General features: G+C 51.0%; 2 protein-coding genes across 2 annotated transcripts; one reads left to right on the top strand and one right to left on the bottom strand.

Annotated features, from left to right (window-relative positions):
• Positions 1-12,459: 12,459 nt before the first annotated feature.
• PEX11G (peroxisomal biogenesis factor 11 gamma) lies at positions 12,460-21,730 on the top strand. The gene is made up of 5 exons (XM_052642534.1): positions 12,460-12,519; positions 14,426-14,614; positions 17,028-17,206; positions 20,900-20,962; positions 21,499-21,730. The coding sequence occupies exons 1-5, from the start codon at positions 12,460-12,462 to the stop codon at positions 21,728-21,730; spliced, it is 723 nt and encodes a 240-aa protein (XP_052498494.1).
• Positions 21,731-23,798: 2,068 nt separating this feature from the next.
• ARHGEF18 (Rho/Rac guanine nucleotide exchange factor 18) lies at positions 23,799-111,800 on the bottom strand. Its single transcript, XM_052642524.1, has 29 exons — positions 111,725-111,800; positions 103,474-103,595; positions 94,051-94,316; positions 92,883-93,033; positions 92,090-92,204; positions 90,958-91,015; positions 90,582-90,626; positions 89,939-90,016; positions 88,040-88,142; positions 87,758-87,899; positions 44,961-45,099; positions 43,098-43,210; positions 42,798-42,938; positions 40,896-41,146; positions 40,047-40,172; positions 37,955-38,072; positions 36,839-37,087; positions 35,274-35,350; positions 33,784-33,962; positions 32,716-32,807; positions 30,286-30,468; positions 29,093-29,182; positions 28,672-28,796; positions 27,972-28,028; positions 27,827-27,874; positions 27,240-27,710; positions 26,550-26,868; positions 25,803-25,919; positions 23,799-25,717 (listed from the first exon to the last, which is right to left on the bottom strand). The coding sequence occupies exons 1-29, from the start codon at positions 111,798-111,800 to the stop codon at positions 25,563-25,565; spliced, it is 4,206 nt and encodes a 1,401-aa protein (XP_052498484.1). The 3' UTR covers positions 23,799-25,562.
• Between the last annotated feature and the right edge of the window lie 1,090 nt (positions 111,801-112,890).

Raw genomic sequence — 112,890 nt, 5'->3', positions numbered from 1 at the left:
ACGCATTGGAGAAGGAAATGGCATCCCACTCCAGTGTTCTTGCCTGGAGAATCCCAGGGACGGCGGAGCCTGGTGGGCTGCCATCTATGGGATCGCACAGAGTCGAACACGACTGAAGCCACTTAGCAGCAGCAGCAGCAGCAGGCACGGTTCTAGGCGCCCGGAGAGGGTTCATCAACATACTTAGAGCCCTACCTTTGTGGAGATGGTAACGGGAACATACAATAATGAATAAATGTAATCACATCAACTGCAGAGTAAGTTACAAGGTGGTAAGTGCCTTGGGGGGAAAAAGTCACATGGCGTGAAGGATAGGGTTTGGGCTAAGAAGCCTTGTTTTAAGTAGTCAGGAAAGGCATTCCTTGGTGGTGCAGTGGGTAAGAATCCACCTGCCATTGCAGGAAACATGGGTTCGATCCCTGGTCTGGGAAGATTCCATACGCTGCAGATCAGTTCAGCCTGTTGGAGCCACAGCTACCAAAGCCCATGCTCTAGGAGCCCATGTACCACGAGAGAGGCCACGGCATTGAGAAACACACACAGTGAAGAGTACCTCCCCGGCGGCCACAATTAGAGAAAGCCCACATGCAGCAACCAGGAACCAGTACAGTCATAAATAAATGAATACTTGCATTTTACAATTAGTCAGGGAAGGCATCACTAAGATGATAGTTCAGCAAAGACCTGGAAAGAGGGGCAGTGGGGCATTTGGGTATTGGGGAGGGTAATAACATTCTGGGCAGAAGAAACAGCAGGTACAAAGGCCCTGTGGCTGCTGCAGAGACATAGGAATAGCTGCAGAATTAACCACTGCATTTGACAGTTTGCTACTGGGACCCTTTCTCTTCACTATCAGTCCGTTGTGAAGACCATGGCCCTCCCCTCCTTCATGCCTGGGAAACCACTTCTGTCTCTTCCAAGCTCTGGCCACTGTCCCATCTCTGCCATACCCCTTTCCTCACTGGTCTTCCTGCCCTCAACAATTTTCCTAGGCTCTGACTGTTCTTTCTGTCTTCTAGCTGTCTGCATTTTACACACCTCTTACTCATTTCTCTGACCTTTAGCTCCGGCCTCTCAGCACCCCACTTAGACTTTTTGGCTTTTGCTCAGAGCTGAGATGTCTCCCTCACCCGTCTCTGCCCCTCAGAGACCAGATCCTTGGATACCACCAACACCTCTGGCTCACTCAGCATCACCTCCTTCAGGAAGCCCTCCCAGACTGCTTCAGCCCACAACTATTGGTTCACATCAATCTCTTCAGAAAACACACATCAAGGGATTTTTTTTTTTTTTAACGAAACCACAGTGGTTTTTTGTTTTTTTTCCTGGTCATTTTACCACCTAAAATAGTTGAAGATCGAGAAGCTTTCAAATAGTTTGTGGGAAAATCTGATGACTGAAATGACTAGCTGGGTCACCTTGGAATAATTAACTGGGCTCCTGTGAGCTTCATTTTGCTTCCTGATCAGGGTTGAAGAGAGTGCACCTACCTTGAGAGGGGGCATGGGAGCTAGTGAGTCTTAGAAGATGCACTAGGCATGGGCATGACCCTCGAGACTCCCTCAGTCCATGGTCTCCCAGAGGATGCTCAGATGTTCCATCTGGGGATTCATCCAAGTGTGGTTTGGCCCTGCCCATTGTGACCCAATAAGCTGCCTGGGATGATGCTGTCACAAGGGTCCCCCAGCAACTCTGGGGGCAACCAGGAGGAAAATCAGGAGCAAGGACAGAGGATCCTGCCCCCTGAGAGCTCGAGGGAGCCTGGCCTGTGACTTGACTCCTCAAAGACTCAGTTTTGTCATCTGGAAAATGGGGCTGGAGATGGCAGCCACTTCAGTGGGGGAGGATTTGATGCCAGAGGCCACCTGAATGCATTATCACCATTTCCCCAGGTTTTATTTCTCATCAGCTTTCTAATGCTTGTCTGCACAGGATGGGCCAAACTCTGTGAGTCACCATACTTCTTAATGCCACTCCAGGGCTCACAGATCTCCAGGGTAGCCTTAAAGACATCTGTGCTTCCCACCTTCAGCCCCAAGACCACCAGGAATCCACGTGTATTTGAACACGCAGGGCTAGTTATTTGCAGCAGTGGGTACAATGCATGTCGTGGATCTGGGCTTTGTCTTCGGTGCTTCCAGGGAAGTTTCAATATGTGGGACTTGGCTGTCTATTGGATGCTCTGTAAAGAGCAATACTGCATAGGAACCTGGGATGTTAGGTCTATGAATCAAGTCAAATTGGATGTAGTCAAATAGGAGATGGCAAGAGTGAACGTCAACATTCTAGGAATCAGCAAACTAAAATGGACTGGACTGCATGAATTTAACTCAGATGACCATTATATCTACTACTGTGGGCAGGAGTCCCTTAGAAGAAATGGAGTAGCCATCATGGTCAACAAAAGAGTCCGAATGCAGTACTTGGATGCAATCTGAAAAAGACAGAATGATCTCTGTTCATTTCCAAGGCAAATCATTCAATATCGCAGTAATCCAAGTCTATGCCCCAACCAGTAACACTGAAGAAGCTGAAGTTGAATGGTTCTATGACAACCTCCAAGACCTTTTAGGACTAACACCCCCCAAAAGATGTCCTTTTCATTATAGGGGACTGGAATGCAAAAGTAGCAAGTCAAGAAACACCTGGGGTAACAGGCAAATTTGGCCTCGGAATATGGAATGAAGCAGGGCAAAGGCTAATAGAGTTTTGCCAAGAGAACGCACTGGTTATAGCAAACACCCTCTTCCAACAAGACAAGAGAAGACTCTACACGTGGACATCACCAGATGGTCAATACTGAAATCAGATTGATTATATTCTTTGCAGCCAAAGATGGAGAAGCTCTATACAGTCAGCAAAAACAAGACTGGGAGCCGACTGTGGCTCAGATCATGAACTCCTTATTGCCAAATTCAGACTTAAATTGAAGAAGGTAGGGAAAACCACCAGACCATTCGGATATGACCTAAATAAAATTCCTTATGATTATACAGTGGAAGTGAGAAATAGATTTAAGGGACTAGATCTGATAGATAGAGTGCCTGATGAACTATGGACGGAGGTTCGTGGCATTGTACAGGAGACAGGAATCAAGACCATCCCCATGGAAAAGACATGCAAAAATGCAAAATGGCTGTTTGGGGAGGGCTTACAAATAGCTGTGAAAAGAAGAGAAGCGAAAAGCAAAGGAGAAAAGGAAAGATATTCCCATTTCAATGCAGAGTTCCAAAGAATAGCAAAGAGAGATAAAGAAAGCCTTTCTCAGTGATCAATGCAAAGAAATAGAGGCAAACAACAGAATGGGAAAGACTAGAGATCTCTTCAAGAAAATTAGAGACACCAAGGGAACATTTCATGCAAAGATGAGCTCGATAAAGGACAGAAATGGTATGGACCTAACAGAAGCAGAAGATATTAAGAAGAGGTGGCAAGAATACACGGAAGAATTGCACAAAAAAGTTCTTCACTGCCAAGATAATCACGATGGTGTGATCACTCACCTAGAGCCAGACATCCTGGAATGTGAAGTCAAGTGGGCCTTAGAAAGCATCACTATGAACAAAGCTAGTGGAGGTGATGGAATTCCAGTGGAGTTATTTCGAATCCTGAAAGATGATGCTGTGAAAGTGCTGCACTCAATATGCCAGCAAAGTTGGAAAACTCAGCAGTGGCCACAGGACTGGAAAAGGTCAGTTTTCATCCCAATTCCAAAGAAAGGCAATGCCAAAGAATGCTCAAACTACCGCACAATTGCACTCATCTCACACGCTAGTAAAGTAATGCTCAAAATTCTCCAAGCCATGCTTCAGCAATACGTGAACCGTGAACTCCCTGATGTTCAAGCTGGTTTTAGAAAAGGCAGAGGAACCAGAGATCAAATTGCCAACATCCGCTGGATCATGGAAAAAAGCAAGAGAGTTCCAGAAAAACATCTATTTCTGCTTTATTGACTATGCCAAAGCCTTTGACTGTGTGGATCACAATAAACTGGAAAATTCTGAAAGAGATGGGAATACCAGACCACCTGATCTGCTTCTTGAGAAACCTATATGCAGGTCAGGAAGCAACAGTGAGAACTGGACATGGAACAACAGACTGATTCCAAATAGGAAAAGGAGTACGTCAAGGCTGTATATTGTCACCCTGCTTATTTAACTTCTATGCAGAGTACATCATGAGAAACGCTGGGCTGGATGAAGCACAAGCTGGAATCAAGATTGCCAGGAGAAATATCAATAACCTTAGATATGCAGATGACACCACCCTTATGGCAGAAAGTGAAGAGGAACTAAAGAGCCTCTTGATGAAAGTGAAGGAGGAGAGTGAAAAAGTTGGCTTAAAGCTCAACATTCAGAAAATGAAGATCATGGCATCTGATCCCGTCACTTCATGGCAAATAGATGGGGAAACAGTGGAAACAGTGTCAGACTTAATTTTTTTGGGCTCCAAAATCACTGCAGATGGTGATTGCAGCCATGAAATCAAAAGACGCTTACTCCTTGGAAGGAAAGCTATGACCAATCTTGATAGCATATTCAAAAGCAGAGACATTTCTTTGCCAATAAAGGTCCGTCTAGTCAAGGCTATGGTTTTTCCAGTGGTCATGTATGGATGTGAGAGTTGGACTGTGAAGAAAGCTGAGCAGTGAAGAATTGATGCTTTTGAACTGTGGTGTTGGAGAAGACTCTTGAGAGTCCCTTGGACTGCAAGGATATCCAACCAGTCCATTCTAAAGGAGATCAGTCCTGGGTGTTCTTTGGAAGGACTGATGTTGAAGCTGAAACTCCAGTACTTTGGCCACCTCATGCGAAGAGTTGACTCATTGGAAAAGACTCTGATGCTGGGAGGGATTGGGGCCAGGAGGAGAAGGGGATGACAGAGGATGAGATGGCTGAACGGCATCACCGACTTGATGGACATGAGTTTGGGTGAACTTCGGGAGACGGTGATGGACAGGGAGGCCTGGCGTGCTGCTATTCATGGGGTCGCAAAGAGTCGGACACGACTGAGTGACTGAACTGAACTGGATGCTTTTACTGGTTGGAAATTGGACTTTCTTTTTGTTTATGTATTTACTGGCTGCGCAGCATGGCATATGGAATCTTAGTTCCGTTTGTTGTTCAGTCACTCAGTCATGTCTGACTCTTTGTGACACACCAGGCTTCCCTGTCCTTTACCATCTCCCAGAGTTTGTTCAAACTCATGTCCATTTAGTCGATGGTGCCATCCAACCATCTCATCCTCTGTCACCCCCTTTTTCCTCCTGCCCTCAATCTTTTCCAGCATCAGACCAGCAAGTGAACCCACGCTCCCTACCTTGGGAGCACAAAGTCTTAACCACTGGATTGCCAGGGAAGTCCTATTGACTTCTTTTTCTTTTTTTTTTTAATGTCCGAACAAATATAAATAATACTTTCAAAAAACCCCTTGGAATGGGGTGGGGAATGGGAAATTGATGTTTCATGTGGACAGAGTTTCAGTTTGGGGAGAAGAAAAAGTTCTGGAGGTGGACGGTGGGGATGGTCGTACAACAGTCTGAGTGCGCTTAATACCACTGAACACGTAAAGATGATTAAAATGGTGAGTTTTAAGTATATTTTACCACAATACAAGAAAAATTTAAAGGAAAAAGCAATTTCTTAAAAGAAAAACACAGATGAAATAAAAATGTAAGGGTGGTGACTCTTTCACGCTGCCCCAGATCACCTACTGAATGACAGCTTCCTTCCTTTCTCTTTTTCTCTTTCTTCCTCCCTCCCTCTCTCTTTCTCTCTTCCAGTATAGTTGACATATAGCATTGTGTGAGTTGAAGGTGTAAAACATAGCAGTTTTTGCTGCATTTCTTTTGCAATATGGTTTTCCCTGTAGCCTTAGCCCACACCTGTTTGGCATCACCTCACTGTCATTTCTTCTAGGGTCTGCAACAACTAACATCTGGTGTAGTGTTGGGTTTTATGTTTATAATACAGTTTTGTGTGCGTGTGTGTGTGTGGTCTGTCATCCCTATACTTTGAATTCAAGCTCCAGGACTTATAGGACTTATATACTGAATGAATTCCTTTTCACTAAATTTAAGCAAAGTGTTGTTTTGCCCACCGGGTTGAGGTTCCATCACTTGGTCCCCATCCCAGGGTCCTGCTGAGGGCTTCGCTCCAGCCGTGTGTGCATGCTCAGTCGCTCAGTTGTGTCTGACTCTTTGCAACCCCATGGACTGTAGCCCACCAGGCTCCTCTGTCCAGGCAAGAATACTGGAGTGGGTTGCCATTTCCTCCTTCAGTTTATCTTCCTGACTCAGGATCCAACCTGCATCTCTTGCATTGGCAGACGGATTCTTTACAGCTGAGCCACTGGGGAATCCCATGTTGATGCAAAAATACATTTTCTCTGCCTGCCTGGAAAAGGAGGATGCGGGAGTGGGTAGGTGCCGCATGCTGTCTTAAAGCAAGGGGGTGATGTAACGCTGTTATGGAGGAACTGAATAATCTTGATCACAAAGTCTAAGGGATGAAGCAGCTTGGAAGCGGTGATTGGGGACTTCCCTGGTAGTCCAGTGGTTAAGAGTCTGCCTTCCAAAGCAGGGGACACAGTTTCGATCCCTGGTCAGGGAACTAAGATCCCACATTCTGCAATGCACCTAAGCCTGCATTCCACAATGAAACATCCTGAATGCAGGATCTAAAACCCAAGGTAACCAAATAAATAATAAAATAGTTTTTTAAGGAAAGAAAAGTGGCAGTTGGCAAAGACTCAGAGTTATTCCGATTAGCCAGGACACAGCTGGTTGCTGTAACGATTTAGACAGTGTTCGTGTTTCCTCTGTGTTCAGACAGCATGATGGAGCGGGCTTGTTTTGTCTCGTTCCGCCATGGTCACAGAGTGGCCTTGTCTGATGTAGGCATCCTGTGAAATTATCTGTGGTGAGCAGGAGGACACCAGCGCCCCGCTGCGAGTGAGCTCCAGGCCAGCTCCTAGCAACCACAAGGCCAGCTGTGAATGCCAGGCCAGCTCCTGTCGCTTTCCCAAAGGTCAAGCTGAGCCCTAACCAGATAGTGATGGACACTGGGAGGGCTGGGCTGCCTGCCAGGCTCACTGCTGTCTCTTTGGTGCCTAGAACAGGGCTCGGCACACAGTAGGCATCAAAGAACTGTGGTGTGCTGTTACAAGGACCATGGGGACAGTACAGGCTCAGGAGAAGGGATCCGGCCACTCTGCAGCCCAAGGTCTCCTTCCCTTTGTAGGCCTTGGGCTTGGCTTTGATTTTTCCTGCAGTGTGTATGTATGTGTGTGTGTTTAAATGTTTATATATTTGGCTGCTCTGGGTTTTAGTTGTAGGATCTTTGATCTTCGCTGAGGCATGTGGGATTTTTTTTTTTTTTTTTTAGTTGCAGCATGTCGGGGGTTTCCCAGGTGGTGCTAGTGGTAAAGAACCCTCCTGCCAATGCAGGAGAAATAAGAGATGAGGGTTTGATCCCTGGGTCAGGAAGATCCCCTGGAGGAGGGCATGGCAACCCACTCCAGTATGCTTGCCTGGAGAATCCCATGGACAGAGGAGCCTGGTGGGCTACAGTCCATGGAATCTCAAAGAACTGTACATGACTGAGTGACTGAGCACGCACACACAGGTTAAGAAGCAACACAGGGACTTCTCTGTTGGTCCAGTAGCTAAAACTCCATGCTGTCAATGAAGGGGGCCCGGGTTCAATTCCTGGTCAGAGAACTAGGTCCCACCTGCTGCAACTGAAAATCCCACATCCCGCAGTGAAGATTGAAGATCCCACGTGTTGCAACTGACACCTGGCGCAGCCATATTACAGAAAGAAAAAGAAGAAGTAACATACACAGTCATGTTTAGTGTTACAAGCTAAAAAGAAAAATAAGGTAGCAAGAAAAGTGGGCAGGAAGTGCCTAGGGGTATGTGTGTGTGGTCCCAGAGGAGAATGACATTTGAGTATATCTGAAAAGGAAGTGTGAGAGGGAGCCAGACGAGTATCTGGAAGGAGAGCCTTCCGGGCAGAGCCAACAGCACGTGCAAAAGTCCTTGAGGCAGGTGTGGGCTGCAACTTCAAGGAACAGGAGAAAGGCAACATGGTTGGATATGAGTGAATCAGGCTGGATGAGTACTATGTGTCTAAATCAAGAGGAAATGTATTTGTTTCTTAAAAAAAGGAAACCAGTCAGCATCATTAGTGATGCAAAACAAAACCACAATGAGATACCACTTCAGAGTCAGCAGGAGATATGCTCTTGGGTGTCTCCTTACTGGTAAGCCAGTTTATCTTTCCTTGACCCTTATTTATTATTTTAGCCTTGGGAAAAATAGGAGAGCAGATGCAATCTTGCAAAGGAGGAATGTATGTAGAGGAATTTCCTGAGTTGACTAAGAAGAGGACAAAGAAAGCTGATGAACTATGAGAAGAGAATGGAGGTGAGAGGATTAGGTGGTATAATGTGTGTACATTAGTCTGGACGGATCCCAAGCTGGCATGACAATATTTTTGCACGTTGGGTTAAATAAAATGTATTATTAAAATGAATAGTCCAAGTGTTGGCCAGAATGTGGAGAAATCGGAACACTTGTGCATTGTGGGTGGGAATGTAAAATGGTGCAGCAATTGTGAAAAATGGACTCGTGGTTCCTCATCAAGTCAGGGCTCCCCTGGTGACTCAGACGGTAAAGCGTCTGCCTGCAATGCGGGAAACCCGGGTTCGATTCCCGGGTCAGGAAGATCCCCTGGAGAAGGAAATGGCAACCCACTCCAGCACTCTTGCCTGGAAAATCCCATGGACGGAGGAGCCTGATAGGCTACAGTCCACGGGGTCGCAAAGAGTCGGACACGACTGAGCGACTTCACTTTCACTTTCATTTTCATCAAGTCAAACATGGGGACTTCCCTGGTGGTCCAGTGGCTAAGACTTTTTGCTATATGAGTGAGGGTGAAAGTCGCTTAGTCGTGTCTGACTCTTTGTGACCCCACAGACTATACAGTCCATGGAATTCTCCAGGCCAGAATACTCGAGAGGGTAGCTGTTCCCTTCTCCAGGGGATCTTTCCAACCCAGGGATCGAACCCAGGTCTCCCGCCATTGCAGGTGGATTCCTCACCGGTTGAGCCACAAGGGAAGCCCAAGAATACTGGAGTGGGTAGCTTATCCCTTCTCCAGCGGATCCTCCCAACCCAGAAATTAAACCTGGGTCTCCTGAATTGCAGGCAGATTCTTTACCAGCTGAGCTCTCAGTTATGTGAATTTTACCTCAATTAAAAAAGAAACAAAGGGGGCTTCAGTGGTGGTCCAGCGGTTAAGAATCTGCCTTGCAAAGCAAGGGATGCAGGTTTGATCCCAGGTTCAGGAAGATCCACATGACAACGGAGCAACCAAGCCCACGTGACACGACTACTGAGCTTGTGCCCTAGAGCCCGCTCGGCAACCTGAGAATTCACAGCAGTAAGAAGCCCTCCCACAGCAACTCTCCACAACCCCAGACAGCCTGTGCAAAGCAACGAAGACCTAGCCAAAAAATAAAATAAATAAACCTTAAACAATGAAAGGAAACAGGCTATGTTACCTCTTTGAAAGAATGTCTTTTATTTTTTTCTCTTTCTTTTTTTATATTTTAGATTATGAAAGTATGGTAATACATTTATGGGAGATTTGGAAAATATAGAACATGGTTATTAATACATATAGTTTCACTATATCTTACAATTATTATTATTTTTTTAATTTTTAATTTTTACTTTATTTTACTTTACAATACTGTATTGGTTTTGCCATACATTGACATGAATCCACCACGGGTGTACTACAATTATTTTTTAAAGTAGATAAATTAAGATTTTCAGTTGGAGTTTCAATATCAAACTCTCAAAATCAATAGAATGAATATATAGAGAGGTAGAAGGATATAGTGGGCTTCCCTTGTGGCTCAGCTGGTAAAGAATCTGCCTGCAATGCAGGAGACTTGGGTTCGATCCCTGGGTTGGGAAGATCCCCTGGAGAGGGAACGGCTATCCACTCCAGTACTCTGGCCTGGAGAATTCCAGGGACTGTATAGTCCATGGGGTTGCAGAGAGAAGGATATAGTAGATCTGAAAAGGACTATGAGCCAATTCAACATAATTAAGATTTATGCAATCTTCAAACAGCAGTAGGATACAAATTCTGTTCAAGTTCCCATAGAGTATAACCTAGGAGACCCTGGAACATATCCAGGGACATAAAACAAGGTGCAAAAATTTCATGATCTAAAGGTATTGAAATTATACAGAATCTATTTGTTCTCTTATCACTGTGGAATTATGTGAGAAAATCAATATCAAAAGATATTTGAAAATAAATCACATATTTTTAACTGCAATGTGACATTGACCAAGGGAGATCTTTGACTTAGCCATTGAAAGCCTCAGTAAAATTACAAGACTGAAAAAACACAGGGTGATTGCAGAGAAGAAAGCATTTAACTGAGAAATTAATATCAAAGTGAGAAATTAATATCAAAGATACTTTAGAAACTCCATGTATTTGGAAATTAAATGTCCAATTTTAAATGATGTGTGAATCTAAGAAGCCATAACAAGGAAAATTAGAAAATATTTGTGATAGAATAAAAATGAAAAGAGAATTTACCAGAATTTGTTGCATGCAGCTTAAGCTGCTCAATGTAACTAAATACGATGTGGAATCTTGAATAAGGTATGAAACCAAATGCACACTAACACAAAATTTTGTGAAATTTGAACAAAATCTGTGTATTAGTCAATAATAGTGTATCACAGGTTAATTCTCTTTGCTTTGATTTTTTACAACATAGTATTTCTTTATATTCTCAGAATTGGATTAGAAGTTTCAAGCCTCTTTCAAAAAAAATTTTTAAATCACTAAGATAATAAACTTTCTAGACTTTTAGCAGTAATGGTAGATGCCAAAATACATGGAACTCTATCAAAGTTTTGAGTGAATATAAAATAGAAATCTGGCATTCTATTCATACTAAGTCAAACAAAAATTAGTGTCTTTGATTTTTTTCCCAGCTAGTGCATGCAGATGGCACAAAATTCAAAGACTACAAAACAGTACAAAGGTGAACATTTAATCTCGTCCCAGTGATGACTAATGGCTGGCCATCTGGCTCCACTAGGACTGAGTCATTGGCCACTGCAGTCACTGACCTTTAACACCCGCTGAAAAGAGTTCCAGGTGGAGGATCAGAAACGAGCTGCTCTCTGCTCTGGGAAAATTGACAGGACAGGTCTTTAGATAGTGAAGATGTTTTCAGAAAAAAAATTTATGAGTAGATTCTTGTCGATCTTCCCACACTTAGAAAAGCACTAAAATCATTAACTGCAGTATTTGCTCTTTGTAACCAGAAACAACTTTCCACTGGGATGCGTGATTACACATAATCTTCTCCAAAATCACGCACGTGCAGAGCTTCCGCTCAACTCTTCCCGAGACCTCGTAGGTTATAGTCCTCAGTAAACCCCCCAATAAAACTGAAAAACACAGCTCTCATGGTGTGCGTTTTTAGTCAACATCAGCCACCCAGTTATCCTCCGGGGATATTCCAGTTATCAAATTTCTGTCTATTCTAGACCGGTTCCATGCATTTCTCCTTTTTTTTTTTTGTTTTTTAAAGGGACTAGTTTACTTATGCACGCATGCAGGAACTTGGGCTTCCCAGGTAGCTCAGTGGTAAAGAATCCGCCTCCCAATGCAAGAGATGCAGGAGATGCGGGTTTGACCCCTGGGTTGGGAAGATCCCCTGGAAGAGGGCATGGCAACCCACTCCAGTATTCTTGGCCGGAAAATCCCACGGAGAGAGAAGATCCCCTGGAAGAGGGCATGGCAACCCACTCCAGTATTCTTGGCCGGAAAATCCCACGGAGAGAGGAGCCTGGCGGGCTAGAGTCCATGGGGTCCGCAGAGTCGGACGACTGAGCACGCAGGCACGCGGAAACACAGATGGAACCTGCGCCCCCTGTAGTCCAAGCAGAGCGTCCCAACCCACTAGGCTACCAGAGAATTCCCCAAAGTTCCCTTTTTAAAACTGCCTTACAGGACATAACAGCAAACCATGCTCTCTAAAGACAAGCCGACAACGCAGAAAGGGTGAAGCAGAAAAATTAGAAAACTTTCTTCTTGGACCACAGCAAACAGGTTGGTGCTTTTGCTTGGAATCTTTATGTGTGCGTGTGTGTAACTGGTTAACTTTGAAAACATGGTTAGCGACCTCAGACCGTCCACCTAGGTGCACAGGGCCAGGAGAAACCACAAGTAGAGGTCCCAAAGAGGCAAACCTCATTGCTCCCAGAAGCAGACAAAAGGGCAGAGTCCCGGACAAAGGGTCGCGCCAGCGCCTGCGCAGAAAGCTCCCAGGAACGCACCCCGCCCGGCCTGCGCCGGGCTCGCCCCCTGGCGCGGCGAACCGACGTCACGGTGTCGTCACGGCGGAGTCGCTATGGTGGCCCTGAGCGATCTGGCGTCGGCGCTGGAGTCCTATAGGGGTCGCGATCGCCTGGTGAGGCTGGGAAGGAGCGAGGCCAGAGGTCCTGGAGTCCGGCCAAAACCCAGAGACCGGGACGTTGAGGCCAGAGAGGGGGCGGGGTCACTCAGGATCCCTCCAGGGCAGATGCTCTGTCCCCTAGCGGTGGACATGTAGGTTCTTCCCGCCACCCCAAACGACTGGACATTCACAGTACCAGCCAGATCCTCACGTTTGTGCATTTGAATCCAGCCGGACCACTGAAGCTGGTCCCCAACAATGTCGTATGAGAATTTGGGATGTGGCAGGGCTCCCTTTAGGGCTGGACATTTAGTTCTGGATTTAGTTCTGACTAAATCCCCTGAAGTTGGGCACTTAGGTTGCTCTGGCAAGTTCGGCCTGGCCAGACATTCCCATGCCAAACAAACCCATGTTTGGACATTTAGGATCAGACTAAGCCACTATAGTTAGTTCCTCGGTTGTCGAAACCTAATATGGGAATATAAGATTTTGCACTGCTTTCCCCGTGGCTGGATGTTTAGGTTCTGACCTTCCGCTCAACTCAGATTGGGCATGTAGATTGTTCCTTCCAGGCCGCTGAGGTCAGACTCTGAGCTTGTCCCAATCAATCTCTTACAGGTAGGCATTCCAGTTGTACCAGGGAATGTACCAGTGGCTGGGCATTTAGGTTCTAGGCAAATCCTCTCTGATTGAGTATTCAGGTTCTAAATTCCCTGGAGAAGGAAATGGTACCCCACCCCAGGATTGTTGCCTGGGAAATCCCATGGACAGAGGAGTCTGGTGGGCTACAGTCCATGGGTTTGCAAGAGTTGGCGGCGACTTGGTGACTAAACAACAACAAGAAAGCTGGACTTAAAATGCAGTGTTTTTGCCCTTACAAAGGTGCAGAAAGGAATTCCAAGTAAAAATAATATATAAAACAACAGGAGAAAGCAACTTCTGAAAAGCAGATGAAATAAAGATGTAAGGGTGGGGAAGCAGACCCTGTTCACCATGCTCCGGATCACCCACTGATTCCGGAATCACCACTGGGTTCCTTCTCACTAAAGTAAGGCAAACAAATTAGCCTTTTGTTCACTGGGTTGAGGCCTGCTCACCTTCCTAAGTCACAACCCAGCCACGGACTTTGGTCCAGCCAGGTAGATGCAAATAGCCTTCCTGCCTGCTGGGAAAAAGGATCTAGGAGGTAAGATATGGGTTTTTTTTTCTGATCCCCATCCCGTGTCTCCAAAGACTGTGCCACTCAGTGACATGAGCCAGCACGCCCTGAGTCTCCACAGTGCCTTTTCTTTTAAAACTTGATTTTTATTGGAATATATAGTTGCTTTACAATGTTGTGTTAGTTTCTACCATACAGCAGAATGAATCAGCCATCCATATACATATATCTCCTCCATCCGGGACTTCCTTCTCATTCAGGTCACCACAGAGAACTGACTCGAGTTCCCTGAGCTATGCAGTAGGTTCTCATTAGTTATCTGTTTGGGGCTTCCCTAGTGGCTCAGATGGTAAAGAATCCGTCTGTAATGTGGGAGATCAAGATTCAGTCCCTAGGTTGGGAAGATCCTGTGCAGAAGGGAATGGCATCTCACTCCAGTATTCTTGCCTGGAGAATCCTCATGGACAGAGGAGCCTGGCAGGCTGCAGTCCATGCGGTCTCGAAGAGTCGGACATGACTGAGCGACTAACACACCCAGTTATCTGTTTTACACATAGTATCAATAGTGTATACCTGTCAATCCAATCTCACAGAGCCTTTTGCACAATGATGTCATGTGTCTACATGTATCCCACCTACAAATATCTTTCAACTTTCTGTTGGGAGTTTGATTGAGAGTTCCTCCTGTTTGATCCCCCGAGGCCCGAGGCCAGGTCAGGGGTGATCGGCTCAATCCTACTGACTGCTTCTGGTTTCCCACAGATCCGAACGCTGGGTTACTGCTGCCAGCTGGTGGGCGGGGTCCTGGTGGAACAATGTCCTGCCAGGTCAGAAGTGGGGACGCGCCTGTTGGCACTGTCCTCCCAGCTCAGCCACTGCAGGATGGTCCTGCGACTCTTTGATGATGCGGCCATGTTTGTCTACACTAAGCAGTACGGCCTGGGGGCAGAGGTAACGGGGTTGCGTGGGGCTCCAGGGAGGGGATGCGGACCCTGGGAAGTTGGCATCTTATGGACTGGCCTTTACAAAGGCAACAATATGGGCAGTTTATTATTTTTTCAATTTTACTTTTTTCTTTTGAGACAATCAGACATTCTCGTTTCAATTTCAGTTAAACAAATTAGCTCATTCCCAAAGACTGTGTAATTAAGAAGTCTTCTTCCTGGCCCTTCGGTCACAGTTTTCCTCCTCGGAGGCAGCCACTGCTATCAGCCTCTTGTGTTTCCTTCATGAGATTTCCTGCACCTGTGCTTTGCTTACGTTAATAGTTACATGACATTTACATTCTTCTGCTACTTGTTTTTTCATGGAATGGTGCAACTTGGAGGTCATTCCATATCAGTCCAAAATAAGCTCCTTCTGGGAATTCCCTGGTGGTCCAGCAGTTAGGACTCAGCACTTTCACTGCCGCAGGAGAGTGCGTCCTCAGGCTTCTCTGTAGCCCGCCAGGCTTCTCTGTCCATGGGATTCTCCAGGCAAGAATACTGGAGTGGGTTGCCATTTCCTCCTGCAGGGAATCTTCCCAGCCCAGGGATCTAATCTGCATCTTTTGCATCTCCTGCACTGGCAGGCAGATTCTTTACCACTGCGCCGCCTGAGAGGCCCCTTCAGTGCAGAGGGCCTGAGTATAATCCCCATTTGGGGAACTAACATCCCCTCAAGCCATGTGCCTTGGCAAAAAAACAAAAACCAAAAGAAGCTCCTTCCTTCTTTAGGGCCTCAGGGTACACATGTATAGCTGGATGGGCCGGATGGTGACTTACTGAACGAGTCCCCTTGGACACGTAGATTATTTACAAGATCTTGCAGATACAACAGAACCTCATCATGTCACCAGTGGGTCTAGAGTGACGCTCCTCACCTGGGGAGGGGGCAGCAGGGAATGTGATCTTGCTCTCCCAGGGAATGGGGTGAGTTATGCCTCCTTCCTGGGCTGCCCTGCCCTTCCCCCGACCCTCCGGGGGTCTCCTCCCAGACTCACTTGCTCAGATGCCCCCGCATCCCGCCCTAGTGCCCACAGGCTGATTATCCCCAATCTCAAGGGTTTGCCTGGGCCTTCCTCCTGTGTTGACACCCATCTCTCCAGCTTCTTTGATGAGGGCATATTCCCTGTACTATCCCCCCCAACCATCTCCTCTGTGAAGACTCCCCTGAGTCCCTATGTGGCGGGGGGGTGGCTCTCTGCATCTCGTATATCCCTTAGCCAGAACAAGAACCCTCTTTGGTTGAGTGCCCTCTGCTCCTGCCTCTTCCCCAGCATAGGGCCCCAGGTCTTGAAACTTCTCAGAAAACACCGGTGGAGTGAGCCCCATCCTCACAGAGGGATGAAGTGTGCCGGGACACCCCAGAAGGTCCCAGATGGGATGGGGGAGCTGGAGTGGGGTTCAGCACCCAGAGGGAGGCAGGACCACAGCTGGCTAACAGGAAGGAGAGGGCTAGACAGGGAAGACAGAGAGGAGGGGAAGGGTACGGCAGGCAGCGAGGATGACACGGTTACAGGCAGGGAAGTGAAGGACTTGGCCAGGGACCGGGCCAACTTGGAGGCCTGGAGGGGGCCTCTGGGGCCCAGGGAAAGGCTCTTACAGCCTCAACCGGCCTTGCCTTGCTAGGTGCTTGCCCCTGTCTGATCTGGGGGGAGGTGACCCAAGCCTTGCAGTGAGCGTTGTGGCTGCATCAAGCTGGCACTGGGTGTGTGGCAACCCAGCAGGCCAGCCAGCCGCTCTGCCTGGCCAGGGTTCTCTGCAGGGCTCCCTCCCCTGCCCCCCTCAGGGTCCTGAGCCTGAGACCCATACACAGGAACTAGGAATGCCCTGATGCAGGGCATCCCAGGTTGTCCTCCACAGGAATCATCCGGGAACTTAAAAAAAAAAAAATCCTGGTGCCAGGGCCCACCTCAGCCTTGGTGAGGCAGAACCCCTGGGACTGGGGGCTGAGTGGGGGTTTGTGAAGCTCCCCAGGCATCCCTTGAGGTGTCCCAGGTGGTGCAGTGGTAAAGAATCTTCCTGCCAATGCAGGAGACGCAGGAGACAACTGTTTGATCCCTGGGTCAGGAGGGGCCCCTTGAGAAGGAAATGGCAGCCCACTTGCAGTATTCTTGCCCGGGAAATCCCATAGACTGAGGAGCCTGGTGGGCTACAGTCCATGGGGTCGCAAAGAGGACACGACTGAAGCAGCTTAGCACACACATGCAGGGATCCCACAGTGTGGTGGAGTTGAGACCAGCTGCTCTACTGGGCAGAGGTGACCACACTGAGAAATCAGGCCTTTCTTCTCCCACAGTGCCAGCCACAACCTGCCTGGCCGGACCTTGCCCTGTGACTGCCCCCTGGTATGGCCCAGCCCCCACTCTCTTCCATTCCTGCAGGAGGAGGATGTGTTTGTCCGCTGCGTGTCCATCCTGAGCAACCTGGCCGACCAGCTCTACTACCCCTGTGAGCATGTCGCCTGGGCTGCCGACGCCAAGATCCTCCACGTGGACTCTGCCCGGTGGTGGACACTGAGCACCACCCTCTGGGGCCTCTCCCTGCTCCTGGGGGTTGCTAGGTAAGTAGCGTTGCTGCCCATCAGGAGACTGGAAGGGAGCCCCTGACATCACCTGGGTGGGTGGGCAGGTGGGCTGGGGGGCAGGGGTGGGACTGTCTTGGCCTCTCCTGCCTTTCCGCCTCTTGTCATCCCTCATTGTGTCCATCCCCTGCAGCTGCTGAAATAGATTCCCACAAACTTGGCAGCTCTCAGTTCAGTTGCTCAGTCGTGTCTGACTCTGGCAACACAAATCAATCATCTTAACAGTTTCGGAGGTTAGAAGTCCAAAATGGCTCTCAGTGGGCTAACATCCAAGCGTGGGCAGGCCTGTGTTCCTCCTAGGGGCTCCGAGGGAGTCTGTTCTCGGCCTTCCCAGCTTCTAGTGTGCGTGTGTGCGTGCTAAGTCGCTTCAGTTGTGTCCAACTCTGTGCGACTCTAAGGACTGTAGCCCGCTGGGCTCCTCTGTCCATGGCATTCTCCAGGCAAGAATCCTGGAGTGGGTTGCTGTGCCCTGCTTCCTCCAGAGGATCTTCCCGACCCAGGGATCAAACCTGCTTCTCTTACATCTGCACTGGCAGGCAGGTTCTTTACCGCTGGCACCGCCTGGGAAGCCCCCCAGCTGCCAGAAGCGCCCGCCTTCCTCGGCTCGCAGCCCCTCCCTCCATCTTTGAAACGTGTCCGTCACTCCAGCTTCCGCGTCTCTTGCCACAAATCCTTTTCTGACTCTGAGCCTCCTCCTCCCTCCTTTGAGGACCGCTGTGACGACACCCCCTACCCCAGATCATCTCTGATGTCCACACCCTTAACTCAATTCCATCTGCAAATTCCTTTTTGAAAAAATTTATGCGCTTATTTTTTGGCTGTGCTGGGTCTTTGTTGCTGTGCTCGGGCTTTCTCTAGTTGTGGCGAGCGGAGGCCCCTCTTTGTTGTGGGGTGCAGGCTTCTCTTCTGAGGTGTGGTGGCTTCTCTTGTTGCAGAGCCGGGGCTCTAGGTATGAGAGCTTGCGTAGTTGTGGTGCACGGGCTTAGTTGCTCTGAGGCACGTGGGATCGTCCCAGACCAGGGATCGAACCTGTGTCTCATGCATTGCCAGGTGGACTCTTATCCACTGCACCACCAGGGAAGGCCTGCAGAGTCGTTTTTGCTGTGGAAGGGAACACATTCACATCATAAGCCTGGGGATTAGGTTGTGGGAATCTCTGGGGTCGGGGGCCCGTGACTGTGCCTACCAGACCCAGGAAGAAGAAAATCACTTGAGGGGCATGGACAGAAGTGGCTGGCGTGGCTGCTTTTCCCTGGGTCCCCAGGTCCTGCTGGCATTGTCATCAGCAAACCTCAGATGAAGTAGCTGGGAGTTTCCAGACTGGCTCCATGCTTCCACAAACCACAAGGTTTCTAAAACTTTAATGGTTTCTTCCCCTCTGCCAATTTGCTGAGTGGGTTTGTTCAGAGCCCCCTGGCCCAGACAGCATGGGCGAAGCAGGACCTCCAGTGCCCCTGTTTCCTGGGGGCAAAGGTCTCTTAGATCCCTGCAGGGATGTGGGGCAGCCCCTGACCTCGAGGTTGGGGGGCCAGTGCCCTCATCTGCTGTCCCTTGTCCCTGGGCGTACACTGATGTCCAGTAGCCCTTGTCTCTCCCTCACCCTAGTGATATGTTTACTGTAGATGGTCTGGAAAATGAGCAGACCCCAAAGTGGAAGATTCAAGGTACCCGCTATCCAACCCAGAGCCCCTCTCTCTTTATACTTTGGCGATTTTCCCCAGTGTTTGATTTAAAAAACAAAACTTTTTTTTTTTTGAGTTTAGTTGCTTTAAACTGTTGTATTAGTGTCTGCTGTGTCACAGAGTGAGTCAGCCGTGTCTATACATGCACCCCCTGTTCTGGATTTCCTTCCCATTTACCACAGAGCACTGCGTTCCTTAGCTGTACAGTACATTCTCGATGGACGTGAGTCTGAGTGAACTCCGGGAGATGGTGATGGACAGGGGGGCCTGGCGTGCTGCGATTCATGGGGTCGCAAAGAGTCGGACACGACTGAGCGACTGAACTGAACTGAACTGAGGTTCTCATGAGTTATCTACTTCATATATAGTAGTGGGCTTCCCAGGTGGCTCAGTGGTAAAGAATCCACCTGCCAAGAAGGAGATGTGGGTTTGATCCCTGGGTCGGGAAGATCCCCTGGAGGAGAGCATGGCAGCCCACTCCAGTATTCTTGCCTGGAGAATCCCGTGGACAGAGGAGCCTGGCGGGCTGCCGTCCATGGGTCGCAGAGTCGGACATGACTGAGCGACTGAGCAGCAGCGGCAGCGCACACGTCAGTCCCAGTGGCCTCTGTTTTGGACGCTGTGCTACGTTTTCACTGGTTTCTGCTCTCCTGGTCCAGGGACACGGCTCCGTTTCGACGTCGGCTCCCCTCACAGCCTCGGTGGCTGTTATGGAGCCGGCCCTGTCTCTCCATCAGCACCGCCCCCACCCCGTGGGCTCCGGGTGCTCTGAGGCCACAGCCTCTTCTGAGGCCGCCCTGTGACCTGTGGCCCCGAGAGACTTCCCATTCCTGCGTTCAGGGCTGCTTTGGTTCCCTTAATTTTTTTTCTTTTAAATAGACTATTTTTTAGAGCAGTTTTAGGTTCACAGCAAAACTGAACCGGAAGCAGAGTTTTCGCAGGTACCCACCACACACACACAGACTTCCCCACCATCCACATGGCACCACAGCCCGACATGTGTTAGTCGATGAACCGACGCTGACATGGCATACTCACCCCACGTCCGTGGTTTACGTCAGGGCTCACGCTCTGTGTTGCACTTTGAGTTTGCACAAACGTACGATAACGTGTATCCACCACTGAAGTATTTCCGCTGCCCTAAAAATCCTATTTTTAGGGTGAATATGCTCTGCCTGTTCCATTCATGTTATTTTGTATTAAATACCTTTTTGGGTGCTTCTTATCTATGTAAAATTTCCCTTATTTATGGCTGCACTGGGTCTTCGTTGCTGTGTGGGGGCTACTCTAGCTGCAGTGGTCGGCCTCTCACTGCAGCGGCTTCTCTTGTGGAGAAAGGGCTTTAGGTGCTATAAAGCCTTCAGGAGTTGCAGCGCGTGGGCTCAGTAGTTGGCTCACGGGCTGGGCTGCCCCTCAGCATGTGGAATCTTCCTGGAACAGCGATTGAACCCGAGTCCCCAGCATTGGCAGGCAGGGAAGTCCTCCATTCATTTTAGAGCAGCTAGTTTTCCCATCGTGTCTCTATTTGGTGTGAGCAAGGGTATGGGGGCTGGGGAGCATTTGGGGTGTGCTCATCATGACTCAATGGACACAGGTTTGAGCAAACTCCAGGAGCTGTTGAAGGATAGAAAAGCCTGGTGTGCTGCAGTCCATGGGGTCACAAAGAGTCGGACACAACTGAGCGACTGAACAACATCATGACCAGGGGCTCCTAAGGCCCCAGGGTGCTGGAGAGTCACCTGCCCAGGCTGCAGGGAGCAAAGGCTGGAGGGAGCACTGGAGGATGCCCATCTGGTGGCTGCTTCCCCAGCCTACAGATCCAGCCCTGGGGACCCAGAAGGTTGTCTAGACTGTCTTCAGACAGGCCCAGCCAGTGTCCAGGGTGTGTCTGTGTAGGGAGGGAGTGGACAGGATTTGCACCCATCTGGACCCCATTTACCTGGTGACCCCCTACCCAGCTGCTCCCACCCCATCCTGTGTGGTGTTGCAGGTCTCTGTGGATGGTCCTGAAACTGAGACACAGGCTGAGGAAACCCCCGGAAGCCTTCACCAGGTACGTCGTCCACGGTTCCTCTAGAAGGCTTCTTCCGGCAAGCCAGGGTCCCTGGCGGGTCTGCCCAGTCAAGGAGGTGCTGTCACTGCCCTGCCCCATGCGTGCAGGCTCTGCTGGGTGGGGGTGGGGGCTGATGTGTGCTAGGTACTGGGGCATTGCTGCGGCCCCCTGGGGGATGGGAGCTCTTTTACAGATGGGGAAACTGAGGCTAGCTGGGGGACCCTAGGCAGGAAGTGGCAGAGCTGGGACTCCAGGGCTGAGCCTTCACGGCTGGGCCCAGGTCTGGGAGGATGATCCGAGGTGGAGTCAGTGTCCTGAGGACAAAGGTCAGTCACTGTCTCATCCTGGGAAAGAATGCAGGGTAAAGCAGGTGCCCAGCACAGGCCCGGAAGCTGCTCACCCCTCCTCTTTCCCCCTCCCCCCGCCGGTGGACCTGAGACTCTGGTTCCCACTGTGGGCTCCCTCTGGTGGATGTGATGGTCGCAGCCTGCCGGTCCTCCGCCCTCCCCAGCACTCCTTGCCCTTTGTTCCCACAGCCGGCTGACCCGGGGCAAGCGGAGGACCGTGGAGACCCAGATCTGCTCAGAGGTACTGACCCTCCTGAGCAACCTGGCGGACCTGGCCAACGCAGTGCACTGGCTGCCCCCGGGTGTCCTGTGGGCCGGCCGCTTCCCCCAGTGGCTGGTGGGCCTCCTGGGCACCCTCTCGTCGCTCCTCAGCGTGTACCAGGCAGTCCAGGCGGGTGGCCAGGCCAGTGCCACCCCCTGATGGATAGGGGCGCCAGAACCCCAACAGGGGCCCTTCCCGTGGAGCGTGATTGCCCGGGAGGGGCGGGTCTCTAATCCAGCAGATCACGGCCAGGTGCCGGGAGGACGGTGTGGCTAGAGGACACACCAGAGCAGTCTGGGGTACCAGCCCCCAGAGGGGTGGGCTTGGGGGGCTGAGGTCCCCCAGGTGCTGCCTCAGTAGGGGTGGAACAGGAAGACCCCGAAGACTCACTTGCAGAGGAACTGGCCCCTGGCAGGCCAGAGTCCTGTGTGCAATAAAGGCGAGCAGGGCAGCCAGGTTGGGCCTGAGGAATGTGAAGTGAGGATCAATTAAATGAGGTGGTGATGGTAGCAGGTCAGATGTGAGCTGATTCCTAAGCCCTGTGTCTCTGTCTGCTTATTCTCACGCCCTCTCTCTCCAGCGGTCGGGGGCACCCCCGGGTCTTATTTAGGGTTCAGCCTGTGGGCTGGAGCTGCAGCAGGAAGCACCACCTCCCATCACCTTCCCCTCCGATGCTGCAAACGCAGCCTGTTGACCCCGAGGCTAAGCCACAGAGAGTGGTCCTTCCTTCCCAACCCGCGGGCGTGGGCACCCTTGGCTGGCTGTGGATGCTGCCTCCTCTGCCAGGCCCTGCCTGGGGCTCAAGCTCCCAGGCATCACGGGTTGCCTGTTGTGGGCGAAGCATCTCACAGCCACGGCGTGAACTCAGGGCTGCCGTCGTCCATTCAGGGCATTTCGAGGGCTCTGAGCATCATCACTGGAGATGCCTGAGGCTCCCAGCTTGTGAAAGCACAGCGGGCAAGAAGGGACCAGTTTGTTTCCAGTCTGGGGTTTGAGAGGCCATGTACGTGTGTGGCCTCAGGTGATACTGGTAGGTGGTGGGCGGCCCACGCCTGCCCCTCACTCACTGGCCCCTGGAAGAGCCAATGAAGGGTCCTGTTTACAGGCCCTGAAGCCTGTGGTTTCAACCATGTTTTGTTCTTTTACAAAGAAGGTACGTGGTGGGCAACAGCTGGGGTGTGGGGCTGCTCAGGATCTCACAGGACACAAGGACCCCACCTGGCCTTCAGCTGAGCCCTTGCCCTGTCCATCTGGGGGGCTCCCTCTGGGTTAGGAGGCTGGGCCAGGTCACTCTCCCCCTTTCCTCTGCCTTCCAGGCACCCAGGGGACCTGTGAGATTAGGGTGGGGGTCAGAGTGGCACCTGCCTGTCTGAAGACTCTGAGTTAACACCTGCAAGGCAGTGTGCTTGCCAGGGAACCACGTGAACACCTGCATGTGTGATACGGCAGGTCACAGGTACCCCAGGGGCTGGCATCCCTGAGGGCCGGGGTGGCAGGGCTGGGATACAGCTGCTGGCACTGCCAGTCATGTGACTGTGTCCCCTGCCTGGTGCCCTTCCCTGGGCTGGCAGCTCAGGTATAGGTTGGGGTGAAGATGATGATTCCAGGGGATCAAGCCCAGGGGCATCAACAGCTTTTTCGTGGGATGTGGGGGAGCATGTGTATGGCAAATTAGGCTCGTTTGAGGAAGGAGACTGACAGGTCTGGAAACCAGTACAGTCCCCCCTTGTCGAGGAGGCTGACATCCCGGGACCATGGTGGGGGGGGCAGCCTAAATGGGTGGGGACCCAGCCAGCGCAGGAGACAGGGGGCCCCCACAGCCACCTCAGCACTGCCACTGCCTCCAGCCTTGACTGTCCAGGTGGAATCACTGGGGCTTCCTCACCGGGACCATAGCAGGCTGCCTGGCCTGGGTTGTCTGTGCGGTCCATCCTGTCACTAGTCTGAGCTGATGCCAAGTGGGGGTGGGGGTGAGGGCTGTTACTGGCCCGGGACATGTCCCTGCCTCCCTACACTCCCCCCCCAAGGAGAGGTGGAGAATCACAGCCTGGTCATCAAGCAGGCCTTGGGCCTGGTGTCCAGGGCTCCCCAAGGTCCTAGCAAAACAGAGGGTCTGAGTGCCCCTGCCCCCCGCCATGCAGACTGCAGCACTGAAGTTCGGGCAGGTTATCCTAAAACAAAACCCCAAAGAAAGTGACTCCGGTCAGCTCCCCTTAGACACGTTTATTGCTAGAGTCAGGTCTTAAGTTCTAGAGCGGTTCAGACATCACCCCCAGTGAGGAAATGCTGCTATCACTGTAAAAAAGGATCGTCGGGTTGACTAAGGTCATGGTCACAATGACAAAGATGTGCACAGACCCCGCGGAAGGAGGAATGTTTGCTCAACTCCTAACTTTACAAACGAGACTGGGCTGTACCTGGGGGTGGCCTCGGGGTCCTGGTGGGACGGGCCCATGGTGCTGCCCCGCTGCAGGCACCACCTGGAAGCCTCCTTGGCCGATTCCCACCATGTGGCGTCGAACTTAGCCCTGCAGGAATCCCCTGGGTGGGTGAGAGAGGATCCCATGGGTGGGGGCATGGGGCCCAGGAATGTCCTCTCCACGACAGGACAGGAATGTGAAGTCAGCTTTTCTAAAGTGCTCCGATGCGTCTCAGGACCAAACACAGTGGTGGCAGGTGTGGCATGGGTGGCCGGACGTGTCCTGGGGGAGCGGGGCGCTGCTCCTCTGGAGCACCCCAGGACTGCTGTCAGCTCCTTGGCACTGCTGGCCGTGGTGCCCAGGCTCCTGCTCCACCCCAGACCCTGTCTTCCCACCAATGCTTGGCGGGACACTGGGTTCTGCAGGGGAGTCTGGGCTGCAGGAAAAGCCTGGAATGCTCCCTGGCCCTGAGCCTGCATTTGGCCAGAGCTGGAATGTGGTGTGCCCACTGTCACACGCGGCACCACCCCAACACCTGCGGCTGCACCATGAGGCTGGACTGGTGGTCCTCACCCTCCTCTGGGGGACTGATGACAACCTGTGACAGCTCATTGGACGTGAGGTGCCTGTGAGGCGGCCTTCTGTGCACTTGCTGCCAACAGTGACCGCCCAGGCCACGCTGGTCCCTTCCAAGCTCTGCTCCCACCGCTCTGTGTCACCCCAGTATCTGCCCATCCACTGGGGATGCCAGCTGGGGGCCACCTCACAGGGAAGGAGGACTCTCCATCCGGGGCTGGGACCCTCAGGCACGCGCCAGCCCTGGTGGAAGGCCTGGGCTTGGCTTCCCAGGCGTTGAGTCTGAGAGGCGCTTTGGGAAAGCACCAAATTCGACAAGAGTAGGCTTTAAAAACCTCCACCAGATTAAAATGAGCGGTGGTCTGTCCCCTCCCAGTCAGCCCCTTTCAGGATGAACTTCTGAACCTGCAGGACATACCAGGCATGCCATCGGCCAACCCCTTCAGCCACCCTGCCTGCCCTGTGGCCCTCTGTCCTGGGTGAACTGTGTGCCACCCCTGGGTGGGCTCACATCCTGGCCTAGAAGTTCACCACGAACCCACTCGGGTCTCTGCTTTAGAAGTCAATTCGGCCGGATTCTGTGGACAGAGCCAACCCCACCGGGCCCCTTCTGGTGCCATCGTGGCTCGCTCCAGGGTCTCCTGGTGGCCCTGGTCACTACCTTGGAAAGAGCCCGGAGTGGGACTCTCCTCTACTGGAATGGGGCGCTATGATGGCAGATGGCAGCTCTGTGGGTTAGCTTTGCTTCAACCTTCCATTACAAACTTTCCTTTTCATGTTAAAAAAAAAGGTTTACAAAGTTGCCCAGGCACCACTGCTAATCCTTCAGAGCGAGCAGCCTCAAGACAGCAGGCTAGCCCTGCCTGCCCCCATCCTGGCAGATGTCAGAGGAGGCCTGCTTGGGAAGGGGAGAGGGTGGGCTGGGGGTGGGGCGGGGCCACAGAGCATGAAGAGGGGGCGGTGCAGGGAGGGGTCTGCACCCCGAGCCATGCCCCCTAGAAGAAGATGACGTCTTCCTTGCCGGTTTCTTCCTTGTTGACTGGTGTGGAGGATGGGGCCCCGGGTGGGAAGGATGACCCCCAGGCCTTGAGGTGGAGAGACTCGGTGGGGACGTCGGTTGGGCCTGGGGTCGGGGCTGGGAGGTTGGGGTCTGGAAGAGAGATGGCATGGTGGGTGTCAGCATCAGCCAGGCACCGTGGGTGCCAGGGGGTAGGAGGCTGGGTGGGCTGGCTCACCTTGCGGGGGCGTGGAGCTGGGCAGGACGGGACTCAGTGAGCGGCGGTTCCGAGAGGTGTTCTCTTCTTTGCCCATGAACTTGTTGAGAAGCAGCGGCTGCCTCCGGTCAAACGAGGCTGAAAGAGGGTGGAAAATGCTGAGGTCTGCAGTCTCACTGTCAGTGCTGGAGCACTCGGACCTCGGCCCAGGGCCTCACCCCACTCCTCGTCCACACTTCCTCTAGTGCCGGTTCCCAGGGAGGGACGCTGCTCAGACAACAGCCCCTAATTCACTGACAAAACCCAGAGCAGACACCCCTGGCGAACCAGAGGGGCCCCTGGACTCATTCAATCTTTGGCAAGAGGCTCTGTGATGCTGCAGCCCAGGGGTCCTGGGACCCGGGCCCTGTTCCCCAGGAGGGCCCCAGAGCCTTCCTACTGGGGAACACTGGCTCTGGGGCAAGGACTCAGTGGGGAGTAAGCAGCGTCAGTCACTGGCACACTTCCCGCCTCTGCACGAGGGTTTCCGAGGTCCGTTTCTGAATCACCAAGGTGCTCCCTTGTGTCTGATCCCAGTTTTGAGAGCCAAGGTGGGAACAGGAACTGAGTTGTGAAGTCTCTGGGGGCAGGTAGGTGGTTGTGTGTGTGGCGCAGGCCTCAGCTCCATCACCAGCTGAGGTTTCCTGCCGGTGTCTGGTCCGGAGGTAAGGGGCCAGAAGGGCACCAGGTGAGGGGAGGGAAAGGGGGCGCCAGGAAGCCCCAACTCACCCGAGCTGTCCCAGCGCTGGGAGCCCCGGTTCTTGCCTCCCTTGTCCTTTCCGCCCTTGGTGGAGGCTGCCAACTTGGTGGGAATCTGCTGCTGCACAGCTGCCTGCCTCTGGATCTGGTTGGTGGCACTCAGCAGCTGGATGGGCACGTCGCTCTTGGCCGGGGCGCTGTCCCTGCGGGCCACCTCGGGGCGCTCGGCGTACTCGGACCCCGCAATGGACACCAGCGAGTTGGGTCGGGGCCCTGGTGCTTTGGTCAGGGTCATGGATCCATCCAGCCCGTTCCCATTGAAGCTGGGAGTGTGGCTTAGAGGCTGGGTCTGAAAAAGCCACACAGGACGGGTCCCAACACTGTTGTTCCTGCTGGAAGCCCTTCTTGGGGTGCCGAGGAGGGCCCACGCCCTGCGGATCAGCACGGTGCCATGCACCAGCCCCGCCCACACTTTTCAGGCTCCAGCGTAGGGGTGGGGTTTTTGGAGGCCGGATGGACCTGGCGTGCTTGCCCACCTCCCAGGCCAGGTGCAGCTTAACTGAAGCCTCTTAGCTCGGAGGGTCCCATCTGGGCATAGAGCCTGGTTTAGGCCTGATGCAGTCAACATTCCTCCCTTGTCCCAAAAACGCAGGCACGCACCCACCTACGCACGTGCACACTCAGGCTCTCAGGCACAGGCACCCTGAGGCCCGCACTCACCTCCGCCAGTGCCTCCGGCGGCAGCGCCCCGGGCGCTGTGTTCTGCTTCTTGAGCCGGCGCAGCATCTCCAGGCGCTCGCGCTCCCGCTCCACGGCGCGCTGGGCCTCGCGCAGCCGCTCCAGGTCGTGCTGGTAGGCCTGGCGCTGGCGCTCCAGCTCCTCGCGCTCCTGGTTCAGCCGCTCCTGCAGCCGCAGCAACTCACTCTCACGCTGCTGCAGCCGCGCCGAGGCCTGGTCCAGCTCCCGGCGCTGCTGCTCCCGCTCGCACTCCCAGCGTTGCTGCTCCAGGCGCAGCTGGCCCTGCAGCTTCTGCACGCCCGCCAGCTCCTCCCGCTGCTTCTCAAAGTTGCGCTGCCGCTCCTGCTCCAGCAGCAGGTTCCCGCGTGTCGACTGCAGCCGGAACTGCTTCTCGCGCTCCTGGATGGCTGCTTTCTGAATCTCCACGTAGCTGTCCTGTTGGGCGATGACCATCTGGGGGAGGGGAGGGGAAGGCCAGCTTTAGGAAGACCCTGGCTGTCCCCTAGCCCCCAGCCTCAACCTGAAGGAGGAGGGCACATGTGGCCCGCGGCTCCCCAAAGGCCCCGTACCTGGAGGCTGAGGAGCAGCTGGGACAGCGTCTGGATCCGCTGGACGAGCTGTGGAGAGAGGGACAGGGCCACTGGGCGCTGCAGGAAGCCCCGCCAGGTCCCAGGGAGTGGGTGTGGGGACGCAGACACACAAGCCTTCACTTACCTCCAACTCCAGGACCGCGGGTGGGTGGGGGCCAGGGTCTGCACCTGGTGACTCTGCCTGGGGAGACAGCATCAACAGAGAGAGCTTTTAAAGACCAATCCGACCTGAGTGGGACCCACTTATTATTGATGAGACATCCCCTTAGCATGCGACCGGCTCCCCCCACTGCTCATCTGACTTGTGCCAGCCTTGGTGTCTGGAGAATTGAGGCCGAAGGGTGGTTCCTGGGAGGTAGAAGGGTGTGGGGATGTGGGCCCATCATGTGCGAGGCTCTGAGGAGCCCAGAGCTGGTACTCTGAGACCAGTGCTTGGCAAGGGTGGGCCTTAGGAGCCAAAGAGAGGAACAGCCAGTGACGTCACATCCGTGGAAGGTGGACACCTGTGTAGACTGACAGCTGGTGGTCCCCACCTAGTACCTCTCACCTACTGATGAGGCCACTGCCCTGAGCGGGTCCCCTCCCCTGCCTCCCTCCTGTGCAGCCTCCCACCCTGCCCTTCCTGGGGAGTGCAGGAGGAACCCACACGTCCATTTGCACATTAACTATTCGTCACTGCCGAGCAGGGTAGCACTGGCTGCTATTTGCCCCAAGAGGGAAAAACCAGACAAACCAAGCACAGGCTGTTTGGCCTCAGAGGATAATTATAAGGACATGGGCTGCCTCTGTACTGAGCTCAGGCACATCCCAAGGAGGCAACGTACCACCTTCGAGGCTTCCTCGGGGGCCCCCTGGGTGTCTCCAGGCCTCAAGTCCAGGCTGCTCACCAGGCCCTGCCAGTCTCGGGGGCTGAGGTCACTGCTGCACATGTTCCTCTGAAGACTGCCGTCTGAAACACCAAGCCAGGCGTGTGAGCTGCCTCGGGTCCCACCTACCCTGCTCCCGGCCCCACCCCATCCCCTGGCTGGGTAGGGAACCTGGGCCGCAGAAACTGGCCTGGGTGTTGCTGTCAGAACATGACTGACAAGCCCTGGGAAGTTCCAGAAACCTGACCCTGGTGTTTACAGAAGGTCGAGGGAAGCAGCAGAGAGATGTTGAAGAGCAAACGCCCAGAGGCCGGGGAAAGGCACACCCTCCCGTGGTCGCCGAGCTCCGGGGTCCCCAGAAGGCGGCAGCACCGTTTACCCTTGCCTGGGCTCCCTGCGCTGCCCCCGTCTTCTGCCTGGCCGTAGGCGTTGCCCAGCCGCCTGCAGATGAAACTCTGGATGTCTTCAACTGCGGAAGGAAGGGGGCGGAGGGGAGGCGAGTCACCCTACGGCTCCGCCCTGGGCATTCAGAGCCACATTCAGGGACCCAGGCAGAGGCCTCACGGGGTGTTGGTTACCCCCTACCCTGGGCAACCCCCGCACAGGTGCTGCGCCCAGGACGCGCCAATCTACAGGAGATGTGGGATCTCAGGGGACCGTGGGGTGGGAGGTGGAGGGTCTGGGAGGGAACTCAGCATGGCCACTACCTGTGTGCTGACGGTCACACAGACGGGCAGGAGACACAGGAGGTGGCCTTGGGGGGGGGCAGGGGTGGTCACACAAGGTGCTTGAGGACACACAAACTTTGGCCAGGTGAGGAGGTGGGGAGAATATTCTAGGCTGAGGCACCAGACACAAGGGCTTTCAGGGCCCAGAACAGTGGTGACTAGAGACATGGGAGATGGCAGCTTGGCTGGAGGGAGCAAGACTGAGAGTCCACATGGGACCCTTCCCGCCTGTTCTCTTCACTCTGATGGAAAGTTCTGGAGGGCAGAGCCGTGTCTATCTTGCCGGCTGATGGAAGAGCAGCCCTGGCTGTGCTGTCAGATTGGACAAGCACTGGCCATCATGCCTGGCAAACCCCCTGGCCTGGCACCAGACTCAGCAGCCGCGTGGAAGATGCTAGGGGCTCCATAAGGACTCTGATGGCTCTGGGAAGCAGGCCGCTTATTGGCCAGCACCCCTCAGCTACGGGGACCAGGAGCCCCTAAAATGACCCACCAAACTTGTACGTGTGTCTTTTTCTGGGGAGAGCATCAGTGATCCACTTATCAGAAAGAAGAGGAACCATCTCAGTCAATTTGAGATCCCCCTGCCCAGCATGGGGCCTGGAGCTTGGCAGGCACTGGGAGTGTTTGAGTGAATGTGAGATGGTGCTTTGAGTCTGCAGCGAGGGGCTGGCACCTTAACGGTCCAGGGACCTTCCAGCTCTAACAGAACAGAAGTGGGCAGAAGCAGGCGAGGATGGGGTGGCTTGTAGGCCACACAGGGCTGTGTGCGCAGCCTGGGGTCCCCTGGGAGGCCCCAGGAAGGATGAGGGTGGGCTGCAGCGGTGGGCTGGTGGCTACTCACTCTCACTCACGGCTGACTTGAGAATTAGCTCGCCCTGCAGGTTCTCGGGAGGGTCCCCTCCCCGGAAGAGGAGCCGAGACAGGGCGAGGTCCTCGAGCCCGCTCATCTCGGCCATCTCCAGGTAGATCTGCTGCTTCTCGCTCAGGCTCTGGGCGATCTGCTGGTCTTTCCTGTTCAGTCGCTCTGCAAAGCGGCCGTGAGGTGGTGGTCAGCCTCCTCTGGGGTGGTTTCCCCCAGGAACCGGCTGTCATGATGCCTTGCTGGGCCAGGAGGGCCTCCGGTGTTCCCGCTGACCCTCATCCTGTCCTGGACCACTCCCTTCATCCAGAATTCCTGAGAGACAGGCAAGAGTGTGGCCCTGCCTCCTGCTTGCTTCCCTCAATTATAAAAAGATCAAACATGGCGGGAGTGTGTGGGGGGGGCCATAGCAGACCAAATTGATTAGTTTGGGACAAACCGAGAGCCTTTAAAGACTTAGTTTTCTGATCTTGAAAGCCTTCTTACAAGTCTCTGGGTTTTATACTTTTTAAATTTTTATTTCTGGCCACATTTCACAGCATGGGGGATCTTAGTTCCCTGACCAGGGATATCAACCCGAGTCCCCTGCAACGAAGTGTGGAGTCTTAACCACTGAACCACCAGGGAAGTCCCTATAGCTTTTTTTGCTGCTGTGACTATGATTTATTTCACTAGACTTTCTCATGTGACTGCTAGTATAAATATATATATATACACACATCCTATTTAGCTGAATTATTTAGTTCTCTTACCATTTCCAATAGTTTTCCAGTTGATTCTATCAGATTTCCTAGGCAGATAATCCTGTCACCTGCAAAAAATAATTCTGCCCCCTCCCTTCCAATTGTGATTTTTTCTTTTCTATTTTCTTTTTTGGCTGTGCAGAATGGCTTGTGGAAGCTTAGTTCCCTGACCAGGGATTGAACCTGTGCTTTTGGCAGTGAAAGTGTGCAGTCCTAACCACTGGACCACAAGGGAATTTCCGCAACTGTGATCTCTTACTTCTGTGTCTTCCCATTATTACCCTGGTTGGAAAGTCCAGGGTGGAGATACTGTTGGTGGTGATGGTGATGGTGGGGGCCCTGTCTCGATCCTAGCTTTGATGGGAGGGTCCCTGACCTTCCAGTGTGAAAGATGAGATTGGCTTTCGGTCCAAGATGGGAAAGAAGAGTTCAGTGAAGAAGATACCGATTTCTAATTCACCACGACTCGTCAGGAATGGGTGACAACAAGACATTCCTGGATGTCTGTGGAGATGTGTCTGGGCAAGGCCTCTACTTTATTACCCTTCGGCAGGAATACAAGAGTGAGGAGGGGGTGAAATAAGCACTATGTTAGCATGATACTTAGCAAGGGGTCATGGGGATTTCCCCTTCCTTTTGAATAATTTTATTCCTGAATACCCTCAAACGTCCACCTCTCCCCACACAGAGAAATAAAATACGTGCCACCTAATTTTAGGTGCTTACTGCTTCCCTGTTATCTAAGTTGAATATAAAGATCATGATAAGAAAGGGAGAAGAGGGGAGTTGACTGAGATCACAGAGTACTTGGACTTATTCTTGGCAATGACCTCGCTGAAACTGCACAGGAAGCTGTGAAAACTGGGGAGGAGAATAAGCACGATGTGGTCCAGCTCTAAGATGGAATGTCATTCAGCTTTAAAAAAGCAAAGAGTCTGTTGCACGGATGAACCCTGAAAACATCATGCAGTGAGATAAACCCGTCACAAAGGGACAAATGTCCCCGTTGATAAGAGATGTCTGGAATAGCTAAATTCACAGACAGTAGGACAGAGGTTCCCAGGGTCTAGGGGTGGAGAAAGAATGGGAATGATGGCTAATGGGGATGGGGTTCCTTTTTGGGGTGATGAAAACAGCCTGAAACTGTCCGGACAGTTGCACCACCTTTTGTTATAGACTAAAAGCCACTGCATGGCACATTAGGAATGGGTGACCTGTGTGGTATGTGAACTACGGTTTGATAACATAGTTAACAAAATATCCAGATGGAAGAGGAAGCCGGTGTGGCTGGTTGCAAAACCAGGATGGCCTGAATCCACTCGACTTCAGGAGGAGGCTATGGGGGTCCCAGCTCTTACAGGGACCCGGAGGGTATGACACACTTGACGTGGGATACCACATCGAGTCCCTTCCTGAGCAAGGACCCCAGGAGGAACCCCAGAGCCCCCCATCCCTTTCCCACACACTCCCTGGAAGATCACTGCCCCAGGGCATGGGCCACCCCACAGTGCAAGCCCTGGATGTGTGGGCAGTGACCCGCTCCATGGCCAGCCCTCATGGGACAGGAGGGAAGGGCCACCACTGGGCCCAGGAGGGCTCCTGGGACCGTGTCACCAGGTGAGGGCTGGGCCATGGGTGTGGAGGCTGGACTGACTCCCTCCCCCCTCACCTTGGAAGTCCCTCAGCCTCACAGCACGCGTCTCGACCACCTTCTTTTCCTCTTCGGCCTCGCTGAAGGGCCCTTCCTCCTCGTCTGGGCAGCTGTAGGGAGAGGGGACGGATGGGTGAGCGCACCCCAGGGACTGGCTGCCTCTGAGCTGGCAGAAGTCCACCTGGAGAAGCCACTGAAGAAAGCATCTCTGATGAGCTGAGAGAGTAGCTTGCTAACGGCCAGCCTTGAGGGGGAGACAGCCATCAGCACGCATCCCGTCTCCAAGTGCTGGGAAACAACCGGCCACAGGTTTTAAACCCCTGGACACTATTTGGGGCAATTCATTCCCTGGGGCCTCCCAGGCACGGGAGGCTGGCAGCCCAGCAGAGCTGAAGCTGAGCACTGAGGGGAGGCTGAGCAGACTAAGGGAAGCTCCTGGGTATAAAGAGAGGCAGCAGGCTGGGCATGGGGGCCAGACCCCTGGCCCCATCTGAGGACCATGAGCCAGGCATCACATGGAGCCACAGGGCTGGGGTCTGTGGTTGGCGGGGAAAGAACAGCCCGCTTCGTGGGAGGGGGACAGCCCACCGACGCAGAAGATTAGAGCTGCCAGCCCTGCATCCCTGTCCCAGAGACACGCACTGTCAGTCATGTCGGAAGGAGCCCAGTGGGGCTGTCTGTCTGCCCTCAGATGAAGGGACAGACAGAGCACCGAGGTGGAATGAGGGGGAGGGGAGAAGCACAGGGGTCTCCCGCCTGCCTGCGCCCCCGGCGCCCCCACGGGCACTTCTAGACCTCTGCCAATTTGCCAGCTGCCGAAGCCAAGGGCTTCCCTGGTGGCTCAGTGGTAAAGAACCGCCTGCTAATGCAGGAGATGCGGGTTCAGTCCCTGCGTCAGGAGGATGCCCTGGAGGAGGAAATGGCAACCCACTCCAGTATTCTTGCCTGGGAAGTCCCATGGACAGAGGAGCCTGGCGGGCTGCAGTCCAGGGGGTCGCAAAGAGTCTCACAGGACTGAGTGACTGAGCAACGACAACACAGCTGAGGGTGCAGCCGTGGGGTGGGAAGGCCCACCCGGCCCCTCACCTCTCCACGGCCCTCCGGATGTGGGCCATCCAGGTGTTCCTGTCTTCCTTGGAGCTGGTGTAGATCTCGTACATCTCGGGCCCGCGCAGGGAGGCGCTGATCAGAAACATGGCTTTCTCCTCGTTGGCTACCTCCCTCACGATGAGCTTTTGCAGCGAGATGACGGGGCGCTTGGAGTCCTGCACGGGTGGAAGGGGAACAGGGAGGGTGACCCTGTACCTGCTGCTGCCCCACGGCTGTGGAACCGCGAGCTGGAGGGGAAGGGGACGGGGGTGGGGGCGTGCACCCCGCTTATTCTCCAATTCAAGGCAGAAAGGTTTTGCCATCTAGGGGGGAAAATGCACTATGGTGATGATATCCTCACATCATTTTTCATGTGTCTGTTCAATGTGCTTAAAAGATGTTTTATGGTCGCTAATGCATGTATGCTATACAAAACTCAGCAATATAACAGCTGGTGGTCTATGGTAACAAACACATCTTCCTCCCAAACCTGTGTCCCAAACAATCAGAGCCAAGCAGTATTCCTAATCTCTGGGCATCCCCCAAGAGGCAGTGCTCTGACTGACCAGTAAAAGGCATGCTTGTAACTGGTTGTTATGGGCTGAATTGGTCTCCAGCCACCACTGACCCTAGCGAAATCCATATGCTGAGGTCCTAATCTCAGAAAACACGATGGTACGTGGAGACAGTGTCGTTAAAGGGGTGATCAAGTTGAAGTGAGGGCTGAGGGGGGTGGCCCTGACCCAACAGGACTGGGGTCTTTCTGAGCAGAGGTGATGATCAGGATCCAGGCACACACAGAGGGTGGCCAGGTGGGGGACTTGGGGAGCAGCAGACGTGGTGTCGCCCTCGTGGGAATGAACACACGGCACGCATGGCGCTTGCTGGGATCAAGGGCGTGACGGCGCTACCCACTTCTGGAAACTTCTTGAGAAGCCAGTTTAAGTCTCTGGGAAAGGGATGAGACTCCAGAGTTGAGTGACAAAGTCCCTCTTCCTCTCCAGGGGACTCAGCAGTAGGTATTCACAGGTAACCCAGGTGAGAGGGGGAGGAGGCCGACTCTGGTAGACGAGAGCCAGGTGGGGTGGATGGACCCCAGACTGACTCCACGTCCTCCCCAGCGGGGAGCTCCTGCAGTGTGGCTGTTCTAGGACCAGTGGGCCATGCGGCCAACGCAGCCACAGCTCACAAGATGGCGGCTGCCTGAGCCGTGTCCTCAGGGGTGACCGGGCAGCCTTGGCATGACCCTGAGGCCCCCTCAGGCCACTGCATGGGACTTGGTTTTGGCAAAGTCTATTCCTGCCTTGCTGGCACCTCCTGGCCCTGGGAGGGCCTGGGATGACAGGGTACCAATGGGTGTGCTTCCCTAGCCACCGTGCTCTCAGGCCACCCCCTGCCCCAGCACTGAGGCAGCCCCCTGGCTGCTCCCGCCGCTCGGCCGCCTCCGCATAGGCAGGTTTCGAGCAGTGAAGGGACAGGACACGTACCACGGATGCAAAGACGTATTTCTGATCCTTTTCTTGGAGCAGCAGCAGCACATCTGTCAACAGGACTGCGAGGACGTCTAAAGGGAGAGCATGAAAGGAGATGTCTTTCAGGGTCCCTGTGGCCGTGTGGATTCCGCCAGGCAGACGGAAGCCCAGGTGGCTTCGGCCCTGTGGCGCTAAGTAGGTGCTATGATGCTTCTGCAGGAGCCCGGTGTCGGGGGGTGTCTCAGCTTCAACTTGACCCCTCCCCTCCCCTCTCCTGGTTTCAACATTTAACAGCGAACCCCCTGGACCCTCGCATCCTGCCTCCTGTCACGGATATACTCTCGTCCCCAGGCGCCCGAGCTGCCTGGTGGTGGCAGGCTTGGAGCCCTGTCCCTCTGGGGACATCGTGAGGTGACCGCCCGGCAGAGCTGGTACACGGGGTTGTGAATCCCAAGCTGTGTCTCCAACAGTGGCACTAGCGCTGTGGGAAATGAAGACACTGCCTCCTCGGGGAGCTTGCTCAGGACACCCCACCCAAGTTAGATACCCTCTCCTTACGGAATTTTCCTGCACTGAAGCCTGTGGGGTTCCTCTGAAGCACGTACTGAGCTTTTCACTGTTTTCCAGTTTACTTCTGTCTGTCCACTGACTAGAGCCCCATGGGGGTAGAGCCTCGGCCACCTGCCTTGGTGCTGGGCACATAGGGGGTCTCAGCTGTAAACTGTATCTTCTCGCTGCTCACCCGCTCATGTGGAGAACAGACACTTCCTGTCATCTGGCCACCTGTGACACTTCCCCAGAAATCTTTAAAGATGCTGAGGCCAAAGGACAGGCGATGGGTGTTTCCAGAGGCTCATGGAATGGACAGGACACTCAGGGATGAGCCCTGAGCGAGCTCTGGTTTGGAACTGCACAGCAGATCTGGAAAGGAGGGCTTGGAGCTCGCCCCAAGCAGCAGGGGGGACACGCAGGTCGCCTCCTCTACCCGCACTGGGGCCTGTTACTGTTGTTTAGAACCCTGACTCCCTGCTGAATCAGGGGGTCATGATATGCTGGGTTTCTGCTCAGGAGTCAGTGACTTGCTGTGCCCTCTTCACCTGGCGGCCCTTGCTGTGTGCACCATACCATCTCCATCACTAGAGACGGGGGCACCCCTGCAGCCACCTCCAGCTCGCTCCTGCTCTGATTCTGCTCTCCTCCCAACTCAGTATATAGCCTTCCTTTAGCCGTAAAGTGGTGGCTCTGTGTCAGCTGGCACCCACCACTCCAAAATGGTGCCACTGATCCAAGACAGCATCCACCACTCGAACATTACAGCCACCACTCCAAGGCGGTAACCTTGATCCAAGATGGCGCCACTGATCCAAGATGGCGCCACTGATCCAAGATAGCGCCACTGATCCAAGATGGCAGCCATCACTCCAAGATGGCGCCACTGATCCAAGATGGCACCCACTACTCTAATATGGTACCACCAACCCAGGATGATATCCACCAAGCCAAGATGGTGCCGCTGACCCAGGACGGCACTGACCGCTCCGTGGCGGCGCTCAGCAGAGGCGGCCGGGGCAGGGCTCTACCTTTCAGGCGCCCAGAGGTGGTCTTCCAGCAGAGGGTGCCCTCCAGGTGGAGCTGCCTCTGCAGCATGTCCTCCTTGCGGAAGGTCAGCCCATTTTTGAGCTTGCTGGAGGACTTGAGGTCCATCTTCCCCGCGATCTCCCTGAGGCGCTGGCCCTTCTCACACTCGCTGACCCTGGCGTCCACTTGTGAGATGATGTCTTTGATGAGGTTCAGGGCCTGGGTCAGGTCTCTGTGGTCCTCGGAGCCAGCTACCACACATAGCAGAGTTAGCGCTTTCCTTGGTCTGCATCCACAAACGTGACAGAGGCAGGCGGGCTATGGGGTCGAGGAGGTGTCTCCCGAGGCCACGGCTCAGAGCGGCCTCGAGAGTCACCTTCCAGCTCAAGTCTCCTGAGAGGTAAACACTTCTCCTAAATAAAGGTAACAGCCCAGCGCCTGGCTGACACCAAGACAGAGCGTTTGTCGAATGTAGAAGCTGAGGCGCAAGTCAAGCGATTAAAACGGCCCTGCACAGCCCTGCTGGCCACTCCTGGGTAACCAGCCTCCCCCTGCCCTCCAGCTCTCCATAAAAGACTCCCACCCCCGTCCCCCAACCATCACCAAGGGCTGGCTCCTCCCACTCCGAGGGCAGCGGGACTCCTGTATCCTCCCACTGCCCAAATCCCCTGGAGAAAACAAGGGAGGTGCGGTCAGGACCGCCCTGGCCTCTGAGAACCCTGGGCTGGGCTACATGCTCATCTTCTCTGCCCTCCATGGCACCAGGCATGTGACACAGAGGTCCCCCAAGAGTGACCTTAGCCAGAACACAGCCTGCACCCTTCCACTGACTCTCCAATACTGACTGGGGACTGTTCTAGTCGAGACTGTGCAGGAACTGAAGGGAGGGGGTGCAGGCAGGGGAGACCAAACACCCTGTGTTTCTCAAGTTGGAAATCCCAGCCACTGGGAGGGTAGAGTCCACAAGGTGGGAGCTCAATTAATGATTGCTGAGCCCGGCTGAATCCAGGACAGATTGCAGAGTAGATTGTCTAATCCACCATTAGGACAGGGGGCGGGGAGACCGAGACCCTCCTCCCCACCCAGCATGGACAGGCAAGGCAGGAGGGCTGGCATACCTTCTGTATTCTGGATAATTCGCTCCACCAGCACGGGGTACTTGGTGATGCGTTGGGTGACCAGGAGGATACATTCCTGCACACCGAGCCGCCTCACAATGGAGAAGTTGCCGATTCTCTGTGAAATGGAGAAGACAAAAGCCATGCCGTGTGGACATGTTTCCTGCCAAACTGTTCACGGTGGGACACGGGGGGCTGGGGACCCTTTCCTTTATCAGTTCATGGGGACCTTTTCTTTGTTGTTTCTCCAGACACTCGAAAGCAGGAACCGGCCTTCCCTGGTGGTCCAGTGGTTGAGAGTCCACCTTGCAATGCAGGGGACACCAATTTGAACCCTAGTCCGGGAAGATTCCACATGCCGTGGAGCAACTGAGCCCACATGCTGTGACTACTAAAGCCCGGGCGCCCTAGAGCCTGTGCTTCTCAAAAAGCAGCTACTGCGGTGAGAAGCGTGTGCACTGCAGCGAAGAGCAGCTCCCGCCTGCCACTAGAGAAGGCCAGCATGCAGCAACGAAGACCCAGCACAGCCAAAAGTAACTAACCAAATAAAAAATTTAAAAAAGCAGGCAAGGAGTGCCTGCTGTATACAGAAAGGCCAAGAAGCCAGAGGTTGACTCACTTGCTGTAAAATGCAGGGCTCTGCAAAAGCCATGAGGAAGAAACCAGCTGGTGTGGATTTTGGGAATCACCGGAGAGCTGTCCACACACACACGTGCAGACCCTAACACTGCGGATGGCTGATGAGGCCTTCTGATGCAGCTGGGCCTGTGGTCCCTGCAGCAGCTCCCTGGTGGCTGCTGGTGCATGCCTCTGGCTAAGAGCCCAAAGAGGCAATCATCTGAAGCCATCCTTTCTTTTTTTTGGCTGAATTGTGCAGCTTGCGGAATCTTAGTTCCTCAATCAGGGATTGAATCCAGGTCCACAGCAGTGAAAGTGGCAAGTCCTAACCACTGGAGCCGCTTCTTGGTGGGGGCTGAGGGCAGCTTCCCGTGCTTCCTTCTGCTTGTCTGTCCCCACTGCTCTGGTTTGTGTTTTAGGAAGGCCAGGAACCACTGTATTTTTGACTGTGCCATGGTGGCATGTGGGATCTTAATTCCCCTGACTAGGATCAAACCTGCGCCCCCTGCATCGAAAGTGTGGAGTCCTAACCACTGGACCGCCAGGGAGGTCCCGGGAGCCAGTTCGTAAGAGGATGGGAGGGGATGGGACAGAGACCTGAGACTTGGCTCTGTTTCCTTCTGTCTCATGCAAAACCCCCACCTGCAAGGGGCTTCTGGTTCAGGATGTCAGGCAGCCTGGCCCCATGCTCATCACCAGATGAATTCAGACCACTAGACGACCCTCTCCCTGTCCCATCGGTCTGCTGCCGGGAAAATGGAGTGAAATTTAATGACTCTCCGCCCTTCACTCTAGACCGTTATTTACTGGGTGTCACTTTGGGGCACAGGCTGCAGGCAGGGAGCTGTTCTGGGGCCCTGTACTGCTGCAGGGCACACGCTGACAGCAGCCCATGGCCTTGGCCCGGGAGCACCTCTCCCGACGCGGCAGGCAGGGGTCTTGGCTCCTGGGCCCTGAGCACCCACATGCTGTCAGGCAGAAGACAGGTGTGGGTCATTCCATGGGCTGATGGGGACGAGCGGGGAGCAGATGGGCGGAGGACAGAGAGGGGCAAAGGCTTGGAGGCCTTGTATCTGCTAGAACATCTGAGGCAGGGGAGGTGGCTCTGGAGGGGCAGGGAGGCCCCGTGTGATGACACTCATGTCCCCTCGACAGTCTGAGGGATGGTGGTCACCCACTGAGTGGCAGCTCAGGGGCCACCCTGCTGTGGTGGAAACAAAAACCACGCCTGCTATGCTTTACACCCGGGGATTTTCCAGAGCTTTCATGGCCCTATTCTGAATGATTCTGTGGTTAAAAATGAGGCAGAACCTGGAAAATCACTGGTTGTAACAAGTCCTTTATAAAGCTCTCCAAATGCCTACAGTTTTGTGGGAAAAACAAAAAAAATCGCTCCCCATGAACAAACCAAAAAACCTACCTACTGCAAAAAGAATACATTTTTAATATAAAGAGATAATTATTTTTTTTTTACCTTGATCAAGTTTTGAAATTTCTTGTTTTGCTGCAGCAGCAGCTTGTAGTGACTGACGGCGTCGTTGTGGCCGCTACAAAAGACGCTGTATTTTTCTTTCATCCTCTCTCCGTTTTCACCTGAAAACTGAGGAGAGGTGTGGACCTGTTACTAGGGGAAACATGGAAACTGCTGGAGAAGGTCTTTGTCTCGTTTGCCTGAGTCTGCTAAACCACAGATTGACCTGACTTGGGGTTTCACTCTCTTGTCTGGCTTGCTGGCCCCAAACAAAATGCTTCAGCACATGGCGTCTCATTAACAGGGCACCGAAAGGGCAAAGGAGAAAACTTCTGCATGTCACAGGCGCTTGTAAAACACCCCAAAATCCGACCAGGAGGAATACATTTAAGCGAGAGAATGTTAGAAAAAATTCAGAGGTGAAAAGGGTCTTCTTTTCATGAAAGGGTCATCTTCTCCTTAGTTAGGTGACTTGCTTGCTCCGGGTGCTTCGAGGGCAGATGAGGGGTCCTGGGTCCCCTCTGTCAATCTCGGGCTCGGCTCAGAAGTCCACTCAAAAGTCAGTTTGGGGTCAATGGCCCTGCCATCCACGGCAGTGGTCCAAACACCATGCAGGTGTCAAGACCAAAAAAAAAGTAAAAACTGGCCAACCAACCAACCAACCAAACAAAAGCACAGCATATACACTGGACGGCATCTTGACAAGCATGTTTGCTGTTCAGGCCTCTGTGTTTCTGAGCTCCCCTGCCTCAGATGGGCAGCTGTGAGAGGCCAGGACCACTGTCCTCGGGGGCTGGGCTCTCAGCAAACAGAAGGACAGAGTGGGGTGGGGGTGGGCCTGGCCATACCCACCTGCTGAACCAGGAGGTCCCCGATCTTCCGGATGACGTAGTTGCGGGCACTGCCCTCCTCTAGTGACTCCAGGCGGCGCTCCTTCAGCCGACACAGGAAGTGGCCGTGCACCTCCAGCAGGTCATCTGCTCCTGGGAACAGGCGGCTGACGGCCTTGGGGCTGAATTGCAGCTCCTCCCGCAGGGCCCGCGAATAGACCTTGAGCATGATCTTGAGCGTCCGCACATGGTGGGCCTCTGTCTGCATCAGCTCTGAGGGGACAGGGATGCGGGAATTAGCGGTGCAGGTCGACACCCCAGCTGGGCCCTCCCTCGTCTCACTATGGGCCAGTCTGGCCTCTCAGCTTTCCTTGAAGCCCTCATCATGGTGGTCTGACCTCCCAGGGGCCACGCCTCCCATCCTCCCTGGCCCAGCACTGCCCAGGACCCAGCTTAAGGAGGTGGACAGACACCAGAAAAGGCAGGACTGGATGTGTGCCGAGACCTCAACTTCACAGGAAGGTTTTCTGTCTAATGTCAACTGAAGACGTTTTCAGGCTGTTTGAAACAAGGCTGTTCTGATGGACATCCCTTCCTGGGATGTGAAACTCACATGCTGGTGCTGTGTCAGAGACCCACCCCAGACTGTAACTGATGGGAAAAGCGAAGCTCAAGGGAGGATTTTTAATTCACGTTAAAAGCAAAGAAAGATTAGATTTTGTGATGAAGTTTTTCTGTTGTTTAACTCAAGGTCTTGAAGCTGTCAGAGATGAAACAGAAGTCAACAGGATACATGTATACGGACGGCTGATTCCTGATGCTGTCCACCTGAAACTATCACCATGTTGTTCACTGGCTGTTGCTGTTGTCACTAAGTTGCGTCTCTTTTGTGACCCCAGGGACTGTAGCCCGCCAGGCTCTGCTCCTCTGTCCATGGGATTTCCCAGGCAAGAATACTGGAGTGGGTAAGCCAGCCATTTCCTTCTCCAGGGGATCTTGCCAACCCAGGGATCAAACCCACGTCTCCTGCTTGGCAGGCAGATTCTTAACCAATGAGCCATCAGAAAAGTCTGTCAATCAGTTATAGTCCAATATAAAATAAAAAGTTTAAGGAAAAGCTTAACAGCATCGGCCCATTCCAGGGCTGCCAGCCACGGGGCTGGAAGGACTCTGTGCTTGTCCAGAAGTGGAGACAGCAAGGCAAAGGGCTGTCCAGATGGAAGCGGTGGACTGCCCACCCCCCACCGTCTCTGTCTGTAGGACCACTGGCTGACCCGGGCTCTCCTCTTTGCCCACACCCCGACTTGTTCTGGCCCTGGCAGGGAGCTAAGTGTGTAAAACGTGGAAGGAGATGAGTGGACACCACTGAGCTGCAGGGAGGGGCCCTGGAGGGACCTGCCGGGAGCACCAGCCCAGGTTTGGGCAGTGTCTGGGAGCTATGGTTTCCATGGTGACCATGACATCCGGTCTCAGGAGAGTGGCTGCTCACGGCCAGCTTCTCTGATGGTTACTGTGAAGGGGTGCCCCCCTGAGAGCCAGTGTTACGGTCACATTCAGATGGACAGACCCGCCTTCACAGCCCCCATTGCAGCTCTGTCCAGGCCTGTCTGCAGCCATCTGACTGGGGATGGCTGCGATGGGCCTGGGTGGTCTTCTCCCTCGGGGTCACCAGCAAGGTGGGGATGACTCAGGGCTGGGCATTGGGCCATTCCCCTCCCTGGGGACTGATTCTCACAAAGTCTTGCCCGGCCACCCCATCTCTGGCCTGGAAGGCCCAGCTGCCCTAGGATGAGGGGAGCAAGTGGAGGGGGCCACGTGGTCTCAGGGAGGGTCGACAGTGGAGCCCCGGCTCCCCAGTGGAATCAATTAAAAAAAAAAAAAAAGAGAAAAGAAGAAGAAAGAGAAGGCACACAGGCCTCCTTACCATAAAGCACATCCTGCCTTTTCACCACCTCCCTCTTCTGTTTCTTCACATACTCGGGGTCCACAGAGAGGCTCCAGGACTCAGCCTCGAACTCGTGGGCGTCTGCATCGACCTCGCCTCTCAGCGAGGCAGTGTAGGGGTCTGAGGGAAGGACAGGAGGCTGACTGCTCGGCGGCTGGGGCCTGGCTGGCTCAGGGGCTACCCCCCACCCTCGTCCCCTGGGTGCCTGCATGTGGGTCTTGATGCCTCCCAGGGACTGGAGCCCACGCGACACCTGGGGAAGGATCACGGTGACGGTACCTTCTATAAAGACGGGCTCAGTGCTGGAAGATGTAAGAAAAAGAGAGTCATCGGCCACCTGCTTGACCTTTGGAAACAGTGCATCAGTTTCATCCATCTCTCCTGTGAGTGGTCTAAACAGACATAAAAACAACTTTAAAAAACTTGAATTAAGCGTGCGCGTGCACGCACACACACACACACACACATACATACAAACAGTCTATAAGAGCAAACCAGGTTGTTACTTGATTTGATTAGATACTATTTGAGAACTTTCTGGGTGTCAATATAAGGCTTAACTCTGTCATAAATCTTTATTTTTCTTCCTTTTTCTGGCTGTGCTGCATGGTTTGTGGGATCTTAGCTCCCTGAGCAGGACTGAACCTGCACCCCCTGCCATGGAAGCGCCCAGTCTTAACCACTGGACTGCCAGGGAAGTCCTTGTCACAGATCATTTTTTAAAATTAGGAGACTACCTGTGAATGTGACATGACAAGCTCTTCCATCAAACTAACTGTTTTTTGAGGGGGAGGGGGTATGGTTGATGTACAATATTATGTACGTTATGGGTGTATAACACAGTGAATCACAATTTTTTTGACTCAACTTTTAAAGGTTATATTCCATTTATAGTTATTATAAAATATTGGCTATATCTCCTGTGCTGTTCAATACATCCCTGTAGCTTATCTCTTTTGTATGTAGTAGTTTGTGCCTCTTAATTCCTTGCCCCTATCTTGCCTCTCCCCACTGGCAACCATTAGTTTGTTCTCTGTATCTGCCACCAAAACTAATTTAATGTTCAAGTACATTCTATGAAAAAGTGAGTGAAAGTGTTAGTCACTCAGCCGTGTCTGACTCTTTGCGACCCCCTGGACTGTAGCCACCAGGCTCCTCTGCCCATGGGATTCTCCAGGCAAGAATACTGGAGTGGGTTGCCATTCCCTTCTCCAGGGGATCTTCCCGATCCAGGGATCAAACCCCAGTCTCCTGCATTACAGGCAGATTCTCTACCATCTGAGCATCAGGGAAGCCACCCAAGTACACTCTACAGGTGTATTAATTAAATGCTTCCTTTCCTAGCCACTGGTGCCCTCTGGAATCCCCAGAATTCTTTCCAGCCAGAGCAGGGTGGACACAGCTTCATTCCCAGTCTAGACTAGAGGGAGAATCCTTTCTAGGGGCAAAGAAGATCAGCTTCTTGTCCCACCGACTCATGCAGCGACATTTTTTTTAACATGAGGTTTTCTACTTGAACGCTGCTGAACGCAACACTTCGAGAACCACCTCGAAGCCCTAGGAAAACCAGTCTAAAGCACAAATAATAGGATACAGACTCCGCAGCGACCTCAGCAGACTTCCTGCCTGGTCTGCAGGACAGAAAGGAGCCCTGTCCAAGGGTCCTTTAAGAGCAGGAAGCAAACTGGCTCCAAATGGCTGGGGACCCCAGAACACACCTGTTTTCCCCCTTCCCTTTGGAACTTTTTATTTTGTGTTGGGGTACAGCCGATTAACAATGTTGTGATAGTTTCAGGTGAACAGTGAACGGACTCGGTCATACATATACATGTATCCATTCTCCCCCTGACCCCTCTCCTATCCAGGCTGCCACATAACACTGAGCAGAGTTCCCTGTGCTATAGTGTAGGTCTTTGTTGGTTATCCGTTTAAAACGTAACAGTGCAGAACACACCGTTTTTGAAAAAGAAGAGGAGTGAATCTCCCAGGCAGGTGTTAATGGGAATCTTGCCTTTGGGTGGTGTGGTCCTGCCGAGGGTCTCCTTCTAGAGAGGCTGTCTGAGGGGTCCCTGGGGAAGCCTCCCCACCTACCGGCTCCCTCCTTTCACCAGCCCCTGGTGGCAAAGGGGGTACCCCACTCACCCAAGTCTCGTCCCGGTTCCCGCTGGGCTGGGTGCTGGCTGTGGACCCCCCTTCTGCGAGACCGTCATGCCGACATTCCTGGTCGGGTGCGGGCTGCCATCGGACAGGAGGGTGGCCCTCGGGTGCTCCTTCAGGGATGCTGCGACGGAGGCAAAGACAGAGTGGGTGCTGAGGAAGTGGGCGGGGTAGTGCAGGTGGCCCGTCGGGAGGCCCTGCTCCGACTGGGGCCGCAGCGCTGACAGGATCTTGGAGGTCAGCAGCTCGTTGTCCAGGAAGATGCTCTCGCTCCACTTCCTGGGGAGAGAGCCGTAGAAAGAGAGCTCAGGGCGGCTGCGGGGTGCGCCCTCCCTGTCACCGCTCTTGGAATGCCCGTTCCCCATGGTCACGCTCTGGGCGCTGAGACCCGGCTGCTCTGTGCTGTTTTTATACCCTGGAGGAGGAGGGGGGGATCCTTCTAGAAATGGCAAGCTGGTTCTCTTACTGTATTGGCTGAAGCCGTGGGTCTGGAGGGCAGGAAGTGTGTCCCCACTGTGACTGTTCAGTGTGGAAATCTCACACGATTTTCTCCTTGGGTAAAACACCAACAAAATGGCAACTCCCCCACTCCAGACCCTTTCTGCCTTGGTGGGGAGAGGGGGCAGGTAGTAAGGACCAGCTTATATCCGCCACAGAGGATCTTAGCATCACGGACTAGGGAGCTTGTACCGACATCACACACGCGACTGTAATTAATCTGAGACCAGCTGTCAGGGTGATTCTGAGACGTGGAGACCACGGGGTCTCTGATGCTCGTAATTGCTAACAGAATCTGAGACTCTGATCCTATAGTAGAAGGTGATCGGAAACCAACCGAACACACGCCAGGGGCCCAGCAGGGCTGTCTGTGCTCATCAGCTTGTTAATTTCAGGGTTGGGATATTACTGTGGATAGCAACGTATCCCCCCCAACCCTGCCACAGATCATAAACTTGAATGTGTTCTACTCATATGTGACTTCATTCAGTCCTCTCAGTAAGTGTGAAAGTAGGCAATCTTATCTTCATCTTGATAAATAAGGACACTGACAATTAAGAAGTCCAATGTCCAATGCCAGTTATATTTGATAAATGAAAGCCCATGATATACTCACAAGACGACCCGATTCAAATCTATAATTTTTTCACACTTGTTACTAGCAGTGCCTTGTGTGTTACTTTAAGGTCCCAATCTATGGGTGAGTACTCATCTATTAAAACTATGCTTGAAGTCATGATTATACCGGATTTTGGACACACACCCCCTAAACACAATACATACATACACATAATAAAAAACAAAACAACAACAACAAAACCAGAAATCTAGCAGCAGACTGGGTGTCGAGTGGAAAGGATGTTGAACACAAGAGACCAAGAGAAATTTGAAATTAAAATAATTTCAAATTATTAAAAAAGAATGTGATGCTAGAATTACTGTTTAAAAAGTGCAAATGTAACTTTTGCCTTCTTTAATTTAAAAATATGTATTGAAGGACTTCTCTGGTGGTCTGCGGATTAAGAATCCACCTGCCAATGGAGGGGACAGGGGTTCGATCCCTGGTCCGGAAAGATCCCACATGCGATGGGGCAACTAACCCTGTGCAACACAGCTGCTGAGCCACTGCTCTAGGGCCTGCAAGCCACAGCTACTGAGCCCACGCGCTGTAACTACCGAAGCGTGCGTGCCTAGAGCCTGTGCTCCGGGACAAGAGAAGCCACCACAGTGAGAAGCTGGAGCACCGAGACTGGAGAGCAGCCCCCCTCGCTGCAACGAGATAAAAGCCTGAGCAGCGGCAAAGACCCAGCACAGCCAAAAATAAAAATATGGACGGGGAAAAAAAAAGTGTTGAACATTTGGATGCACGGTACCCACTGATCTCTCCCCCACGGATGGAAAGATGCAGCTCTTAGAAAGCCAGGCTGTCATTAATTAGGCTGATTTTCTGCTGCCTCTTTTTTGACAAATCCACCATGGAAGTCAAGCCTACCTGGGATGGGCTGCTTGGCTAGTTTATTTATTCTTAGGGTGAAAGCCACATTTAAAAGCTTTGCTCTAAGACAAACAGCAGCCTTTAAAAGAAATCTGACCACTGGCATTCCAGGTCTGGCTCCTGGGTCCCCAGTGCACCCCCTCCCCATCCCCCAGTTTCTCTATGTCACTCGAGGAAAGTAGCTGGGATTCTGGTTCTGAGCAGCACAGAGACTGGGTGGTGCCATGTGCTCGGTGATCTCAGACGTCCTGACGTGGAGATGGTAAATGGCTGACGGTGCCTGTTATCATGGCAGGCACAGGTGACCAAGCTGTCGCTCATATACCAACACCTGTTTGGCAAAGGTGAAAATCGTAAACTGAGGCCTCCACGGTCCCTGGCAAGTGCTTCCCGGCATTTCTACACCCAGTGAACTCCACCTCGGCAATTATGATCTATCTGGACATACAAACAGGGGATGAACGCAGAGACAAAGCCTTTGTCCAGTGTCCTGGTGTGGCTGGTAGGCTGTTCCTGTGACCCAAGGTCCTGCCTGAAGTCAGATGGATTCTGCTGTAATTGAACAGCCCACAGAAGAAAAGGTAACCAGGAACACCCCTGAAGAATCACCGCTTCCAGAGAATTTTTAGAAAATGATGGATAACACTAAATCTACAGTAAGTGGAATCAGAGCCTCCTTGGGCTGTTGGGAAGACATTTTGAGGTTCTTGCATCTTAGGGTCTTGCTTAGGGATCCCAGGTACCCCTGGACTCTCAGAAGGGGAGAAGGGACAAAATTCCAGGTAACACAATGCTGAGTTGGCCCCGTAAACCTATGCCACGATTTGCTCATTTACTCTCATTTCTGTCTGTCTCCTTGGGAGGAGGGAGGAAGGGTCTCTCACAAAATAGACACTGAGAAATCACTGTTTCACAGGATTTTACTCAGCTAGAAAAAGGAATGAAATTCCAACACTTGCTGCAACGTGGACAAAATGTGAGGACACGATGCTCAGTGAAGTAAGTCAGACATGAAAGGACAAAGATGGTCGGATTCCTCTTCTAGGAGGTCCCAAGAGGAGTCAGCCTCCCAGAGACAGAATGCAGGATGGGGTTGGGTGGGCTCCTGGGGTGGGGGAGGGGAATGAGGAGTTTTGCTCAATTGGACAGAGTTTCAACTGGGGAAAATGAAGAGAGTTTTGGAGATGGATGGTGGTGATGATTGCCTGACACTGTGAATGTACTTAATGCCGCTGGATTGTACTCTGCAAAATGGTTAGGCTGGAGCCTTAGTCACCAGACCACCAGGGAACTCCTAAGTGACTCACATTTTTCACCTCAACTATCTCTGCACGTGATTGTGAACACCGCTCAAGTACTGATTCGAGGGTTACAGATACATTTTAGTCAGCTGGTGAATCTGCAAACATGGAATCTGAGAATAATGTCGTCTGTCCATACAGTGGAGTACGAGGTACTCAGCCGAAGAAGGAATGAGAGGTTGAAACATGCTCCTATGTGGATGGACCTGGGAAAAACCCTGCTGAGTGAAAGAGGTCAGGCACACAAGATCTCTCAGTGCAGGATCCCACCTCTATGATAAGTTAAGGAAACATTCAGGATAAGTCCATCCACAAAGGTAGAAAGCAGATTAACAGGTGCCTAGGACTGGGGGCTTCCCTGGTGGCTCAGACGCTAAAGAATCCGGCTGCAATGTGGGAGACCTGGGTTTGATCCCTGAGTTGGGAAGATCCCCTAGAGTAGGGCATGGCAACCCACTCCAGTATTCTTGCCTGGAAAATCGCACAGACAAGAGGAGCCTGGTGGGCTAAAGTCCACAGGATTAAAAAGAGCTGGACATGACTGAGCGCCTAGAACAACAGGACTGGGGGAGATTAGAGGGTGACAGCTCCTGGGTATGGGTTTCTTCTGGGGGTTCTAAACTTGACTGCATGAAAAAAAAATGAGAAGGGGGAAATTTCCTGATGGTCCAGTGGTTAGGAATTGGTGCTTTCACTGTCGTGGGCCTGGGGTTCGATCTCTGGTTGGGGAACTAAGATCCTGAAAGCCACGTGGTGCAGCCAAAGAAACAGTTTTTAATTAAAACATTTTTTAAATCAATAAAATTGATTGTGGTGACTCTGAGAACATTAAAAGCCACTGCACTGCACACTGAAATTGGTGGATTGTATGATATGTGCATTGCATCTTGGTTAACAGGTAAACTGAGAGGAAGGGCCATCTTTCTGCAGGAGGAGAGGGAGCCGAGGGATCTGTAGGCTTGACACCCACTGTGAGTGAGTCTTGCTGTCCCTGACTCTGAGACTGCCAGGAATCTGTATTTATCCTGCCATTGTGTTCTGCACCAGCACAGCTACAGTGGGGCAGGTGAGCAGTGGCCGGGCGCTGGGATCTGGGTGGTGCTGTCTGCACTGCCACGGGAGCCACCCGGGGGCTTAATTAGCACCCTCTGCCCGCCGCTGAGAGATGCCGTCGACAGGCGTGCTCCTGGCCCACTGCGGCGACGCGTCCACCGTGGAGGGGACCCAGAGGAGAGGGAGGGACAACAAAGAGAAGTGAACAGTGAAAATGGAAAAAGTTCTCGGCCCGGAGGAAAAAACACGCCCTGTTCTCAGCCACAAACACAGACAGCAGTCCGTTCTCAGGAATTTTTTTTTTTTCTTCAAACCTGGAATCTAGAAAAATAGTGTAGATGATCTATTTGCAAAGCAGAAATAGACACAGACATAGAGAACAAATGGATGGATATCAAAGGGGAAAGGGGTGAGGCGGGATGAACCAGAAGCCCTGGATTAACATATACACACTACTGACAGCAGGTATAAAATCGCTAACTGAGGAGAACCTACTGTATATAGCACAGGGGCCTCTACGCAATGCTCTGTGGTTACTAAATGGGGAGGAAATCCAAAGAAGAGGGGATATATGTAAACACACGGCTGAGTCACTGTGCAGTACAGCAGAAACTGACACAACATCGTAAAGCAACTATACTCCAAAGAAAATTAATAATAACAATAAAAAAAGATGCTACCCTGGGTTGGGCTTCTGGGTGGGAGAGGCTCAGACAGACTGGTCATATAATACAGGTATATATCCTAAGCCTGGTGGCTCAGACGGTAAAGATTCTGCCTGCAAACGCAGGAGACACAACAGACAAGGGTTCGATCCCTGGGTCGGGAAGCTCCCTTGGAGGAGGGCATGGCAATCCACTCCAGTATTCTTGCCTGGACGGCTACACAGTCCACGGGGTTGCAGAAGCGACTTAGCACCCACACACCCTGGGTTATGAATCAAATCCCTCCTAATGTTCTTCAATGAATAAAAGCAAATAACATAATCACTTTTTAAAATGTCCTCGCTGCTAAAACCACCACAACAACCCCCCCGTTTTGTCTTGGTTTCTTAGAGAGTGGTCTCTGAGCAAATCAGGTGATGAAGCTGGTGTGAGAGCTGTAGTGATCCCATCTTGAGATGTTACTTGGATGACAGACCCCACGCTGTGCAGTTCAGGTGAACAGGGGCTAATTTCTATCGCACTTAGGCTCCCAAGTGAGCTGCCGTCTATAAATCCCCCGATACACCAGCAGGACCCCATCAGCCCATGGGGGAATCGTAAGGACCCACAAGGAAAGTCTATGAATATGACTTAATAGTTACAGACCTGCTGAAAGTAATTTTTCCAGGAAACCCATCAAGTGACCATCTTAATTGGACTTAAACTGTCCTTATATAATCTAGACCCATACTGGCTTCCAGAAACACTGACTTCCAAATAAGAATTTTAAATTCTAACCAACAAGGATATACCCCCTGTTGTTATACCAACAACAATATACCCCCCTGCTGTATATCATGGGGACCTATAGTCAATATCTTATAATAACCAATAATGGAAACGATCTCTGAAAAAGAATAAGATATACATGTATTGTTGTTTGGTTGCTAAGTCATGTCCGACTCTTTTGCAACCCCATGACATGACTGTAGCCCACCAGGCTTCTCTGTCCATGGGATTTCCCAGGCAAGCATACTAGAGTGGGTGGCCATTTCCTCCTCCAGGGGATCTTTCCGACCCGGAGATCGAAGCCAAGTCTCCTGCACTGGCAGGTGGATTCTCTACCATTGATCCACCTGGTATTATTACTGAACCATTTGGCAGTACACCTGAAACTAACATAACACTGCAAATCAACTACACTTAAAAAAATTTTTAATATTCTAAATGGCAGACTCCTCCTGTCACTCTATGGGAAACCAACTGGAAACATCTCTGGGAGGCAGTTGGGCCAGGGCACCATGTTCCTGGAATTTTCTGCTATAGGCCAAGCACGTGGATCAGACCAGCGGCACCTTTAGGCAGGACCAGACTTCTCCAGCCACCCAGTAGTTTTGGAGGCTTGGCTTCAGAACAGCTCCCCCATTTCTCCCAGGTGGGTGAGATCCTGGGTCATCCTCCACCACCTCCATTCTTTGTGTCTGTGAGAACTTCTCTCCCAGGCTGTGAGTGCCGCCTGTCTCTAGAGGGTTCTAGCAAGCACAGGCTGCAGGGAGAGTGTTCCAGAGACAATTAAGAAAATCTGATGCCAAGTGGAGTTTTCAGTTCACAGCTCCAGGCTTGGCGGCTGCCTGAGAACAGACTGAATCGATGCTGAGACAACTCATTGATTTCTCTGCCTTGCTTCACTGTATGTTATACAACCGAGGTGGCATAAAAAAGAAAAAGAAAAAATACAGGAGGCAAAAAAAAAACGACCCCAAAAAACAAAACCAACAGCCAAACCTCAAATCTTAACTCCCTGCCTCAAAGGACAAAGAAAACAACTAAAAAAAAAGGCATACTGTGGTTTAGAAGTGTAAGCCAAAAAGAATATTCTTTGTGGATCTGAAATTACCCAGTTAACAAAATATGCAGCCCCCGTACTCCCAATTACGTCAAACCAGCAAACACCACTATAAAAAAAAAAAAAGTGATATTTTCTTGACTGTGTGTGCAGAAGACTTAAGCATCACAAAACAGTATAAAAGTAGAAATAACCCATAACTCCACCGTCCACAGTTAACTGGTACTGGAATGAAGATTTGCAAGTTGAGAATTAATGTTTAATACTGAGTGATTTAGAGAGCCATGTTGAAAGCTCCCTCATGTATAGCAAAAGGATAATATGGTAGCAAATACATATATATATTTTTTGCATAAATATTGTACAGGACATGTGGGTTATACAATCATGTCAATGTATGGCAAAACCAATACAATATTGTAAAGTAAAATAAAGTAAAAATAAAAATTTTAAAAATTAAAAAAAATCACAATCATACAAAATATTCCATATTCTTTATGGATAATTCTGGAAGTTAAACATAGAAAGGACAAATGGCCATGTCTGTGGGCATGAACATGAACTTCAACCTAAAAACTTCACGTTTTTCACAAACAAAAACTCAAAATGGACCACAGATTTAGAACCATAGAACTATTCAGAGCTAACATAGGAGAAAATCTTTAGGAACTGGGGCTGAAATGGTGAAGAGTTCTTTGCTGTGACACCAGCAGCCTGATCCACAAAAGAAAAAAAATTTTTTTTACCTGCCTTCATCATAATTAAAAATGTTTGCTTGTGGAAGATCTCTTTAAAGGATGGAAAGACAGGCTACAGAGTGGGAAGAAATATTTGCAAACTGCCTGATGAAGGACTAGCATCTAGAATATATAACAGACTCTCAAAATCCAATCGTAAAAATACAAACAACCCATTCAGAAAAATGAGCAGAAGAGATGAAGACTGCATTTCAGGGAAGAAGATATTGAATGATGGTGTTAAAAAAAGCACATGGAATGATGTTCAACATCAACCAACCATCAGAGAAATGCAAACTAAAACCACCAGGGACCTTCACTACCAGGATGGTTAAAATAAAATAACAGTGATGATGCTAATTGCTTGCGAGGATGTGGAGAAACTGGATTGCTCATACATGGCTGGTGAGAGTGTAAGAGAGTGCAGTTGCTCTGGAAGACAACTGGGCGGTTTGTAAAGAAAACGAAACAACTCCACTCCTGGGTATTTATCTCAGAGAATGCAAAACTTCAGTCCAGACAAAAACCTATGCACCACTGTTCACTGCTTCTCTGAGGCCCAAACTGGAAACAATACAGAGGCCCCTCACTGAGTAAAAGGTTGGATGAACGTCGGTCTACCCACAGGACAGAATGCAGCACACAACAGTCAGGGTGGATCTCACGGGGACTGTCCTGAGATAAAAGAGCCAACCTCGGACGTCCCTGCAGCGGACTGGAATCCACCTGCCAATGCAGGGGACATGGATTCGATCCCTGCTCTGGGAAGATCCCACGTGTCTTGGAGCAACTAAGTCTGGGTGCCACAGTTCACGAGCCTGCCCTCTGGAGTGTGTGAGCTGCAACTACTGAAGCCTGTGCTCCACAAAAAGAGAAGCCACCACATTGAGAAGCCTCTGCGCACAACTAGAGAGTAACCGCCGCTTGCCACAACTAGAGAAAGCTCGAGTGCAGCAATAGAGACCCAGCACAACCATGAATAAGTAAATATTAGAAATATTTATATTTCTAGAGATATAAATAAAGGCATTACAGTAAATATGCAAATAAAGAAAGACAAAAAAAGAAGAATTCCTGCAGGAATGTGAGCGTTGGGAAACTGAGTGGGAGATATATGGAAACTCTGTAGTCTCTTTGTAACTTTTTTTTTTTATAAATTGAAGACTATTCCCAAACAAATGGTTAATTTTTTTTTTTTTTTAAGTTAAGTTCGGGAAGAACTGAGCCTTGTTAAAAACAAAAGAATAATTTTTGAAAAGGTATGTGTGTGGGCACTCCGAGTCACATTTAAAAAGGACCAGAATGGGCCAGGCCCTTCTTGGCAGAGGGAGGAGACAAACAATTGAAAATATTTATTTAGGGATACCTATGTTCAGCAGTGGCGTTATTCACAGCGATGCTGAGGTGGGAGCAACCCAAGTGTCTATGGGTGGAGGAATGGATAAATAGATGTGGTCCATCCATAGCACTGGGATTTTATTTTAGTCTTAAAAAAAAAGGAAGGAGAGGCTGAGCCCTGCCACACTGTGGATAAACCCTGAAGACATGATGCTCAGTGAGAGACACTAGACACAGAAGGACACACTGTCGGATCCCACTCACAGGTGGTCCCTGGAGGAGTCAGAGCCACAGAGACAGGAAGTGGACGGTGGGGCTGGGGGTGGAGGCAGGGGCCAGGGAGTGAGTGTTTCATGGGGACGGAGTTTCAGTATTTCAAGACACGAGTTCTGGAAATCAATGGTGGGAATGGTTGCACTGTGGTGTGAAAGTACTTACAGCCACTGAATTGTGCCCTTAAGATGGTTAAGATGACAAGGTTTTAGTATATTTTATGACTATTAACATCCCCTTAAGGGACTCAGAGTGTGTCTGCCCAATACCACACGATGGAGAAGAAATGAGACTCCTTCACTGTGGTGTCCGTCTTCCCTCTGTGCAGGTGAGAGGCCCCTGGGCTGAGAGGAACAGAAAAACCACACCTCGAAGATCACCGAGGCTCAAGGCGGGACTAGGCACGTGCACCTGCCTCAGCTGCTCAGGGCCCGGCGCAGCGCAGCCCAGGGGCACAGACGGCACCAAGTGAAGCCTCTGGACTGAACGATGCTCGAGTGGGACATGGAGACAGCTGGCTGCGCCTGTGCGGAGCACCTCTGGGGGAGCTGGGGAGGACAGAGATGACAGAAGGGCAAAGCCATCCTGACTGGCAAAGAGGAAGGAAGTTAACCTTACAAACTCAATGTTAATCTGCAGCAAAAAAACAAAACAAAACAAAACAAAAAGCCTTCTGGGCTGTGAGCACGGGAAATGATGGGGTGAGAATTTTGGGTTTCCCGTTTCCTGGAACAAATCAAGACTAAACTCCGAGAGGTGTGCTCTGCAGCCCTAGAGGAGAGTAGACTGAGAGAAGGTGTTCATGGTCACTACAGCAAATGGCCTGCTAGTCCCTGGGCGGTTCTGCGCATAGTGGGGAGACAGAGTGGATACGGGCCCCTGGGGTATAAGCTAGGTGCTGGCTGAGTCCCTTGTGACATCCTTGTAAATTCACAGGGGGATTAAGAACCCATGAGCACAGCTTGAGCAACTTTAAAATTTACTGGGGCCAGACTTCCCTGCTGGTCCTGTGACTAAAACTCTGCACTTCCAATGCAGGGGACCACCCGGGTTCAATTCCTGGCCACGGAACTAAGATCTCACATGCCATAAGAGCCTGCATGCCGCAACTAAAAAGATTCCACAAGCTGCAATGAAGATCCTGCATGCTGCAACTAAGACTTGGCACGGCCAAATAAATAAACATGTTAAAAAATTTACTGGGTGTCCACAAACACTCAAGCTTGGCAGTGAACCGATCTTACATAGAAGGAGGGTCTCCAGTAGAATGCCAAAGGGCTCTGTCCTTGGCCTTGACTGAGATGAGACCATAGGAGCCTTGCTTAAATTCACAGATGACAGGCAGCAGGGAAGTTACCCCAGATTTTGTTTGTAAATAAAGACAGAGAGATGAATTAACACAAAACTGTCTTGGAGAAATTACTATAGAGGAAATACCAAGAGATCCAGCAAAGATGGCGGGTATGGGGCAGTTCCCACCTGTAGCAGCAGCACAGGTGAAAAACCAGGGGGGTGTTCCAGGTGCCTGCCAGCAGCTCAGCAAACCAACAGCGTGGTGCACACAGGGCTGGGTCACCTTAGGTCACAGCAATGTCAGTGTGATAACCAGAGCCAGGAGGGCTAAGCTGCTGGCCGGCCAGGCCTGCCTGGGCATTTACCTTGGGCCACAGCCAAGTCCAGTGAGTTCACTGCCCCAAAGTGGCATCCAGGAAGCCACACGGTTTTCTAAAAAGTACCAGAGAGGGTGGCACACAGGGGGCCCCAAGCCCCCACGAGGGCCCGGTGGGGCATGCCTGGAAGGTTGACAGACCCACCAAGGGGTCCCAGCTGTGACTGTAAAGGAAGGGGTGGAAGGTTGGGAGCAATGCCTGGAGGAAAGAAATCGCAGGATGGTGCCCATGCAGGACAGGGCGGGTATGGAAGCGGGTTCTCCTGGGGGGCTGCCCTACGCAACAGGTGACGGTAACAGGTGAGGAATTGCCGCTTTCCCGTAATTATTAAACACTTAATAGCAACCGCCCAGGATTTCACAAACCACACGGAACCACTGCTCCTGTTTCAGCACATTCTTTTCCATCTTTATTTCTGTTCATTTCAATGAGGAGGTCATGCTGTTGCCCACCATCAACCATGTCTGATCTGGAAAAACAACGTTTTCCCACAGTTGGACCTCATGTGGGGGTGAGCTCTTGCCAAACTCAACTTTGCATCCCGCCTTTCTGCTGAAGATGTGTCATAAACATTCTGCCAGCCTGTGAAACACACTGCGGAAAGCTCGTACTGTGGCTTTTGTACGGAAATCTTCTGCAATGGCTGTAAAATCACTTACTAGAGACGACCACTCCTCTAACAGGCTTCCCAGGCGGCGCGGTGGTAAAGAATCCACCTGCCAGTACATGAGACGTAATGAGAGATGTGGGTTTGATCCCTGGGTGAGGAAGATCCCTTGGAGGAGGAAACGGCAACCCACTCCAGTATTCTCCTGGAGAACTGTCCAGTATTGTCCTGGAGAATCCCATGGACAGAGGAGCCTGGTGGGCTATAGTCCATGGGGGTCACAAGAAGCCAGACTTGACTGAGAGATTGAGCATGCTCCTCTAATGTCGTGTTATAATGTTTCCTGTGGTTATAAATTAAGCTGTGATGGTCATCTGCATGACACACTTCCATCAGCAACGGATATTCTCCTGGGATAGATCCTTGTTAGCAGCTGGGTACCCCCCGTGGCCCATTTCCACAGTCTGTTCCCCCCATCACGAAGCAGACTGTCTGGAAGCTTCCTGATAGTGGGGGAAAAAGGGAGCTCCCCGGCAGTACAGGGGTTAAGACCCTGTGTTTTCAACGCAGGGGTTGCAGGCTCAATCCCTGGTGGGGGAGCTAAGATCCCACAAGACTTGCAGCCAAAAGAAAAACACCTCAAAGAGCTCTACTGAGCCAAGAGCACCCTGGTGAGCTGGGGGTAGGTGGCCTCCCTCAACCAGGGAACTTGGACTTGACACACTTCTCAGGAGAGGCGGGGTCCCCTTTGCATACACCCATTCTTTCCCCCATTGTCCCGGGGGCCCCTCCCTGGGCTCTTCGGGAGCCCCCGCCCCTCAGTGTAGGGCCCTCCCTCTGTACCAGTGAAACCCGCCCTGGCCATTTGGCCAAGGCTGTGACCTCCTTGAAAGGCTGCCCGCCCAGACTTGCCAGCCCCGTCCCTCCCCACCTGCTGCCTGCGTGGCTTCCCACACACCTGGCTAGTGTCCCCGTGGCTTCAGGATGCAGTCCTGAGTCCTTGGCCTGCTTGGGACAGACTCTCTGGGATGTGGGCCCTTCCTAGGCCTCACCTTTTGCCACCATGCCCACCCTCAGAGGCCTTGGGGACCCTGGCCCAGGCACCCCTTTGCTTCGCCAGCTTTGAGGCCAGGCCAGAGTCCCTCTGGGTTGCCCTGCCCTGCTCCCTACCTTTCAGGTCTAGGCCTTTTGGTGGTTTCTTTACCCTCCCCCGCTTTCACTGCATCACTCAGGCCTCATTGAACCTTGACCCCCATGAGGGTAAGGGGTGGGTGTCCCTCATCTCTGTGTGACATCACTGGCCATCTTTGGGCTCAGGGCACAGGTACACAGGCAGATCTCAGCCCTGCTGGGAAGGTCAAAGGCAGACATCCAAGGGTGAGGCCTGCAGTAGTCAGGTACAAGCCTGTCCAACCTGTTCTTGGTTATTTCACTTTAAAGACACGTGGTCACCTTTGCACACTTCTCCTGGGGTCTCTGTGGCTCTTTTGTTACCCTAGCTGACTTCATGAGGACAGCCTCACCCCCTCACACGGCCCAGCCTTACCCCCTCCCACCCTTGGGAACTGGGCAGACACGTCTGCCCTTGCCCTTGGCCCACCTGGCTTTCCTGGCAGGTTTGATTTATTTTTGTTGTTGTTTGGTCAGTTGCTGAGTCGTGTCTGACTCCTTGCAAGCCCAAGGACTGCAGCATGCCAGGCTTCCCTGTCCTCCACTATCTCCTGGAGTTTGCTCAAATTCATGTCCATGGAGTTAGTGATGCTATCTAACCATCTCATCCTCTCTTGCCCACTTCTCCTCCTGCCCTCAATCTTTCCCAGCATCAGGGTCTTTTCCAAAGAGTCAGCTCTTCCAATCAGGTGGCCAGAGTATTGGAGCTTCAGCTTCAGCATCAGTCCTTCCAATGAATATTCAGGGTTGATTTCTTTTAGGATTGACTGGTTTCCTTTAGGATTGATCTCCTTGCTGTCCAAGGAACTCTTAAGAGTTTTCTCCAGCTCCACTGTTCAAAAGCATCAGTTCTTTGGTGCCTCAGCCTTTGTTATGGGTTTATTTATTTACTTATCTAGCTGTCTATCTAGGCCATGCTGTGCACCTTGTGGCACGTGGGATCTTAGTTTCCACATCATGGTTTGAACCCTGGCCCTCAGCACTGAAAGCTTGGAGTCCTAACCACTGGATCACCAGGGAAATTCCTCCTGGCAGGTTTTGAAGCTCTGTGTCTGAAAGCAGACCAGATGGAATCCTACTACCCATTTGGAATCGGGGTGGTGGGCCAGGCCGCCTCTATTTGTCGGGGGAAAGATGAGGGAGGGGCTGTGGGTAGTCTTGTCTCTAGCCTTCCAAGATCAGAACCTGGTTTCCCTCGGGCTCCACCAGCCCCAGAATTCTGAGAGATGGAGGATGCTCTTTACACATTTCAAGGTGACCTCTGACTAGGAAATTTTGATGGTACACTATGGAAAAACTTGGGTGCCTGGGGAGAAACCACACTCTTCCACAAAAACTGTTCAAAGCTCCTTTTCCTTCTAGGACATCTGAGAGTTAGGGATGCTTTGTGGCTTAAAACATACACTAACTGGAAACATTCATGTGAGACCTTTATTCTGGCAGAAGTGGGCCAGTCTGTCCCCATTATCCCTCAAGTAGTTTAGCATCATTTCCTCATAGGGACATGATGTGTAGAAAAATATTACTCTGACATTGCAGGGAAAAAAAGAGGCTGGGGTAGGGCAGTCAGGCACAGCTAGATTTTAGTACCCAGTCAGTAGATGTTAATTAAGCAGCTGGTGTACTGCCTACGAGTCAGTTCTTAACACTTTTTTTTTTTTTCTGTTCATCTGTGTTTTTTTTTTTTTAACTTTATTTTACTTTACAATACTGTATTGGTTTAGCCATACATCAACATGAATCCACCACGGGTGTACACGTGTTCCCAATCCTGAATCCCCCTCCTACCTCGCTCCCCATACCATCTCTCTGGGTCATCCCAGTGCACCAGCCCCAAGCATCCTGTATCCTGCATCGAACCTAGACTGGCGATTCATTTCTTATATGATATTATACATGTTTCAATGCTATTCTCCCAAATCATCCCACTTTCTCCCTCTCTCAGAGTCCAAAAGACTGTTCTATACATCTGTGTCTCTTTTGCTGTCTCGCATACAGGGTTATCACTACCATCTTCCTAAATTCCATATATATGTGTTAGTATACTGTGTTGGTGTTTTTCTTTCTGGCTTACTTCACTCTGTATAATCAGCTCCAGTTTCATCCACCTCATTAGAACTGATTCAAATGTATCTTTTTAACGGCTGAGTAATACTCCATTGTGTATATGCACCACAGCTTCCTTATCCATTCATCTGCTGATGGACATCTAGGTTGCTTCCATGTCCCAGCTATTGTAAACAGTGCTGCGATGAACATTCGGGTACACGTGTCTCTTTCAATTCTGGTTTCCTCAGTGTGTATGCCCAGCAGTGGGATTGCTGGGTCATAAGGCAGTTCTATTTCCAGTTTGTTAAGGAATCTCCACACTGTTCTCCATAGTGGCTGTACTAGTTTCCATCCCCACCAACAGTGTAAGAGGGTTCCCTTTTCTCCACACCCTCTCCAGCATTTATTGCTTGTAGACTTTTGGATCGCAGCCATTCTGACTGGTGTGAAATGGTACCTCATTGTGGTTTTGATTTGCATTTCTCTGATAATGAGTGATGTTGAGCATCTTTTCATGTGTTTGTTAGCCATCTGTATGTCTTCTTTGGAGAAATGTCTGTTTAGTTCTTTGGCCCATTTTTTGATTGGGTCATTTATTTTTCTGGAATTGAGCTGGAGGAGTTGCTTGTATATTTTTGAGATTAGTTGTTTGTCAGTTGCTTCATTTGCTATTATTTTCTCCCACTCCGAAGGCTGTCTTTTCACCTTGCTTATAGTTTCCTTTGTTGTGCAGAAGCTTTTAATTTTAATTAGATCCCATTCTTAATAAACTGTAACTTGAACGTTTTTTTTTGGCAGGGGGGAACACTGGCTTAATTATTACATCAACAAATAAGGTACTTCTTTAAATTAATATCTAATGTCTAAATTAAAATCTAATGTCAAGATGGAATTTCTCTAAATTATTCTTGTTTTGTAAAGATAAGAGCTAACTAAGGCAAACTGTTATTGGTGAGTCATCTTTAAGGAAAAAAAAAAAGAACAAAGCAGAACATTCTTGGGCTTAAATCCAGGCAGCTGCATATTATGTTCCTGGAGAAAAATGCAGTCCAAACTCCTTACCTGCACAGATTGCTGGCTGAAAAGAAATGGTCCTCATGAAACTCGGGTAAGAGCTCATGAAAAAATGTCACCTTTGTCACTGTTACCTGGATTTGATCCCTCAATTATAGTAGAGGAATGAACTTTAAATATTTTTTTTTTTAAAGAGAAAATTAAGATAAAATTAAAAACCAGCCAATACTCTTGTCATCATTTACAAACGACTCTGCCCCAGTATCTGTCTGCCTGGGTGGTACGCTGACAGCTGTCATCACAGTGAATATGCCCCAGAAGGTAAAGAATCCGCCTGCCAATGCAAGAGCCACAGGCCCGATCCCTGGGTCGGGAAGACCCCCTGGAGAGGGGAATGGCAACCCATTCCAGTGTTCTTGCCTGGAGAATCCCATGGCCAGAGGAGCCTGCTGGGCTATAGTCCATGGGGTCGCAAGGGTCGGACAAGACTGAGCACAGCACAGGGCGTGGTCTTTGTATCATTTCAATCATTTCCCTCTTGTCAGATGTCAGATCCACGTATTCCAATAACATACACAAGCCTCAAGGGGACAGAATTTTAGAGGCAGAGGTTAGAAAATGCTTTATGATTTCAGATCTGCATCAGTAAACTGCTTTTCCAAATAAATGTACCGATGAGAACAACACTGTAGGAAAACAAGAGTAAGAAAAGATAATCCTGGGAGGGGACACAACAGAAAGACAGTTAGCTGCAGCTGCAAGGGATTGCGGGTATTTCCCCTCATTTTTCTGTTTCCCAAATTCTCTGTGATGGTCATATGACCTTTATAGTTAAAAAAAAAAAAGGTTAATATTAGGAGGAAGCTGGGTGCAGGGTGTGTGGGAACTTTCTGCACGATCTTATTTTTTTTTTGCTGGAGCTGTGTGGTTTATGGGATCCTAGTTCCCAAGGATTGAACCCAAGAACTGGTGGTGAAAGCACTGAGTCCCAACTACTGCACCGCCAGGGAATTTCTACATGATCTTTTTTTTGTTTGTTTATTATATTTTCTTCAAAAATCTAAAATTATTTCAAACAATTTAGCATTTGGATGGCTGGAGGCTTCTTTAAATTTCTGATTAGAAGGAAATTAGAGAGAAGAGTCTCTACCATAGGTTTGGTTTCAAGTAGGAAATCTGACAAGTTTCCATTAATGGAAAGGCTGTTGGATCTATACCAAATGGCTGGCAAATAAAAGTGCATTTATCTACTTCAAATATTGAAGGTCTATGACTTTTAAAAAGAAGTGCTGGGGGCTTCCCTGGTGGACCAGTGGTTAAGACTCCATGCTTCAACTGCAGGAGGCTCGGGGTTTGAAGAAGAGAAACAAGGAAAAACAAAGTGGACAGCGGGGGGAGGGGGATACTGTCATGGGCCTTTAGAGGCCCCTCGGGTTTATACTTTATTCTTGAAACTGAAGCTACAGAAAAGTTTATGCATGAGGGTCTTAGATCAGATTTGCCTCTTGAAGCGGCTGATGCAACCAGGGAGCAGTAACAGAAGGAGCTGAGGGTGGAGAGTGCCAGGACTGCTGAGACGAGGACTGGGCAGGGGCAGACTCAGGGCAGGGAGAGGTGGTGACTTTGACCTTGGATGGGAGTCACCCAAGCTGCTTGGGAGGTCTCAGGTGACAGCTAGATGCAGGAGTCAGGGCCTCAAGAGACAATCCAGGAGAGGGATGGAGACTTGGGCAGAGAACAGTACCTGAAGCCAAGGAGTGGACGAGACTCCAGGGCTGGAGAGACTGCTTTGCAGAGCTGCCTGGGGACGGGATGGGACAAGATATGGCAACGATGGCCCTTAGGGTTCCCGGTTTGCTGCATGTAGAGCAGAACAGGGGGCAGATGGAGTTCATCTCAGAAGCACTGCTTTATCAGTTGAAATCTGTAGGCTGTTTTCTCACAGGCTGTCATTCAGTCCTCTTTCTCCATCCTGTACTTCCCTAGTTGCTAATTTAGACCAATGGTTCTCATCCTGGGTAATTTTGGCATTTGGGGGACATTTGGCAGCATCTGAAAACAGCTGAGATCATCATTGGGGGTCGGGGGTGCTCCTGACATCCAGTGGGTCACCACTAAGGATACCCCAACCACAGAGAACCATCCGGCCCCAAATGTCCACAGAGCCCAGGGTGGGAAAGGCCAAGTGAGACCCGGACATGGAAACTGAAACATGCTTTGCCCTGAAGCCCACCTTGCTGGCTTCAGTCACCGAGACTTGGGGGCTATGATGACACAGAGATGGGGGCCACCCTAAAGCTTTGATAAGCAAACCTTCCACATCTGCGTCTTTCCAAATTACACGGTAAATGACTGCTCAGGACAGAGCAGAGGATGGAACCCAGGAGCGTCTCCCTCTGATTAACTCACCGTATGTGAGCACGTGTGCTCAGTCACTCAGTCGTGTCCGACTCTGTGACCCCACGGACTGTAGCCACCAGGCTCCTCTACGCATGGGATTCTCCAGACAAGAATGATGCAGCGGGTTGCCATTTCCCTCTCCAGGGGAATTAACTTGCTAATTAATGCCCTTTGGGGACTTTCACCCAACTTATTATAAGCCTGGCTAAAGGGTAATTAGCTCAGAATCATCTTAACGTCTCCGTGCACTTCTCTCTTCTGCCCCAAGAACGTTGTCTAGGACCAGATCTGACCTTCCCATCTCCCGGTGTTCCACCCCACTTTCTTGGTCGACTGACCAGACCGTCATCTGCCAGAGGAGGAAATAATGCTGCTGTGACACCATTTCTTCCAGGGATGCATGCTGGCTTTAGGGCTCACAACCGCAGCTTTGATGACCCACTCCTCTGGGTGATGGGGGCATGACGGCGGGTCGGCTGGTCTCTAGTTTGGGGATGGCCCTGGCCAATCCTGCTTCCTCCCCAGGCCTGAGACCACACTTGCCAGATGCCAGACGCTTCTGCTGGGATGCCCAGACATCTCAGAGGTCATGGGCATCTGAGACTTGCTTTTAAGTTCTTACAACTTTCTGGTGTCAGGCCCAACTAGCGTAGAGAAGCCTTACGATCCAACGATGAAAAACCAAACGACTGATTCAGAAATGGGCAAAGGGTGTGAATACATATTTCTCCAAAGAACATACAGAAATGGTGCAACTAAAAGACTCCGCATGATATAACTAAAATCCTGCATGCCACAGGTAAAAGAGCCTGCATGCTGCAACCGAGACCCAGCGCAGCCAAATAAATACACACTTTTTTTTTTTTTCCGTGGGACACATGTGTCCTCTTCCAGGTGGATCATGCTGCTAACCGTACCCAGTTCGGAGAGAAAATTCACAACTTTGGGCTGATCCAGGAGAAGCTGGCCCGGATGGCTATGCTGCAGTATGTGACTGAGGTGAGGGCCGCCCCCTTGTCCCCAGAGCCCTTCTTCCCAGATGGGTCAGACTACAACCCAAATACACACTTTTTAAAAAAAGATAGTGAGGAGTAGCCAATAAGCATGTGAAAAGCAGTTCAACACCCCTATTGTTAGGAAAATGCAAATCAGAACCGCAATGAAATGCCACTGCACACCCACTAACCTGGGATGATGTATAATGACAAGGGCAGGCGAGGATGCAGAGAAACTGGAACCCTCCTACGCTGCTGGTGGAAATGTAAAACGGTGCAGCTGCTTCGGGAAAGTTTGGCAGTTCCTCAAAAAGTCAAACGAATTACCATGTAGTCCAACAATTCCACTTCTGGGTATGGACCCAAGAGAACTGAGAGCAGGGACTCAAACAGGTATCTCCACACCCGTGTGCATAGCATCGTGTTTCACAACAGCCAAGAGGTGGAAGCAACCCAAGGCTCCGTGAACAGATAAATGGATAAACAAAATGCGATATATCCTTAAGATGGAATAGTACCCAGCCTTTAAAAGGAAGGAAATTCTCATGCCTGTTACAACCTGGATGAGTCCCGAGGACATCACGCTCTGTGAAACAAGCCAGTCACAAAAGGACAAATACTGCATGATTTTACATGTACAAGGGACCGAGTGTAGTCAGATTCTCAGGACAGAAAGTAGAATGGTGGGTAACACAGGCTGGGGAGCCAGTGTTTCATGGGGACAGGGTCTGGGAAGATGAGAAAGTCCAGGAGATGGATGGTGGGGATGGCGGTGTAGCAATGTGAATCTACACTTAAAACCAGTTAGAATGTTTCCTAAAAAAAAAAAAAAGGCACGACTAGTGCTAGAGGGACTTTGCAGTTCAGAGTGAGGCTGCAGCTCAGCCATCGTGGATTTCAGCTTCCTCCCACAAACCTGACATCCTGAGTGTCTTTCCTCTCTGTTGACAGCTCTCTTGCATGATGGACAGGGCCCTGAGAGCTTCCTCAAGAAACTGGTTCCGACACCCAGGGAGTTGCTCAGGGCTCTAAAAGTGGCCCGGAAGCTCCTTGCTGCCCACTTTTAATGGCTGCTCTTCAGAGCTCCCTTAGCATTTGACAAGGGTGGTTCAGGGAAATAAGGAAACAAAACTGCTATGTTTCGTCTTTTTGAGTCATTCTGATGAACAAGTTTAACCACTGCATGGAGGGGAAGGGGAGGCAGTGGGTAGGGAGGGGGAGGGAGGGTGTCTCTGGAACTTTTTACCAAGAGTAAACTAGTAACTACCACGTGATCCAGCAATCCCACTCCTAGGCATATATCCGGAGAAAAGTTTAATTTGAAAAGACACAGTGCAGCCCTATGTTCATAGCAGCACTATTTATAATAGCCAAGGCATGGAAGCAACCCAAGTGCCCACCAACAGATGACTGGCTTAAGAAGATGTACACATCCACCCACCCACACAATGAAATATGACTCAGCTATAAAAAAGAATGAAAGAATGCCATTTAGAGCAACATGGATGGCCCCAGAGATGATCATACTAAGTGAAGCGAGTCAGAAAGCGAGAAACAAGCATCATGGGACATCACTTATACCTGGAATCTTAGAAAATGATGCAAATGACCTTATTACAGAACAGAAACAGACTCGCAGACATAGAAAACAAACTTATGGTAACCAAAAGGGAGAGTGCCGGGTAGGAGAGATGAATTAGGAGTTTGGGATTAACATATACACACTACTATATATAAACCAGGTAAACAATAAGGATCTACCATATAGCACAGGGAACTATACTCAGTGTCTTGTAACAGAAAAGAATCTGAAAAAGAACACACACACACACACACACACATAACTGAATCACTTTGCTCTAAACTAACATGATATTGTAAATGAACTATTGAAAATGAACACTTCAACTAAAAAATATTCTATAGTGCTAAAAAAAAAAAAAAAAGTAAACTAGTAAGAATCACTCCTAAATGATAACACCGACCACCAGGGAAAACGGCCTTCCGACATGAGGATGAAAAGGGCAAATCGGGTCGGGAGGACAAAGGTGGGATCTCGATGCTTCGATATGAACACAGCTGGGAAGGACGTGAGGAGGACGCCCCTGCACAGCCCCGGCTTGTCCCAGAGCTTGTCTGCTTCCCTTCGCTCCATTTCCTACCACTTTCTGGTATCAGGCAAAGAGGCACCTTCAGCCTCATTCACAAGGAATTCAGACCCAAAAAAAAAGCATGCGCTTTGTGGATAAGTTATTTCATCCCTCTGAGGGCAAGGCCAGAGGCTGGACTGTAGGGGCCCCAGCAAAACCATTCCACCCGCTGAGGCCCTGCTAGCAAGTCAGCAGGCTTTCCTCATTGGCATGTTTTAAACAATTACGCTAATTCAACTGACTGTCCAGAAATCAAAATGACGTGATAAAAACATTTTAATGAAAACAAAGTGATTTTGAAAAGATTAATTCAGGTGTAGCTACGTCGCATCTGAAATCTTGCAGAAAACCCCAACTGGCCTGATTATATAATAGTATTATTTTTAAAACCTTTAATGCAGGAAATAAAGAGCAAACATCAGCAGAGGTGGCTGTGAGGAGGGCAGGGGAAATCAAACACTTGACGCAGGTCAGTGGGTTTCTCTTTCAGTAGATAAAAACTATTCTGTTCAAGGAGGAAGGCAGGAAAGAAAAACACAAACCTACAATGCTAAAAGGAAAAACAAAACTGAACCTTGCTTGCAATGGCCTGGGAAATCATTCAAGGGCACTGCATGTCTGTGAAGACAACTGAAATGGTGTGAGAGGTTGGGGAGGCTTAGCAAGAAGACCTTTCATGGAGTTCCCAGTGCACAATCACACCTGCCAGGAACTCCTGTCCCCTCACCATATTTACAGGATCAGAATCATGGGCCTAGAAAGAGAACAGGAAAAATCAGGAGTCTGTTGTAAAATCAGGTGGTGGCAGACTCTGGCCCTTGGGCCAGTGACCGGTTTTAGTCAATAAAGTTTTATCGGCACCCAGGCCATGCCCACTTGTTGTCTGGGGCTACTTTAGCAGGTAAGGCAGCTGTGAAGCAGGCTCTGTGGCCTGCAGAGGCTGTATTTACTCCTGGGCTTTTTATAGAAAAAGAATGCTGAGCCCTGGTCTACCGTATCTAATTGGTTTGTTTTGGAAAGGAGGGCCTATTCCCTGCAATCAACACGCACCCAGAAGGGCTCATGTGATGCTCCCCTTTTTAATTCCTGACACACACAGGGAATGGAATAAAGGAAGCAGGGAAGTGGTTTAGTTGTGTGGAGTCATTACTGAATTCCAGAGCCCTGAAACAGCTCATGTTGGTAGCAAACAGGTATGAGGGGTGGGTTTCTGACCATCTCAAGATCCCCCGTCCTGAGAATGCTGGTTCTAACTGGCTCCGACATTTGCAAAATTCCAGAACCTTGCAAAACCTTCATTAGTATTCCTTTTAGTACTGCAACGCTGTGAGCTTGAATACATTTTAATATATCTCATGTCTCAAGGTCAGGAAGAAAACACTTTTCATGTGCTTACGTAAGCTAGGTGGAGGGCTAGGCAGACAGAACTTTTTTTTCCCTCTCTAAGGCAACAAGACTTTTGTATTTAAGAGGGTGGTGTCTGAACACATGGAGAAGGAGCAGATTATATAGAGGACAGGCAAATAGCCAAACATTTTGACCCACTGTAATTATTAGGTACCAATTGATACTTTACAGCAAATTATACCCACAGAGGATGCAGATTTAGACACTTCCCAAGCGAGGAACTAGTTCTCCTTAAGGTCAATCTCTTTCCTCTCCTCACTTAAACTGGGTTCCTGAGAGCGAGCTCGAGTCCAACCCTTAATTTTAAAATACCCGAAAGTTACGATGTGTTCTAAGGAATGTACGGATTAAGTACTAACAGCTCCTGTAAGCCTGTTCTCATTTACAAGTCACTGGAAATAGAGAGCTCCTGTGGTGGGTGGCATAAAATCCCCCCCAGTTTCATGTCCACCCGGAACCCCAGAAGGTGGCCTTATTTGGACATGGGGTCTCTGCAGATGTAATCAAGTCAAGGATCTCAAGATGAGATCATCCTGGATTTAGGGTGGGCCCGAGATCCAAATGATGGTGTCTTTATAAGGGAAAGAAGAGGGAGATTTGGACGCGGAGAGACACACAGATACGGAGACAGGCACAGAGGAGGAGGCCACGTGAAGATGGAGGCAGAAGGAAGGACTAACGAGGCCCTACTGCACAGCACGGGGACCACATTCAGCAGCTGGGGACAGACCACCCGGGAAAACAAAGTGGAAAAGAATGCACGGGGCTTCCCTGCGGGTCCAGTGGCTCAGACTCCACACTCCCAATGCAGGAGGACTGGGTGTGGTCCCTGGTTGGGGAACTAGATCCTGCATGCTGCAGCTAACAGTTCGCATGCCTCAACTAAGACCCAGCGCAGCCAAAATAAATAAATATTTAAAACAAAACAGAACACAGCTAGATCCAGGTGACAACATGGATGAAGCCTGAAAACGTGACGTTAAGTAAAAGAAATCAGATGCAAAAGGCTGCCTGTTGTGATTTCATTGATAGGAAATGTCCAGAATAGGCAAAAACATAGAGATGGGAAGCAGATTTGTGCCCGGGGATGGGGAAAAGGGGAGTGATGGCTAATGGGTACGAGATTACCTTTGCGGATGATGAGAATGTTCTGGAATTAAGACAGTGGGGATCATTGCACAACACTGTGACTATATTACAAACCACTGACTCATACGTTTTAAAAGGGTGAATATTATGGTATATGAATTTTCCAGGCAAGAATACTGGAGGAGGTAGCCATTCCCTTCTCCAGGGGATCTTCCCAACCCAAGGATCGAACCTATGTCTCCCTCATTGCAGGCAGATTCTTTACCGTCTGAACCACTAGGGAAGCCCCGTGAACTACAATATCCCAACTTAAAAAAGCAGCAGCAGAATGGTTGAGCCTGTGGATGGCAGAGCTCACCCCAGCAGGTGGGGAAGCTGGGGGCTTTCCCCTTTGATTGAAGCTCTGGGAACATTCTAGAAGAAGGAAAAACACCACAAGGAAGGTTTTAGCTTCCTGATCATCAGCAGGGTTAGGGTGGGAGGGGGAACCTGGTGACAGATTTGGAAGCACTGATTTACCAGGTGGGACTTACAATAACTGTTCCTTGGATTTCTGGAGGAGACCACTGTGGCTGCACTTCATTTAAGGAAAAAACTATCCATTTACTTATTCATTTTGAGAGAAGTGATTCTTTAAAAACAAAAAGAGCCAAGTTGTATTCGCCGCTGCAATTCTAGGACGTGGTTCACAGCGGGTACCGGGTAATAAATAATCTGCTGAATGAATGAATGACCGAGTGAGCGAGTGAACGCACACACCCAGACGCTGTGGGAGCGCTCCCCAGCAATAACAGCCCTAGGAAACAAGGAGTGGTATGTTTGCGATTCGACGGACAGGAAACCAGGGATTAGAGAGTTTAGCTGGTATCTCCAGCAGGACAGAGGCAGACCCGAGGGCCCTGCTGTCATCTCTGTGCTCAGCTGCTCATGGCCCTGTGTTCAGAGAAGCGGCCTCGGGCAGGTCAGCGAAGGAGGAGTGACAGTGGCCTCCTGACAAGGCCTGGAGTGAGAAGGGAAAGCGAGGGAGGGCAGGGCCGTGAGCCGGGGGCTCCCGAGTCAAACGAGAAGGAAAACCAGGTGTGTCGTGCGCTCAGTCACTTTAGTTTTGTCCGACTCTTTGTGACCCCATGGACTGTAGCCCGCCAGGCTCCTCTGCCCATGGGACTCCCCAGGCAACAATACTGGAGTGGGTTGCCCTGTCCTCCTCCAAGGGACCTCCCTGACTCAGGGATCGAACCCGCGTCTCCTGCATTGGCAGGTGGATTCTTTATTGCTGAGCTGCACAGAAACCAAGTGTGCAATTTTCCTATTTTGTCTGTGTCAACCTACCACAAACACTGGCTGAGAACAACACAAATATATTCTCTTTTGGTTCTGGAGGTCTGAAGTCTAAAACAGCAGGGTTGCAATCCTTCCAGAAGCTCCAGGGCAGACTGTTTCCTGACCTCTTTCAGCTTCTAGAGGCTGCCTGCTTCCCGTGGTTCGTGGCCCCTTCCTCCATCTTCAAAGCCAGCATCTTCTTTGGAAAGTTTTTTTATGCACGTTTATTTTTATTTATTTATTTTTGGCTGCACGGGTGTTCACTGCTGTGCACAGGCTTTCTCCAGCTGCAGTGAGTTGGGGCTACTCTCTAGCTGCGGTGTGCAGGCTTCTCACGGTGGTGGTTCCTTTTGCTGCAGAGCATAGGCTCTAGGGCTCTCAGGCTTAGCTGCACTGAAGCATGTGGAATCTTCCTGGACCAGGGATTGAACCCATGATCCTTGAATCAGTAGTGAAGTTGCTCAGTCGTGTCCAACTCTTTGCAACCCCATGGACTGTAGCCTACCAGGTTCCACCATCCATGGGATTTTCCAGGCAAGAATACTGGAGTGGGTTGCCTGATTCTTAACTACTGGACCACAGGGAAGTCCTAAAGCTAGCATCTTCTAACCTGTCTCTGACCTCTGCTTTGGTCATAGCATCACCTTCTCTGACCCGGACCCTCCCGCCTCCCTTGCATAAGGACCCTAGTGTCGACACTGAAGCCATCCAGATAACCAAGGATTATCTCCCCACCTCCAGATCCTTAACTAACTCACACCTGCAAAATTCCTTTCGGCCACGGTAGGTCATCTATTCAAAGTTCTTGGGGGTTAGGACGTGGGCATCTTTGGGCCATATTTCCACAGGATCAATGGGGTGGGAGGGGCCCGCTATAGTTCCAGAACAGAGAAGAGATGTAGATGTCTCCTTGATCTCCAGAACCGCAACTCTCCACGAATAACACCTTGGTGTGTGTGTGTGTGTTAGCTGATGTCTGCCGGGAATGGCCAGAAAAGCAAGGATGGGAAACCACCCGGCTGACGGGCATCAGACTCCTGAAGCTGGTTACATGAGCACACGAGTCAGGTTGCTGTTCTGCTGTCAGATTTCATTTCTGAAGGTTTTCACATCACTTTGCTGCTGGATTCTCCACCTCTCCCCTCCCTCCCTCTCCCCCAAACCCCTAGCAGGCAGTGCCTGCTTTCTCAATAGACACCGTGGGACCTTCCTGAGGGTCCAGCTGGCTAAGACTCCTCGCTCCCCATGCAGGGGGCGGGGTTCCATCCCTGGTTGGGGAACTTGATTCCACATGCCCCAACTAAAGATTGCGAGTGCCATGAGTTACCCTTCTGCCCCGCTCCCCTTCCATCCCACAGAGCTACAACTTCAGGGTCCCTGGTGGTCTACAGATGTTCTACAATGTTCTTGAACTCTGAAAGACACTGGGATGGGGTGGAGGTGGGGAGGCGAGAAGAGACCCCTGATCTGAGGGGAGGGCACAGCCTTCCCCAATCTCCAAAGCAAGACAAACTTGGAGAGAGCTCCAACTGGCCAGACCAGTGAGGGTTGGCTCCTGGGAGCTGCAGGCTGCGTAGGGAAGCGTTCTCCTAGCTGATGACGTTGGGGCCCAGCATCCATCACCGACAAAGCCCCCACTCATCTGCCTGTGAAGCGACCTGAACTCTGTCCTCTTTCTACAGTCCTTGTTTGTTTGGGTTCAACCGATCATCACTGCTCAGGCCACCCTGTCTCCAGCCTCCCTCCTTTCCTGTTCCTCCACCCGAGGATGGAGGCAGCCATTGGGTCCACCCTGGCCTATAAGATATGACGGATGGCACATCATTTCCTGACTCTGAGCCTCTGTACACCATTCTCCCTCTGCTCACAGCCGCCGAGGCGGGCCCGGCCACCACCCCGCCACAGAGGACTCTCCCGCCTGGGACACAGCCAGGGTGACACTGTGACCCCAAGTCTCTGCCTCAATTGGCCTGTCCTGACGGACAGCACTGAGAACTCTGTCTCCCACGTGGCAGGGACCTGAGTCTATAATCAACTTTCTTGTTTAGTCGCTAAATCACGTCCGACTGTTTGTGACCCTATGGGCTGTAGCCCACCAGGCTCTTCTCTCCATGGGATTTCCCAGGCAAGAATACTGGAGCAGGTTGCCATTTCCTTCTGCAGGGGATCTTCTTGACCCAGGGATCAAACCCGGGTCTCCTGCACTGCGGGTGCATTCTTTACCACTGAGCCACCAGGGAAGCCCCTCAACAGCTTTCTTGAAATGGAATTAAAATACTACGCAATTCATCCTCCGATGGCTTTCAGTTCATTCAGAGTTGTGTGTCAGTTTCAGAGCATTTTCCTTACCCTCAAAAGGAACCCGGGACCCCTTAGCTGTCACTCTCCATTCCCCCTCTCCCCACCCCAGGCAAGCACTAATCTGCTTTTTTGGTGTCTCCTTGGATTTGCCTGCTCTGAATCTACTGCGTAAATGGAATCAGACACCATGTGGCCTTTGGGGACTGGCTTCTTTCACATAGTTTTGAGACTCAGCCAAGTTGTAGAGTGTCAATGCTTCATTCCCTTGCCCTGCTGAAGAACAGTCCACCGCATGGATGGCCCACATTTTCTTTCTCCCATTCTTCCTTTTTTTTTTTTTGGCCACACTGCATGGCTTGCGAGGTCTCAGCTCCCTGACCAGGGACTGAACTGGGGTCACAACAGTGAAAGCCTGGAATCCTGAAACTAGGCCACAGGGAACTTCCTGGCCCACGTTTCCTTTATCCATTCATCAGCTGATGGACATTGAGATTGCTTCTACTCTTTGCCTGTTGTGAACAATGCTCCTGTGAGGCTTCTGTGCCAATTTTTGTGCAGACCTAGGCTTTCTTTTCTCTTTGGCACATACCTAGGGGTGGAACTCCTGGATCTTATGGGAAATCTACATCTTACCTTTAAAGGCACTGCCAGACTGTTTCCACTGTTGCTGCCCTGCTCTACAGTCCCACCAGGAGTGTCTGAGGGTCTCCATCTTTCCATCTTCCTGTTTCTCTTTCAGTTCTTAGACTGAGAGCCCCTGAGGGGATGATGCAAAGGGTCACAAGGATCTGCCATCAGTCCCATGTCCTGGCATGATGAGAACTGACTTCCAGATGACCCAGAGCTGACTCCCTTACTGCCATGATGCCCAGGGATGCTCCACATTGTATCTGGTCAGTTACTGTCCATTTCACTCTTACGAGGGGACGGAGGAGTACACTGACTCTACTGCGGATGACTTCGCAATTTACTCTTCTAAATTCAATTTCCCTCTGAAAATTAATCTCAGCAAATCAGAGTTATCCATAAACAGTGTAACTGTCCTGGTGTGCTGCAGTCTTTGGGGTTACAAAGAGTCAGATACGACTGAGTGACTGAACAACAAATTGCCCTCATGGGATCACAATGGATTCCAGCCAAGCAGTCTGATGGGGTCCTGCCCTCCCTCCACCCCACACTGTGATGGAGGGGGCACCCACTTATACCCTCTTACTATGGCCTTTCTCTCCTCCTAAAATCCGTCTGTAGGAATGACCAGCTGATATAATGTCCCGGGGGTTGACGGTGGTGACAGTTGCACGAGCTTATGAATGTCCTAAAACCCACAGAAAGGCACACTTTAAAAGGGTGAATTTTATGGAATGTGAGTTATGTCTTAATGAAGCTTTTTTTTCTTTTAAAGTGACATGCGTTTACAGATGTAGAGAGGAGACTTGTGGACATGAGGTGGTGGTGGTGGTGCTAAGGAGAGGGTGGGACAAACAGAGAGACGTGCACGGACGTCTACACCATCTCCTCCTCCAGAGGATCTTCCTAATTCAGGGGTCGAGCTTGCATCTCCTGCACTGGCAGGTGGATTCTTAACTGCTGAACCACCAGGGAAGCCACATATGCACTACCATGTGTAAGACAGCTAGCTAGTGGGAACTGCTTATAGCTCAGGGCGCTCAGCTCCATGCTCTGTGGGATGGGGGCATGGGAGGGAGGCTCAAGAGGGACGCGGTATATGTATCAGTTCAGTTAGTCAGTCAGTTCAGTCGCTCAGTCATGTCTGACTCTTTGCGACCCCATGAATCGCAGCACGCCAGGCCTCCCTGTCCATCACCAACTCCCGGAATTCACCCAAACCCATGTCCATCGAGTCGGTGATGCCATCCAGCCATCTCATCCTCTGTCGTCCCCTTCTCCTCCTGCCCCCAATCCCTCCCAGCATCAGGGTCTTTTCCAATGAGTCAACTCTTCACATGAGGTGGCCAAAGTATTGGAGTTTCAGCCTTAGCATCAGTCCTTCCAATGAACACCCAGGACTGATCTCCCTTAGGATGGACTGGCTGGATCTCCTTGCAGGCCAAGGGACTCTCATGTGTCTTCTCCAACACCACAGTTCAAAAGCATCAATTCTTCGGTGTTTAACTTCCTTCACAGTCCAACTCTCACATCCGTACGTGGCCACTGGAAAAACCATAGCCTTGACTAGATGGACCTTTGTTGGCAAAGTAATGTCTCTGCTTTTGAATATGCTATCTAGGTTGGTCATAACTTTATATGGCTGATTCACCATTGTTGTGCAGCAGAAACGAACACAACATTGTAAAGCAATCATATACCAGTTTAAAAAAATTGACACGCATTTAAAATGTAACCACGTGCAATATGTTAAATATATATCCCCTTTGTTAAAATCTTTAGAATAATTTTCTCAAGATATGGTGATACCTTGAACAAAACCAACTGCAACTTTAATCTCAATGGCAACTATAAATCTACTTAAGAACCAAAGCAGAGAAGCAGCATTATCAGTTGAATTTAGTTAGCTTGCTTGCCTCTGTGCTTAGCCTCTCACTCTTTGCAACCCTATGGACTGTAGCCCGCCAGGCTCCTCTGTCCATGGGATATTCCAGGCAAGAATACTGGAGTGAGTCGTCATTTCCTTCTCCAGGGACTGAACCTGAGTCTCCTGTGTCTCTGGCATTGCAGGTGGATTCTTTACCGCTTACACCCAAGGCAATTTTAATCACACACACACAAAAGGAGCGTAGCTGCAGGGGTCCTTTCACTGAGGCCTCCCGGAGGACATTATTTGAATCACACTGCCCCTCCCCCGTCAGCCACATTCCTCCTCCAGAAAAATTCTTAGTGGCCGCTCAGGAGCTGTGCAGGGAATTGCTTTGTACCTGGAGAGAGGGTTTACAAACCAAGAGCAGCTCTTCACCACTTTCAGCGGAAAGGTAAAGTTTAACTCACAAATAATGAAGAAACAGTGACAAGCTGGACCTAACAAAGCCTCTGGGCTTAAGATGACTTAAGAGAGCCTAGGGGAAAATGTTTAAAAAGTCATGGGTGGAATTTGCAGAAATGGAAACAGGACCCAGGAAGAGTGAAGAAAAATGAAGGAGACCTTGACATGAGGATCAGAAATATGCTAAGCACGTGGAAGGTAAACAGCGAGGGAGGCACAGCTGGTGACCACAGCCCGAGTCCCCGTGGGGGCGGGGCTGCGCTGGTGACAAGGGCAACTGGCTGTAATCGCTACTGTGTGACAAGAATGAAAAGTACACCAAGGTTTCCACCAGGAACAATGTGCATGCTACCACAGCTTTCAACGTGGGGGCATTCTTAAGTCGACTGGAGAAAAAAAAAGAGAAAGAAAAGACATTCAAAGAATCTCCTTTCTCTCCTACATGCCATTGAAAAGGGAAGTATGCCATACACAATGCAAACAAGTTACACTGACAAGAATTTTAAAAACGACCCCACTCCTTTATTTTGGGGCTGAGCTGTGCCGCATGCAAGATTTCAGTTCCCTGACCAGGGACCAAACGTTTGCCCCCTGCAATGGAAGCACAGAGCCCTAAACACCGCACTGCCAGGGAAGCCCCTCTTACTCGTTTTAGCACAGCTTCTTCCACCCCCTCAGAAGGGCCTGACCCATAGAACGAGCAAACTATTGATAAAACACAAACTGCAACCCAGTCCAAACAACAACTGAGCTGCTCACACTTTCCAGACTATTACTTGGAATGTTGACTGAAAAATATGGGCCTGCCTGAGATTAAAAAAAGAAAAGAAAATGATGCCATTTGCAGCAACATGGATGGACCTGGAGTATTAAATGAAGTAAGTCAGAGAAAGACAAATATCATATGATATCATTCACAGGTGGAATCTAAAAAAATGATACAAATGAACGTCACTACAAAACAGAAACAGACTCACAGACATAGAAAACAAACTGATGGTTACCAAAGGGGATGGCAGGAAGATAAATTAAGAATTTGGGATTAACATACACACACCTGTTGTTTACCTGTTTATATATAAAACAGGTAAACAGCAAGGATCTACTGTATAGCACAGGGAACTATCTTGTAATAAACTATAACAGAAGAGAGTATGAAAAAGAATGTGTATATATGTGTGTGTGTGTATATATATATATAGGAATATACATATATGGGAATATATTTATATATATGGAATCCCCGGTAGCTCAACAGTGAAGAATCTGCCTGAAATGCAGGAGATGCACATTTGATCCCTGGGTTGAGAAGATCCCCTTGAGAAGGAAACGGCAACCCACTCTAGTATTCTTGCCTGGGAAATCCCATGGACAGAGGAGCCTGGTAGGCTACAGTCCATGAGGTCACAGAGTCGGACACAACTTAGTGACTAACCAACAACAAATATATATATGTATAATTGAATCACTCTGCTGTACACTTGAAACTAAAACAGCATTGTAATCAACTATATTTCAATAAACATTAAAATACAGACCTGGGGGCATACCACATGCACAGAATATATAACACTTCTTGAGCATTCACCATATGCCAGGGGCTGTGCTTCCCACCTTACATGTATTACCTCATCAAATCCACAACCGATCCTCATTCTGGGTTTAAAGATGGGGAGACTGTGACTTAAGTGGTGGAAACTGGGACCAGAAGAACCCAGATGTGACTTGACACTTAGGCCTGTGCTCTTGACACTTCTCCATACAACTCCAGAATTATTCACCGGGATACCTGCAAAACCATCCCCACATCGCCCTTGGTCATAGGGCTGTTCACCTGTCCTGAACTTTCTCTAGTCAACAAGAAGAGACCTGCCCTTCTACGATCCTGGCTGGAGTTCCACTCTCCCCCAAACGGAGACAAAAGGAAGAAAAGTTGTGTTCTTCATTTCTGAGGTAAAACTTCGCCAATGCTTTTGATCCCCTGGGCCAGCCATCTCTTCTACCACTTCAATCTCAACCGAGAACCAGGTAGAAGAGAGGAGAAGATAGTTACAATAAACCGTGCAAGGACCAAGGGCCTCTGATTCCTGCACCGCCCCATCTAAATTCTTCCACAAGAAAGAAACTGGAGGAAGAACTAAAGACCCAAAGCACACACACCTCCTATGATTTTGTGACCCTAACAATCAACTGGCAGGAGGACGTGTGCTCCACGGAGTGAGCGATGCTCAGAGGCTTCAAGTCCCCCGGTGCTGAGTTATCACCACATCTCAGGTCCTGCCCTGGGAGCTCCAGATCCCGGACGCCGAATGCCCTCCCTGTTGAACCAGGGAGGTTGCACTGCCCAAGGGCTGGGGCTCGGCCGGAGCCGGTGGGCATCGTCTGAACTGTGCCTTCTGCAAACAGAGCCTGCATGCACGGAAGGGACAGCCTGCACTGCAGGATCCGCCGGCCGGTTTGGACGAGCCCACGGGGGCCGGCCCCGAAGCAGAGGCAGCCTCGGGGGTCCTGCGCCCGAGGCCACCCCCGGGAACCGATGGCGCCTTCGTTGGGCCCGCGGCCTCCTCCCGAGCCTCGTTCTCCTCAGACCTGCCCCGCCGCCCTCACCTTAGTTCGCCGCAGGTCACTCGCCGCCCGCAGCTCCGTTAGCTTTCCTGCCGCGGCTGCCGCCCGGCCTCCCGGGGTCCACGGCTGCCCTCGGCTCGGAGCCGGAAGCGGGAAGCCGCGGGGGTGAGGTGCGCACGCGCGGCCCCGCCCCCAAGGGCGGGTCAGAGGGTGTGGGCCCGGAAGGGGGCGTGGCTCGAGGCTCGGTGGGTCACGCGAACCTAGGTCTTTGAGGCTCAACCTGGTGATGCAGGCAGGGGTCTTTAGCTCGAGCTTAGGCAAGGTGAGGGAACTGAAAGGTACTTTCGAGGAGGGTGAGGGCTATCCTTGAGGGGCGGGTCAGTCGGGCAGAGGGGCGTCTAGGGGAGGCCTGAGAGGAAATCAGCGGAGTTGGGAGCCGTTTTGGGGGAGGGGGTCAGTGGGGCCCCGAGGTATTCGCGGGACTGAGAGGCGCTTAGAAGGAATCTTTAGGAGATATCATTGGGGTTGAGGGGTGTTTTGTGGAGTCATCGGGGACCTGGGTAATTAGCAGGTCTGGGAGGGGTTTCTTGGTAGAAGATAGCAGGGCTGGGGGGTGCGACTTGGGGAGTTGGGGCAGAAAGTAGGGTACAATGAAAGCCTGGGGACATCAAAGGGGGATTAACCCCGGGGGAGAGAAGTTTGAGAGGGGAGGGTGCAAGAAATGGAGAGAACAGGTCTGTCTCCTGCGAAGAAGTGGCACCCTAGGTTATAGGAAGTGAAAATTTACAAGTCTTGAAAACATGAGTCATTTATCTCTCAGGTGATCCCAGACACTGCAACATAGATACCACCAGATGCTCCACACACTTCAGACACCCAGGCAGATATCATCAGATACTCAAAACTCATACCCCCAAACTATTCAGAATCTGAAAAACATGCCAAATATCTCAAAAGTACTGGATGCCTTCATCTAGTAGCCATCAACTACCCGCAAACAGGCTTTCAGACACTCTGGAATATATCAAAGCCCCACATGGAAACTTCTAGATTCCCTCCAACACAGACGCTATTAGAAACCCCCAAAGGGGTGTTCAGAGGATGGAACACATGCTGGACACCCCCACAGAGGTGTTTTCAGACACCTATAGACATGCCAGATGCCCCTCCACGTGCCAGCATCCCCTCAGATACCATCAGCCACCCCAGTCCTGAGACTTGTCTAATCCAGGCCCTCTATAGGTGAAGAGGGTGGGTAGGAATCAGGAGAGGAGCCAAAGATCTTTCACCTCAGGTCCAATCTAGTCAACCAGGTCAAGATCACCCCCAAATAAGCTTACTTCAAAACACGCACAATCAGGATGTCCCTAGTGATCCAGTGGCTAAGATTCCATGCTCCCAATGCGAGGGGTCTGGGTTTAATCCCTGGGTAGGGAACTAGATCCCATATGCCACAACTAAGAGTTTGAATGCCAAACTAAAAGTTCTGCATGCTGCAACTGAAAGATCCCATGTGCCTCAACCAAGACCTGGTGCAGCCAAATAAATAAATAATAACAAACCCACACACAGTCTGTATTTGAGAGCTCTCAGTTAAGGACCTGGGTGGCAGAGTCCCCAAGTGAACTGTCTTCGGTTTAAGTCCAGACTTAATGATCAGGAGAGGGAACATGTCTAGGGAGTTGGAGGGTCCAGAAATGCAAGAATCCCACCCCAGTGGAGGTCATCAGACACCCACCCCAATTGAGGTCAGAAGCGCAGACACAGGTACTTTTGAGGTCTCGGTGGATCTGTAAATGATCACTCTCCGAATGTCCATAACTTTTGGACTTTATCCCAAAGGCAGTGGGAAGTCACTGAAAGATTTTAAGCAGGAAGAGTGGCATGATCCTTAAATCTATAGCTCCCTTAGTTACAGACACCTTCAGGTTGACAAAGTTCTCTCCTAAACCCTTTCAAGGGGCTTGTCAGAAAGAAGAGCCATCTCTTGTCTTCCTTTTATCCATCTAACCATTTTCTGCTTTTACCGAGTCCTTATCATGGGCCGGGGACTCTGCCAAGAGCTGAGGATCTGTGTTTCTCAGTCTTGCTACTAATGACAGTTCTTGCTTGGCTCAGTCACTTAGTGGTGTCTGACTCTTTGTGACCCCATGGACTGTAGCCCCACCAGGCTCCTCTGTCCATGGGATTCTCCAGGCAAGAATACTGGAGTGGGTTGCCATGCCCTTCTCCAGGGAGTCTTCCCGACCCAGGGATCGAACCCAGGTCTCCTGAGTTGCAGGCAGATTCTTTACCGTCTGAGCCACCTGGTAAGCCCATAATGTCCGCAGACATTGCTAAATGTTCTTCGGGGGGACACAGTGACCCTTGGCTGACAGCCATTGGAACTTAAAGTCACCTCATGCAGGCTTTAAAGTCACCTCATGCAGGCTTCCTGGGGGAGGTGGCCTTGCTCTTTGTCTTAGAGAATGAGTAAGAGTTAGGTGGTGGAAGGAGTTCCAGGAAGAGCACTGAATGAGCAAGGCACACGTGACCGGCACGAGCAGCCACGAGACTTCATGGTGGCCGGGCAAGGGGATCTTGTGGTTGAGTAGTGGCAGAGAAGGGTGGAGGGCTAGGTGGGGTCAGACCACAGAGGAGCCTCAAAGGTCAAGGCTAGGAACAGGACTATCAGGAATGGCGCTCCATCAGCGGGGCTGGTGGCTGGGAAAGTATCTCAGCTTTACCCTGGAGACACTAATTACCTGGAACATGATTCACTTCCTCTTCTGTTCAACTTACAGTGGGGCTGTTTCCTTAAGGGGACAGTCAGTCACATCTAGCTTTGAATACCTGTGATGGGAGGTAGGCTTGTGGCAACTTATACCTGGGTGGTGCCTTCTCTCAGCCTGCTGGAGTGAGACACAGGTGTTCTGGCCTCACGTTGCTCCCTTAGACAGGTGTGGGGCTGTGGTCAGAGCCTAGGGTTAGGGTCTGTGACTAAAGGGCTAGCTTTGCCTCCATAACAAGAGCTATCACCAGGACTTCCTGGTGGTCCAGTGCTCTGAGAATCCTCCTGTCAATACAGGGGACACAGATTCAATCCCTGGTCCAGGAAGATCCCACACGCCATGGAGCAAATAAACCTGTGTGCCACAACTACTGAAGCCTACCTGCCTTAGAGCCCGTGCTCTGCAACAAGAGAAGCTACCGCAGTGAGAAGCCCGTGCACAGCAACTAGGGAGTAGCCCCCGTTTGCCACAACTGGAGAAAGTCCACTCAAAGCGACGAAGACAACAGAGCCAATATATAAACACTAACATTTAAAAAGAGAGATATTGCCAAATGTTGATGACAATAGGTGCTACCATTGCCCGTAAGTACCCAGCACCATGTTGAGCACTCATCATTTCTGTGACACGAACTCCAATCTCCCTTGATCTCAAAGGGTTGTCCTGAAAGTCAAATGTTGTCTCCAGAGCATGGAACTTGACTCCTGCCATCCTGAGAGTAGGCTGGATTGAGTGACCTGCTTCTAGAGAATAGAGAAGAGAAACGGGAAGAATAGCAACCCGGCAGTTGTTACCTTTCCCCGGTGATACAGATTAACATTCTCAAGGATGTCATGTCGATGGCACTTACCCTCTGATCTGATGAGACAGAAAGGTTCCCCAAACCCATAGCCCCTCTACAATTTTAAGAAAACACCAGGACTTCCTTGATGGTGCCGTGGGAAAGAATTCACCTGCCAGTGCAGGGGACACAGGTTTGATCCCTGGCCTGGGAAGATCCCACATACTGCGGGACAGCTAAGCCCATGTGACACAACTGTGCCCTGAGCTGCAACTAGTGAAGCCTGAGAACCTGGAGCCGGTGCTCTGCAATGAGAGGAGCCACCGCAATGAGAGGCCCGTGCACTGCAACAAAGCCCCAGTGCAGCCCAAAACAAATGGTCAATAAATAAACTTTTTAAAAGGGCTTCCCTGGTGGCTCAGATGGAAAAAAAAAAAAAAAAAAAACCCGCCTGCAATGCGGGAGACCTAGGTTTGATCTCTGGGTTGAGAAGATCCCCTGGAGGAGGACATGGCAATCCACTATGATAGTCTTGTCTAGAGAATTCCCATGGACAGGGGAGCCTGGCAGGCTACAGTCCATGGAGTTGCAAAGAGTCAGACATGACTGAGTGACTAAGTGCAATTAAAAAAGAAAACATAAGACATGGGAATTCTCTGGGCGTCCAGTGGTTAAGAATCTGTACTTTCCCTACTGAGGACATGGGTTTGATCCCTGATTGGGGAGCTAAGATCCCACAAGCTGAGAGGCATGGAAAAAACAAACCCATCAAAACCCCAAAACCAATAATGATAACAATCTCCCCCAAAACATCAGGCAAGCTCAGATTAATGGACATCGTACAAGACACCTGGCTAGCATTTCTCTGGATTGTCAAAGTTATGAATAGTAAGAAGAGACAGAGAAACCCTCACAGACCGGAGAGACTAGGAAGACAGGACGATTGAAGTGAATGTGGTATCTGAATTGGATCCTGAAACAAGGAGAACACTCATGAAAGAACCAAACCAAACCTGGTGAAATCTGAATAGAATCCAGAATTGGGTTAATAGTACTGTACCAATGTTAGTTCCTTAGTTGTGACAAACGTATTGAGGTCCTATTGACAGTCCCTTGGACTGCAAGGAGATCAAATCAGTCAATCCTAAAGGAAACCAACCCTGAATATTCATTGGAAGGACCGATGCTGAAGCTGAAGCTCCAATACTTTGGCCACGTGATGCCAAGAGCCGACTCACTGGAAAAGACCCTGATGCTGGGAAAGATTGAGGGCAGGAGGAGAAGGGGACGGCAGAGGATGAGATGGTTGGATGGCATCACTGACTCAATGGACATGAGTCTGAGTGGACTCCGGGAGACGGTGGACAGGGAAGCCGGGCGCGGTGCAGTCCGTGGGGTGGTAAAGAGCCAGACACGACTTAGTGACTGAACAACAACAACAAGACATTAACAGGAGGGGAAACTAGGTGAACTGTATATGGGAGCTCTCTCTGCATTCTTCTGTAAATCTAAAATGAAAAGTTTCCAGGAGGGTAGGGGTCTGCCCTGCGCTGGAGGGGTAGGAGAGTTCTCAAATAGATAGTTGTATACTCTAAGTTGCTCCCCCAGGTGGCTCAGTAGTAAAGAATCTGTCTGCAATGTAGGAGACTCAAGTTTGATCCCTGGGTTGGGAAGATCCTCTGGAGGAGGAAATGGCAACCTGCTCCAGTATTCTTGCCTGGAAAATTCCATGGACAGAGGAGCTGGGGTTCAGTCATGGGGTCGCAAAGAGACATGACTGAAGCGACTGAGCATACTCCAAGTTAGAGTCTATTGCCAAAATGCAGCAAAAGACTTCACTTCCAAGTTACTGATCTGGTCTCTTTGAAGTCTGATCTTTTGTCTTACTCTAATGATAAAATCTCTAAGTAAGCATTAGTTTCACCATAGTATTAGCATGGATTCTTTTTTTCTGCAACAACAACAACAACAACAACAAAAACATTAAGCTAGCCCTTCTGCCTGTCTTGCATTTTATTCTATACGTGGTTATTCGCTGGTTTATGCAAGCCAAGGACAGCAATCCACAAAAGTTCCATCCTTACATCAAGGAATGCAATCTGATCCTGAGTGGCTAGTATTTTGCCTGTGAGTCTACCGATAAAAGATTGTTGGAAACCAGGCATAGAATCTGAAAATAAACTCTAATCTCTCCTTTGCTATTTTGGGATTTTCACAGAAGCCAAGAACTCATTGCAAAACATTTTTGCGAGTATGACTACTTATATTCCATCCAGGAACAATGCATTTTTGCTTGGTTTAGAATTACTGGTAGCTCATTTTAAAGCAAAGGAAAACCCACTGAGTGCGTGTTTGCAGTCTTTAGAACTGTTTGCCAAAATATGGTATGAAAATGTTTCCATCTTCTGCTATTTTAAATATTATTGTACAGAGCCATTATCAATGCCTTTTTTTTTTTTTTTGGTAGAAAAAAAGCCTTAAAACGTGCTCCAATTATTGACACTAAGTGCATCAAACAAAGTGTCTTTGGCATGTTGGACTTTTGCTCTTCTGTAATTTAATTTTCTTTTAAAATATAAAATTTTGCCTTTGTTGTTGTTCAGTCGCTCATTCATGTCCAACTCTTTGCCACCCCATGGACTGCAGCGTGCCAGGCTTCCCTGTCCTTCACCATCTCCCAGAGTTTGCTCAAACACATGTCCATTGAGTCAGTGATGCCATCCAACCATCTCATCCTATATCATCCCCTTCTCCTGCCTTCAATCTTTCCCAGCATCAGGGTGTTTTTTCTTGGCATCAGGCATTGGGGCTTCAGCTTCAGCTTTAGTCCTTCCAATTAATATTCAGGATTTCCTTTAGAATTGACTGGTTTGATCTCCTTGCTGTCCAAGGGACCTCAGTTTGAAGGCATCAGTTCTTTAGCACTCAGCCTTTTTATTGTCCAGCTCTTACATCTGTACATGACTACTGGAAAAACCATAGCTTTGACTATATGGACCTTTGTAGGCAAAGTAATCTCTGCTTTTTAATACACTGTCTATGTTTGTCATTGCTTTTCTTCCAAGGAGCAAGTGTCTTTTAATTTCATGGCTGCAGTCACTGTCCACAGTGATTTTGGAGCCCAAGAGAATAAAGTCTGTCCCTGTTTCCATTGTTTCCCCATCTATTTGCCATGAACTGATGGGACCAGATGCCATGATCTTCATTTTTTGAATGTTGAGTGTTAAGCCAGCTTTCACTGTCCTCTTTCACCTTCATCAACAGGCTCTTTAATTCCTCTTCTTTCTTTCATAAGGGTGGTGTCATCTGCATATCTGAGGTTATTGATATTTCTCCTGGCAATCTTGATTTCAGCTTGTGTTTCATCCAGCCCAGCATTTCACATGATGTACTCTACATTTAAGTTAAATAAGCAATATGACAATATACAGCCTTAATGTACTCCTTTCCCAATTTTGAACCAGTCCTTTGTTCCATGTCCAGCTCTAACTATTGCTTCTTTACTTGTATACAGGTTTCGCAGGAGGCAGGTAAGGTGGTCTGGTATTCCCATCTCTTGAAGAATTTTCCAGTTTGTTGTGATCTACACAGTCAAAGGCTTTAGCATAGTCAATGAAGCAGAAGTAGATATTTTGGGGGGAATTTTCTAGCTTTTTCTGTGATCCAACAGATGTTGGCAATTTGATCTCTGGTTCCTCTGCCTTTTCTAAATCCAGCTTGAACATCTGGAAGTTCATGGTTCACATACTGTTGAAGCTTGGCTTGGAGAATTTTGAGCATTACTTAGCTAATGTGTGAGATGACTGCAATTGTGCAGTAGTTTGAATATATCTATATATTTATTTAAAAATACTCAACTCTGCATCAACATGGATGTATTTCTCTACTGGATCAGTACTGGCTCGGTTCTGGATCTCTGCCCTCACCCTTCCTTCTGCCAACTTCCCACCTGCTCCTTGAATTTGATGCCAGAGATAGAGCCCCTCAGGGCTTGATCCTGGCCTTCCAGGGAGGTTCTAGTATCCAGCAGACCTCACCCCCACCCCACCCAGATGAAGAGATGAGGAAGTCAGCAGAAACAGGAAGTCATTTGCTGGTCAGGAAGATTCCCTGGAGGAGGGCATGGCAACCCACTCCAGTATTCTTGCCTGGAGAATCCTACAGACAGAGGAGCCTGGCGGGCTACAGTCCATGGGGTCACAAAGAGTCAGACACTACTAAAACGAATGTAGCACACACCTGCTGCTTAAAAGGACTTTAAGATGCTGAAGACTTTGCAAAGCCTGGGTGGCTTCCGCTGGAGAGCGTTCACAGGGTCAGAAAGCAGGTTGGAGATCTTTGGAGAGAAAGCTCCAAATGGGTCCACTCCTGACTGCAGCAGCCACAGGCCCGCCGCCAGCAAAGACTACTCCAGAAAACAGGAGGAATGAGGAAGAAGGAAAATGCCCACGTGTGGGGCCAGGCAAGGCAGAAATGCAAAACCTGTGGCTCAGGTCTTGAGGAAGCACCTGCCCCCAGGGTGGAGGGACCGCTCTCACTGCATGGCCCACCCTGGGGCCAATTCTCTATTGCACTCGCCTACGGATTCTCACCTGGGCAATCCTAGTCCCCAGGGGACATTTGGCCACATCTAGAGACATTTTTGGCTGACATAACTCCTGGGGCAGGTGTTAACAGCATCTAGTGGGTGGAGGCAAGGGATGCTGCTCAACATCCTGCAATGCACAGAACGGCCCTCCCCTCCCTCAACAAAGAATGACCAGGCCTCAAAGAGCAATAGGGCCAAGGTGGAGGAACCCTGCAGCAGCCTGAATTTGCAACTAGCATGCAGTTGCCAGTGCCTCCTCTCTTCCCCTTGTCAAAAAAGCAAAGTTCTAAATCTCATAAAAGACCAGAGTCATCTCCCTCCAAGGCCTTTGGAACCCAATACTTTTTCCTGATTTCTGTGTTGGGTTTCCCAGGTGGCTCAGTCGTTTAAAAAAAAAAAAAAAATGCCTGCCAATGTGGGAGACACAGTTTCAATCCCTGGGTTGGGAAGATTGCCTGGAGAAGGAAATGGCAACCTACTCCAGTATTCTGGCCTGGGAAATCCCATGGATGAGGAGCCCGGCAGGCTGTAGTCATGGGGTCACTAAAGAGTCCATACATAGCTTAGTGACTAAACAAAACAAACAAAATGTTTTCCTGAGCAGAGACTGCTATTTCTGAGACAGTGCTGGGAGACAGGAAATTGCTTGTTAATGGGCTGATCCTGCCTCCTCCGCTCTCTCTCTCCCTCCAATTCATATATTACAGACCTAACCCCTTTCACTACATCATGCCTGCGTGCATGCTAAGTTGCTATATCATGTCTGACTCTTTGCGATCCTACAGACTATAGCCCTCGGGGCTCCACTGTCCCTGGAATTCTCCAGGCAAATATACTGGAGTGGGTTACCATTTCCTCCTCCAGGGGATCTTCCTGACCCAGGGATTGAACCCAGTTCTCCTGCATTGGCAGGCGATTCTTGACCACTGAGCCACCAGGGAAGCCCCATCAGGGCATCATAAGGTGGCCTTATTTGGAAATAGGGTTATTGCTAATGTATTTAGTTCAGTGAGGTCATACTGAGTTAGGGTTGGCCCCTAATCCTCAGGCAAAGGGGAATTTGAGGCATGAACATGAGTATGGGGACAATGCCACGTGAAGACCACAGTTCTGCTGGCACAAGCCGCTGGACTTCCAGAAGCCAGGAAAGACACTTGGGATGGACCCTTTCCCAGCACCTGTAGAGGGAGCTGACAGCTCGATCTTGAACTTCTCCAGAACTCTGAGACAATGCATTTCTGTGGTTTAAGCCAGCCGGATCGCAGCTAACTAATACATTGCCTGAGTCTGGATTTTGCCAACAACGAAAGCTAAAATTTAAAGGGAATTTGGGAGTCCCAAACTTCCCTGGGGGTCCAGTGACTAACACTCTGCACTCCCATGGCAGGGGGCCTGGGGTCCACCCCGGTCAGGGAACTAGATCCCACATGTTGCAACGGAGAGTTCACATGCCGCAACTCAAGATCCTGCACGCTGAAACGAAGACTGAAGATCCTGCGTGCTGGAACTAAGATCTGGTGCAGCCCAATAGATGAATTAATAAGCATTTTTTAAAAAAGGAACTTGTGTGGGGGAGTCCAAGCTAACCAAATACCCCCTGCTCTTAGGGATAGATTCCTGGTGACCTCCAGGAAGCCATGGTTGGCCTGACGTGGAAAGGGAGGACGCAAAGATGGAAGGAGGCCATGGGAGCGATTTAAAGGAAGTGAGGCAGAGAAAGTGGCTGCCATCCAGGGCGACGGGCTGGGCCACCGGACTCACCAGAGCTCAGAAAAGGTTTGCCACACAGAGGGCAGCTGGAGTGGCCAGAGAAGGTTCCTCGAGCCAGCTGGTGCCCGTTGATACATTCTTTCCTCTCTCGCGCATCCTGACCTTTGTCCTTCTGATGCACCGGGGTCTTCCCCTGTTGGGGACAGGGGTGGAGCTTAGAATGTCCTGTGTGTTCCTTCCCACTTGGAATCACAGGGCTCTGGGACCGGGGACATCCTAGCAAGCTGGAGAAGGCAGAGAGTGTCCCCCCAACCCCTGGCCCAGCCCTCTGACCTTCTCCTTCTGCCTGGTGACTCGATTGCGCAGGGAGCTCAGGCTGCGTTTCACCCTGGTGCCCCTGTCACTTCTCTCCGTCTTCCCCATGCTGTCCTCGCTCCTAAGGGGTGGAGAGTTTGGTGAAGAGGGTTACAGCAGACCCAAAAGGCCCTTCTGGCCAGTTCTGCAGGTCATTCCTGGGATCCATCTAGAATCTGTCTACCTGAGGCCCCTCTATCCTGTTCCACCCTCGCTGTGGTCCTGAACTCTCTGTCTTCTCTCGCTCACTTATTCACTCAAGACACATTTAACGGGCTTCCCTGGTGGCACAGTGGATAAGAATCTGCTTGCCAGTGCGAGAGACACAGGTTCGATTCCTGGTCCAGCAAGACCCCACATGCTGTAGGGCAACGAAGCTGGGGTGCCACAACTACTGGACCTGTGCCATAGAGCCTGGGAGCCACAGGGACTGAAGCTCAAGCACCTAGAGCCCACGCTCCATGACAAGAGAAGCCACTGCAGTGAGAGGCCCGAGCACCTCAACCAGAGAAAAGCCTGTGCAGCAACAAGCAACGAGTGCAACTGTGTATATACATACATATATATGGGTATAGTATGTATATACTATAGTTTGCATACAGATATAGTATATATATAGATAGATAGGTGTATATAGAGAGAGATCTATCTATCTGTCTATCTATATATAGAGAGAGAGCTTCCCTGGTGGCTCAGATGGTAAAAGAATCTGCTGCAATTTGGGAGATCCAGGTTTAACCCCTGGGAAGATCTCCTGGAGAAGGGCATGGCAACCCACTCCAGTATTCTTGCCTAGGGAATTCCATGGACAGAGGAGCCTGGTGGGCTACAGTCCGTGGGATCGCAAAGAGTCGGACACGATTGAGCAACTAACACTTTCACTTTCATATACATATATAGGGCTTCGAGGTGACTCAGTGGTAAAGAATCCGCCTGCCAAGCAGGAGACCCGGATTTGATCCCTGGATCAGAGAGATCCCCTGGAGAAGGGAATGGCAAACCACTCTAGTGTTCTTGCCTGGAAAAATCTCCATGGACAAAGGAGCCTGGCAGGCTACAGTCTACAGGGTATCAAAGAGTCAGACCTGACTGAGCAACTGAGCACACACACGCACACATATAAAACATGGAGGTTTGCAAAGTTCCAGCAGACTTGGGGACCAGGTTTGGCTAGGGGAAAGTGACATGGTCTCAAGCTTGAGGTGTCTTGATGGACCTTGTCCATCTCTGCCTCCTTCCTCTGATTCACACCCCCTTCCTATCTTATCAGCCTGAAACCCTGTCCATTCTTCCCATGGGATGTCTCTCAAATCCCCCTGCCCTCTTCCCACTCAACACTCAAGCCCTAGATCTTACCTCTTCTGGATGACCAGCACACTCTCATTTAATAAATAACATATTAAGTCATTGCATGTATTTATTATAATACATATAATACAAAGAACCCCAACCCCTGCAGAATCGAGTCCCTGGAGGGAGATTCCATGCCTCTGGTCTGCACCCTTGATGGTGCTCACCATCACTGGTCACCACGGAGCTGTGGACTTCTGCTTCCCAGCAGCAATCTGGCCTTTGCTGACTCCCCTCCCCTCCTTCCAGCCCCACCCTGACACCATTCCTGTGGAAGGCACCCAATTCTTCTCCCCATCTCATCTCAGCATACTGGCAAACTCCTACTTTTCCACTGGAACCCAGCTCAAGCTGTCACCTCCTCCGAGAAGTCTTCCCTGCCCTCCCAGGGAGTATGAGGAGCCCCCTGCCATCGCCACTGTTGCTCTGGTGATTCCAGTAAGAGGATGGTGGCCCCAACCCCTCATCCCATCTCAGGCCCCTGCTCTCTCAATTCAGTGCTGGCCCCGCCCACAGCTCAGTACTCACTCAGATAAGAACTCAAACCAGGTGAGGTTCGAAGTTGCTCCTCCGGGGCAGACTGACAATCGAGCCCTCTGCCGGGCCCTGCAAGGTCAGAGGGGACAGACACGAGGGTTGGCAGCCCTTCTCCCCACCCCTAGCGGCGCCCTCATCTGTCCCTCTCTTCCAGGGCTCCCGTAGACAGGCACGCAGCCCATGACCAGGGATCCTGTCATCCCTCCACATGTGGGCTTGGATACACGATCATTGTGATGGGTTTTCCAGCAGAGGGTAGTAACAGGTCTTGGTCAAACAAAATCAACATGTTGGGAAGATTTTTCCAACAGACAGAAGCATTTTGGGAGAGGGCCACCTCTTCCCATTTGTGCAAAGGCACAGCATGGCTGGCGGCAGCTTGCTCCTGTGTCCCATCCTTCCCCCGACCTGTGCCTCCTCCCACCTCTCCAGTCCTCGTTTTCCTCCCATTCTGCCCCATCTTCACACATGTCCCCTCTACCTGTCCCCTCTTCCACCTGTCCCCACACCTGTCTTCCCATATCCGTTCCCTGCTTGCATCCCCCATCCCTGTCCACCCCTGTCCCCCTACACCTGTGTTCTACATCTGTCTCACACACCTGTTCCCCCACACCTAGCCCCCCCATCCACTCACCCATGGTACTGTCGGAGTTCTTCAAGCACCTGCTGGACAATCAACCTGAGTGGGGGATCGGATAAAAACAGTCCACAGTTGCCCCCAGTGACAGACGTTCCCCCAAAGGAGCTGTGAATGCCTGACCCGGCCCTGGTCCTGATGTGACCCCTAACTGGGAGGCCCAAACCCTCTCCTGATGCTGTCGAGAACCTTCTGAGGTGCCTGGGAGAAAGTCAGTGTGGGAGAGGAGGCCGAGGTTATTAGAGGGGCACTGTGGCTGGCCCTACTCACTTTCATGGGCAACGATGCTACATCCCTGACTTCCTCTTCCCCAAACCTTGACCCCCTTGGCTGTCTCAGGGGCCCCTCCCCCACCTAAGGGTCAGATACTCACACGTGATTCGGCTCCACATGATCCTTTTCCATGCACTCCAGCACTGGGGGGTCCAGGCCTGGAAGCAGCCCCCACCCCAAGAGACATAGGTGTGAAAGGTGCCCTGGGGCAGGACCAGCCTAGCATACAACCCCTGAATGCACCCCTGCAGACCTGGAGCTTGTCCAGATGGGGCTTGCCATTCTCGGGGCGAGGGAGAGTGGTAGAGAAGACAAAGAGCCAGGACGGAATCATCCCGGGTGTGTCATGAGCTTACAAACGGCAAAACGCTTTACACATATTAGGTCAGTGAACTCTCAAAGTGACGCTGAAGAAGATACTCTGATTGTCTTTCTTAGCGACAAAGCGGAGGAGGTTCAGAGACTTGCTGCTGCTGCTGCTAAATCGCTTCAGTCGTGTCCGACTCTGTGCCACCCCATAGACGTCAGAGACTTGCTAGAAAGTGATAAATTCCTGGACTTCCCTGGTGGTTAAGAATCTGCCTGCCAATGCAGGGGAGATGGGTTTGACCCCTGGTCTGGGAAGATTTCCACATGTCTCGGAACGCCTCGTGTGCCACATCTACTGAGGCTGTGTTCTAGAACCCTGAGCCACATGCCAGAACTGCTAAAGCCTGTGCACCCTAGAGCCTGTGCTCCACAACAGGGGAAGCCACTGCAATGAGAAGCCCATTCACCGCACTGAGGAGCAGCCCCTGCTTGCTGCAACTAGAGAAATCCTGCACACAGCAGTGAAGACCCAGTGCAGCCAGAAATAAATTAATAAATAAAAATTTAAAAAAAAAGAAAAAGAAAGTGGTAGCTTCTGGTTTGGCCTGTAGGTCTTTCTGATACCAGAGGAACACAAGCTCTTCAGATAGAGATTCAGAGAAAAAGAAGGAGATAAACAGACAGAGGAGGAAGAGCGTCCTGGCAGTCATTCCAGTATTGTGCCCACCTTGGCTTGAGAGTCCCCTGGGAGGGTGAGGGGGAAGGGCAGATGATGGAGGAGCCATGTCACCTCTCCCCCAGCATTCTGCCCAATTTCTGCCGAGGGGACCCTAAGCCTCCTCCACCAGCCCCAACCAGGGAACCCTCCAGCAGAAGCCCCCTACCCCACTTGTTTGAATGAAGGAAACCCCAGGCTGGGCTACCTTGAACAGCTGGAGGCGGCACTTCCAAAGCTGGAAAGATTTCCAGGGAGCTGATCTCATCGAAGGACACAGGAACAGACCGTGACCTCACTCTTTTCTCGGGGCTGTCACATTCCTGCAGGGAATAAGCATCTTGCTAAGCCCGGAGGCAGCCTGGGCTGCAGGCAGTTTCCCTGGGTCGAGGGTCCCCAGCCTCCAGCTGCAGACAGCGGCTACCCTCAGCCTTGGGGCACAGGAGCAGGAATGGGGCTCCATAGCAGCCGAGGGCTGGAGCCAAGGACCATACCAGCCAAGGACCACCCCCCAGTTGTGGGCTGGAGTTCTGGAATTCTGAACCACAAATTCCACCCATGGCCAGAAACTGCCCCCAGTCATGGTCAGGGGCAGAGATGCCCCAGGTGGAAGCCTCAGCTCCGAGTGTGCATTCTCCAGCTTTGGGCTTAAATCCCAGACCTGAGACAAGCTCTTCTCCTTTGCAAAGTTCAGTCACAGACAGGGCTTCTACCCAGCTGCAAAGATTCAGAAACAAGCCTGAGCTCCCTACCCCGGGGATGATGCTTACAGCCAAGGATCTCAGGCCAGCAAAGGACCTTCGGGCTTGGCCTGGAGTCTTAGGACCCAGCGACTCCTCTGTCATGGAGGAGGAGTCGGTCCTCCTGCCATGATGGGTTAGTCCCCCCGCCATGATGGGTCAGTCCCCCCAGCTATGTGTAAGGCACCCTTGGGTCCCACAGAGCCAGCAGCTGGGCACATAGTTGTGTTATTAACCGGGGTGGTTGGGGGTTACACCAACCTTGCTTGCTTGATCTGCGGAGGTTCCACCCCCAGGCAGACACCCTTGGGTCCAGGCCTGCAGGCCCTCTCCTGGCAGGTTCAGAGCGAGGCTGGCCAGTGTCCGAGGCAGACAAGGCCCCTCATTCACAGCTGAGGATTCGATGCTGAGCCTGGTGGAGAACAAGAGGGAGTCAGGTCTCTTCCACTGGGCTGTCGCCCCAGCTCCAGCATTCGAGGCACAGGGGCCTGGGGGAACCCTTGGGTGGTCCTGTGATGGGGGCAGGGCACAGAGAGTGTTCCAGATCGCCCAGCGCCAGGGGGTGGGCAGGGAACCTGGCTAGAGGATCTGATGCTGAGGTTCCATTTGCATCACAGGCTCACTGCTTTTTTACACAGACTAGATTAATATTTGGGGAGAACTATGAGGGGCAGGGGCTTCCCAGGTGGTGCAACGGTAAAGGATCTGCCCACTAATGCAAGAGACGTAAAAGACTGGGGTTCAATCCCTGGATCGGGAAGATCCCCTGGAGGAGGACATGGCAGCCCACTCCAACAGTCTCGCCCGGAGAATCCCACGGACAGAGGAGACTGGTGGTCTACAGTCCATGGGGTTGCAGAAGAGCCGGACACAACTGAAGTGACTGAGCACACAAGCATGGGACGGGTGGGGGGAGAGTTGGGGGGCCCACAACTAAAGCACTCCACTGTTTCGGGCTGCCACTGTACTGTGTGGGTGGTGCCAAGCACCTGTCTGTGTTAGAAGTGCATCTGTGCTTCTGTGCTTGCATAGGCAAGGGACACATTTAGGCATCTCTGGGTTTGAGCAGGAGGAGGGTGCATGCCTGTGTGTTGAGTGTGGGCATGTACCCACCCCCCCCCTCCCCACCAATGTGCAAGGGCAGGTGTGCTCATCTGGGTCCAAGCGTGCCTGCCGGCTTCACGCAACCTCCAGGTTGGGCTGGTGCATGCTCCTTCAGTGTGTGCTTGCTCACCCGTGCACACGGATGTGTGTGCCCACACACATGTGTGCACCTCTGGAGGGGGTCTCTGGGGCTGCCTCTGATAGCACAGACACCTCTGGTGGCCCTTGAGCTAGGTGACCCAGAGGTGGTGGGCGGGGAGAGGAGCAGCGTGTGGCTGCCCTGGAAGGTGTGTCCCGGAAGGCGGCGGAGTGGTGGGTGGCTGACCTCTGCCAGCTCTCGGAGCAGCTCCTCGACCTCTCCCAGCTGCGTCTCCGAGCGAGGCCCTGGGACCTCGCAGTGCTGGAGAGGGGCGTTTCTCCTCTGGCTTCTTCGCTCGGGGGGCCACTGCCTCCGGCTCCCCCAGGCTGGCTGTGTGAAAGGACTCCGAGGCCCAGGTCCTGGAGATACTCACTGCCCTGAAGGGCCCCCAAGTCCAGGCTGAGGTCCTCTGAACTCTCGCTACCGCCAAACAGCCCTGGGATTCCATCCTCCTGGAGACAGATGAGGAAAAGGCCTTGACCCACAGGCAGCGAAGACCCCCACATCCAGACCCTCCCTGCCATCCCCCACTTGTCCAACTTGGGCTCTGGGCCTAGCTCTTGGCAGGTGGGGTAGAATGGGGGTGGTCCCCTCAGTGCAGGCCTACAAGGCCTTAGTCCTCTGAAAAGGGGCTGGAAATTAGGGACTGGCCCCAACTCGACCTCCATTGCCAAGTTTCTGGCTGGTCATCTTATGAAACAGGCCACGTAAATTCTGTCCTCTGTCCTCTGTCTGCCGGCTCACCAAGCTTGTTTTAAGCCTCTTATAAGATCATGTGTGTGAATGCAATTTGTACAAGTGCTGTATTCCAATAATTCGGCCACCTGATACAAAGAACTGACTCATTGGAAAAGACCCTGATGCTGGGAAAGATTGAAGGCAGGAGGAGAAGAGGACAGCAGAGGATGAGATGGTTGGATGGCTTCCCCAACTTGATGGATGTGAGTCTGAGCAAACTCTGGGTGTTGGTGATGGACAGGGAAGCCTGGAGTGCTGCAGTCCATGGGGTGACAAAGAGTCAGACATGATTGAGCAACTGAACTGAACTGCACGCAATATCCTTGATGCTACTGGCTGAATTTCAGGCAGTATTGTGACTCCTAGGCTTTCCCCAGGGCTGCCCTTAGGGGTTTCCTAGACCCTAAGTCTCCCTTCCAAGCCAGGATGAGGGTGGAGCAAGTGAGGAAGCCACCTTGGGCATAAGATTGTAGGGGGTGCCCCCAAACTCAGAGATCAAGAAAAGCATATTTTAATATATATTTTTTAAGTTTGTAATTTTCATTTTTCTTTCTTTTTTCGTTTGGCCACCCCTCATGGCATGGGAAACTTTCCCCACCAGGGACTGAACTCGTGCCACTGTAGTGGAATTGCAGTCTTGACCACTGGACCAACACTAAGTGTAAGTAACTCAGTCGTGTCCAACTCTCTGCAATCCCATGGACTGTAGCCTAGCAGGCTCCTCTGTCCATGGGATTCTCCAGGCAAGAATGTTGGAGTGGTAGCCATTCCCTTCTCCAGGGGATCTTCCCAATCCAGGGATCAAACCAGGGTCTCCCGCACTGTGGGCAGATTCTTTACTGTCTGAGCCTCAGGGAAGCCCTAAGGACTACCTAACACAACAGTAACAAACAATCCAACAAACTTCAATATAGTGCGAAGAGTTCCACAATGAACAAATTATCAAGGTGTTACAGCATGACAGGGACTTCCCTGGTGGTCCAGTGGTTAGGACTTGGCGCTTTCCTTGCTGGTCTAGGAACTAAGATCCCACATGCTGTGTGCTGGGGCCAGAATTTTTTTTAAAAGGCGGGGCTTCCATGGTGGCTCAGAGGTAAAGAATCCGCCTGCCAATGCAGGAGACACAGGTTCAATCCCTGATGTGGGAGGATCCCACATGCCTCGGATCAACTAAGCCAGTGCTCCACAACTACCGAGGCTGTGCTCTAGAGCCCTTGAGCCTCAACTAATGAGCCAACGTGCTGCAATTACTGACGCCTGTGCGCCCTAGAGCCCGTGCTCTGCAATGACAGGCCGCCGCCATGAGAAGCCTGTCTGCAGCTAGAGAGTATCCCCTATCACCACAACTAGAGAAAACCCATGGGCAGCAACCAAGACCCAGCATAGCTAAAAATAAATACATAACTAAATGATTCTAAACTTTAAGACATGACAGTATTGGACCCTGCACTTCGCTCACCTCACCCTATTTCCAGCCCCCCACTCCATTGTACCAGAGAGTAGCTTGGAACCTGTGAGCTCCTAGATCCCTTCCAATACCTTCCTCTGCCTCCTCGGCACGGTTATTTACAAAGGGCTCCAGGGTCCGCCGCCTCCTGCTTCCAGCCCCTCTGCAGCCTCACGTTCCCACCCACCCAGGAGGCAGCTGTTAGACTCCAAGAATACATAGAGGCGGATGATGACGCCACATCCACCAAAGCACCAACCAGTTGCCTCCCCAACTGTTATTCAAGGGCCTTGTTCTTAATCCCATTGCAGCCCTACCAGGGGGTGGTGTTGTCCCACTTTCCAGATCAGGAGACTGAGGCTCAGGGAGGAGAAAGGACTGTGCAGCCTTGGGTCACACAGTTGGTAAATGGCAGAGCCAGACTCAAACTCTGTGGGTTCTGTCTGGGCCCAGGCTCTAGGCTCTTTCTTGCTCTACTTCCTCCTCTATTGCTTTTCCTGGTCTTTTCTTTGCCCTCTCCTCTCGCTGTCATTCATCCTTTTTTTTTTTCTCCCCAGCCAGGGCACCTGTTTTTTCCTTTCCCTGGAGAATCTCTTCTCCTAGGCCATCCAGAGGCAGTCTAGTGAACTCCTATTCATCCTTCAAAACCCACCTTGGGCATGCCCTCCAGGCTGCCTTCCTGACTCTTCCAATCTAAATCCGGTGTGCCTCCTCTGGACTGTCAGGGTCTGCAGGATAAGGACTATTCTTTTCCAGGCCATTGTTGACACTGTGGTCAGACAGGGTTTGGTGGGTAGATAGGTGGTCTGCTCCCCATGCTACAGGCAAAACCAACCCTGAGATGTGGCCTCAGGCATCTATGTGAGCTCAGGCAGTCCTGATGGACTGTCCCGATTGGTGGCCTAAAGGGCCCACTGAGCAGACCTGCCACCCTTGATGGTTTCTACAAGAGGCTCCCAGGATAGAATTGCCAGATAAAATACTGGACGCCCAGTGAAATTCAAATTTCAGATAAACAACTATTTTTTTTCTAGTGTAAATAGATTACAAACATTGCAATATTTGGCATTCAATTCTAACTGGGCATCCTGTAATTTTATTTGCTCAATTTTGCAAGTCTACCTATCCATGGGCCATTTGGCTGGTCGTGGCCAGTCTTTACTAGGAAAGAGGGAACAGCGAGGTCCCTACTAATGTTTGGTGAGGGGAATTTTCAGAGAAGCAGCCAACTGAAAGTGGAAAATACCTGGACTTCTCTGGTGGTCCATTGGATAAGGATCTACCTACCAATGCAGGGGACACGGGTTCAATCCCTGGTCTGAGAAGACCCCACATGGTGTGGGCCACCTAAGCCTGAGTGTCACCACTACTGAGCCCACGCACTCTAGAGCCCACACTCTGCAACAAGAGAAGCCACCGTAATGAGAAGCCCGTGCACGCAACTAGTGAATAGCCCCTGCTTGCTGCAACTAGAGAAAGCCCGTGTGCAGCAATGAAGACTCAGCATAGCCCAAAACAAGCAATAAATACATAAACAACATGTTTAAAAGAGAAAGAGGAAAATACTTGCCAGCCGAGAGCCAGGCACTTGGTTGGCTGGGGGTCTCGGCTGGTGGGTGGCAGGTGGCAGTGTCCATACCTGTCTTGAATGAGGTTGGAAGGACTCTACAGGGTCTGGCTTTTTCTCTGATCTTCCCCGCTTGGAACTCTACGGTTTTGATGCCTTATAGTAAAATATATATGGGGCTTCCCTGAGCTCAGTGGTAAAGAATCCACCTCCCAGTGCAGGAGACTGGGGTTTGATCTCTGGGTCAGGAAGATCCCCTGGAGGAAGAAAAGGCAACCCACTCCAACATTCTTGTCTGGGAAATCTGATGGCCAGGGAAGCCTGGTGGGTTACAGTCCACGGGGTCGCAAAGAATCAGACACAACTTAATGACTGAACAACAGCAACAAAAATATAACAGAATTCACCATTGTAACAATTTTGTGTACAACTCTGTGGCATTAACTACATTTAGTCAATATGTAATCATCGTCACTGTCCATCTCCAGAACTTTTTTTCATCTTCCCCTAAGGAGGGTTTGTCGGAGAAGGCAATGGCACCCCACTCTAGTACTCTTGCCTGAAGAATCCCATGGATGGAGGAGCTTGGTAGCCTACAGTCCATGGGGTCGCTAAGAGTCGGACATGACTGAGCGACTTCACTTTCCCTTTTCACTTTCATGCATTGGAGAAGGAAATGGCAACCCACTCCAGTGTTCTTGTCTGGAGAATCCCAGGGACGGGGGAGCCTGCTGGGCTGCCGTATATGGGGTTGCAGAGTCGGACATGACTGAAGCAACTTAGCAGCAGCAGCAGCAAGGAGGGTTTGTACCCAGTAAACAGCAACTGCTTGCTCTTATCTCCTCCAGCTTCTAGTCACCTCGACTCTATCGTGTCTCATTGAATTTGCCTATTCTTTGTTGTTGTTTAGTTGCTAAGTTGTGTCTGACTCTCTGTGACCCTATGGACTGCAGCATGCCAGGCTTCCCTGTCCTTCACTATCTCCCTGGGTTTGCTCAGACTCATGTCCTTTGAGTCAATGATGCCATCCAATCATCTCACCCTCTGTCGTCCCCTTCTGTTCCTGCCCTCAATCTTTCCCAGCATCAGGATTTTTCCCGATGAGTCGGCTCTTTGCATAAGGCTTTGGCCGCCTGCCTATTCTAGGCACCTTGTTTAAGTGGAATCGTACAATGTTTGTCCTCTTGTGTCTAGTTTATTTCACTTAGCTTAATGTTCTCCAGTTCATCCGTATTCTAGCACAGGTCACAGTTTCCTTTCTTTTTAAGGAAGGATAACATTTCATTGTATGGTTGGACCACACTGTATGGATATAAGCAAAACTGCATTTTGTTTATCTATTTGGTCTTTGATGGACAATTGAGTGGCTTCCACCTGTTAGCTCTTGTGGATTCTGCTGCTGTGAATCAGTTCAGTTCAGTCGCTCAGTCGTGTCCGACGTGTATAAATGTCTGAGTCTCCATTTTCACCTCTTTTGGGTAGATCTGTAGAAGCGGGTTGCTAGATCATACAACAATTCCCTGATGGCTTTTGGAGCCCTGGCCATGTTTTGCACGGTCTCCCCTCTTGAATCTCTCCTTTGCACCCACTAAGCTATTTCCTTTCTTTTTCTTTTTGGCTGCTCTCTGTGGGATGTGGGATCTTAGCTCCCTGACCAGGGATCGAACCCACGCCCCCTGCAGTGGAAGCGCGGCATCTCAACCACTGGACCTCCAGGGAAGTTCCTGCACCCACTGCTCTGGTTCCCCCCACCTGCCTGGCTGCTCCTTCTCTGTCTGCCGCTTCCTCCCCATGTCTTTCACACACCTGGGTACCTCTCCTCCAGTCTCTATCCAAAACACCCACCCCTCTGGCCCGGCTGGTCCGGGTTCCCCTGATTCTCCTCTGACTTCCCCAGCCGCCTTCCTGAAGTCACTCCCATCCCATCCCTTCCCGGGTGTCTGGACAACCTCTACCAACTCCCGTCTTCCTCTGCCACAGCCCCTAAAGTTTCCTCGCATCTCTGGTTTTCATCCTCCTGTGAATATAAACACGTCAGGACAGCCTCTTGGCCTGGACTGGGTCCCCCCTCCTCTGTCTCCTGCATCTGGCCTCCCTCAAAGGAGGCAGAAGTGGGAAGCTGGCCAGGTCTCTGGGTGGAAGGGGAGGGTGGACGGCTGTGGCAGGTACAGTGAGGGAGGGGGAGGGAGGGGGCTTCATCCTTTGCTGGGGAACTTGTATCTTTCCTCCAACATTTCCTGGGTGAGATACGGGAGCCAGCCCACTAGGAGCCTCCCCGGGCATCTGCCCAAACATAGGTATGCTGGCCCTGACACCCCAGAGAGCGTGCCATCAACTCAGACTCCTGCTCCCTGGACCCTGGGGAGCCCTGGGGGATGGGTGCCTCCCCGCCCCCACAGACCCAGAGGCGAGATGACCCAGGAATTTCCACTCTATAAAAATGGCTAGCTGCGTGCAGATTTAAATAGTACACAGATCAACGCTTTTTTAAAAATGTAAATGGCTATTTATCTCCTTGTAGTTTAGGAAAAAAATAGCACACCCGAGCAAGTTCGCGTCTCTGGTTCTGTGTCATCATGTAAAACTGGGAACGAGTTTCAAACAAGAGAGGAAAACAGGGACAGAGGGTTTTCTGATGGCTGGAAGGGTAGAAAGTCCTTCGTCAGGGTTCGCATCCTTGATGTAGCTTTTGTTAGCTCAGTGTGACCTAAGGCAAGTTTCTGACCCTCTCTGGGCCTCAGTCTTGTCGTCTCTAAAATGGGTGCCATGTTGCCTTCTTTTGAATATATTTTCATCTGCTCATGTCGTTATTTTTGGCTGTGCCAGCTCTTCATTGCTGTGTGGGCTTTTCCTTAGTTGCAGCGCTGGGGCCTCTCACTGCAGTGGCTTCTCTTTCTGCAGAGCACAGGCTCTCGGGGGCTTGGACTTCAGCAGTCACGGCTTGTGGGCTCTACAGCACAGGCTCAGTGGTTGTAGCGCACGGCCCGAGTTGCTCCACAGCCTGTGGGATCCTACCGGACCAGGGATCAAACCCTTGTCTCCTGCACTGGCGGGCGGATTCTTCACCACTGAGCCACCCAGGGAAGCCCTATGTTGCCTTTTTGTAGGATTGCTGGGCAGGTGAAATGAGATGATGTTTACATCCTGTAAGCCCTTGATCAGTGGAAGCAGATATGGGGTTGGCTAAAAAGTTTATTTGGGTTTTTCTATAACATCTTATGGAAAAACCTGAGCAAACTTTTTGGCCAAGCCCATATTATGGTGATTGTTTTTAATACTTCAGGAATCAGGGATCTTCCTCTGGGGCCCTGCCAGATGGAGCTAATTGGAGTAGACCAATGATTAAGCCCTGCGATGACAGTCAAGTATGAGTGAATGTTCCAGAAAGTAGAAAGTGGGCCAGAAAGAACAGGAAGGGACAGTTGACTCTGGAGGGACAAGAATTCTGGACTGGAGTTCTACTTAGGAAATCCCTTTTTTTGTTATTATTTTTTAAAACTTTATTGTTTTAAGTTTGAAAAATTTGACTTATTCTAAGCCAGATCATACAGAAAATCCCTCTTTTAAGATGGACAAACCCCTGGAGTAATCACTGGTGTGCAAAATCTACTAAGGATAACTCAATTAGGACAGGTTAGACCATCTTTAGACAGCTTCCATAACCAAAATTAAACCCCCAAACTGTATTTCCAATCACATAGTGTCTATGTGACAAGTAAGTGATTTCTTGAACTGGCTATATAGGTCAATGTATATAGCCAATTGCATATACTTTAAAATAATCTATGTCTTACCTATATATATATATATATATATATATACACACACACACATACTTTCATTAAAACGCATGTATATTTCAATGAAAAGTCCCACTAAATGTAAAAAAAGATAGGAAGGAAGGAAGAAATCAGGGAGGGCTTCCTGGAAGAAGTGACAGTGAGGGACACCCTGAGCAATGAGCAGGAGTTAACTAGGTGGAGGATCTGGGTGAGGTCATTCCAGGCATTAAGAGAACAGGATGTTCAGAAGCCTGCAGGCTTCAGAGTTCAGGATGCCTTCCTTCAAATTGGCAATATTTCCTTTTGGCTGGAGGGGTGTGTGTGTGTGTGTGTGTGTGTGTGTGTGTGTGTGTTTGTGTGTGTGTGTTGGGGTGGGGGGGATGGGGCTGGATCAGCAGGCCTGGGAGCCCAAGGAAGGATTTAATCTCTAAGTCCCCAACAGTAGTGGTAGGGAGGCTGGGGGAGAGGAGGTGGTGATTCCCCTTCAGAAATATGACGCAAGATGAAAGAGCCCAGATGGGCCTGAAGCAGCGAAGACGCCTGTGCAGATCACCTGGGTGAGCAACTGCAGTGGCCTCCACCAGGGCAGTGGAAAGGCAGGGACAGACGTGGACAGAACTGAGAGCTGTACAGGTCTGATGCTCACAGGGCTTTTGGACAGAACGGGCAGGGACATTGCTATCTGCTTCCTCCAGCTCTAGTGGCCAACGAGGAGGACGAGGGTGTGGGTGGCAGGGCTTCTTTGGAGGTGGTAGGTGCTCACCAAGCACACCCAGGGCGCCCTGCTCCCCCAGATGCGTGGCCCCTCCATCACCACGCTAGCTGCCCAACTGCCTGCTGCCCACGGTCCCTATTCCAATACACGCAGAGCCCTGGAAGGCTCTAGGGCTAAGCCTGAGTCTCAGTTCTCTTCATTTACTCTAGACTCCTCCAACACCGAGGCAAATTCTCTCCCTGCTTGGACCCCAGTATGCTCTTCTACAGAATAAGGGGTGGACTTCCCTGGTGGTCCAGTGGTTAAGAGTCTGCCTGCCAAAGCAGGGGACGCAGGTTCCACTCCTGGTCCAGGGAAGATTCCACCTGCTGTGGGGAAACTAAGGCTGTGAGTCACAACTACTGAAGCTGGAGCACTCTAGGGCTCGTGTTCTGCAACAGGGAAGCAATGAGAAGTCTGTGCATCACAACTCGAGGGCAGCCCCCAATCGCCACAACTAGAGAAAGCCCACATGCAGCAATGAAAATTTAGCACCGTCTTGATCAATCAATAAATAAAATTTAAAAAACAACAAGGGCAGATACACAGAATTCCCTGTATATGGTTTGACTATAATGAAGCCTCTTTCCTTAGTGTGGTGCGTGGTCCAAAATGCCGCCCAGATTCCCCCTTCGGTGAGGATGTGTTACCCCAGATGCTGAGGGGTGGGTGGCTATCAGCAGATGGCTGTCAGCTGTCAGCCTCCTCCCAGGAAGTCATATCCCTTCCTGGGCAGTCCACAGGCCATGACTTATTGGTGTGGGGATGCAACGGCTTGGTCATCTCAGCCTAATTTGGGATGACTCTGCAAGGATGTTCTAGCTCAGAGCTCCTCATGGGAGATTTTCCTTCCTTCTTCATTGACCCATCTACCCACCCATGCACCCATTTAGCCACCCTTCCCCCCTCCCTCTCTTCCTTTCTCCCCTCAATTCTTTCTTCTATCCATCCATCCATCTCTTCTGTCCATCCTTCCATCCATCCCCATCCACCCATCTATCCATCTGTCCATCCATCCATCTCTTCTGTCAAAATGTCCTTCCATCCATCCATCCATCATCCACGTCTTCTGTCAATCCTTCCTTCCTTTCCTCCTTCCAGCCACCATCCCTCCACTCTACTCATCCCATGCTCCCTTTTCTTGTTCCATAAAGGATTTATTTCCTCACCTGTGGAATGGCATAATAACTACTCTGCTATGTTTTAATAATTCCCTGAAATATTGCACACAAAGTGCCTGGTAAAACGCAGGTGCTAAACAAAGTGTACTTGCTCCGCTGGAGTCATCGACTCCTGCCCATCTCGGCAGTCGGACACCTGCCTGCTCATCCTCCATGGCGGAGAAGTCTGGGTCCTCAGGCCTCCAGGGTCCACCACTGCTCTTGGTGGCTGAATCTGCAACTCCAGAGTCAAAGGGCTGGACACATGGCTTGGGCTCAGAGCCTGTGGGAAAGGAGGGACAAGGTGTTAGAGCTGAGCTGTGAGGCCTGAAGAGTTGGGCCCCAAATTCTGCATCTGGGCCCCAGTTTTCTCATCTTTAAAATGGGGTGGCAGGGGAGGATGGTACCGATGATCTGTAAGCCAACATATATGCCACCACTCCCCATCACTCATCCTGAGCCTGGGGCAGACATTTCTGTTCAGGCACAGGGCTCTTTCCTCCTGAGCCATGGCCCCCTCAGAATTCTTCCCAGTGCACTATTTAAAGTTTTTTTATTTATTATTATTTTTGGTTGCACTGAGTCTTTGTTGCCGCATGTAGGCTTTCTCTAGTTGCAGTGAGCAGGGGCTTCTCTTTGTTGCAGTGCTTAGGAAGCCTAAGAGAAGCAGTGGCTTCTCTTGTTGCGGGCAACAGGCTTCAGGCACGTGGGCTTCAGCAGCTGCAGCCTGAGGCCTCACTAGTTGCGGTGTGAGGCTCTAGGGCATATGGGCTTCAGTAGTTGCAGGACACAAGCTCAGCAGCTGTGGCTTGAGGGCCTTACAGCTCGGGCTTTAGTAGTTGTGGCACATGGGCTTAGTTACCCCACAGCATGTGGGATCTTCCCACACCAGGGATTGAACCCACGTCCCCTGCATTGGCAGATAGATTCTTAACCATTGGACCACCAGGGAAGTCCTGGACTGAGCCTTTCGCTGAGGGAGACACCGGCGTCCCGTCTCTCTCCCTCTGCCTCTTGCACGCTTCTAGAGCGTATCGTGCCTCCCTATTCGAATCCCCATGGAGGTGCCCTTCCACCACCTGGAGGAAGAAGGTCGAATGTCTCAGCTCAGCCACTGATGTCCACCAGGATCCTCCTCTGTGCCTTGTCCCTGCCCCTTAGGCAGGACCCACTGCCTAAGAGCACCCCGTTCCCGATCCAGGGCCACCTGCCTGAAGACCTCATCCTACTCACTCCAGAAATGTCCATCCACCCTCCTCCCATGGTGCCTCTGTCCTGGGCATTGCCCTGCACTTCATTGCATTGTGTTATCTTGACCCCTGGACTCCCTTCACTCCTCCACGCCCCCTGCCATGACATCCCAGGTCCTGTTGAAACTGGGAAGCTGGAAGAAGTGTGCATGGAGGTGACAGCGGAGGAGCTGGGTGAAGGTGGAGGCAAGGAGAGACCAGTGGAGGTGGTACCTGGAGAGATGGACCAGCATGTTTGCGGTAAGAGCCAGTCAGAGCCCCGAGGGGCTGGGCTGGGGGTGGGGAGTGGGATGGCGGGGCCCTTGGGCAGTCCCAGTTAGGGCCTCCTTCACGCCTTAGCTCAGGTCCTCTGTGGCTGGGTGAGCCCATCTCCTGGCTTGCTGGGGACAGTCCTGGTTTATGCTGCTGAGTCAAGTAATGATGAACTTCCCTGGTGGTCCAGAGGCTAAGACTCCATGCTCTCAGGGCAGGGCACCTGGGTTTGATCCCTCTCTGGTCGGGAACTAGATCCCACATGCCACAATGAAGATTCTGTGTGCCACAACTGAGAACCGGTACAGCCAAAGAAATAAACAAATAAATAAATAAAACAAAACCTCCCACAGTACCATGGTTTTGCTCTCCAAAGGGTACCAGTGGGGTGTCCACTTTATAGCCACTCCACCTATAACCCTGTGGCCAGCAGATGGGCAGAGATGATGCTGTCTTTTTCTATCCCAAAGTAGGATGAGCTGTCTGTACCCACTTACCTTCCTTCTCCTCCCAGCTGTGTATGTGCAAACACTGCCCTACATTTTGGGGGGCATGACACTTGTATAATTTGGAGGGCTGTTTTTTTTTTTAAGAAAAAGAGTATGAAATTATGAATGCAAAATTACTGGGAAGTAGCAAGAACAGCAGAAAGCAGCCAAGACAAGAATAAATGCATTCCATAAATAGATGCACGAAAAGCTATTACATGGGTGTGAAAAACTTCAGGAGTTTGGAAAACATTTCGGCAGTTCTTCAAACACTTAAGCATGGTATGACTCAGGAAGCTCAAACAGGGGCTCTGTATCAACCTAGAGGGGTGGGATGGGGAGGGAGATGGGAGGGAGGTTCAAAAGGGAGGGGATCTATGTATACCTGTGGCTGACTCATGTTGAGGTTTGATGGAAAACAGCAAAATTCTGTAAAGCAATTATCCTTCAATAAAAAAAAATAAATAAAAACTTAAGGACCTCCTAGGTGGTCCAGTGGTTAAGAATCTGCCTGCCAATGCAGGGGACACAGGCTTGATCCCTGGTCTGGGAAGATCCCACACGCTGCAGAGCAACTAAGCCCATGAGATGCAGAACCACTGAAGCCCTCACACCCTACAGCCTGTGATCCACAGCAAGAGGGGCCACTGCAATGAGAAACCCGTGCACCTCAGCTAGAGAGAAGCCCCCACTTGCTGCAACTGGAGAAAGCCTTGGAGCAGCAACAAAAATCCAGGGCGACCAAAAAAAAATTGGTGAAAACAATCCAAATGTTCATAAACAGATGAATGGCTACACGAAATGTGGTCCATCCATACAATGGAATGTTTTTCAGTCATAATAAGGAATGGGGGTAGTTCTGGGAATTGCCTGGAGGTCCAATGGTTAGAACTCAGTGCTTTAACTGCCAAGGAACCGGGTTCAGTCCCTGGTCAAGGAACTGCTGCTTCTGCTGCTGCTGCTAAGTCGCTTCAGTCGTGTCCGACTCTGTGCAACCCCACAGACAGCAGCCCACCAGGCTCCTCTGTCCCTGGGATTCTCCAGGCAAGAATACTGGAGTGGGTTGTTCGTGGTCGGGGAACTAAGATCCCACAAACAAATAAATAAATAAAAGAAGAATAAAAAAGGGAATGGAGTTTTGAAACCTATTATACCATGAATGAACCTTGTGACGTCGCAGAAGTCAGTTTACAAAATATCCTGTGTTAGTGGATTTCATTTATATGAAATGTCCAGAACAGGTGAATCTATAGGGGCAGAAAGTAGATTAGTGGTTGTCTAAGGCTGGGGAGAGGCTTCCCAGGCGGTGCTAGTGGTAAAGAACCCACCTGCCAATGCAGGAGACACGGGTTTGATCCCTGGGTCAGGAAGATGCCCTGGAGAAGGGGATAGCAATCCACTCCAGCATTCTTGCCTGGGAATCCCATGGACGGAGGAGCCTGGAGGGCTACGGTCCATGAGATTGCAGAGCCAGACACGACTGTAGCGACCCAGCATGCAAGGCTGGGGAGAAACGGAGACTTTGGGGTGATGAATACAGGATTCAGATTTCTTTTGGGGGTGATGAAAACCTTCTAAAATGGATTGTGGTAATCGTTCACAACACTCCTTTTTTTTTTTTTGACCACACCACATGGCTTGTGGGATCGTGATTTGCCAACCAGGGAATGAACCTGGGCCCCAGCAGTGAAAGTGAAAGCAAGGTGTCCTAACCACTGGGCCGCTGGGGATTCCCATCACGGTATCTTCTAGAAACCACCACTGCTCCCCCAAGCTACTCTCCCAGGTTGGTTTAGGGCCTCTGTTTGGCTGCCCTCATTCAGCCCTGCATCGCCCAGGAGGCAGCTTCTATGACTCAGGGAGATGTTGGAACAAAACAAGCATGCTGTGAAGGACGAGAAAAGCCAGATGTGGGGGTGAGTCCTGGAGGCTGATGGCAGCTTGGAAAAGGAGGGGAAGACTCCCCGAGAGGCAGTTCCATCCCTTGGCCAAGATCCCAGGGGGCCTCAGGACGGGCTGCTGGGTGTGCCTGCTTTCCTGGATGGGGGCTTCACAGAGGCTTGAACCTCATCCTTGCATCTGTGACCCTGCAGGGCTGGGACCCAAAGGCTGAAGGTAAAAGTTGATTCTTTGGATGGATGCTTCTGACCCTGGAGGGTGTGGCTTCCCTGGTGGCTCAGATGGTAAAGAATCTGCCTGCCAGTGCAGAAGATGTAAGAGATGTGGGTTCGATCCCTGGAGGAGGGCATGGCAATCCACCTCAGTAACTATTCTTGCCTGGAGAATCCCATAGACAGAGGAGCCTGGTGGGCTATAGTTCATGGGGTCACAAAGAGTTGGACACGACTGAAGCAACCGTCACTTCACATCATTTCTGATCCAGGAACAGGCCGAGCCCGACCCTGATGACAGAGTCCATTCTGATCTCCGAGTCACATGCGGAGCCTCAGTCTTTGGGTCCCAGACTGAATCCCTGACCCGGCGTCATCGACTGAACTTCAGTCCTGGTGTCATACACCAAGCCCTGATTGTGGCGTCATAGACTGAGTCCCAGTACTGGACTCATGGACTAAGCTCCCATCCTAGAGCTTCGAGCTGTTTCCCAGTCCTCATCACACACTAAACAGCCTTGGTTCTGTCTGGTGACAGATTCTCTCAAGCTCCAGAATCTGTCTTCAGTGGCCTCCGGTCACCACTGCCTGATATTCCCACCTGCACTCCAACCTCAAGCTGTCAAGACCAAACTCCTTGTCTTCCTTTCTCCTTCGGGGTCTTTGTATCAGTGTGACTGTAGTGTCTCCCCAGTGACCCCCACCAGAAACCCGAACTCGAGCCTCGCCTCCTCCCAACCCCTCAGGACACCAAGCCTTGTCAATTTCACCCCCCAACAATGTTTCTCCACTCAGTCCTCTTTTTTAAAAAATTTCCACTTATTTAGCTTTATTTATTTATTTGGCTGTGCCAGGTCTTAGTTGTGGCATGCAAACTCTCAGGTGCAGCGAGTAAGATCTAGTTTCCTGACCAGGGATCGAACCCAGAGCCCCTTCACTGGGAGCACAGTCTTAACCTCTAGACCACCAGGGCAGTCCCTCCATCCTTCTTTTGTTTTGCCTCTGATATGATCTTAATATCAGCTTCCATTATGCTCTATCTGGGTTTCCCAGATGGCTCAGCATTAAAGAATCTACCTGCCAATTCAGGAGACCTGGGTTCAATCCCTGGGTCAGGAAGATCCCCTGGAGGAGGGCATGGCAACCCACTCCAGTATTCTTGCCTGGAGAATCCCATGGACAGAGGAGCCTGGTGGGCTACAGTTCACGAAGTTGCAAAGAGTCAGACACCACTGAACGACCGAGCACGCACGCACACACGCACCCCTTTTCTACTTCTGGATGTACTTTAACTGGACCACTTGTTCACTTCTAGACCAGGAGTTTCACAGGCCAATTCTGGCTCAACACCTGATTTTGTAAATAAGATTTTAGTAGCACACAGCCACACCCATTCGTGCACCTTGCTGTCTATGGGTGCCATCATGCTACAATGCCAATGGCCAGCAGGTGCATCAGAGACCACATGGCCTGCAAAGCGGAAGGCATTTACTCCCTGGCCCTTTACAGAAAGGGTTTTCTGACTCCCACTCTGCAGTCCATGGGGGCAAGTTCTGTATCCAACCCACTTTTACATCCCCCAAGTCTCTTGATCAGTTCCAATATGTCTTGCTTCATGCTGAGCCTGTCACATTCTTTCCATTCTTCTATCTTAACGAGAACCCTCTGAGTCCCCACATTATGGAAGGAGAAACTGAGGCTCAGAGAGGTGTACTGACTTGTCCGAGGTCATACCAGGCTGTCAAGAGGCAGAGTGGACGGGAAGCCAGGTATTTCTCACTCCAAAGCAAGGGCTCCTAGTTAGTCGCTCAGTGGTGTCTGACTCTTCGCGACCCCATGGACTGCAGCCTACCAGGCTCCTCTGTCCATGGGATTTTCCGGGCAAGAATGCTGGAGTGGGGTGCCATTTCCTTCTCCAGGGGATCTTCCCGACCCAGGGATTGAACCCAGGTCTCCTGCACTGCAGGCAGATTCTTTACTGACTGAGCTACAAGAGAAGGTGTGGTGAGCTGATGAATGGATAGATGGGTGGATAAATGATTGGATGGAAGGGTGGATGGATGAATTGGATGAATTGTTGGATAGATGGTTGTTGGCTAGTTGGCTAGTTGCTTCGCTGTCTGGCTGAAGGGAAAGTTGTCTGGCTATATGGTTGGATGAATGGATGTTTAGATGGGTGGATGGTTACCCACACGGATGAATGGGTGGTTAGAGGGAGGGAGGGATGTGTAGACGCATGGGCGGATGGTGACTGGCTGGCTGGTTGGATGGATGAATGAGTAGATGTTTAGATGGATAACTAGTTGGATGGTTCTTTGGATGGATAGGTGGATGGATGCATAGATACAAGGATGCATGGATAGATAGTTGGCTGTCTCTCTGGTTGAGTAGATGAATGGGTAGATGGTTCGATGGATGGATGGATGAAAACATGGATACATGGAGGCATGAATGGATAGTTGGCTACCTGACTGGTTGGACGGATAAAAAAGTGGATGGTTAGATGGATGCATGGATGGATGAATGGATGGATAGTTGGGATAAGTCGTGTGGCAGTGTCCAGCAGCAGTGATTGCTCTGCATTCTGGAGACGGTATTCCTAGCGGATGAGGGTGGGGAGAGCTCTAGATGGAAGGAGGCAGGACTGTGGCAGAGAAGCCAGGCAAGAAGGAAACCAAGTTGAGATACAGAATGTACGCATGATAAACATGCTTATCATATACTAGGGGAAGAGTGGAAAAAGTGTGGCCAAAATGAGTAACTGAGTAACCGAGGGAAAGGGCCAGCGGGACTCTGCCCTGCTGCAAATCCCAACCCCTCTTCCCTAGCCTTGTCTGGCTCCCCACATCTACTCCGTTATTTTCCCAGGAGGCCCCATCTGGTGCCCAGACAGCCAGTTATAGAGTGTAAGAGGAGGGCGCAGAAAGGCTAGAGATGGGAAGGACATGGTTAGGGAGCCCCTTTCTGCGCCGCACCCCCAAACTTTTCTCTAAGGAGCCGCCTAGCAGCTTGGATTCAGGTTCTAGGCAGCCTCTTACAACAGCAACCCCTGCAGCCCTGGCCATAAAAGGGTTTAAGAGTTGCCACTGGTTCCCACAGCTCACTCCCCAACCTGCCAGCCTATAAATCACAGCTTCAACCTGCCCGGGGTGGGCTGGGCGGCCAGGAGTGGCTAGACCTTCATAAGGATATGGGCATCTTTGTGATCTGTGGCTGATACCCTAACTCTTTAGCATAGGCATCCTCTGGTGGATTTTAAAACTCTCTGCAAGCCCCCCACACACTCACACTGGTAGCTTCCTTCACTGCCCAGAACACACCCCAGAGGTGGCCTTGGAACAGAACGGGTTTCAAAGCATGGCTCTTTCAGCATATACTTGCTGTATGACCTTGAGTTCATCACGCCTTCTTTCTGAGTGCAGCTTCACAAGGGCTCAACAACCAGCAGCAATTTCTACCACTATGACTGTTCTCCTATTGCATGCCAGTCCCCAAGCCACCCTCTCCCTCCCCAGCCCCAGCCTCCAGGTCCCCTGCTAGCCCTATCTCCTCCAGCAGAGTGCCTGACACACTACAGGTCCTCAACCAGAGTGTATGTCATGAAGAAGCAAATAGGTCTTCTCCATGGCTCGTCTCCTGCACGGAAACTCACTCACCAACAAGTACCCGGCTTAGGTAAGGGGTAGGGGGAGTTCCTATCACACAATCCCCCTGTGCCCCGTGGCCTCGGACACTATCTGGCTATCTTCCAGGACTAAACTCCTGCTGAGATTTAAGAAGTGCCTTTTTGCAAAAGCAATTTACCCAGACCTTGGGGGGATATGATACAAGAGTCTCTCCAGCTCCCAGAGGTAAACTGAGGTCCTGGGACCCAGTGGGGGGTGCTACCAGCCAATGTGTATGTGTGTGTGTATTCCAGGGCGTGTCTACTCGAATCTCTGGATGTCTCAGACCTTCCTCTTGCTGCCTCCCTAAGCCTCTGTCCTGCACCCACCCGGGGAACAAGTAGCATCAGGAACCCCCAGGAAGCCACCAGGGTGCCCCAGGTTTAGAGTGAATTGTCCGTCCACAAATTTACCTTTCAAGACAACCTCCTGGCAGAGCTTGGGGAGATGCCTCCTCTGAGACAAGAGGGACCCCACAAGTCTGTGATGTTCCATGGGGGCCCTGGGGAAGCAGAGAGCATCTGGGGCTGGCTCAGGCAGTGTCTGTACCCTGGGCTGAGAAAAGGCTTGGAGTGGGATGGTGGGCAGCAGGCTGTCCAGGGAGCCTGGGTGGCCAGTGCCCACTACTCACTGCATGCTCCCTTACCTCTCTTAAAGGCCCACCGCTTCAGCCAGAACTTGGAGAGAGCCGGCCAGGAGTGGTTGAGCGCCGAGCTGGCCATGGGGGCCGTGCGTGCGAGCGTGTGAGTGAACGGCAGGATGAAGAAGGCGCTCGGCCGGGAAGCCCTGCCAGGACAGGGCTGCCAGCAAGAGGGGCGGAGACTGTCTGCAGGGGCTGCCAGACACATCAGCTGATGGCAGCTCGGGGTTGGGGCGGGGGGCGGGGGAGGCAGGACTGCAGCCCTGGGGGAGGCCGAGTACTTAGCATGACCCCACACCTCCCTTGCCCTCTAGGCCTCTCACCCTGGCTGTTTTAATACGAGACATTCCCAGGAGGAGCAGAAGAGAGCAGCTAGGGAGTCCTCAGAACACAAGCATAGCCTGGGTCCTGAGGTGGGTGGGCCTGGGCATGCGTGGATGTCTGAGTGTTTGTGTATGAGTGTTTGTCATTGTCTCTGCTTTTGAGGGCTTCCCTCGCGGCTCAGATGTTAAAGAATCTGCGGGCCATGCAGGAGACCTGGGTTTGATCCCTGGGTCAGGAGGATCCCCTGGAGAATGGGATACCACGCCAGTATTCTTGCCTGGAGAATTCCACAGACAGAGGAGCCTGGCGGGCTACAGTCCAGGGGGTCACAAAGAGCTGGACACAACGAATTGACTTAGCAGGCACACACTGCACTTTCGACAGTGCATTTGTGTGTCAGCTTCCCAGGTGATGCAGTGGTGAAGAATCTGCCTGCAATGCAGGGGGTGCAGCGATCTGGGTTTGATCCCTGGGTCCAGAAGATTCCCCCAGAGGAGGAAATAGCAACCCAATCTGGTATTCCTGCCTGGGAAATCCCATGGACAGAGCAGCCTAGTGTGCTGCAGTCCGTGGGATTACCAAGAGTTGGACACAACTGAGTGAGTGTGAACATAAAGTCCTTTTGTGTGTCAGTACATAGTGTGTTTTTAAATCTTGAGTGTCAACTTGTCTATGGGGGTGTGTGTATATAGGGGAGTTTATATAAATGTTTCCCCCTAGTTTCATTGAGGTGTAATTGACTGACATCACTGTATAAGTTTAAGGTTTACATCATAATGACTTAATATATTGTGAAATGATTAGTGCAGTAAATTTAGTTAGCATCCACCAACTCATAATAAGTGAAG

This window comes from Budorcas taxicolor, chromosome 7, assembly GCF_023091745.1.
Source record: "Budorcas taxicolor isolate Tak-1 chromosome 7, Takin1.1, whole genome shotgun sequence".
Classification (NCBI taxonomy): domain Eukaryota; kingdom Metazoa; phylum Chordata; class Mammalia; order Artiodactyla; family Bovidae; genus Budorcas; species Budorcas taxicolor.
Note: the sequence above shows the minus strand (reverse complement) of the source record. Positions and strands in the feature narration are given on the sequence as shown.

Coding starts and splice junctions, on each gene's coding strand:
- PEX11G (XM_052642534.1), top strand. CDS start 12,460: ATGGTGGCCCTGAGCGATCTGGCGTCGGCGCTGGAGTCCTATAGGGGT. Junction 12,520..14,425: donor ATAGGGGTCGCGATCGCCTG/GTGAGGCTGGGA, acceptor GGTTTCCCACAG/ATCCGAACGCTGGGTTACTG. Junction 20,963..21,498: donor CCCCCGGAAGCCTTCACCAG/GTACGTCGTCCA, acceptor TTGTTCCCACAG/CCGGCTGACCCGGGGCAAGC.
- ARHGEF18 (XM_052642524.1), bottom strand. CDS start 111,800: ATGGCCAGCTCGGCGCTCAACCACTCCTGGCCGGCTCTCTCCAAGTTC. Junction 92,205..92,882: donor CCGCAGATCAAGCAAGCAAG/GTTGGTGTAACC, acceptor TATTCCCTGCAG/GAATGTGACAGCCCCGAGAA. Junction 41,147..42,797: donor AAGGCAGGATGTGCTTTATG/GTAAGGAGGCCT, acceptor CTGTCCCCTCAG/AGCTGATGCAGACAGAGGCC.